At 37.4% G+C, this 134,132-nt stretch overlaps 7 protein-coding genes across 14 annotated transcripts; 4 read left to right on the forward strand and 3 right to left on the reverse strand.

Moving 5' to 3' along the window:
• The first annotated feature begins 912 nt into the window (after positions 1–912).
• On the forward strand, positions 913–7,792 carry LOC126708680 (probable E3 ubiquitin-protein ligase RZFP34). 4 transcript variants are annotated; one of them, XM_050408540.1, is made up of 12 exons: positions 913–1,135; positions 4,285–4,541; positions 4,668–4,755; positions 4,895–4,954; positions 5,069–5,101; positions 5,411–5,488; positions 5,785–5,828; positions 6,226–6,266; positions 6,386–6,468; positions 6,567–6,658; positions 6,764–6,875; positions 7,258–7,792. In XM_050408540.1, exons 2-12 carry the CDS (start codon positions 4,342–4,344, stop codon positions 7,366–7,368), a joined length of 942 nt encoding a protein of 313 aa, XP_050264497.1. In that variant the 5' UTR covers positions 913–1,135; positions 4,285–4,341; the 3' UTR covers positions 7,369–7,792. The 4 variants fall into 4 exon arrangements, with proteins under 4 accessions (XP_050264497.1, XP_050264494.1, XP_050264493.1 ...); XM_050408537.1 differs by having other exon boundaries at positions 948–4,221; XM_050408536.1 differs by having other exon boundaries at positions 948–3,823; positions 3,943–4,541.
• Positions 7,793–26,257: 18,465 nt separating this feature from the next.
• On the forward strand, positions 26,258–31,878 carry LOC126709262 (uncharacterized). The gene is made up of 4 exons (XM_050409415.1): positions 26,258–26,468; positions 27,363–27,414; positions 27,940–28,095; positions 31,458–31,878. The coding sequence occupies exons 1-3, from the start codon at positions 26,387–26,389 to the stop codon at positions 28,088–28,090; spliced, it is 285 nt and encodes a 94-aa protein (XP_050265372.1). The 5' UTR covers positions 26,258–26,386; the 3' UTR covers positions 28,091–28,095; positions 31,458–31,878.
• On the reverse strand, positions 28,135–37,136 carry LOC126709261 (potassium channel KAT3). The gene is made up of 13 exons (XM_050409414.1): positions 36,814–37,136; positions 35,201–35,416; positions 34,212–34,373; positions 34,040–34,097; positions 33,609–33,926; positions 32,910–33,149; positions 32,496–32,594; positions 32,372–32,404; positions 30,941–31,126; positions 30,452–30,529; positions 29,393–29,462; positions 29,061–29,213; positions 28,135–28,460 (listed from the first exon to the last, which is right to left on the reverse strand). Exons 1-13 carry the CDS (start codon positions 36,993–36,995, stop codon positions 28,357–28,359), a joined length of 1,899 nt encoding a protein of 632 aa, XP_050265371.1. The 5' UTR covers positions 36,996–37,136; the 3' UTR covers positions 28,135–28,356.
• A 15,222-nt stretch (positions 37,137–52,358) lies between these two features.
• On the reverse strand, positions 52,359–100,692 carry LOC126708789 (uncharacterized). Of its 5 annotated transcripts, none has more exons than XM_050408725.1 (36): positions 99,518–100,691; positions 95,667–95,811; positions 94,863–95,141; positions 94,559–94,726; positions 94,235–94,450; positions 93,535–93,629; positions 92,499–92,673; positions 79,431–79,855; positions 75,575–75,671; positions 73,273–73,368; positions 73,090–73,161; positions 72,123–72,260; positions 71,718–71,871; positions 71,207–71,571; positions 69,889–70,352; positions 69,448–69,792; positions 68,282–68,506; positions 67,411–67,501; positions 67,192–67,269; positions 66,790–67,080; positions 66,451–66,648; positions 65,701–66,189; positions 64,754–64,915; positions 64,177–64,506; positions 64,014–64,096; positions 63,777–63,881; positions 62,398–62,626; positions 61,558–61,926; positions 59,704–59,805; positions 58,470–58,613; positions 57,409–57,497; positions 55,575–55,657; positions 55,344–55,459; positions 54,874–54,959; positions 54,181–54,280; positions 52,359–53,190 (listed from the first exon to the last, which is right to left on the reverse strand). In XM_050408725.1, exons 1-36 carry the CDS (start codon positions 100,414–100,416, stop codon positions 53,125–53,127), a joined length of 7,569 nt encoding a protein of 2,522 aa, XP_050264682.1. In that variant the 5' UTR covers positions 100,417–100,691; the 3' UTR covers positions 52,359–53,124. The 5 variants fall into 5 exon arrangements, with proteins under 5 accessions (XP_050264682.1, XP_050264681.1, XP_050264685.1 ...); XM_050408724.1 differs by having other exon boundaries at positions 75,548–75,671; XM_050408728.1 differs by lacking the exons at positions 94,559–94,726; positions 94,863–95,141; positions 95,667–95,811; positions 99,518–100,691 and having other exon boundaries at positions 75,548–75,671; positions 94,227–94,374.
• A 4,345-nt stretch (positions 100,693–105,037) lies between these two features.
• LOC126708838 (DDT domain-containing protein DDR4) lies at positions 105,038–111,330 on the forward strand. The gene is made up of 11 exons (XM_050408804.1): positions 105,038–105,512; positions 105,641–105,751; positions 106,928–107,014; positions 107,115–107,152; positions 107,245–107,329; positions 107,523–107,629; positions 107,708–107,867; positions 107,938–108,030; positions 108,117–108,240; positions 109,501–109,543; positions 110,530–111,330. Exons 1-11 carry the CDS (start codon positions 105,324–105,326, stop codon positions 111,032–111,034), a joined length of 1,542 nt encoding a protein of 513 aa, XP_050264761.1. The 5' UTR covers positions 105,038–105,323; the 3' UTR covers positions 111,035–111,330.
• A 262-nt stretch (positions 111,331–111,592) lies between these two features.
• Positions 111,593–112,908, reverse strand: LOC126708839 (acetylglutamate kinase, chloroplastic-like). Its single transcript, XM_050408805.1, has one exon. The coding sequence runs from the start codon at positions 112,701–112,703 to the stop codon at positions 111,684–111,686; it is 1,020 nt and encodes a 339-aa protein (XP_050264762.1). The 5' UTR covers positions 112,704–112,908; the 3' UTR covers positions 111,593–111,683.
• A 3,751-nt stretch (positions 112,909–116,659) lies between these two features.
• Positions 116,660–117,352, forward strand: LOC126708134 (uncharacterized). The gene has a single exon (XM_050407950.1). The coding sequence runs from the start codon at positions 116,660–116,662 to the stop codon at positions 117,350–117,352; it is 693 nt and encodes a 230-aa protein (XP_050263907.1).
• The last annotated feature ends 16,780 nt before the right edge of the window (positions 117,353–134,132 follow it).

Here is a 134,132-nt window from a genome sequence, read left to right on the forward strand (position 1 = left end):
TCTTCCTATATGACGGGGATGGGTCTACCTTCGTTTCCTCAATTTCTTCTTAATACAATTATTTTTAATTATAAAAAAAATTAAATAAAAATTCTTATCATAATTAAAATAAAAAAAAATGATATGAGGTTATCTTTGGACCTTTGGTAAATAAAAAATGGGACAAATTCGGTTACTCTATTATAGTTAAATAAAGATTAAAAATAAATAAATAAAAATAATGAAGCTTATGTCCAATAATCAGTGCCAATAAATACGTTGCAATACACATATGTGTCCAAACTGAACACGTGTCCATACATATCCTAATAGTCCACTGGCCCTAGCCACTAAACTCAAGCCGCACCAAAGAAGATAATATAGTTTTTGACTTTTTTTCTTTGGCCAAAAATCAATGTAATCATTGTGATCACGTCTAGTGGATAAGTACAAATTGAAATACAGTATATAATTAATTCGTTGCACGAATAGAAAATTGACAGATCATACCCAAGAGAGTATTACATTAATATCATGATAATCCTTCCACGTCATTTTCCGTAACTTCAGCCCACCGACTGTCGGGCCTATTGACACGTGTCAAATTCCAGTAACGTAAACCGAATTTAGTAACACGCGTCAGCTTCGAATTCGTTTCTACTTAGAAAAAAAAACTCAAGCTTTTTTTAAAAAAGGCGGTAATCACATCTGCGTAGGCTCAACTTCAGATCAAGACGACCGACTATTCAAAAAAGAATAACTACAAAACAAGCAATCCTCTATTTCAGCCGTTTGATTAAACAAAATTAGATCTGACGGCTGTGAGTAGCAATGTTACACACACTATCAATTTGAAAGTAGAAGATATTTTTAGACGAGGGTATAAGAGTAATTTCGAAAATTATTAGAAAGCTCTGGAAGGAAGAGAATTGTTCAGAGCTATAAATACAACGCGCTTTCGAATTCTCTTTATCAAAGTTTGTTTCTCTCTCTTATCTTATTTTTCGAACTCTGTTTCTCTCTCTGTCTCTCTAATTTGCAAACTCAAAACGTCGGCGAGTCACCGCAAAGGCGAGTCGGAGCTACGAAAACTGAGTTGGATCAATCTCAAAGTGTTCGAATTGGCGACCGAGACGTCTCTCTCCGCGGATTGAAAGTTCGTCATTCTGTTGTTAATTCGTATAATTTTATACTATTTTCTTTCAATTGATCGTGTTTTGAGTGGCTCTATTTTTTTTTATAAATTAGTTCTTTTTCAGGTAATGAAATTATCGATTTTTATTTTTATTTTTGTGTTCGTTAGATTTTGTTTGGTTTCTGAGAAAATTCAGCTGAGGAGAGAGAAACTGATTTGAAATCTTACATTTTCTGGTCTAGTTGCCTAGATAACGAAATTTAAAGTTTCTTTTTCTCTGGAACGATTACACGGAGAATATAAGGTTTCAAAGCTCTGGATTCCTTTTTCCCTTTAACGCTAGGTTTCTCAGTGGCCAAACAGTACACTAGGGTCAAATTGATGAAATTGGATAATTTAGAGTGTCATTGTTTCCTTCTGTGCCTGCGTGTGTGAAAGTGAATTTTGGTTGAGCTATGATTGTGTATGAAATTGAATTGCAATGCGTGGATTGCTGTGGATGTTATTTTTGGTTGAAGTAACTGTGAGAATTTCGCATTCAATCTGTATCTTAATTTTTCCGGTCATTTACCATTCAAAGTTTTTTCTGCTAGATTACGGCTGATTTATGCTCCATTCAAAGATTTTTCTGCTAGATTATGGTTGTTTAATTTCAATTAGTGTGGTGATATGATTGTCTTGGTGCATTTTCTGTGTTAATTATATACTGTTACATTTTTGAATGTCTAGTTTATGTTTACATGTTGTATGATATTTAAATCTACGCGGGAACGCGAGTTATATCATGTGTTTGACGCGTGTGGTGATTTCCTGTTTCAGTAGATTTTTTTTTTTTTTTTTGGTTTGTCATTGCGTGATACGCTGTTGTTTGCAGTTGATATTTTATGTGGCAAATATCATTTGTAGTTTTGCGAGCATATTAGGAACTTCTTCGATTATGTGCATTCTGGTTGGAAGTCAATAAAGCAGTTCCTTAGTAGGGTTGATATTGCTCCAGTAATCTTTCTAGGAAAAACATCCAGCGTTTCATTTGACTTTGATTTCGTTAAATTAAATATTATTAAGCAGATATGGTAGTCGAAATTATGTCTGTTTTCGGTGTATTGAATTCTTTATTAATGGAGAAACCGACACCGCAGCTGAAATGGTCTTCCTTGAAGGTGTTATGAAATAATTACGTTGCATCATGATAGTATTGTGTTTGGAAACAACAACTCATCATTCAATGGGGGTATTATTAGGATTGATTTAATTAACAAAGAGAGAACCTTTATAATGGCAATGGCATAGGGAATTTAGAAACACACCCTAATTGCATGTGTTTTTTTTCATTTTCTTGCTAATATGTCTCAATATTTTGAATCTCTAATTAAGAGGAGGAGGAAGAAATGGGGGAAGGAAGTAAACTCCAAATATGATCAGAACAAACATGGCATCAAGTAGTGGAAAAAATAACTTTGGAAGTCGGGGTAAAATGGCTTTTTTTTATTTGGAAGTAGCTTTATGGACACATAAAGAGTCACTGCAAATATAAATTGAACGAAAATGAATTCTTGAAGCAACTTACTGACTTAGGAAGCTGGGGGTGAAAAAGCTTTTTGTTTTGGTAGTGTCTTTATGGACACAAAATTAGGTACCGGAAAAAATATACATTTTTGTTTTGGTAGTGTCTTTATGGACAAAAAATTATGTACTGGAAAAAGAAACACCACTACTCAATAACTCAGCGTTTCTGTAACTTTGCTCAATATATCTTGTGATATTTACAAATTCTTTATGAACGTTTGAGGCATTTTGGATTGTAAGTGAGGCTAACGGCTACTACAGCTGTTCATGCTAATGGCAGTGAAAAAGTAAATTGAGAGGAATAGCATAAACAACTATTCTATTTCTAGTATGCTATCTTGTGTTGACTGTCTAAATAAAAGCCGGCTAATAAAGAGCCACTTCTTTTATGCCCCGTGGTCTGTGCTCGGTCTTTCCATCTTCTTCTCTTACCAAGTATAAGTGTTTGGGTGTGGGGCTAAGGCCGGGATTTAAGTCTCTAGGGAAGTGCTTTACACAAATATACACTTAGGTTACTAGGTAGAATTCCTATCTTGTATTAAAAAAAAAAAAAAAAAACTTCTCCTTCTGTGTACCCTCCAAAAAGAAAAATCATGCTGGACAAACAAACAGCATTTGTTAGGTTCCACTATCTCTGCTATTCAATAGGAACCCTTCACACTTTCATAAACTCTAGAGCGGGCCACTATAAAGTGTAAACATACCTGGGAAATGGGCAATTAACTGCATCACCTCTTTTAGTGGTCCTTAGTTTCATTGCTCCACCCTTACCAAAATAGCATTAGGCCTCTCTGTCCCCTTTCTAAATCTTAAACTGTTATTGAAACCTATCAATTTTACAATCCATGTCAGTAGAGAGAGATGATGCTCCACTAATCTGGGTAAGGATTGTATCTTCTTGGATATGAGGATTGAGGAGCCTCAGTCTTGGAGGATACTGATATCTTCTGGCAATCAGACCTTAAACCTATGACAATTGTTGTGGTTCAAGACTCAATTAATTAGATAATGGGAGGATTTTTTAAGACACAGATGAACTGAATTGTGACTAGGGAGAAGCCTCTCAAGTCCTTTAACATAAGGTTTTAAGATTGTGGTAAGTACAGTTCTCAATGGAGACTTGGTTCAGATATGCCAATTGAGGTAGGCTTGTCCTTGTCGGACACTCAAAATGACACTTTTCTTCAATCTCACTTACCCTTCAATTTCTTTTTTGCTTTCTGGAGCGCATTTGATTGTGTGATGTATTGCTTTTACCTTAGGTTGGGGCATCTATTGGTCGTATCCAGTATAGTGGATTTGGTTCCAATCAAGAAGTGATCATGCCAAGCTATTCGTTTCTATAAAGTATACACAGATGGAGGCTCTGGAGTTCCGTTATATGGGACTCTTATAGATCTACTTGTTTTGATGAATCCTTGTCTTGGAGTATTGCTGATTGGAGCACTTCAACCTTACTTGGATTATGTTGTTGCTGATTTCCATTGGTCTGCAGCTGTGTAGAAGAAATCAACAGTAGCATGCGGTGTTTGCCTGGCATGGTCGGGTGACTGAGACTGTCTTTCAAAGTTTTAGAATGATTCCTAACTTTTTCCTTTATGCAGGTGCTTTAGGCTTATTGCAAGATTCTAGATAATTTATGATTCTATCCAAAGTATCCAATGGGGGAACTGGCTATGGCAATTAATCATTCTGAGTCTCAACAATTTGCGCTTCAAGACATACAACATATAGCCTTCAAAGGGAAGGAAATGGAAGCTGTCTACTCTGAACAGTCAAATCAGGATTGCACGATTGCAGAAGAATCATCAGATTCTACAAGAACTGCTGAAGTATTTGAGAAAGGACTTATGCAATATGGGTAAAGTCTTGCTCGTTTAGCTGCTTGTTTGGATTTGCATCTCCTTATCTTTTCTATTTTTATTTATTTTTATCTAAATTATTCTTTTCTATTTTCTTGATATTTAATACTTGGCAACATTTGCAGATGTTCACATTATCGGCGAAGGTGCCGCATTAGAGCTCCTTGTTGCAATGAGATATTTGATTGTCGTCATTGTCATAATGAGGCAAAGGTGAGTTAATTGGTCATCCTCAAATAATTTTTTGTGTTTTTTTGTGTTTTCTTTTTTTGTGTTTTTTTTTTTTTTTTTTTATGAATATTTTGTGATTTTTTAAGTATCAATGGATTTTAACTTTTCTGTTGTTGTACAGAATAGCATTAATGTTGATCAAAAGCATAGACATGACATTCCACGCCATCAAGTCAAACAGGTAGAAATCATTCACAAGTTTACTAGCTTTTGTTTCTGTGGCTTTTCTATGCATTCTTTATGGTTTTGGTACCTCTTTGACACTGACAAAGTATTCCTTGTTAAATATTTTCAGGTGATATGTTCACTATGTGGCACCGAACAAGAGGTGAGCACAGATTACTTTGTATTATTGTTTTCCATCAGTCCTTCATAACCACTTATAAAAAAGGGAATGCAATATCACAGAACTCTATGAATTTAATATTCATAAAAGTGGCTTGCTAGTCAATTTGTGTACCCATAGTTTGTACTTTTAACTAGGAGATGATCATAGTTGAAGACAAAAAACAAAGTAGTCTACTCAATTTAAAAGATTTATTTTCTTTTAAAGATATTTTTTTTTTGGTTGATCTCTTAGAAGTAACTACTTCTATCTAACTCAAGTTGCTCATTGTGTTGGTTGCTGCTACTACAGGTTCAGCAAGTATGTATTAATTGTGGTGTCTGTATGGGGAAATACTTCTGCGAGACTTGCAAGTTGTTTGATGATGATGTATGTAATCAATCTTTTCCTTCAACCTCCTCTCCCAAAAAAAAAGAAAGAAACAAGGACCTAGGCATGGTTTTCGATTCCGTGCTGATTCTGTGCATCAACTTGGTGTCACAGATGGTGTACTGAAACATAAGTACCCATTAATGAAAGTTAATGACAATTGTGTAGACATGGATTTTGTCCTTGTTACTTGGTCTTATTTCAGCCCTGTTGTCAACACTCATGATATCTTTTACATTAGTAATTCGTATTAAGGAATTGATCTAATTACTTGTCTTGTTTTTCATATGTTGCAGACATCCAAGAAACAGTATCATTGCAATGGCTGTGGAATTTGCAGGTATGCTTGGTCATGTCTCAATCTGGTTAGGCCTTAGAGCATATTTAGGGAAGAAAGAATTACAGCTGATCATAGTGAGAGATTCAGTAGAGTTAAAGAAAGAGACCAAGAATCTAAAAGATGAAAAAAAAATAAATAAATAAATAAAGATATGGTGTGTTGGCATAGCCCTTCCCCAAATATGTATGTGGGTGCGAAGAGCCCCAGAAAGTGGAAATGCTAACCCTGTAATCAAGGGATTGCTTATCACCATTGCATCTCCACAACTTTTAGGAGATACTGCCCCCCTAAAGTCCCCAACAGCCAGCACGTAATCCTCCTTTAATATTTGCCATCTATTTCATCATGCTTGAATTTCTTTTCTGGTCATAACCTATATTTTTATATTTTGTGACAGAATTGGAGGGCGTGAGAACTTCTTCCACTGCTCCAAGTGTGGTAAGCTACTATTGTCTTATTATTCTTATTACCTAAAATCCTAGCTGGGAGCTTATGTGTTATTATTCCATGCGTTATGTTATCTAATTGTGCTTATCATATATTTGATTATGATGAAGGTTGTTGCTACTCAATTATGTTGAAGAACAGCCACCCATGTGTAGAAGGAGCTATGCATCATGACTGCCCTGTTTGCTTTGAGGTAATACACGCTAGCTTCCTCTCATTTTCTAGTTGATGTAATATTTATTCTGCATGATCAAAGCTGAATTGCAAGCGTGATAATATGTTGATCTGCAGTATTTATTCGAGTCAAGAAATGATGTGACTGTTTTGCCATGTGGTCACACTATTCACAAATACTGCTTGAAGGAAATGCGGGATCATCTTCAGTGAGTGCTGGCACTTTTTCTTTTTTCTTTTTCTTTTTTTAACTATAACCCTTTTTCTGTACAAATCTTACTGATCATCTCCATATTGTGTTCTTCATTGAACAGGTTTGCTTGCCCTCTTTGCTCAAAGTCTGTTTGTGATATGTCCAAGGTATGGGAGAAAATTGACATGGAAATTGCATCTACACCTATGCCGGAACCTTACCAAAATAAAATGGTCAGTCCTGTCTCTCCCTCTCTCATGTTGATTTTAATCAACTCAACTAAGCATTAATCTCAATGAATCGACATCACTTTTGAGTCCTTTGTTTATCAACTAATTGGGGTTTGATATCTTTCTCTCTTTTTCACCATTCGCATTGTTCAGAAGTAATCACATTTAAACCAGAGCTCTATACAATTTTCTATGCCATTCTAGCAGTTTAATATCTTTATGGAAACCCTGGTTCAACCTCATGTTCTTAGTTTAGGAAGGGCCAGGAAACCTGCCATACAGTTTCGCACATTTTTCATTCAATCCTCTGGTTGAAGAGGAACACCTGAACACTATCAATGGCAATTACTATTTATGAGAATCTGATGGAAATACTGTTTTGCAGGTTTGGATCCTTTGCAATGACTGTGGTAAAAAATCGAAGGTACAGTTCCATGTTGTGGCTCAGAAATGCTTGAACTGCAAATCTTATAACACGCGCCAAACACGGGGCTGAGCAAGTGGCTATGGCTAGACCGTTACAATGAAACTGGCAATGGCAATGACAACTGCAAGTGTACTCAAATCGAATGCTTACAGGGATTTCCCTTCACTGTTTCAATTACCTGAGTCATATTCATGGATAGAGGGAATTGTGGTCCTCCCTTGCTGGGAATCTCTCACAATCGATCCTGTCCTGCAGCTTCTCCACCAGAAGGATCCCTCATGATCCACATGCATGTTATCCTATGCATTTGTAAACAACCCCAACAACCCCCCCCCCCCCCCCCCCCCCCCCCCCCCCCCAAACGATATTGTTCTCTTGTATTTAAAGAATGCCATCTATGCTTTTATTGCCATCTACTTTCTTGTTTCCCTGCACTGGTATGGTGCAGACTGCTCGCCTAAATAATTATCAAATATTATCAAAATTTTACTTATCTATTACCATTTTAATAAACCTAAACAGAGCACATTGATGTTAAGTAAATACAAATAACGAATAACCTAAATGGGGATTTATTTATTTTTAAATACAAACTAATGGTATCTAAGTCTCTTCGAGTATCTTATTAATTTTTTGGGTGTATGCAATCTTTGTTTCATATACACTAAGTTATTATAGGAAGGAATTCTTGGGAGATGGCTTTAAGGTGGGGGCAAAAGATATTTTGAATTTAGGATCTTATAGACATCATGAAGTCTTAAGAACAATTAAACAAACCATTTGGTAAGGCTAAAAAAGAAGATTGTTATAACAACTTGTATACATACAAAACTAATAAATTCATTTTTTATAGTTTAATGGCTTGTTTGGAAGTCTAGAGAGGGAGGAGAGTAGAGGGGAATGGTTCTCCTCTACTTTGTTTAGATGTTTTTAAAATTAGTAAGAGGGAAAGAAGTAATTAGCATTTTTTCTTGTTTGGATGTTTTAAAAATTAGGATGGAGAGGAGAGGAAATTATTAAAATAGACAAATTTACCCCTATTTGAAAATGGACTTGTCACATTGGTCTATTATTAATTTAGAAATGGTAAATTGAAAATTTTATCTAGTCAATAATTTATCTACTCTACTCTCCCTCTAAATCTCTTCAATTTGGGGGAATTAAAAATGAGGGGTTAGAGGTGATTGAAACCTTTTCAAACTTCTCCTCCTTTTTCCTTAAAAAATTTCCAAACAAGGTAATTGAATTACTCTCCCTCCCTCTACTCTACTCCCCCTCCTTTTTTAAACTTCCAAACAGGCCATAAGTCTATGAATTGAATGAACCAAAGTGACTGAAATGGACAAAAAATTATATGCTAATGACATGAGCAGGGTATCAATTTACGCTTCAGTTTTTAGATATTACTATTGACTAATTTATGTTGTGCATAAAAAATTTGCATTGATGTGATAATACATATGCACTATAATTAAGTAGCATTTCTCCACTATATAAAGATTAGAAATCTATAAATTATTCTCTTAAAAAAAAAATCTATAAATTATTATGAATAGCACAAAAAATTTGCATTAATGTGATAATATATAAATGCACCACAATTAAATAGCATTTCTCCTCTATGTAAAGATTATTCATCCATAAATTTATTCTAGAGCAGATTCCATATATATATATATATATATATATATACACACATAAATTTACTCTACTATTATCTCTCAATGTGAGCATATCCAATGATTATTACAAATTTACAATCATCTCCTAGAAATCTGAAACTACTGCTTGTCTCTAATATATTTTTCATCACTTATGAGTGTTAGTTTTCTTGTTGGTGAATGGTCAATCCATTATTGGCAAAACACAATATCTTAACAAAGAATCCTTGACTAGGAAAAGACCCCATGACCCCAAGGTTTTGTTCATTTGTGGATCAAAGTCTTTATTAGTGGTCTCAATGCGAATGCAACTCCTTCATTGTTAGGTTCGTATGGTTATGTAAAAATGCATTAGTTCTTATTGGAGGCAAAGAGAAACCTAGTAATGGTTTGGTGGTCAGTCATATAGACACACTCCACTTATTGGAGGCAAAGAGAAACCTAGTAATGGTTTGGTGGTCAGTCATATAGACACACTCCATAATCTACCATAGCTAATGAGTTAATAGACTATAATTTTCTACCAATACAAACTTTGGAACCTAAAGGCTAGAAAATAAAATGAATTGAAGGGATTATGAAAACGATGTCTTTCTTAACAAAGTACAAATACATGAATGTCATTGCTCCGTATTGATGCAGGATTGTTAAAAAGTTCAGCATTATACTAGGTTTCTTGATGAATTCTTGAATAAGAGTTGATGTTTAAGAGTTTAGGTTAGAAAAGAATGAATGATGATGGGTGTTTTAGGACTGAAACGGGGGATAAACAAAAATAACATAAATATGTCACACCTAGGTCTTCCAAAGTATCACACCTAGAGTTCCTTGGCATCATACCTCAGAGAAGTTTGTAACACACAAACAAAACTTAAAATGAGCTGCTGAATTTTATTAATCAATCACAATATTCTCCAATAACATAAAAACAAAAGAGCCTTTATATAGAGGTTATAGTTATTCTTTTCCTAATAAGACTTGGACTCTAAATAGTCTATTCTTAGAATGAATAGAAATACTAATAATAAAAATTAAATAAAAGACTTAATAATACGTAAACATAAAATAAGACTCATAGGCCTTTGGTATGGCCAAAGATAGCCCTTTCCAGATTTCTAAAAATTACCAAATTGCCCTTATTCTAATAGAACTTAATTAAAACTGATCCAACAGCAACTAAACAATAAAATAAAACTAAGGTCCCACGAGAATGTCCCATCATCTGAAACATCCCAAATTAAGGCTTGAGCATTAGAACTAGCTTTTTGCCTCTTATAGGTCTTCAAAGTGAGCTGCCACTTATGTTCCCCATCATCTCTCCCTAACTTGGAAATTCTTGACATCGGCGAGAAAAAAGAATGATAGCTCTCATAAAGGTCAGAGTTGATATGTTGAAATTCTTCAGCAGTAATTGAAGTACACTCTGAAAGAAAGAGGACGATTCTTTATTTAACCAAATACTTTTGATACCCACCTCCTCTTGTCAACACAATTTGATCATCAAGAACATCGTCTATGTCTTCCTTTGTGTGAGGGGCTGGAGGCAAGCGAACAATAGCCCGGTCCTCATCTTCATGATCATAATGTCCTGGGTACATTGTCAAATCTTCAACGTTAAACACGTTACTAATACCCATATTTGATGGCAATTCAAGGACATAAGCATTAGAGCTTATTTTCTTCACAATCTTGTATAGGCCCACATAGTTGGAATGGAGCTTTTTGTAAGTACCCTTAGGAAATTGCTCAGGTCGTATACGAACCATAACCATATCTCCTTCTTCAAAATCAACAAAGTGTCGTCGAACATCAGCGTTAGCTTTGTATCGCTCGTTACTAAGTGCAATCTTTCTTTTCACATCATCATGAATCTCCCTTATATGACTAGCAAATGATTCAGCTTCAGCACTTGATCTTGCACTTGGAGGTAAATTAATCAAATCAATGGGCTTTCTAGGTTGCAGCCCAGTAACAACCTCAAAAGGACTACGACCAATAGATCTGTTAATAGAACTATTATAGGCAAATTCTGCAATAGGAAGTAGTTGGTCCCAATTAGCAACATGACCCCCCACCAAGCTTCGATTCATAACTTCTCTTTGGCCATCAATTTAGGGATGGAAAGCAGAAGAAAACTTAAGCCTTGTATTTAGCATCCTCCACAAAGTCTTCCAAAAATAGCTCATAAACTTGACATCTCGATTAGAAAAAATAGTTTTAGGCAACCCATGTAAGCAAACATAACTTCCTTTAGGAAAAGTGTAGCGATATGGACAACATCTGATGTCTTTGAACAAGGAATAGAATGCACCGTTTTTTAGAACCTATCAACCACCACAAATATAGCATCATGACCCCTAAAAGTTCTTGGAAGTCTAAGGACAAAATCCATGCTAAGATCCTCCCGAGGAATATGAGGTACCGGTAATGGTGTGGAAAGACTGGTGTTCTTCTTTCTCCCCTTGGCTAATTGACAAATGCGACAATGAGACACAACCTTTGCAACACCTTGATCAAAGCCGGTCACCTGTACGGCCAAAGAAGTAAGTATATAAACTACTTGACTCAAGACATCTGTGGCTCTAGCTTTGTGCCTGAGAACAAAAGTATATTCTTACAAAAAAGAATCCCACTTTCCATGTCGATAATTCAGTTTCTTTTGAGAGTTGATATATTTTAAAGATTCATGGTTTGAAAATAAAACAAATTCCTTGTAAATGAGATAATTGTGCCAATAACGAAGAGCTTGCATGACAGCATAGAACTCCTTGTCATATGTTGAATATTTCAGTTTAGCATTAACTTCTTGTTGAAGTATGCAACCAGATGTCCCTCATGGCTTAGAACACCTCCAATCCCCACATTTAAAGCATCAGTCGTGAGAGAAGTCTAGTAGGCGAAAAACAGTTGCTTCTGTCATTAATTTCTTTACTTCCTTAAAAGCTTTGTTTGCTGCCCCTATCCCAGAAAACTGTCCCCTCTTTAAACAATCTGTTATAGGAGCCATAATTGTGCTGAAATGTCAAATAAACCTTTTATAGAAAGTCGTCAAACCATGGAAGCTACGAGCTTCAAGTAAATTAGCAGGTTTAGGCCATTCCAAAATAGCTTTAACCTTTTTAGTATCAGATTCCACACCTTTAGATGAGACAACAAAGCCCAAAAATACCACATGAGATGTCATGAAAGAACACTTTTTATGTTAAGATAGAATTTTTCTTGTGTAAGAATCCTCATTACTTGTTGCAAATATGCGGTGTGCTCTTCTTTGGTTTTGCTATATACAAGTATATCACCAAAATAAACAACCAGAAACTTGCCAATAAAGGGTTAGAACACTTGTGTCATAAGCCTCGTAAAGGTACTGGTGCATTGGAAATGCTAAATGGCATATAACCATCCATTTATAGAGACCATCCTTTATTTTATAGGTTGTCTTCCACTAATCTCCAGGCCTTATTATGACTTAGTGGTAACCACTCTTAAGATCCATCTTTGAAAAAATAGTAGAACCTCCCATCACATCTAACATCTCATCAAGTCAAGGTATGGGAAATCAATATCTGATAGTAATCTTGTTAATTTCATGACTATCAACACACATGTGCCAACTACCATCTTTCTTAGGTGTAAGTAAGGTTGGAACAACACATGGGCTAAGGCTCTCATGAATAAAACCCTTTGATAGCAACTCCTTAACTTGCCTTTTAAGCTCTTCGTGTTCCGATGGATTCATACAATATGCAAGAAGATTGGCAGTTGTGACCTAAGTACCAGGTCAATGCCATGTTGAATGTTATGCATTGGTGGCAAATCGTTGGGCAATTCATTTGGAGCAACATCTAAAAATTTTGACAGCAACTTAGACACTTCTAGAAGTGTTTCTTGAGGTGTTGTGGGGGCTAGATTGCTCGTTTCTTTGGCCATAACAGCAAATACAACTCCACTCTTCCTGCTTTCTCTTTCAAAATTCTTCTTGGTTGGAACACATAGATGTGTGCTTTGAGCTTTAGCAATAATACCAAGCATTTTCTGAGTTTCAACAACATCCTTAGTCTTGATCTCTCTTCTTTGTTTCATTTGCTTTGCAATCATAGGCTTCAACACAATTATCTCATTGTTGAACATGAATTGATACGTATTTTTCTTTCCACTATGGTACACATCTCAATCATAAAGCCAAGGGCGACCCAATAAAATATGCATTACAGTTATAGGAATAATATCACACCAAATAGAATCATTATATTGTGCACGCGAAATAGAAACCAAGCATTGTTCAGTTACCAGAATAGTGGTGCTATTTATCCATGCTACCTTGTATTATTTCGGATGTGGTTTCGTTGGTAGCTTCAACCTCTCCATAGTAGCCTTAGAAACAACATTCATGCCATTGCCACCATTAATAATAAGCATCCGAGCTTCAATCCCACAACTTACTGTGGTCTGAAATATTGAAGTACGCTTCCAATCCTACTCTTGCTTGGGTGCAGCAAGGATATGCCTAACAACCAAAAGAAGCAATGTATCTTCTTCCACTTCTTCAAAATCATCAACATTTAAGGGTCCAATTTCGTTGCCCGAGTCATTACCCTCTCCATCTTCCAATTCTTCTTTGGGCATTGCCATGCCATGCGTCCCTTTTCCCAACGCTTAAAACAGTGATCCTTACCTTCTTTCCTCTGATCACCAATAGCAACATTCACTTTGTAGTTGGGCTACATAGTAGGTGCCCTAAGGTCAATTTTCCTTAAAGGTGTCTCCCCGGCTTGGGAAGGAAATCTTCTAGTAAGGGGCTGCTTTAAGTGCTTCTCAATCTTCAGGGCCAATTAGAATGCCTCATCAACTGTGTAAGTTCGCTGGGTAATCATTTAGCTATGAATGTCAGCCCTTAACCCTAACTTAAATCAAGCCAAAGTCTGTTGTAGAATCTTCAACTCCTCTACACCGAATTTTCAGCTCCTCAAATTTATTCATGTATTCAACTATTAACATATTCCCTTGTCTAAGAGTAGTTATTTGTTTGAAGAGTTCATCCTCATAATTGCAAGGCAAGTACTTTTGTTCTAGTGTGTGCTTTGTGTCATCCCACTTAACAATTTGAGGCTGCCTAGCGCCTCGGTGATCATACTCTACTCCTGTCCACCAAATCTGAGCTTGTCCAATAAGTTTCATAACAGCAAATCTGACATTCCTCTCGTTGGACATGTCATACCAGTCAAAATATCTTTCTAAAGAAGCAAGCTAACTATTAACATATTCCCTTGTCTAAGAGTAGTTATTTGTTTGAAGAGTTCATCCTCATAATTGCAAGGCAAGTACTTTTGTTTTAGTATGTGCTTTGTGTCATCCCACTTAACAATTTGAGGCTGCCTAGCGCCTCGGTGATCATACTCTACTCCTGTCCACCAAATCTGAGCTTGTCCAATAAGTTTCATAATAGCAAATCTAACATTCCTCTCGTCGGACATGTCATACCAGTCAAAATATCTTTCTAAAGAAGCAAGCTAGTCTAAAAATACTTGGGGATCAATTCTTCCTTCAACATTTAGTACTTCTACACAAATTTTCTTTGTTATATCTCCAGCCTCATCACAATACTCACGTCCCTCGTAATAATTTTGTTCCATCAGCTCTTGTTCCAGTTCCCAAAGTGTAGGGTGAGGCCTTTCAAAGGCAGTCCTACCTTCAACTTTAACATGAGAAGGTGAGGTAAGATCTTCTCCTTGCTATCCAAATTTCTCCTTTGAGGGCTTCTCCTTATCCTTGACACCACTGCTTGACACAATAGACTTGTGGGCTGTAATTTCACTATTGTGAAAGACAGCAGCTTGCAACTTTCCAATTGTCGCTTCTAAAGCATTAACTTTGTCAGCCATGGAATACAATAAGACCTGCCTTTACTAATCAGACATGTTTTCTCTATAAGGTTAACCACTCCTAGTTGTCATGGTGCTGATTTAAGCTCTAATACCAATTTGATGCAAGACCGTTAAGAATTTCAACACTATACTAGGTTTTTTGATGAATTCTTGAATAAGGGTTGATGTTTAAGAGTTTAGGTTAGAAAAGAATGAATGATGATGGCTGTTTTGGGGCTGAAACAGGGGATAAACAGAAAATAACATAAATAAAACACTAGGCAATCACACCTAGGGTTCCTAGGCATCACACCTCAGAGAAGTTTCATCACACAAAAAAAGCTTAAAATAAGCTGCTGAATTTTATTAATCAATCACAATATTCTCCAATAACATGACTACAAAAAGAGCCTTTATATGGATGTTATAGTTATCCTTTTCCTAGTAGGACTTGGACTCTAAATAACTTATTCCTAGAATGAATAGAATACTAATAATAATTAAATAAAACACTTAATAATACGTAAACATAAAATAAGACTCATGGGCCTTTGGTATAGCCAAGGACAACCCTTTCCAAATTTCTAAATATTACCAAATTGCCCTTATTCTAATAGAACTTAATTAAAATCAATCCAGCAGCAACTAAACAATAAAATAAGACTAAGCAAGGTCCCACGAGAGTGTCCAAAACATCCCAAATTAAGGCTTGAGCATTAGAACCAACTTTTGCCTCTTATAGGTCTTCAAAGTGGGCTACCACTTACGTTCCCCATCACTTATGCTACCAATGACTAGTGTTTTTTTTTTTTTCTTGACACAAATTATGAAATTATGTGAAAACAATATATCTAAATTATTACTAACTAATAAAAAGTTACAATTTTATATTCAAAGTTAAAATATTTCTTTGTCAATTATATTAACAAAATCACATTTTTATTATATAGTGTTGGAAATAAGCCAAAAATAGAACTATAAAAAAAAAATTAAATGAAATGTTAGGTTTTGTAATCACTTTAAAAGATTTAAAACTGCTAGTGTTTATAACTGCCATATGTTCATCATAATCATAACATGAAGCCCCCTACTACAGTCAAGGAGCTTAAAAGCTTACTCGGTAAGCTTTCATACATCCGGAGGTTCATTCCTAATCTAGTCGCCCTCACCGCTACCTTCACCCCCTTACTAAAGAAGGGAAGGCCTTACCATTGGAGTCAGAAATGCCAACAAGCTTTCTCCCAATTGCAACACCTTATGACCAAGCTACCAACCGTACGTGCATCCTCATCAGGAAAGCCCCTTAAGCTCTATTTGGCTACCAACAGTGAGGCAGTAGGGGCATTAATAGCCCAAGAAGATCAAAAGGGGGCTGATCAGCCAATTTACTATTTTAGTCGGATGTTGAAGGATGTTGAGACTCGATATTCAAGAGCTGAAAAGGCTTGTCTCTCTCTCATATATGATGCACAACGATTGCGACATTACTTTTTGGCTTATACGGTTTACCTCATGACAAAATCCCATCCTATACGCTCCCTCTTGCGGTGCCTCGTTCTTTCCGGAAGGCTAGCACAATGGCTCTTGCAGTTGTCCGAATTCGAGATCATCCTTATCGTCCCTACAGCTGTAAAAGGGCAGGCTATAGCTGATTTACTAGCATAGTTCCCAGGAGAAGAAAGCTAGGATGTTTTTGATGGAGTCCCTGGAGATCTACCGGAAGTGTCAATTGTTGAAGCAGCCAAAGCCAAGTGGATTCTTAGGTTTGATGGGTCCTCCACTACTACTGAAGGAGAAGCTGGAATAGTCCTAATCAAAGAAACAAGGGAAGTAGTAGCTATGTCTTTTAAACTTGACTTCCTTTGTACCAACAACATGGCTGAGTATGAAGCATACCTCACAGGCTTGGCAGTAGCACGTGAAATGGGAATCAAACACCTTAGGGTGATTGGAGATTCGAACCTAGTTGTTTGTCAAGCTAAGGAAGAGTTTGCACTCAAAGAGCCGTTATTGGCACCATATAGAGCAATGGCCCAAATGTTGGAAGATTCCTTTGAAGACTTCGATATCCAACACACTCAAAGGTCCGACAACCGTTTTGTTGTTGCATTAGCCACTTGGGGGGCTAGGATTAGTTTTGAAGGCACCACTACTGAAGTTACAATCATAAAGAAACCTGTTCCAACCATACAGGTGTTGAAGGAGGAGTTTTTCGATTAGCCACTAAACCAAGCAAATTGGCAGTCACCCGTAAAAAAGGCGCTATTGTCTCCATCAAGCAAAGAGCAACTAAAATGTTTCAGAGATTACACTTTGGTGGCAGGGGAGTTATACAGAAAATTTCTAGGAGGAGTCTTGGCAAGGTGCTTAGGCCTAAGTGAGTCTGGCAAACGACTAAGAGAAGTCCATGAGAAATCGTATGGTTCCAACGGTACTGTAAGCCTCTATAGGCGCCTCCAGCAGTCAGGGTATTATTGGCCAGACATGGACAGACAGGCTGCCAACATCCAAAGTTAGTGTGAGAAATGCCAACACATCCCCAGCCATGAAGAGTCATATGCTATGTTCACCTCTAACGATTGGCGAATCCCGTTTCTTGAATACCTCATAGAAGGCATTTTACCCGACAATCGGGATGAGGCATATCGTTTAAAAAGGATGGCGACTTACTACTTTGTGGAAGGAGGTATCCTCTTCCGAAAAGGGTTCAATAGGGAGCCCTTAAGATGCTTGGGGACCCCTGAAGCACAATTTGTCATGCAAGAGGTTCACGCGGGTGAATGTGGAGATCATTAAGGCAAGAAACAACTTCTCCAGCAGCTGCTTAACCTTGGGTATTTTTGGCCAACCATAAAGCAAGACACGACCAAGCATGTGAAGACTTGTGGCACTTGTCAAGTCCATGGAAGCATGATCCATACTCACCCCACTAGTCTCCAAAACATGACAACGTCATGGCCATTTCACACTTGGGGGCTAGACTTGATAGGCCCAATCAATCCACCATCCAATGGCTATATTTGGATATTAGTGGCTATGGAGTATTTCACAAAATGGGTTGAGGCGATCCCGTTAAAGAAAGCTACCGGTCCAGTTGTTGCAAATTTCATCCGTGAGCACATAATTTGTAGATTTGGCATTCCCCATAAGATTGTCAGCAATAATGGCACTCCCTTTGTCAACCAAGATGTCCTTAAACTACTTGACCATTGCCACATTAAGCATAGAAAGTCTACTCCTTACTATCCCCAAGGCAACAGCCAAGCGGAAGCGACTAACCGAGTATTGTTGAGAATTCTCAGCAAGAGGGTCCACAAATATGAGGGAGGATGGAGTGAACATTTGTTGGAAACCTTATGGGCCTACCGAAGTTTAGCAAAAACTGCTACTAGTTTTTCGCCCTTTTCCCTTGTGTATGGCATCGAGGCTATATCACCAGTTGAGCTATTAATTCCTACTCCTAGGGTAGTTTATGGTCAAGAAATTGAGATGAATGTAGCCACCTGTGCAGAATGTAAGGTCTCCGACCTTGAAACCTTATAGGAAGCAAGAAATTTGGCCTTTAGTCGCATCCAGCGATACCAACAACAGATGACCAATGCCTACAACAAGGTTATGAAGGCTAGAACTTTTGTTAATGGGCAATTAGTTTTAAAGGCAGCGGATCATATGAGAAGGAACCTCTCTGCCCCCTCTAAATTTGCCCCAAATTGGCCAACTTCATCTCACCATCACGAATGATGCACAACAATGGTTTTGAGCCAATCAAGAATGAACCCAACATCAAACCTCATGGATTGCAACTCACTAAGTACGTCCATCCACTCAAGAACCTTATGCAAGTTGAAATTTTTGAAGGTGTGCGTTCTATGTCAAGCAAAACCGCAACAAGGGATTTGAACATCACCTTCCTCACTGCATTACTATATATGCACCTAGACATAAAATTTGGATGCTTTGACAACATCTTCTCCAACAACGGCAGACCTTCAGCAGGGACATCAAACCACTGAAATTTCACTGTGATTCCTGAAAATGTGTAGAAATCCTTGGCAGATTTGTTGTTCTCTCTCTCTCTTGATCGAACATCTCCATGAAATCTTGCACATTAACCCCTTGAAATGCGGCACTTGATGGCTCCCCTTCCACAACTGTCAGACAAGATTGGCGAAGTTAATGTATTTTTTTTTTTTTTTTTTTTTTTTTGGTTCCTTTTAAAAATAAATAAAAAATATTTAAAAAAAAAAAAACAAAGAGAGAGGAAGGGAAAAAAAGTTTTTTTTTTTTTTTTTCATCAGGCAAGCCCAACATAATAAGTCTTTAGATATGACTAAAGCATGGACAACAAAAGCCGTACCTGTGTTTTTTTTTGCTCTTGAGAGGATCAAGGTCAAATGTGGGCATGGAAGGTTCGGTTATAGTGTTTTCTCCGGCCCCACCAACAACTCCCTTAAGTGGCAGCAAGGGATCAGTAGCACTCCCTCCAATTACCCCACCATCAGCAACTTCCTCAAGAGGTACACTGGCTTCTCTTTCAACTACACTAGCATCAACAACACTGCTAGGTGTTGACGAAGGGTCAACGGCAACCCCAACCTCATCAATTTCCATAATTTCCACATGTACCATTGAAGAATCAGCAACATTACCTGTGATAGAAACACCGTCAGCCGCAACAGAAACATAGGAGGATAAAGAAGCAAGTAGCAAAAGGTTACCAGAATCCATGGTGGTGTCCATGAAATCACCTCCGCGATCTTTAGAGCGGGTTCTCTCAATGTCACTAGACTGATGAAGCAATTGACAGCAAAAAGAAGATATGTCAGTATGAAAAGATAAATAAGAAATAATAAAATGATAACAAAAGAAAAAGGGAAGAAAAGAAGAAGAGCTTAAAGGTTAAGGATTTACCTCTCTGAAGGAGCTCTCAACATCAAGTCTGGCAACTTTTGCCCTATGAGCAGTAGTTTTTCTCCTATATGTTCTCCCCTCAAGATCTGGGCTCAAGGAAGAAACAGCCTCAGTAGTCGGCGCTAATGGAAACTCGACAGCCTCTACCGGAGGGGGTGTGAGGGAAAGACTTGTATCCCGAACCGGAGAATCATACAACTCGATCACCGTAGACTTGGATTTATCTTTCTTACTGTTGCCAACATCATGTTCTACCCTAGACCTTGTCCTTCTAGAAACACTTCCAGCCGAAGGAGCTCCACTTCGAGCCCTTTTACTTGGTGTCCTACGCTCTTCTGTTTTGAGTTCAGGGGCTGCTACTATTTTATTTTGGCTCCTCCATTCTTCTGGAATGTTGTCACCATAGATGACCCAACCATCAAGGTCAGCATGCCATTTGGCGAAACTTATTTTCTACCTGGCTGCCTATGAACAAACAGCCCGAGTATTCGGAACCAAGCACCGGTTAGGAGGCATATCAACCCTTGGAGGGCCAATCGCCACCCTTTCGTGCTCTCGACTAGCAACAAAGGCGACCAAGTTGTTCATTACCCTCCGCCAGTAAATGCACATATTCCGAGTGACACAACCTTCCCTTCGCCTACATGGGATCAACACATCCACCTCCCTCTCACACCAATAATCCATGGCCAAATTATGAAGCAAGGCCTCATTGTCTCTCGAATATCATACTCCATATCATTAATTATAGGCACATCTTGGTCGAGCCCGAATTGGCGTGACACTCTATGAGGATTGTATTTCACAATGATAAAACCCCAACTATTGAGGCAAGGGATTGACAATGGGGAAGTAGTGAGCAAAAAATTCAAAACCTTGCTACCATCCCTTAAGTTGAACACTTGAGAATCAGGCCTAGCACACGGAAATGGCGAAGGAGAAAAAAAGCCCTCAACATGATAAGCGTAAGGCCTTCAAATAAAATTAGAAGCAGTGCCTAACGAACAAATTGATGGCAAATCCCATACCTTTAAAGCCATCCACTTCATCAATAAAGGAAGGCCATGCTCAAACCTTAAAAATCTCTCCTCACCATCAATAATTCCAATCGAAATCACTCTCTTAGTGTCACGAATTTCACTTACGCTCTTTCCCACATTAAGGTACATTTTTGAATGTTCCCAAACAAAAGCTTGCAACATCACTATGCTTACCCCGGTATCAACAATATGGTACGGAGAACCAGTTAATTCATTATAATGAAGTTGGTCTAATTTCGAGTGAAGGCAACCTAAAAATAAAGCACCTAATGGTAAGGACATACCTTGGGAAAGCTTTATGACGAGACGAAAGGTGAAGGGTTTGATGAACTGAGCAAGGTAGCAACTAAAGACGCACTTGCTCAACCACATTGCCAAAAATGTAGCTCTCCTAATCACATGACTACCAGATTTCTTAAATGCGAGAATCCATGAAGAAAACCTGGCCCTTTAACCAGTGAGCGATGCCGCACGACCCCCAAATGCCTTGTAAAGCCTCTCTTTGATTTTAGCCTCATCATCATCCAACTCCAAATCCATCGAATTCAACCTCCCCATGCTTGGCAGTAAGAATAACCTCTCTACATCTTCGAGGGTGACAGTAGTTTCGCCCCAAGAGAAAAAGAAAGTGTGGGTTTCCGAGCTCCAACGGTGAATCAAATACCGCAATGCAATAATATCCCTAAATACATGCCACCCTCAAGACATCAATACTGCTTCAAAAATGTTGGCATCACGAAGAGCCTAACAAAATTCTTCATTCTTAATTTCCTTATCAAGCCAATCGGACCAGTTATTGATCAATCCGCTGGGACACCAAAATTGGACTGGTAAAGGCAGAAGCTCCTTCCGTTGGAGGCGCAAATCCATAACCCTAGATGCCGAAGGTACCCATGCAATTTCAGGATTAGGAGCTTCACCCCTTATATTCCATTGACAAGGAGCATTAGACGCACTGATGTCAGTCAAAACCACAGGAAATAAGGGAGAAGAGCTGTACCATGGGTCTTGCAATGGTAGGAGTGATTTTCTCGCAATTTCAACATCGACGGCAATGAGCGCTTCCTCCTCTTCAGCCATGGACACGATTTGATGATAAAAGCCTCTCAATCACAGATGAAAGTGCCGAAGAAATGGCACAACAGAGGAAGAACAGAATGGGTCTTCCTCTCTTTCCACAAAACGTCAGAAAATATATAGATAAAGAGAAGTTCTTTTTTTCTCTCTTTCACTCCTCTCTGTTGCCGAAAATCAAGAAGGGAAGATATGGAGGAAGAAATTTTGTCTCTGTTTTCCCTTTTGATGGTGCCGAAACAAGGAAGAGGTAAAACCCTTCTCTCTCTCTTTTATTTTTTTCTAGTTTTTCTCTCTCTTTCAGTTTTTCTGTCTCTTGGACTTGACAAAATAATGGGAAAGGGCAACATTGACTCCTTGGGTTGCGCTGAGAAATGTGAAACCCAGCCTTGAAAAGACATGCTAGGGGGCTGCAGTTATTGAAGGTAGCAGTAATCACCCTGGTATTAAGGTTTTACAAGGGTTCACACATAACACCCCAAACGGTCACCATTTTTCAAAAATATGTGTATATATATGTAATAATAATAATAATAATAATAAATATATAATACTAATAATAATAATAATAATAATAGGGAGTTGATAACAATAAGGACAAATAACTAAATGACTAAGCAAACAATGTATACTCTTATATGAAATGTAGCAATGACAGATTGTTTTTTTTTTTTTTTCGAAATATATACACAAATATATGTATGTATGTATGTATACGCAAAATATACATATCTAAATAAATAAACGTATATATGTATAATAGCAATGATGACAGTAACAACAAAAGCACTCGCACGTGTAATCCAAATATTTTTCTTTTCAAAAAAGAAAAAAAAAATATATATATATATATATATATATTTATATTTAGTAAGAAATCGATCACACGTGACTCGAGGGGCTGAATGTTGGGGTACTTTTCTTTACACCTAATAACACCCATTTATTTTCCTTTCAAATGTATATTGGACATGCTTAAATATCTTTTCCAACTATCACTATGCTAGCCCACAACCTTTCTCCTTTCTACCACAAAATTAGGCTATGCTATAGGACCCAATACTTTCTCATAAAAAACCCGAATTATTTAGTAAAGCGAGATAAAATCTAATCTTTTCTAAAAGACCAAGAATATTTATGCTTGGCAAGGTTTGAAAAGTCCACGATTCAAATCCATGGCAAAACAACTTTATCAATGGAATTCAAGTCCATAACCAAAGCCCATGATTTAAACCCATAGTAATTTATTTATCCAAAAGCCCAATCCTCATTGGCAATATTTGAAGCCCAATTTTTCATTGGCAACATCAAAGCCCAATTTTCATTGGCAACATCAAAGCCCAATTCTCATTGACAATATCAAAAGCCTAGTTCCCGCTGGCAATATCAAAAGCTCAATCTTCATTGGCAATATCAAAAACCCAAGTTCCCACTGATGATATCCAAAGCCCATTTTTTCATTGACACTATTTTATCAAAAAACCCGAGATTATTAACACTTGGCAAAGAGAAAAGTATCATGGCATAATTATTGCTTAAGTATTACTATGGCAAAAAAACCATGGCAATCGTTTTATAAAAGCTCACAGGGAGTTATCTTGAAGAATATGTTCTCACATTATAACCCATGAAACACATGGTCATCACTTGCATCACAACATCCATAATATATATCTCCAACGCTCATGGAAAATGCTCGATCCCACAAGCTTATCGTTTAAATTATGATGCGACTATTAGAAGCCATGAACGTCGTTTATGATATGGAATCCATCATAGTAAAGGTTATTTTCGAAGGTACTTTTGAAAACTTATCATATTGTTTCAAACATTACAATTAATTGCCCAAAAGACCCATTGCAAGTATCTATAAAAACCCAAAGAATATATACTAATAAAAGTCCATGAGGGAGGAAAGCCCATGGCAACATGTGTTGTTGATTTTGTAGGGTGCACACAACCCGACCCAAAGGAACCAGCCCAAGTGAACAGGCCCAATCTAAGAAATCCCAGCAAAAAGCAAAGGAAAAAAAGTAGGCAAAACAGCCCTTGTTCATCCCTAACCAAAGCACAACAAGAGAACCAAGTCCTTAAAGATGAACTAGAGGTTGTCCCATTGACTTTTGGTCACTCTCTACCTGACGTGAACAATACCCGAGGCTTGTAACATCAGCTGAAGTCTAAAGGGTGATGGAACTCTATCATCTTTTTCAAGACTACACCTCCAACGGAAGGGGAGCTGAAACCAAATTATTTAAACTCTAGCAAATTGATGCTATAAATGTTAAAAACGTTTAAGACGTGATTCATGTGCCAAGCCCATGAATCCTAAAGGGGAAAAAATTGGGAACATGTGGTTTGGAGGGCATAAAGGGACCTCCAACAGAACCCCCTGAAGTAGGCTTAGAACTTGACACCTGGCTTGGGTTGTTGAATCTTACTTCTTGGGAGTCTAAATCTCAGTTGCAGCTTTATGATTTGCTCTTGATACACACCCCAATCACATTGATTAAGCTCAGCCCCAAAAATCCTGACATTTAATGCAAAATCCCATCATTACCCAAAGAAGCAAAGTAGCCCATAAAGCAAACCTTCTACTTCTGACCAAAAATCCCAGGAAGATTAACCCTGGTTCTCCACCTCTGATTAACCCTACGTTTTTTGGACTCATGTTAATTAATGCTTCCCTAAAGCTCCAGTATAAAAAGATAAGCATCTCAGCCCCACAGGGACAACTACTCCCTCTGAAACCACTGGTTTATTTGCCATTTTGCTAGTAGTTTAGCTCTCTTTAAGCTCATTACTCATCCCTTTCAGCCCACGTTCATATAACCTCAGACATTCTTTCCTCACTTTTACACAAACACAGCTCATAAATGCCTCTCACTACTCACAAAAAGCCTTAATCTCAGAGTTAATCTCATCTCACTCACTAAAACAACCCATACTGTCTCATTCATGCCTTATGAACACACACCCACCAAAATTTTAGTTTAATACTTGCTATACTGAGCTGGGATCCCTCTCTCCCTTCACACCATGCCAATTAATCATTTCCCTCTTCCCATGGATTCTTTAATTTTTACTTTTTATTTTACGGTTGAAGGGTATAATGTATATATAACAATCGAACTTTTCCCTCACATTGATGTAATGATGGCTGAAAGTACAATGAACTCCCCTGACCAAGACATGCAAGGACCCCCAGGAGTTAACACATTCCTAAATTTATTTAATCGTTGACCATTGAACCGTTTAAATTTGTTTTTCTGGACTAAGTGAAATTTTACCCTTACCGCTGGAGATTTTATTTCACTTGAACTATCAGACCGGGACCACTAATGTACTAATTAAGTATTGTAACGTGTTTTTTCATTGGGCTTTTTGTTGTTGTTTTGTCAAGTGCAACCTTAGTTTTTTGCTTAGATAGACTTTGTCATCACACCGAAAGCCTTTGGGTACCATCTCAAGAGCCCATAGTCGAGTTTCGGCTTGGCTTCCCAACATCTTAGATAGAGGCATCAATATCCCCCTCGACACATTGTAAAATAACCCTAACTACCACACACATTAACTTGAAATACTAAAATTTTGGATAAATTTATAATTGATTTTTAGTCATGACATGTAAATTCAAAATGAAAATTAAGTTACCAACCACTATGAATGCCAATAGGATATAACAACATAGAAAATAACACAATTTTTTAAGCAAATACATATTGTCAATAACTATATTAGAAAAACTTAATTATAAAATAAGAACTATAAAAAAAAATTAGACAATAACTCCATGACTGTTAAGTACATATAGTGATATAGAGCACTTATCACCCAAATAAATAAAAATAGTAAATATATATATATATATATATAATTTAATGAAATAAAAATCACAATCCAAAAATTATTATTCTAAAGTAATTTTAATGGACTTAAGTGAACTAAAATGGACCGAAGTGGACTGAATAGGCCTAATGGACCTAATAGACTGAAAGGACCAAAATCGACCGCAGTGGAGTGAAATGGACTGAGCTTTATTGAAGTGGGCCCAAATAAACTGAACTGGACCATAATGAACCAAATTAGACCAAATAAGTTGACTGAAGTGGGCCGAAATTGACTGAAGGGACGAAGTGGGCCGAAATTAAGAATATTTATTAAGAATCATGCTATGGACACAACTTCCACCACAACTTTTGCTACAATTTACTCACATGACAAGTTGTAAATAGTAAAATAAAAATGATAAGTTTATAATTCCACCACTTATAACTTGTCTTGTGAGCAAATTGCAGAAGTTACCGTGGGAGTGGACCAGGGAGCATTACTCTATTTATAAAGGTTTTTCAACTAAAAAAAGTTACTAGTATAAAAAATATTTATTGTCATTTCAAATATACATACACTCCACTCGCACAGTCGCACCCATAACTGTCCCTTCGTCCTTCCCTCTCAAATTCTCATCCATTCCCGCCCATAATTCCCAAATCGCTCTCTCTCTCTCTCTCTCTCTCTCTCTCTCTCTCAAAGCAAAGCAATGGCGGCCTCACCATCTCACTACGATGTTCAACTCCTTCCTGCTCCGGAACCTGAATCTCAGCTCTCATCCCTCGTCTACGGTCAGTCTCTTCTCTCTCTCTCTCTCTCCATCTTTGTTACATTCTTCGATCTGGGAAAATCTATTCTCACTGCATCTGTTTACGTTAACTATCTCTATTGTACGTTTTTTTCAAAATTTTCGTAATGTACTCGATTAATCGCTGTGAAATATGTGATTAATGTAAGAATTCGATTCTTTCTCCAAAAAAAAGTGAGAATTCGATTTCTAATTCTCCGAATTTTGTAATTTCATTTGTGTGATTTACTCCGACCTTTTAGGCCTCGTTTGGAAGTACCTTTTTTTTTTATTGCTTTTGAAAGCATAACAAAGCAGATGTGGATTTCAGTTCTGCTCAGGAAAAAGAAACAAAAATGCTTTCAAAATCGCCAAATAGTTTTTTAATTCACTGAAGCTAACTCTGGCTCACATTTTTCCTGTATTTTATGTGCATTTTGTTCATATTTGGAAAATGAGAGTTATCACACCAAGAATATTAAAGATCCTGCCAATTTTACATTAATGCTTGATAAATTAGTGTTGTTTTAAAGCTGAAACTAATTTAAACTAAGCATAATCTTCTGTATATCTAACTTTTACAACGTTTTTACCAAACTATTATTTTACTCATCGGATTCTTATTGATTTGGTGAACCTGAGGGGTTGTACCTTGTTGGATTCAAGGGAATCGAGGCTATTTTTGTTTGAGAAATAGTTGATCATGTCACATTTTGGAAGATTCTCTTTTTCAATGAATGGAATTTACACTAGTTTATATGATAAATGACGAAACGTATTATAATAGTTTGGAATTAATCAAACCTCTAAGTTACATCGTCAATTTGCTCTCATTTTAATGACAATATAAGATTCCTAGAATTTTCTTAATACCTTGTGTTTCTTTTAACGAATGCAGATTTGTCACAACAACTCCAAGGGGCAATGGAGAACATGCTTAAAATGATTAAGTGAGTTCATAATTAGTACCATAAAATTTTAGAAATATTGCTTCTCGTCACTTCAATGCACACTTTTTCAAGCCAATTACTCACTTTACTTATCACCACTTTCATATTCTTTGACAATGACTATGCTAATGTTGACACAACAAAAAAAGTTTATTCATATAGTTTCTACAGGTATAATTTTATCACATTTTGTATTTTCCCACCTCACTTCCTTTGCTTCTTATTTGCTAACTATGTATAACATTTTTTGTGGTCTCCTTTATTGCATGCAAAACAAACCCAAAGCTTCTTCTTCTTCTCCAGGTTTTGTTTGGTCATTTGTTGTTAATATCTGACCATTTTGTAGTCTCTCTCACGCGCACACACACGCTATATCTTTGCCCTTTTGGTTACCCAGAAAGCAGTTTACTCAATGAAGGATTGGATTTGTTAATTCTATACTAGTATACTATTACTTTTTGTTATTAACTATATGCTGAAAATTTGTCATCTCTACTTGTTTTTTCCTTGACAAACTCCCTGCAGTGAAGTTGATCAAAACTCTGCTGGAATAATGGAAGAGATAGAGAAGTGCAAAGATTCTGCTCTTGAGAGGAAGAGAATTTTGGAGGAAGAGAAGCAGCGATTTCAGAAAGCTGCTTACACTGTCTTAGGCATGCTTGACAACAGAGATTAGAAACTGTAAGCTCTACTATTTTTACACTGGTAGCCCTTTGTGCCTTAACGGAATATATGATTTTCATAAATACCATGAGTTCCATGACACATGTTTATACATAAGAGGTTATTCTCACCACATTTCATGCTTAACGTCCATTTTTCCCCTTGTTATCTATTATGACTCTATCATGCGCAAAAATACTTGGAAGATGGTTGAAATCATCACTTGCTCATAGCAAAGGATTATCTACATTGACATTTGGTTAAATATAATCTTGGTCTTCAAAAGATAAACAAGTGATCATTTTCTCTTAAAGCACTCAATTCTTCCACTTCTGATCCATCAGCCATGAGAATTGTACTTCCCCTTTTGCCAAATTTTTTCTCTGCATTGACAGAATTTGAGACAGTTTCAATGTAATACATCATTATGGGGATTCCTCCCTCAATTATACATACAAAAATTGCATCAATAAATTGACATAGAGCAAGGGTTGAAAAGTTAAATTTTGCTGGGAATGATTTGTACTCCCATTTTATGAGTAACTTGTATCAGTGTAATAACTTTTGCTGTCTAAATAATTCGGCCACATATTAAATCAGTAAACCAGTAGGCCTTCCATAATAGACTCTCGAGATCTCGTTAATTTAATTTTATGTGGCAATTCCTCTAGTTTTTTGGTGAAACATTTAAGGTGTAATTTGGATTTGTGTTCTTTTTGTTAAGGATATTTCATATTATCTAGTAATGGTTAAGCCCTTTAGTCCTTTAGCATGTCTTCCAGAACTATTCTGGAAAAAAAAAAAAAAATAGCATTTGAGCATCTTTTGGAGGTATGCATGCCAATGAGTTATGGCTCCGACAGCACTTCCTCCTCTCATGAGTGTGGGTGGAAGGTAATGGCATGGGTTCAAACGCTGCCGGCATGCATAACTTACCAATAAATGGAATTTTTTGGAGGTATGCATCTCAAACATGGTAATACCTGCTAATCTGAAAAGATCTTCTACTGATTCAGGCAGATTTATAAGCTTTCCCATCATGTCGTCTTTCATTGCATTTTCATTTGGAGGATGTCCATGGACTATCACCCTTATAGGAAATGTGCTTGATACTGTTTTAGAAGTTTCTTGTGCTTCTGAAAAAAATAGCTCAAATCATACTAAAGTTGACAAATTGCTAGATGTTCTTATATTACCATTTATTTAAGAAAAATATATAACCATATTGGATTGAAACTTTGTGGGGTTCATAGGGTACCATATGGTCGCATCCCCCCACCACCACCACCAAAAACAGGAATGAGCTTCAAGTTACCTAATGCATTTGGATTTTCTTGATTACTCAATTGTTCAAGATTTTCATTGCCCTCATTTGGTGCTGTATGCTGCAAAGAACATGCAGGGATTATCATTAGCTACTATTTGAGAACTTGCATTCCTTAAATTTATGATAAGGTCAGGTAAATGATTGGACATTTTGGGAAATATTTGTCATATGAATGAGAAGAAGATCAGAAGATGACAAGTTTGTGAATATCTAGGATCTCGTTGTACACATATTGTGTCTGTGTGCCGTAAAAATTTTCTTATCTGTCTGAAATATGTTTTCAAGTAGGCATGCATGGAACCAAGGTTCATAAGTTTGTTCAACCTAAGGGTTTCCTTTTTCCCCTCATTGCAACCTTCCTTTGCTCTCTTACTTTTTCTATGGAAATATTCCCAGCAAAGGGTTAAAATGATATAATTTTCATAAAGATTTTACCTGGTCTATCTTCTTTTTTAGAGGAAAAAACTTTTCTGCAAACTGGAAATGCCATTGTGTTATACTAGAAGAAGAGATATATATCTCTTGATATTTGACTCTCTATACGTACATAAATAATTCACTCAAATCATTATCCAATGTTTGCAGACATGTGAATATGTATGTAGAAAAGTGATCATGTGGACTGTGTGGGCTTATCTGTATTGGACAAGATGAGTAGTAGTTCATATGTCATATGGGCATGTATTAAATATCTTGAGCACTTTCAAACTATATTACATATTTCAAACAAAATATCAAACTATCATGTTCTATTGGAAAAATCGTTTTAGGATGTATTGGGGTAGCGTTATTTGGAATACCATTCCATTTTATCTCATGTGGTGTATTTGAATGGAGAAAAATGATTGGACTTCAAAAGGAAATGTGCTCACAGTGATTGAATTGAAGTCTTTATTTCTCAGTTCTTTTTTTAATTGGACAAGAGCCACAAGGGCTTTTCCTCCACTATTTTACTTGGGAGTTTTTGGATCTTTGTAATCTTAGATCCTAGGCAAGATATATTCCTAGGAAATTATCAATTTCTACCTGAATGGTGAAGATATATACCTCTGTTGTCATGTCACCCAGCAATTCTGTTAGATATGGTATTTCCTGTAGCACCTCTTTTTTCAAACCCCCCAAATTCTGAGTGAAAGTATCAGTATAAACAAATACATATGATATCAGAGTGAGTTATAAAAATCTCAAGAAGGAAAGAAACAATAAATTTTTTAGCTACTAGCTATGTTTTGAATACAAAAGTCATGGTTGGTTGAAAATGATATTTTTCCAGCTCATAATATCCATACAAGAAGAAGGTCTTGCTTTATTTTCTTATCAAACCACGATGGTTTTTGTGCTGTGTCAAAATCAAAGTATCATTACATGTGCTTGTTTAAAAGTTGTTTCAACTTCGTTAGGCCCAATGTGGGCATTTTCCAGTGAGAAGTAACTTTCATTATAACTTCTTTTGTGATGTTTAATCTCTTTTAATTTCTTCATAAAATTCTAAGTCAGATTAAAGCTAAGAATAGAAGAGATCACAATTTTCCAAACCTGAATGAAGTTTGAGATAATTTTCTTTCCATCTTCATTATGTGGCTGCACCAATTGCTTGAAATCATGATGACTGATTCTAATGACCTGAGACAGCCTCCTAGTTCGCACTGTAAACGGTTGTGGGATGTTGAAAATTACCCCAATTTCTCCTGCCATGTCTGCCGATCCTAGTATTGACAAAAACTGAAAAACTCATATGAGTTTGGTAAATAACATAAAAAATGTGTTATGCCTTGCAATAGGCATGGCAGAATCTCCCCTGCAACATGTTTTCCTTCTTTATTTATGATATGAGGGGAGGGCAGGCTTTTCTTTTCTTTTTTCTGGGGGGGATGGGGATGATCATTAGGGAACTCACTGCTGTATTTGTATTACTGCTATATGATAATTTATATATTTTTTTATGCTCAATCTTATGCCTGTACAATGTTGATATTTGAGATGAAACTCTTCTACAAGTTATGGAAATAATTCACAGTTAATTATTGAACCTTTTGTTAATTTTCCATTGCAGGTTGTTGTTGGAAGTGTATAGAAGAGAAAAACCGGTCTGTTTTGTTGAGAAAGTATGGACTTTCATTTTATTTTGGCTGGATACATCTTCTTGTAGATACAGTCTGAGCTATCAGCAATCTGTCAAATGCTATGTTTTGCAAGTTTTGATTCACCCTTTGCTTCAAGTGCAGAACAGATCTCATGATGGTGATTTCCAAAATTCTTGGTTTGTGCAAAGTAAACATGTGACTTCCTCTTTACTTTTCTAAATATTCTTTGGTTCACTATGATGTCATATGAATGAATTTACTGCTATATGTAATGATTAGAATGTACAGGTGGTAGAATTTCCAGGAAAATTATTTTTGTCTTGCTCTACATCTACACATATTAAACTGTGAATCTGTTACCATCTTGGTTGTCTTTCTTTTTTTATACAATTCTTGTTCTCTAAGCTATGTATGTTGGACTGCAATGATGGTTTTGAATCATAGTCCTAAACTATGCAGGAGTATCTATATTCACCACCACCAATGTATTAAAGTTTACAAATTTAGAGTTCCCACATTGTGATCGTAGTGTTATTGCCATCTTTTTCAGTACTAACTACTAATACTAATACTAATACAACAGCCATCGTCTTCCATTTTTCACTGATTTATGTTGATTTCTTAAACGTTGTCTTTTCTTTCCCCTTGGTTGTTAACCCACAACCTCCCCCATCACCTTGCTCTAACAAGGGATAGGAGGTGTCATCTGCTGACAATTTTTTTCCACTTGAAAACTTATTATAGAAGTACAACTATTTATTTTCCAAGTCAGTTTCAATACTCTTACCTCCCCACTATCTTCTGGATTCGTTAAATAGAAGTAGGAATAACAGTGTGAGTAGTAAATCGGGATTTTATTTAATGTAGAGTTGCTCATGCATACCTGCTCCATTCCATTCTTGTGTGTCAGCATGTCCTGCAGTTTCAGATACAATTCGGATTTTGTATATGAGATTGCATAGAATGAGAATGCAGGAAGACGAGATAGGGAGAGAGAGATGATATACCACTGCTCCTGATACTAAGATGTAGAAATCTGTTGGTATTTCATTTTGTAAGATAATATCCACTTTAGGTGGGAAATATTCTGCTTTCATCTCTGACACCTGTGAGAAGAAAAGCTATCAGATACTGCTGAAATTACAACTTTGAAGAAGTAATTACTTTTTCTACATAGTACTGCAATTTTGTATCAATGATGGCAGTACTTCCAATTCTATGATTTTACTATAAGAGGCTGTGGACATATGGTATGGTCATAACCAAGCTTCAATGTTATGTAGTATTCATGCTAACATCTTTGATTTACGTCCTGTCTTTTCCTATTGATAAGTCATTTTCAGTAAGACTATTATTACTTCTAAAGGTATTATTAATGATATTATTAATCAACATGGCACAATAAACTCCAAAAAATTTACCAACTGTATAATGAGGTCGTCTGAGACTCCATTGAATAGGTACACATTTTCAACAGTTCTGCGGAAAAGATGCTGGGCAATGCTGGATCTTATTGCCTTGGGCAGGTCCCCTAGCACTTCTTCCTGCTTTAGCTCCGCTGTCTTGAATTTTAGTTGCATGTGTGCCAGCATTTGCTCTCTCAGATTTTCTGGGAGTCTACTCTTGCTTGCATATTGCAATAACTCATTGATGGCATCTCTCTGTGAAGCAACAGTATAAGTTTAAAATATGTCAAATAGTTTGTTTTGCTTAGATCAAAATGCATATATGGGGTGGCACTATTTGGAAAATTGAGCATTCCAGTCCGTTTTACAAAACAAGATGTGGTAAGAGTTTTGCTTAACCCGTTTGGCTTATTTCCATGGGAATAGTCTGAGCCTCTGAGGTGTGTGCATGTTTAGGTTATTGTTTTTAGAAGTTTATAATGATTTGATATTCATATGGACAGACATGTATGAGCAGTGCTTCTAAAAGTTGTTATCAATTCTTTTGGTCTAGTGAATGCAAGTTATAAATTCATTTTCATTTCTGGTTAAAGTTAGTAGACGTGTGTTTGGATGTGCACTTTGCTGATTTGCTGTAAATTGGTTAAAATAAAATTAATAATTATAAAAGAAGAAGAAAATAATCTACTTTAAACAGGGCAGGGTAGACTCTACCATGGCAAACGTTCGGGCAGCACTGTGGACGATGAGATTTGTCATATTGCCAATCAGATAAGCTGTGAGGCCTATGTTGAATAGCATGTAAAACATATTAAAAATCTTCTCCGCTGTATTCACTGCATGAAGGTCTCCATAGCCAACTGTGCTGAGGGTGACAAGGGACCAGTACATGGAATAGGTGTAGCCCACCCAGATGCTCTTTTGTTCAAAATCCTGGACCTCTGTTCCAATCCATGTATTCTTTAATGATTGATGATGGATGGCAAGCCAGTAATAGAAGCACCCAGCAGAGTGCACTGCGAATAGTGTTACCTGTAATAAATTATTTAAAATTCTTAATGAAGTATTAAGAAGTTTTTTCCTTCCAGTGAAGTATGCATAATTAAGAAAAAAGATGGGAGCAATAATTTAAAACGAATGCTTACACATATCAGCTTACAGTATCTTGTCCAAAAGTAGCTAAAACGTGTATCTTTCTCTAGCCTGGAAAAAGATATAAAAGTGCTTTATCAGATAAAAAGTTGCTCTTGTTGCTTGATGTTTTATTAATAGAGATTGTCAATTTGTGTCCATGGAAACAGTAAGAGAGTAATGTACCTTGTGAAGAGTTCACTGACACGCCGAAGTCGCCAGAGGCGAAGCATGTTGAGGAAGCCAAAGAACTCACCATAATGCATTCTGCCGGTGAAGATTCTGTATAGTAACGGAAAGGGCAGGGTTGAGGCTATGTCCATGGGGAGCCATAATTTTCTGACGTATCTGATCAAGAGGAAACAAATCTTGTAAAGTAACTAACTAATAAGAAGTGTTCTACCAAAAAAAAACTAATAAGTGGAAATATTTATCTTGTTAGCTATTTGCTGTGGGCTTGTATGGCTGCCCTCAATGAAAAGGTCAAATTGATTTTGTTAGTTTACTCATTTGCATATTGAGGTCAAATTGATTCTAGTTAGTTTACTCATTTGCATGTACTAACAATGACGTGGGATTTCATTTTTGTTCTTCGGAGGAATATAAATTTTTTGTCTCATAATATGGCCCGATGGTCTATCTTTTGTGATTGGGATGGGTCTATCTCTATCTCCTCTCTTCCTTCTTGAGTGCTAGATAGCCTAGATTTAAAAGTTGGAGATAATTTAGAGCCCTTCTCTTTTTTTCTTTATTATATACTTTTTTATCATTTAAAAAAAAAAAAAAAATTGATGTGGGAGTGGTTTGGCTAGAATTAACATTTTTTTTTATAACTATTACTAAGAATACAGAACTTCTAAAATTATTTGACAAAATTCAATACTTTTTATAAATCATGACTTGAAGTTTCAATAATATTTCAATCTCACTACATAATGCTTATAATTTGGTATGATAATAAATGTAATTAGTGCTGTATAAACATAATAAATCAATTTTTTGATTTTTTTTTTTCAATATGTTTAAAAATTAACATCAATTTTTAAGGTTTATGATGTAAAAATTGTATTAGGAATAAATAAATTTAATAATAAATTCTTAGTAGTTTGGATTGGAGCTTATTCTTATGTTAATTATCAGAACACCAAAAATCACTTAGGAGAGTAGCAGGGTACCTTAGGGCGATCTTCTTGTGATCATCTACAAGGAGATAAGTTGACTTATCCAAGTAAGCCACAAAGAAATTTATGACTATATCAGTGGCAAAGAAAGCATCTACGACTAAATCCACGGGCATGAGTGAGCCAGTTGCGACTTTTCTGAAAGCTAGCTCAAAAGGTGATGCCCATGCTGAGTATATGACTAACACCACCAAAAATGTCTGCCACCACCTGCATGATATGATATCACACTACAATTAATTAAATTATCCCTTTACAAAATTATGACTAAACATGAGTTGAGTTGGAACTTGGAACTTGGGGTTGGCTTGGAAATTAATGGTCCATTAATTTATGTAGTTTTCTGTCAAAAAACTGTGGGGGTAAAATGGAACTCAAAACTCTAGTAAGTCGAGAAAGTATCTTATGCATTTGAAAAATGTATCCTCCCTCTCATAAATCATAATATATGGATCTGATTCCATTGATACATTCTAATACTGCCACTTTCACGAAATCATAGAGTGTCTCACTTCTTGTGAGGTCTTGGGTTTGAGACTTGAGTTCATCCTATGCACAAGTTCTTGCTGGTAGAATTGCTTGTGCATCTGATTAAGCTTTCCAGAAAGAGCATGCAGGTATCTGGTTGTTAGAATAGTAAGGCCCCAATTTTGAATAGCCTGTGTACTGTTGGTTTTTCTATAGTTGCATACTTGCATTGCATTACTAGGTATTTATTACATCTATATACCAGTTCTGCTACAACTACCCAAAATTTCACAGAAGTTTTCACGCCCACTCTCACCTAAAATTGTAACTCACCTCATTTACCCAACACAACACACACAAAAAAAGAGGGTGTCAATTAATTTTCTGTGCCCTTGGACTTACTGATGATGATATAGAGTCTATACTTGTATAGTTGTATAATACTACTCATATATATGTCATATTCAATGCGCACTCTTTATTTTATAGTTTAAACAAGTCAATACTATTACAGTTTCTGTAATTTCTTCTTCTCTGTCACTCTTTGATCTTTCTTTTCTATTCCAACACCAGTTATCATCAGTTTCTTTGTTTTTCCCTTATATATTACATAAACTAGATCCAACAAAACAGAAGGCGTCGTTACTGGACTCTGAAGTCTTGGCTATTTTAACTCTAAAAAGCAATTTCCTTAAAGGATTATTATTACCTAGAAACCTTTTTATACTGGCTTTAAATTTCTGATGTTTTTCTTAGTTTAAGCAAGTCTAACACCGCCCACCACATTATAGGGAACTTGTACTGGAAATTCTGTCTTTCTCTATGTCTCTTTTGCAACACTAAGCGACAAAGTCTTTGTTTTCAAGATAACAAACATGATGCAAATAATTCTAGACTGGAGTTTTCTCCTCCCTTCCACAAAACTCAAAAATAAACACAATAATTCAAGAAAGAACCATTACTATACTACAGACATTGAAATTTGAAAATGAAAACACCATCCTAATCCTATGCACTTCTTTTCTTTTCTTTTCTTTTTTTTTCTTTTTTTTTTTTATTATATAAATTTGCACCAAAGAAGAGAAACTTCTTGGGGTAGTAGTGAAAGAAAATCAAAAAACAGAAGAAGGCAAAATCACCTGTATCTACGATCGTAGGGAGCAATAACATATTTCTTGAGCTGCAAGTATCCTTCATCCACGACTGTTCCAAAAGCTGGTAACAGGCTGCTAGACAGTGAGTTCAAATTCTTGCTTTCATGACTACTTGAGTGCCTACGGAATTGCAAAGGTGGTACAGGAGGCCTTGTTTCTGATGACATCCTTAGACTCTTCACCGTAGTTTTTCTACAATTCGCGCGCACACAAACACAAAAACTCACTCTGTGAGAGAGAGAGAGAGAGAGAGAGAATGTTCTTGTTTTCTTAGGCCTTGTTAAGTATTAGAATGCCATAGCTTCTTGTCTGTCGAAGTCTTTGAGCTCATTAGAATAATATAGGGAAGGTGGCAAACAGCTTTCATAGTTACATATTATAATTATTTGGTGTGGTATATTTAATTATTCTGACTTCTGTGCAGTGATAATTTAATTTAATGGAGTTAGAATATTAATCATAGATAGACTAAGATACTATAGATAGACTGCCAAATCTCAAAGCCAGAAAACGCTTTTTTTATTTTTTATTTTATTTTTAAGAATATGTCAGAAACACTTCATATACAGGTTTTAGCACACGTTATAACCATCCGATTATCAGATTTTCACTACTATTCTCGTGATGCACATATATGTTATAAGTTCATTATAAAAATTTTAATAATAAATTATTTCTATTGCTCATATAATACTCATTATATGTTATAATATTTTGAGAATTATTTTTTATTGTTTACACCTCATTGAAAAAAAAATGTAAATTGTTATAATTAATATATATAGATAAGAATACAACTATTTTTCTTTAGTGAATTGATAGATATTTAATTATTTCTGCTAAGCAAAGGACACAATTTTATTAATTATTCAGTGTGTATGTTCTTAAATATGTTTTTCACCATTTGGTTTGATTATATTTCCATTGTTGTCAAAGTAACTAAATTTGGAAATATCATGAGATGTCAATTGAGATACAAGTCTCTTGAGCAAAAATACCATAAATCCCAATCAAATTTTTCCCAAATAATTTTTTTAAATTGATTATAAAAATTCCTTTTACAAATAACTAGTGAACCGCCTATATAATTTTTTTTTTTTTTTTTTTTGAGAAACACCGCCTATATAATTAATAAATAGAAATAAATGCATTTTTATTCCCATTAAACTCTTTTTAATAACATAGCATAAGTTTAGGCTACAACAACTTTGGTGCAAATTATATCTTATGTAAATTTTTTGAAAAATCCATTATTGAACATTTTATATATATCCTCCTTACTTCCAAAATTCAAGACAATCAAAGATTAATAGATATCTCATCTACAAAATGTTTAAATTTCAATTTTTTTTTTAAATTTTAAAATTATGCATAAAAAATGAGTTTATGGGTCAAATAATAAATAAGATCTTTCCTGATATGAAATCTGGCTTATGTTAGAGAACATGTAACCTTATGATGAAATTTTCAAAAATTATTCAATCAAAATTTCTAAGGTTGTGTAATTAATAATAAGTAAGAGTTATATCATGTGTAACTTAATTCTAACACACACACACATACGCACAAGTAAGAGTTATACTAGTTAGTAATAAGACGTGCATGTAATGCAGAGGAAAGTTTAATATAATACGATTTTTTATAATAGGAATTGTAAGGATTCAATTTATAACGATCCCAAACTGGTATTGGGTTCGTACGTTAAATGCCCAAACAATAAAATTTGTAGAGCGTGGGTATCCAAGAACTAGGTTAACTCTAAAAGAAAAAAGATTAAACCTCACGTTTATAGATAGATTAATACAGATATAACGATCAAATTATCCTTAAAACAAGTTCAGTTCTTTGGTTCATAAGGTTTTCTTCTGAGTATTCTTTGTTTTTGGTATCCCCATCTCTCTTCCTTAATGATTTCTTTCATGTTATATACTGCCCTCTTGATATCATCTTCACCACACACGTGTAAGTTGGGTTCAGGGAATCTTTTTCTGTTCCATCTAACACCTTCTAGAATCTCCAACTAGCAGCTGTAAGGCTGCTTCATCACTGTTCAGGCATCACCTCCACATTAATGCTGCTAGAGAGTTGGTTGAGAGGCAATTAATGCGGTGGCAGCTGTTGTTATAGATATTTGTTTGTCTTTTCTTTTTTACCCTTGGTCCCATATCCAGCTTTTAGTGGTAACGTAACTTTGAAGTACGTTTGTAAAAAGGTGGCATTCTGGTCATCCTCGAACTCATATTGCCGAGAAGGATTTTGTCCTCGGACGAATACTGAACTCACCTTACGTGATATCTATTCTTCCTTTTGTTTGGTTACCCTTACAACCTGATATGGGCCTCATCGAACAGCTTTACGTCCTTGGATGGGCCATAGGCCCAATTAACTAGACTTTAATAATTTATTGGTTAACCGCCCCCACAGGAATTTATTAGGGTTGTAGTTGTATATAAAACTATACATTCTAGTATATTGTGTTTGACTTTCTCAAAAAAAAAAAGTATATTGTGTTTGTATATGGAATTATATATTCTACCATTTAAAGAAAATATGTTGGACAAAGATTTAAATGGAGGGTTTAAATATAGAATGAAATTTAAATTTTATATATATATATATATATATATCTATATTAAAATAATGATGTGTGAAATTGTGAACAACTAGGGGAGGGTAAGACCTAGCCTAAGGAAAACAAATCCATTAACTAAATCGAACTTTGACAAATTGAATAACACTATTCTAGTTTGCTACTCCCTTGTAGAACTTACTATTGTAATTTATTACCCAACATAACTCCAAATCCACTCAAAAATATATATACTTCTAAGACTAATACATAAAAACTTTATTGATCACGGTTTGCCCGCCTAAGTCCTAGACTCAAGTCACTCAACAATGACAATTCAGCAAGCCTATAAAATGTAATTAAATTGTATTTTTGAGAGAGAGAGAGAGAGAACCATACAATTCAGCAAATTAAACCTATCAGATGTAAATTTTAATGGTGCTACTAGGCATTTGTTTAAAGGGAAAAGCTCAAAGTCGATTCTCATTCTTTGCCTCCTACTTTGGCTGATGGGGTGTAAATATATAAACTGATACTAGCTGAAATTTGAAAAAAAAAAAAATTTATTCTGTCTTAAACTCTCTCATTTGCGACTGTTTTTTAACTTTTCATGAGCTCATTGCGTGACTATGACATATTATTATATGCGAAAGAATCAGATAAGTTGTTCTAGTCTTTTCATTTGTGACTCGATTTCTTTTTAGAAGATTTTATACTCGAATTGATGTCAAAAATTTTCAAACTATATATGCTTGGCTTACGGGTTTATCTCAAAGGATTAGGGACGGATTCAGGATTTTAAGCTAACGAGGACCGGAGTATAAGAAAAAAAAAATCTAGATAATATTAAAAAATTATAAATATACAAAATCATTGTTTCTAAATACATTAAAATGCAATTATCTAACAACAAAAACAAAAACAAAATAATGTTTAAAAAAAAAACTAATTTAGTTAGGATTTTTTTTTTTTTTTTTTTAAGTTAGAGCATTCACAATGGTGGTGCTAAAAATTTTAGCTTTTAGTATCTCAAAAAGTTACTTTATCAATTTTACCACCTCACTTTACAATACACCAAATATCAAATGTTCTATTTTTTTTTTTTTTATCACTTCATTAAAAATAATATAAACAACTCATTAAAATAATAAGGAAAAGAGAGAATTTGAGTTTTTTAATTGAAGGAAGAGATATAATCTTAATAAAATAATGTATTCTATTTTTAACAACTTGCAACTTGCTACAGTTAACTGGTATTTATACAAGTTTACTGTAGTTGCAAAAAATTTAGCTTCAGCTTCTCCAATAACACTTTTTTTTTTTTTTTTGGTGGTAAAATAGTTTTTTGCTAAAATATAATCACCATTGTTAATATTTTTATTGTTTTTGTTAAGTTTTTGGATTGGATAATTGCTATTTGGACTAGGCTGGCTAGACTGATTGGGGAGAAAGGAGGCCCAACTACAAAAATGAAATATATAATAACTATAAAAAAAAAATAATAAATAATTGGACCCGGGGGGGCCCAGGCCCCCACCTGTCCGTCCCTGCCAAGGATGATAAATAAAATGGACATACTTCCTCCTCAAAATTATAACTAATTAGTCACAAACCTATGCATTGCATGAGAAAATGTAATATAATTATTTTATAAGAATATAATATAAATTTGTAAGTTAAATAGTACATGTGTTATTTAAAAGTATTTTATATTTTTATAAGATTTATGTAATAGAACATATAATGTATTTTGAATTCAACAACGATATATATATATATATAAGAAACAGTTCACCATAATTTTATTCAGTAGCTGATAAATCAGATATCACAAATTTATCAATATATATCAAGAGGAACAAACTCTATCCAAATTAAAAGCAAAAAAGAAACTTATCAATGTATCAATTTGTTTTTATATAAATGGAAAAGATGTTATTAAAAAAAAAAACACCGGTTGACTAATTTGAACATATCCAAGATATTAAAGAAAAAGTATACTCTCGTTCTATGGAACACATGTAACATGGTACATTAAATTTAAATTATTATATAAGTTTAGAATTGTAACATTTTATTTTATTATTTCCAAATATAAGTATTAATACCTATTTTATTGAAACTTTAATTTTAAAGATATAAAGAATATGCAAATCTAATGGTTAGATTTTAAAAATATATAGTCATGTTAATTTTTTAAATGGGAGTTATGTCCTTAAGCTACAATCAAATTAGATGCATTGTGTGTGCAATATTACAAATTACACCTTTCAAGTTTGGATGTGTCATTTTAGTCTTTAGATTTTAACATTTCAATCAATTTCATCCTTCCATCCATTGCCGTATATAAAATTATAAATAGGATTAATTTTTTGCTGTGTCAATTTGAAACTGTATTTTCCTTCATTTTTGTTATCTTGTTCACGTCAAAGAAGAAATTATGTAAGCATACTGCAAGTTATTGGTACATGAGAAGGCATCTGACTGCTACACATGTACGTATAACATCAAAGATGGGATGATCAGTATGCATTTTAGTCTTGTAAAGCAACGAATGTTACAGACCTATTAGTTGTAGGCTCTGCACTTCAATTCATCATTTCTTACAAAATAAAGTCTGATAACTAATTTTCAATCTTATAAATAGAAACCGGATCCATATATGTGACCGTTATTACTTTGCAATAATATGAGTATATGACCATAGGAGGACAGAGAATTTTGTTTCTTCCTGAGGATAGATAGTGGAAGACCAATCGTTTGCCCAGCGCATTCACATTAATTTGTACAAAATTTATGTCTATTTTAGTAAAACAACCTACTTTTTCTATTTTACATTCTCACTTTTTAAAATACCGCTCATCAAATTATCTATTTTTTTACACTACATTCATTAAAATATTAAAAAAAAAATTTTCTCTTTTTTTACACATAACAACTATTATCCATTTTCTTCCTAGCTTCATCATTGGGATATATAAAGAAATGATAAAAAAAAAAAAAAAAAAATTAAAAAAAAAAAAAAAAAAAAAAAAAAACCTAAATGCAAAGTGAATAGTGTCAGTATAAAACTATAAATTTACAAGGTTATTGTAACAAATTTGTAAATTTACATAATTATATATTGATTGATGTGGGTAATTTTTAGACAAAATTGCGTAAATTTTAAACATTTTTCTATTATACAATATACACCCACTAATGTAAGTGGTACATGAAGAAAGGATGTTGACATTGAATTCGATTTTCTTGTTAGGAGAAACAAGCAGATTGGAAAACATGTTGAAAAAAAGAAAGAAAAGAAAAAGCGAATACTAGAAAAAAAGTAGGTGTAGGTGGGAAATGAAGAAGAGAATTGCTACGTGGATTCGGATAAGCCCAATGGTCGGACATCCCAAGGATCACAGGTAAGAAGTCGATAAAATGAGAATTACCTATTCATTAGGCCTAAGGGCAACGAGTGTGGTTGGTTAGAGGCACTATGACAATCAGGTCAATAAAGAAAAACACTGAATAAGCTCAAGAGAAACGACAAGAGTGTTGAGGACTTGAGATAATAAACTATTATAAAGTGTATCAATTTCTTTCTTGGGCTTCCTATAATTAATGTGGGGTGTGAAGAAAGATGCATACTCTCCTTTTTTTAAGTGGAGGTGGTCGACCATTGATCTTTGAGCGAGTCTCTCTAGGTAATAGGTATGGTATAGATTATCTTTTAGATTGCTAACTTGGCCATTTTAAGAAAACACAATGTTTCCAAACAGTCAACTGGACTAGTTGTAACCTTTGCGAATACAGAGTTTAAGTTACGTCCTTTGGCTAACAGTAAATATTAATTACTGTAGTATGATATGGTGCATGGAACTTTTTGCTTTTAGAACCACTGTAACTATTATTGTGGCTCATAAACTATTGTAATTCTTAACATCTCTCAGTTTATTGTTACTATTTCCCATGGGATTCTGTTTTAGAAGCATGTCATTGGCTAGCTGATGTTTTCCACGCTAGCCATCCGGAGATGCAAAAAAAAAAAAAACTATTTTACATCCTCAAATACCACTTTATCTATTTTACCAATTCATTTTACAACTCACCCTACATTCCAATTTTTATTTTTACATATAACTCAATAAAATAATATAGGCAAATAACCCATTTTCATCCCTATATTTTCACGCGATTCCCGCTTTGGTCCCTATCTTTTATTTTCACCACTTTTAGTCATTGTTTTGAAAAATGCGTTCCGTTTTAGTCCTTACCGTTACTCATTTAACAGAAATGTCTTACGTGGCAAACAGTCCAACAGTAAATGTTGACGTGTCTATTAAAATAATATTAAAAAAATTATTTACATTTTTTAAAATGCCACCTCAGCAATTTAATTTTTAAAAAAAATCCACGTCAGATAAAAATAATATAAAAATTTCTAACCTAATTATTTTTTAAAAAAAGAAAAGAAATTAGTTAAATTATTTTTTTTTCTTTTTTTTTGGAAGAACATGAAGAACTCAGATCTATGTGTTCTTCCAAAACCCAAAAAAAAGAAAATGTATAAAATTTTCCTTCAATCAAAATAAACCCAAACTCAAATGACAAACAAAACCCAACCCCTGAATCAAACCATAAATTATCATTCCCAAAACTCAAACCGAGAATTACCTTACTAGAATTTTTTTTTTTAGAATAAGAGAACCCAAAGTGAAAAGCATGAATCACTCACAACAATTTACCAAAAAATTCATGAAGAACCCACAGTGAAAAGCCATGAATAACCCACCCCAAATCTCAACCACCCATCACAACCCACAAATCCAACCACAGCCACCCAAAAATCCAGCTACCCACCACAACCCACAAACCCAGCCACTAGCCACCCATTGCAACCCAAAACCCTAGCTACCACAACCCACAAACCTAGCTACCCACCACAACCCACAAACCAGCCAAAAAACCAACGTAGCTGTTAAAAAAATCCTGATTGAGAATCGGTGGATGAGTCAACGACGATGGAGGTCGAGTTGTTGAAAAGTAGCGGCGGTGCTAGAGACAAATCACGCCGACGAACCTGAGAGTGATGAGGGGCTCGGTGGCTTTGGTGGTTTGTGGGAAGAGAGAACCTAAGGATGAGAGAGAACCTGGTGGTTGGTGGTTTGGGTTTATTTTGATTGAAGGAGAATTTTAACAATATGAACCAAGAAAATGAAGAACACATAGATTTGAGTTCTTCATGTTCTTCCAAAAAAATGAAAAAAAAATTAATTTAACTAATTTCTTTTCTTTTTTAAAAAAATAATTAGGTTAGAAATTTTCATATTATTTTTATCTGACGTGGCTTTTTTTAAAATTAAATTACTGAGGTGGCATTTTTTAAAATGTAAATAATTTTTTTAATATTATTTTAATAGACACGTTAGCATTTACTGTTGGACAGTTTGCCACATAGGACATTTATGTTAAATGAGTAACGGTAAGGACTAAAACGGAACGCGTTTTTTTAAAACAATGACTAAAAGCGGTGAAAATAAAAGATAGGGACTAAAGTGAGAATCGCATGAAAATGTAGTGACGAAAATGGGTTTTTCGCCAATAATATAAACTAGCTAATAAAATAATAAAAAATACTCGATAAAGTCTAAAAGTGAGAGAGAGAGAGAGAGAGAGAGAGAGAGAGAGAGAGATTAAAATATTCTATTTTGGTTTACAACCCCATGAATAGTAAGCACTAGCATTGGACCAAGTTGCTATTTTACAACCAAATTCACTCTATCCAGGTATGTAGTTGTAAAAAAATATGCCACCTTGCTACAATAAGTTGCCATTTGCAACTTACTGTAGTTGGGTGGTAAACTTAAATTTTATTATTTTAAGTGGTATTGTGGGTTTTAGAGAGAGAGAGAGAGAGAGAGAGACAGAGAGTAAATTTTTTATATAAATAAAATTGAAATGTTGGGTGAGTTATAAAATGAGATAGTAAAATAGATAAAATAAGTTTTGAGGAAACTAAATTTTTTAAGTTATAAAATGAGATAGTAAAATAGATAAAATAAGTTTTGAGGAAACTAAATTTTTTATATAAATAAAATTGAAATGTTGGGTGAGTTATAAAATGAGATAGTAAAATAGATAAAATAAGTTTTGAGAATGTAAAATAGATACTTTTTTGCATCCCTAGATGCTAGTGCTCTTTGCATATATGCAACCTTTACTGTAGCAAGGATGGAAAAAAAATTGGGTTTACATACCCAGATGTAGTATGATTTTATTTAGGGGAAATTACAGTAAATCCACCTGTGGTTTGGCCAGTTTTCATTTTGCCTACCTGTGGTTTAAAACTTAACACTTTGCCCACCTGAACTTCAATCTGTTTGCTCTCCGTTACCCACCTCACCCTCAGATGTTAGAAAAACACTTTTTTTAATACAAAGCAGAACATAACACGGATCAAAAACACGAACCATTGAAACTTTTCTTCACGAGTCCTAGAAACACGAAAAACCCCATCTGCATCTGATATTGAAATCGTGTTGCAAGAATAAACCTAGATGAGCAACGAGTTGTTCGAGGGACTAAAATCCTAGTAAGAAATCAATCATTGTTTGGGTTTTCAAACTATTTTTAATTTGGGTTTGTGGTTATTTTATAGTTTTTTGAGTAATCAGTCAATGGTCAATATTATATGTAACGAAATGAGAATATTGGTTGTGTTTGTTGATGTTTATGAAAAATGTGACCACCTGTTGTTTGGATTTGTGTTTGTTTATGGGCATTTTGTCTGTCATGGTCATTGTGTCTCACAGTGGACCCTACGAATCTGTTGGGTTTATTAGTGAAACTGTGTTTGCATGTACTTATTAGTAAAACAAAAACAAAAGCAAAGCAGAAAATGTGGTCCCTCTGATGTGTGTGTTGCATTCCAAAAGCAAAATAGAAACATACAAGTATTTACTCTTTATGTGTCTGTTTTTTACAATTCTTTAATTGTCTACGTGTAAAATGGTAGTTTGTTATTGCAGATGGATGATAAGGAAGTGAAATTCGAGGTTCATTATGGGGATACTTTTCTGTGGAACCCAAGTTTAGAATACTTTGGTGGGAAAGTTGAAAGTGTATAAGGATCCTGATAGGCTTAGTTATTTTGAAATAGAAGGTATATGTGAGGAATTGGGGATTGATGAATCGTCTAGGATTCATTATTTAGCTCCTGGGAGCAACTTTGAGCAAGACTTGAGGCTCATACATGATGATACAGATGTAATGTCTATGTGTAAGCTTAATGAGGGAGGGCCAAGAGACACCATCATACTGTATGTGGAGAGTGGTCATGCTCCACTTGCAGTTGAAGTTCCTTAAGGGGTTGGTGGAGGAATATATTGAGGGGTTGGTCAAGGAGGTGGTGCAGGAGTTGCTACAGGGGGTGTTGCTAGTGTGGAGGTAGAGGAGGAGTTTGATTGGTTGAATGAAGGTCTGGAAAGAAAAGACTATGCTAATGATATTTTTGGTGAGTCTTCTCCACCTCACAGTGTTGCACCTAAACCAAACATTATTCCACCTCAGCCAAACACAAATACACCTCAGCCAAGCAATGTTTCACCTCTTAACATAGATTTAGATGAAGAGTGGGCTAAACTAGCTTTAGAGGATGATATTGCAAGTGTAAATGGTTCTAATGATGAGCATAGGCCTAAAAGCCCAGAATTTAATAAGAAGACTGATATGACAAATGTTCAATTGGTAAAGGATGAAGTTTCCAAACTCTAAGGTTTGTAGGAAGGCTTTGAGGGAGTATGTGATTCAACATCACATTGATATCAAGTGGAAGTTAAATGAGAGGAAGAAGATTTCTGTACATTGTAAGAACAACTGTGGATGGAGGTGTTATGTCTCAATGGTGACTGGAGAGTGTACATTTGAGATCAAGACACTTAATCCTGAGTGTACCTGCCCCCTAACATTTCAAAATTGGCAAGTTACATCAGCAAATGTGGCAAACAAGTATTTGGAGGATTTTAGTAAGAATCCTAACTAGGAGGTCTCAGGTGTTAAGCACCATGTGATGCAACAGATTTCAGTTGATTTAAGTCTTAGTCAGGTTTATAAATCAAGAAAGGCAGCTAGGGGTTTGATCACTGGGAATGAAGAGGCTCAGTATGGCCTACTTAGAGATTATGCAAAAATGATAAGAAAGACAAATGTAGGAAGTAAGGTGATGCTGCAAACAGAGATGGAAAATGAGAATGTAGAACCCAAGTTTAAAAGGATGTACATTAGGTACAATACTCAGAAAGTTAGGTTTCTAGGTGGTTGTAGACCCTTTGTTGCGCTAGATGAATGCCACTTGAAGGGCATATTTGGTGGGCAATTATTGTTTGCCACTGCCAAGGATGGAAATGACAATATATTCTCAGTGACAATTGATGTGGTTGAGCAAGAGAATAAGGACAGTTGGATCTGGTTCTTGGAGCTGTTTGCAGATGACATTGGCAGGCCAGAGGATCTCAATCTAATATTCATCAGTGACAAGTAGAAGGTATTATCATCTAACTCATGTTTATGACTTGATTACTTGATTACTTACTTACTTGAATGCTTACTTGAATGCTTACATGCTTACTTACTGACATTGAATGCTTACATTGAATGTTTATGACATTGAATGCTAACATTGAAGAGTGTATTGTGGAGAAGTGTTGGCACAACATCAGTTAGGGAATTTGAGAGGGGGATAGAGTATCTTAAGAGTTTGGATGAAGAAACTTGGAAGTACCTTACAGATATAGAGCCTGCACAGTGGACCAAATCCCACTTTTCTCCAAGGGCTTTGACAGATTGTCTAGTAAACAATATGAGTGAGAGTTTTAACTCTATGATTGTGAAGGCTAGAGACAAGCCAATATTATCAATGCTAAAGTGGATTAGAGTTAGGCTTATGAGCACGCTGTATATAAAAAAGACTGGCATAGAAAAGTCTGGTAGTAAGTTGTGTCCAAACATACAGGATAAGTTGGAGAAGTTGAAATTAGAGTCTAAAAACTTCTATGCAATGCCATCTAGGAGGTTTATGTATGAAGTTAACAATGAGAGGGAGAGGCATGTGGTGGACTTGGTAGGGAAGACATGCAGTTGTAAAGTACGGGACTTGACAGGAATCCCCTACAAGCATGGAGTTGTGGCCATTTTTGTGAATTGTGAGAAACTAGAGGATTACACCCATTCATGCTACTACAAGGATGTTTATGTGGAGACATACAAGACACCCATACCTCCCATGTCTGGCCAGTCTGAGTGGATCTTAAATGGCCAACCCAAGCCTGTTGCACCTACTATCTATAAGCCACTAGGCAGGCCACCTATAAAGAGGAAGAGAGATGCTGATGAGCCAAGAAACCCTTATAGGGTGTCTAGAGCAAACAAGTCAGTGAGGTGTGGAATGTGTCAAAAGGAAGGCAAGGGAATGCAAGGCTAATGTCACTGGTGAGACACCATGGGAGAGGAAGAGAGTGCAAAAAGAGAAATCTATATCTTTGTAAAATTTTATTATATGCAAAATGCCAATAACTGACACTATAAACATGCTCATATTTGGTTGCAAGTAAGGGGAAGGTCTTCTACATGCAGACAAGGATCCTACGCCCCATCTTCATCACAAGCCCAGTCCTCATCTCAGGCCCAATCTTCATCCTAAGCCCCATCCTCATCTCAACCCTTAGCATCATCTCAGCCCCCAGCAACACATCGGCCTCATACTATGGCCTCATCCTACCGGACAGCAAAGTCACAACCACTAGGTCAAACTCCATGGTTACAAGAACCAACTCAGTGGTACTCTTCAGACTTCAGGTATACAGTTAGGGGAGCTCCTTGGTTCTCTTCAAGCCAGCTAGCAACACATACCCTTGCAAAAACATGGGACACTAGAGTACCATCATCACAACTTATAAGACCACCTGCTAGCAGAGGAGTTGCTTTGAGAGGAAGGAGTAATGCAGCTAGGACACAAAAAAGTAAAATAAGAGGTGGAAATGCCAGCTATGGTGGGAAAGGCAGGGGTAGTAAATGAAGCTTATGGCAAGACAATATTGTTGCTATGTATATGTAGTGTTAGGACAATATGGTTATGTGTTAGGGTTATATGTAATTTGTAAACAATTGTTGGTTATATATGCTATTAAAACACTGTTGGGATTTATTTGTATTTTTGTAAGTTTTGTAAACAAGGGCATGTGCAACTGTTTTGGTTGTTGTTGTACCAAACGCCCTATATTAACTGGTGGTTGATAAAAGACAATATTCAATGCCACCTTATATGTGTATACAATTTCCCAACTTAATGGCAAGTGTTCAAATTTATTATTTTGATTAGTTGTTGTCATGTGGTTGATTATTGCAGTTGAACATATCAAATTTATGTGTGTATGTATTGAATATAGCAGGGACTTGATTATGCAGAGTTATGTGTGTATGTATTTAATATAGTAGTCACTTTTGAATACAGCAAGTGTATGTACTTTCAACACAAACACTTTACACAATGCACCTTAAAGTTTAAACAATTCACTTTCAACGCAATTATCTTCACACAATGCACTTTATGAACAAACAAGTCTCAACATCCAACATAGTTCACAGCATCCAACAAAACAACAAGTCACAAGTTGCCAATTCACTTTAAACAAAAACACCAACAACATCTAAAATAAATAACACTTTATTTTTAAAAAGCTTATATTATAAAGTGGCTTCAAGCCAACAGCATCTAACATCTTACATAGTTCTATTACAATACAATTGAGGACCTGCTTATACATTACAACCCACCAGGCAGACTTAATCTCATCATTCCAACATTCTCACTTGAGCCAAAACATGAAAACAACATAACCAAAACAAAACAAAAACAAAATCAAAAAAATAAATAAAAATAAAAAAGAGACAGAATTAGTTCAATTCTGCACTCTCTCTTGCTCTAAAGCTCTCACTGCTATCTTCTTGGCTTTAAAAGAGGAAACTCGAAACTTTCTCTCCCTCTCAGTAGCTTTTACTACCATTTCTTGAGCAATTTTTGTCATTTGGGTAGCTTCTGCTGTCGTCTGTGTAGCTTCTGCTGCTGTCTGGGTAGCTGCTCTTTCCCTTTTATTTGCAAGTTGCAGCTCACTTCGCAATAAATCCAACTTTTGTTGCACCAAAGAGGCAGCTTCATTCCCACGCATACAAGTGGGATTATCAATCCAATGAAAGAAAGGGCACTTAGGACCAACTTATTCATAAATTGAATTGAACACATCACATTCCAAACTCACTTGAGTCAACTAGATTAAGTAAAAACTATACTTACCTTATATCAGCTACAACCTGGAAATCTTCTCCCAAAATTATCCACTGTCAAACTTGTTCTCAGCACACAAGTCTCATATGTACACATATGCCTACTTGAACCTGAGTAATTTCCACTCAAATAAGACATTGCTTATCAACTTTTGCCCAAATTTCCTGTGAATCAAAACTAGCATCAAAAGTTGAAACCCCGACCCACATAAAGCAGAAATTTTGTACCTAGTGATGATGTATCTTCGAATATTCAATGCTTCAAAACAATCCAAAGTCAGAACCTCACCCTCACATGAAAGTGTTATGCACCAAGATCAGAAAAATCAAAACCCCAACTCAATATAAGGGTTTTTCATGTTTCTAGGGCTCGTGAGAAAAAGTTTCAATGGTTCGTGTTTTTTATCCGTGTTATGTTCTGATTTGTATTAAAAATATGTTTTTCTAACGTTTGAGGGTGAGATGGGTAACGGAGATAAAACGAATTGAAGTTCAGGTGGGCAAAGTGTTAAGTTTTAAACTACAGGTAAGTAAAGTGAAAACAGGTCAAACCATAGGTAGGTTTACTGTAATTTTTCCTTTTATTTATGTGGTAAAATAGCAATTGGGAAAGGGGGGGGGGGGGGGGTTTACACCCTGCAATGCTAGTGCATAGTCTTTATTGTTATTGATAAATTATAAGTGGAAATCAAGGAGTAATTTTTAGGTACTTCTAGAGCACGGTTAAATAATGCTCCTGCTCATTCCTCTCACATTCATGTTTTATTGTTATTGATAAATTATAATTGGAAATCAATGAGTAATTTTTAGGCACTCCTGAAACATGGTGAAATGGTGCTCCTACTCCCTCCTCTCATATTCATGAATGTGAGAGTAAAGAGCAAGAGCACTATTACGCCGTGCTCCAGAAGTACCTAAGAATTTTCCGAAACCAAAGTATATATTTAAATAATATAGCATACTTTGTTGTTATAGTGACATTATGCTGAGCTTACTATATGATATCAAAGCATATGTATAAGAATGTGGTGTCGATATTATTTGTACTCAAGTAAGCTCCAGCATCTCGCCAATATGTGGTATCATCGAGGAATAACGCATGTGCGGGGACTGCGCTTTAAACTTATCAATATTGTAGTCTCCTTGTTTGCGCTTTTAGTTGTTTTTTCTTTTGAGCTAACATTGGAACCAGTTTCAAATCCTTCAGTTGGCATTTGGCCTGGTCCATGTTTACAGAGCATCCGAGAAATGTGGATACTTTGTATATATTGTTAGTTTGCATTTAAATCACGAGTTCTAAGTTCTAACCTTTCTTGAAATCAGTAAATTAATGCTTACCATCAGTTCCATTCTTGGGAAAAATAAATAAATGTTATTGGTAAGTTATACACACAATCACTCACTCAAAGATATAAGACTTTAATTTGAACGAATAAGAACTAATTGGCCAAAAGTTCCCTTTTTGTGAAAAAAGAGAGGATAGCTTTTACAACAAACTAAAGCATAATTAAAGAATCTTTTTTTCCTTATCAGAAAACAAGTTGAGATGAGAATGGATTTTGTTCCACCGCAACCAAAAAAATGAGATCGAATTGGTTCAGTGCGCAATTAACAGTAACAAAAGTGAATCCATGCAGGCTGGAATCATGAACTGCCTTGTACAAGCATAAAATTATTACTGATGAGTATCATTTGAATGGAAAGGACTCTGAGAAGATCTACCTAAACGGCATTAGTGAAAAGTGAACAGATTCTTCCCTGGGGAATCATGAAGGAATATATAGAACTCAATACAGGAACAAAAGAGATGCACAAGCTTATTATTTTACACGGCAAAATTTAACCCCTTAGAGGGAATAGATACACATACATACATATCCCTATTTTACTTTTTCCTTTCTCACAATCTATACAGAGCAACGGAAATCCACTATAGCTGTTGCCGTGCCGTTATATTTTACATCCAAATGGTCTCAACCTCAGACCTTATATGAGCATCTTGGGATGATTCCTGACTCACTGCGGTCCTATTCAGCCTCGTGATTACATTTTCTTTGTATATCCTTCAACCTTTGACCACGTTACAGCATGTTACCCATAAAATGGGGCCAACCCAATGGTTCAAATCTATGACAATTTAAAAGCAGCCTCACCAATGCCACGTAGCAGATAAAAGGGCAACAGAACCAAAAAGGTGACAAGCACAAAAACCAATAAGGTAAACCACCTCTTTTTCAATGTCTCAAGGGTTGTCAATTTCAAGAAGATGGCGTCTTCAAGTAACCTCGTTGCAATCCACTTTCCCTAAGCAATGGCTGTTGAAACCTCATTGATTTGAAAGTTAACAGAAATTCCACTTTGCCCAAAACCAAATTCTTTTAGCTGTAATTTTCTCTAGCAACAAATTACATGTACTGAGCCAACCATTGTTTACACATATCAAGCACGGGGAGTGCATTCGCATGTAATGCCTGAAAAAAAGTAGGTACCAGTATAAGAAAAATTCCTTACAATCCAGTGTGACTAAAATCAGAGAATAAAACAAAATTAAGGTGTTAATTTTTTTTTTTTTTTTTGATAAGTAATGTAAGAAATTTTATTTAAAAAATACCAAGTACACTGGGGAAGTGTACTATAGTGGCACAAATCAAAAACCCAAAGTACAACGATCTTTAAGATCAGGGAGAGAAAAACAAGAATAGGAAGGCAAAACTAAACTCCACTCAAGGAGAGTACGGAAAAAGAAAAACTTAATGTCAAGAATGGACCATTCACAATCCTCAAAGTATCTAGCATTCCGCTCCTGCCATAAGCACCAAAACAAACAATGCAGCACAAACCTCTATAAACCTATATTTCGATGTCTACCAAACTTCCCCTGCCAAGAAGCTAACACCTCACTAACTTTATACGGCATAATCCAATGTATACCAAACAAACAAAAAACCATAGACCACAACTCATATGCTATAGGACAATGAAGAAGAAGATGATCCACCGATTCCCCACACCTTTTACACATAAAGCACCACCCTACCACTGCAATATGCCTCTTCCAAAGATTATCTGTAGTTAAGATCTTACCTAAGGCAGCAGTCCAAGAAAAGAACGCTACTCTAGGAGAAACCTCTGATTGCCACACCATTTTCCAAGGAAAATCAACGACAGAAAAAGGAGATAAAAGTGATAGAAGCCCGCAATGAGGAGAGGTTTTGAGGTAAGGTGTTAAATTGAACAAGACAGACGGCTCATTTCAACACAATCTCGAAATTTTGGACTATGCCATTGACTTAAACAACCACTAGTTTCAAAAGGGCCTTTGCACATGTTCCTATTAATTGCATTTGGTGTTGAATTTGAACGACCAAAACTCAATCTCAAAATGAGAAGCACCACAATTTAACTAAACAGTAACAATAATGTTAGAATTCCCAAAGTAGAAGTTGAGGGGGAAGGCTAACCTGATGGGCTACATATTGAACATCAGCTACACTTCCACTTCGAGAAGCAATTTGGAAAGCACTTTTTAAACGACCACAAACCACACAAGCCAAAACCTTCCTGCTCACATAAGTCAAGATACAAAGCACGGAGGTCTCACATAGTGATAAAAAGATAATAAAGGAATACAGACAGACAAATGGTCATATATTAAGATATAAGTCATGTTATTGTCAATCTTATGGCCTTATATTAAAGCACCTATTTGATGCAACCATTCTCATATGTTTATCACAAGTGACACTTTAAAAAAGTAATAAGCATAGATAAATACATAGAAAAATTCAACTTTTAATTTCTTTTAAACAAAGCAGTATTACTGTATCCTCACTAGAAAGTCAACCTTCATTTGTTTTTAACAAGTCAGCCAACCTAAACTCTTCTGGATACCAAGTTGTAAATTTTGCAAAAGCATTAAATGAGTTCATGGACCCAACCTGAAAACAAACTGCCCACAATCTGTTTGCATTTGTTGCATTTAGAGTTACCCATTTTGAAAAGGTCAAACAGGCAATGAGTATAAGTGCATTAATGACAGACTACGCTGAAAGCTCAAACACGCCTTTAAGTTCATTCTAAAAAGGATCACAGACGGTGCAAGATCTTTTTTATGCAAAATTATCAAATGCATATAAATTAGAAGAAACCATTACCTGTGGCTGCTGGTTAACATGTCTATGAGACGGTCAGGGCGTTCTTTGTGTTTATTAGCATAAACATTTATTGCAGCTCCCAAGACCTACACAATTTCAGATACACACGTAGTCTTCTTATTTTAATAGACAAAACAGGCATACTGTACACAAAAAGAAATAATAAAACTTCCCAATCTTGCAGAAAGAGAAAAGTGATTGACATGTACGAAACATCTGATTCAAAATTTTTGTGGCAAGTAAACACAGAGTTCAAAACTAAGTAACAACTTGGATACCGTGTTGGCATATCAGCATGATAATTAGCACTAAGAATCTTAATTAAACATCATACTTAATTTTCTGCTGTCTTCTAATGATTAGCTTAAGCGTGGGCATTTCAACTAGCAAACAATTGAGAATATCAAACGGCTTTTTCTTTTGCCTTTATTAGCCATACACAGAATACTAAAAGAATGTAATCATATTACCTGGTCCCAATCATCATCATCAATTGTGCCTTTTATATTTCTAAAAAATTCTGTCAGTTGACTGCCTTTTTTCCTCTCAGCAAGTGATGCGGCAACACCAGCATATATATCAACAGCTGCATGGTATGAGAAGAAGACATGATGTAGATAAGCACAACTGCACTAATTCCAAATGCTAAATTACCACAAAGAAATACTAGATTGAATCAGAAGTTATTATGTAATGGCTACCAGGAAGACTGAATTCATAGATCACTTGGAAAGCTAAATCAAAATTCCTCTCCACAAGAGTCTCAGCAATTTTACATCTTCTCCTGCAGAGAAACAGCAAATAAGTCTCTCCAAGTATGTCCATACATTTCTGGAGCACTATATGCCATGAAAGAAAAATGTACAAATGTGAAATCATTTTTACAGAAATAAATAAATGCCAGGTTAGTTTGGAATCAATTTATTAAAAATTTGTGACCCTTCGGCCTTGAGGATACCAAGTTTGCTTAGATTAAGTAAATATAAAGATATATAAGTTTCATAGCCTAAAGCATCAGTCTCCTTATCAACAACAGGAGATCCTATGCCTGTTATGTATGTATGCATAACACTTGATAGATATTACACCACCCAATAACTTTTGATTTGAGCAACACTTTATCAAATCCACTGATGCATTACACGTTCCCCACATACCTGTTGTAACATCAAATGTCAAGAAAATCAAAATTTAAAAGATACCTCATCTATATTTTTTTTTTTTTGATAAGTCATAAACTTCATTGAAAAAAGAAGTAAAAAAATACAAAGGAAACAAAGCACACAGGCCATGTGCTAGAAGCAACAAAGAACCTCATCTATAAAATGTTAAAAATGATAGTTTTGTAATTTTTAAAATTAAGTATCTTGAGTTTATAATTAAATGCTAAATAGCATCCAATTGATGTGGAATTTCATATTCGTGATAAGAATGGGAAGGACATGTGATCTAATAGAGGATTTGGTAATATGTTGATACTTATAAAAATATTAAGTGGCATAACATTAACCAAGTGACGTCAATAGTAACTTGATCCTCTCCCCCCCCCCCCCCTCTATCTACGTATATGCCTATGAGGCACGGGTGCGGCTTCGGATTCAGGTGCGGGTGCAGTGATTAAAAAATTATTAAAAATATTTTTATTTATATTTTCTATATATTGCTAAGCATACTTTTCCACATTATATAAACATATACCAATTTAAAAGCAATAGTAGATAATAACTAAAACATGATGTTCATAAATTAGAATACAACCCACAAGTTAGAAACTAAAACATTCCATGATGGAGAGATTGAGACCGAGAGATGGAGAGATTGAGACCAAGAGATGAAGAGTGAGCTTGGGCAGTGAGGCAAAGGAGAGATTCTGACTTCTGAGTGAGCGGCTGTAGGTTAGGGAGTGAGAGAGGGGAGACAGAGAGTGAGATAACGAGAGAGGCAGTAGGCAGAGAGCTTCAAAGTTCAAAACGGTGAGTTTTGCATAAATTTTTTTTTTTTTTACTAGAATTTCGGCCTGATTCAAAGCCGGTTTCGACCCTTTTCAGCATGTTTGGGCAAATTTCGGCCGTTGGCTGATATGATCCAATTCAACCCAAATCAGCACGAATCCACAAATGAAAAAAAAAAAAAAGAAGCGACACAGCACAGATGTGCAGTCAGCAGCGTCGACCACCGCACGCCACGTCCGTGCATGTCAGGTGCGGCTGCAGCAGCCCTGGAGCCGCACCTGTGCTTTCTAGATATATGCATATGTACAAGTGTGTGTGTGTGAGTACCTCTCTCTCGCTGCTGCAGCCGCACCTGTGCTTTCTAGATATATGCATATGTACAAGTGTGTGTGTGTGTGTACACCTCTCTCTCTCTCTCTCTATATATATATATATGCATGCATATGTACAAGTGTGTCATCATGCATCATAGAATAATAACACTATTTAATTACCAAAAAGAAAAGGAACTATACTAATTAAAGCCAACATCCGCTTTTTATACTTTCAGATTGAAACCAACTTCCTCTAAGAAGGCATATACCTGAATGTTTCAAGATCATTTGGATTCCCAAAAAGCGAATATTTCCACTGTGGCCCATCTGAATCATTAAAGGATCTCACAACTTCCACCTATAATATATAAATAATCCAAAGGGAATAAGTGAAAAAATTGACCTACGAAATTGTTAGAGAGAGAAGATATTTTTACACAGATAAAATAAATACTTAGATTCTTTGATTTTCAGTTTTCAACAAATAAAAAATATATTATCTACTCATCTGGTTTATATAGAGTATTATAACCAATGTACAATCTGACTAAAGAGACACCAGGCAATTAATAAAGGTTCCACCCCAGAAAATATTTGATAGAAGATTGTCTCTTAGTAAGAAGTGAAAGCTTGCTAACTGACATTATTAAGATTGAGTAGATATGTTTGATACATGGTCCAAGCTTACAGGAAATATGACCCTTGCTTTGACCGTGTGTGTAACAGAGATGTCAGCATATTTATTTCCCAGCGGTTCTTATACCAAGGATCTAATTCCAAAAGTAAAAGCAAGCACAAGGCAAAGTTCCTATCTCAACGACTGGGTGTAAACTTCAAAATAATCCATTACTTCCAATCAATTATGAGTAGAAAACAGAGAGAGAGAGAGAGAGAGAGAGCAACAAATGATTTAGATGTACAATTGCTACCTTCTGAGCATTACATTTAAAGATGAGGCAGAAACCATAAGTAGGTCAAATGTTCACACACACATACAAATATGCCAACTTGCACAAAAGAACACTCTATGCATGTAGTTAGGAAGCATATAACTTTGGTGAATCTAATTTCAACAAGGGCTTGAGTGAAAAGGAATCTTCTGAAATAAATTTTTTTTGATAAGTACGAATCTCCTGAAACAATATGAGAAATTGTGAATCAACAGACGATCTTTTCTCTACTTTCCTTTCCTTCTTTAAGTTTCCAGATATGCTAACCAACGTACCTGTCAACCTCTGATGTCTTAACCTAATATTTAAAGACCATCTTCCAGGACTGCTATCTCCTTAAAAGTAATAAACTTTTCTCAATAATCAATAGATGTCATTACCTGAATTGAAACCCGAGCAGAAAACTTCACAAGTCCCTCTTCAGTAAGCTTCTCAGAGGCACTTTTTCCTCTAATGCCCTTTGTGACAAGCTTAGTAGAATCTCCACCTCTATGTCGTGCTGACAAACCTTCATCAAAATGCATCTATAACCAAAGCAATATATGAAAATCAGCAAGGAAATAAAATGGATATAAACTAAACAAGAGAAACTATACAAACCCAGGAAGGATGAAACTTAAATATATAGATAAACTGTGCAGACATCAATTTCTTGTTCAGGCAACTGATGCAGCAATGGTTGATTGACTTGTTACTACCTTGCAAATTCATCTATTTAAGATCTATCTTATGGGGTCCACATGGTCCAATTAAAGTAAAAGTCGTGTGATTATAAAGATCTAGTTATATGTGTCCTAACAGTTTTTAATTTAGGTTTTTATCAAACAAGTTATGGTGAATTTTGTATTCAAGGGCAAAATTGCAATCTCTACAAATTAAGGATATTTTAATAGTTTAATTGAGTCTAGAATTTTCTAGGAGATCCTAAGCATCTTTGGTTTTCTTTTCTTTGGGTTCAAGTTAGTCTTTTATCAGTTATCTATACTACTATTTAAGGGGCTTCCCCTGTTTGGATTCCTTAATTTTACTATTAGGTTTTAGTTTACTAGTCAAAACATTTACTAGTCAAATTAGGAGTTCTAATACTATTAGATCAAGAAAAAGTCCTAGATATATTTATGCTCAATGTTCTTGACGAATAGATGAAGTTGATTAATAAAAATAGAGAGTTTTTCCAAGAGCCTTATAATTTTTTTTGATAAGTAAAGAGCCTTATAATTTATATCTCAACTGGCAGATACTGTTGTTCCCAACGAAGATATCTAAGCTTCATCAACAGAAGCTTTCCCTAGTATGTCTATTGCAATTATCAAAAAAGAAGAGCATATTGTAAATTTATCTTTCTTCCTCTTGCCTCTATTTCATGCAATTATATCCTGTTTTCTAGTTTCTCTAAGACCTGGACAACAAATCATTGAAGACATCACATCCTAAATCTTAGTTGCACTCCAACAATCCTATTCTATCAACACAAAATCACCCAAACATAATATCCAGAAAACATAACCCTATTTCTTAAACCATGGCACTGAAAATCCCAAGTTATCTTAAAAAGGCCATTATTCTATATATTAGAACAAACAAGGGTGCTCCAGAGCAATAATAAAGATATACCTTAGCATGTTCCAAATGTTTGATAGCTTCCTCTTGTGCAGAAGAATTCATAAACAACTGAATACAGCAAAGTCCAGCAGCGACATGATCATTTTTAATAACCTGGATCAGTGAGTAAATTCAAGTAAACCTTGGCTTAACCTGGCTTAAATGAACCTTAATCTGGAACTAGAAAATACTTTCAACGAATATCCAACCACTAAAAAAATTTATCTGGGAAATAATACAAATTTAACAAAGTCTATGATAGAATTCTGATGTTATTTCAAGTCGTAAATGTAAAGCTAAAATAAGAATTTGCAACTTATATGTTTGACCAAAAAGGAATGCAACTAGAAGGAGAAATAAAAGAACAGCTCATAAAGTTTATTAACTCTGAAATTAAATGCTACAATATAGAAAGAACAAGCACACAGGAAGGACAAGCAACGTGGTCCTTTTCAATAACCTGGATCAGTGAGTAAATTCAAGTAAGCCTTGGCTTAATCTGTGGCTTAAATGAACCTTAATCTGGAACTAGAAAAATACTTTCAGTGAAAATTCAACCACTAAAAAAATCATTTTTATTTGGGAAATAATACAGATTCAACTAAATCTCTGATTGAATTGCGATGTTATTTCAAGTCATAAGTTTAGCCAAAATAAGAGTTTTGCAACTTATATGTTTGAACAAAAAGGAATGCTGCTAAAGGGAGAAAGAAAAGAACGGCTCATAAAGTCTCTTAATACATTTAAATTAAACTCTACAACATAGGAAGGACAAGTGATGTGGTCCTTTTTAATAACCTGGATCAGTGAGTAAATTCAAGTAAACCTTGGCTTAATCTGGCTTAAATGAACCTAAATCTGAAACTAGAAAATGCTTTCAACAAAAATTCAACCACTAAAAAAATCATTTTTATCTGGGAAATAATAAAAAATCAACTAAATCTATAATTGAATTCTGATGCTATTTCAAGTCATAACTGTAAAGCTAAAATTAGAATTTGCAACTTATGCATTTGAGTTTGACCAAAAAGGAATGCTGCTAAAAGGAGAAAGAAAAGAACAGCTCATAAGGTCTTTAAATACTTTTAAATTAAACGCTATAATATAGAAAGGACAAGCACACAAGCTTTTCTGCTGAAACCATGTCAAATGAACATGATGTTTTGTTCAATAGAGTGTAAAAAATTCGTGTAAAAAATTCATAAGAGCATCCTATTTACCTTACATCCTTTTCCCCTCACACCAGAAAAAATTCGATACCATATCTGTAAGAATTGTTTAACAATCTCTATACAGCTTATTGAATCGCACAGCAGCTTTAATCTTGCAAATGCCACTAACTTAAAGTAAACAAAGAAAATAGAAGGAGGGATACATGAGGTATGCTGTGTGAACATTCCCAATGGAAAGATGCCCATGACAAGATTAATAAACACAAAAATATGCAATTGACATTTTTAATGGCCCTATAGATAACTGTATAGATAAAATACTAGAAATAGACTGCAAAGTCTCTTTTTCAGTAAGTGATAAAAAATTTCAACATATAGGGATAAACATTCGCGCAACAGAAAACCACCACAAGCTGTGTACTTAATGAAAAAGTAACCCCAAAGAACACAGAAATACATGAGTCTATATATGTGTGTGTTTTAAGAAAAAAAAAAGTAATTAAACAGAATTTTGCTATCAAATCCACCCAAACCTACACCTTTAGTTGGGGGCAGAGAGAAGGTAGCAGTAGGTGTAATAGAGAAAGATGCGGAGGTCAGTCTCCAACCAAGGATAAGGGGCTTGGTCTCACAAATACTAGTAGTACTAATAATATATTCAGTTTAAAATCAAAATATATGGTCTGAAAATTACCTGAAACTTGTATAAATAATTGAAATGTTTATGTGTTTCACAATAGATGCAAATACGGACAAGGGCTGCTGCTGTATACTGATTTACTGCCACATCCCGTGGATTTGCTGATGACATTCTTGTTGAAATCACTTCCTCAAGAACAGACATTGCACCATAACCAATACACAAGTCACACAAATCATCTATTGTCCCATAATCTGTAGCCAATGGATCTGGCCTTTGAGGGGATGAAGATGAAGTTGCTACTCCCCCCAATATTGATGGTTGAGGAGGGGAAGGAACAGCATTTGGAGGAAAAAACAACACGCAAGCATCATTGTAGTGACCATGCCTAAACATAAAACTCAGCAAATGCTGGCGTGCATACTGCAAAGGTTAAAAAAACGTATTAAGAAGCTGATTACAATGAATAAAGCTAGAAAATTAATAATAACCATGGCACAGGAGAGAGATACTGAGAATAGTCATATTCATAACCATATCGCTGGTGGTGTCAACAACCAATGGTGGAAAAAAGAAAATATAACGGAGAAATTTAACAGAATTCTAGATTCCAGGTTAAATAAATAACAGAAACAAACTTCAAGCTAGAACCATTACTAAATAGTTTTAAAATGGAAAAAAAAAAGAAAAAAAAAAAAGAATATATATATCATCAACTTCTAGATTTATTTGTGTAAATAAACGTGCATGTATGTAATACAGAATAAGAACTTTAAATTAGCTACTAAGCCAAGAGATACCACTGACTCCAGATGCAGGGGAAAATAGAAAGGCACTGGCATCTGAGTGCCAGCCTAAAAACAAAAACTTGATCAGTGTAAGGATGAAGCTCACGTCTTGTAAATAGTTCACACATTCAACATATCGAATACTGTCAAGATTGCTGCGAGGTCCATCTTCAAATTCTGAACTGAGGGAGGAATTATTATTTTCAGATTCCTGAGCCCGCCTAGATCTCTCTGAACGTGGAAAGGTGGATGGCATGTATAGAACATTGAGATATGAATCAGCAGAAAGAGAATCATCCAATATCGTCGGTGCACTTTTAGCCAAATGCTCATACCTGCAGTATAAGTTGCATCAGTCAGATCCTATGTAATGACTAGCATCTAAAATTGTATCCTTTTTTTTTTTGTAGAAATTTAGGCTTGACTAGCTTAAATGTACTCCTGCCTGTTCACAACTAAAAGGTGATATTCAATGCACAGTATACCACTAAAATTATATCAGAATAGCAGGTCTTTTAGAAACATAACCAAAAGGATTCAACACGCATAACCTGGTGCAAGACTAAGGAACACAACATCTTTCAACATTCTGGTAAACAGTAATTCTCAAAGAGTAATGTTGCTAAAAGATATAGTTAAATTTGATGCAGACAATTAAAGATACCACTTCAAATCTTCATCAACATTGGTTCATGATCTTTAGTGGTAGGAGTTCAAAGAGATACCTTGCTTAAAATTTCACAATCAAAATGCTTCTTCATCATCACAAACAGGGCTTCCATGGCAAAAGAGGTTCCATGCAACCCACCCCATCCAGTTGGGATTAAGAGTTGGGAAGTTGATTTTCTTTTTTTTCTTTTAGTTTATACAGCAATGGGAAAGTGCCGAGCACAATCAAGTTCTCTGCCTATCTTCTTATCCAAGAAATCCAAACAGATCAAATTTTATAGGTTATTATAGTCTGAAGTGTATGTGTGCATGATAATTGATAGCTAATGGCAGTAGTTATAGGTGAACTAATGTAAGTCCAACAAATTACGTGTTCTTTTTTACAGTCATTGATATTGTTTTTTTTTTTTTTTTTTCCCCCTTTTTATAAGTAGTCATTGATATTGTATTATAATATCCAAAATACAAGATTTTCAGAAACTATCAAGGCAACACTGTCAATGGCAGAGGCTGTAGTCCAATGCACAAAGCTCCCCACTTCTGAAAAATTTGAGAGAGGTGGTTGGTAGGCAACCTTACTCTCAAATTTTGGAGAGACAAACTCCCAGACTTGAAGCCACAACACATTGAAGGCACTTGCCATCGCAGCAAGGTCCAATCTCTTAGCAGAGGCTGTAGACCTCCTATAAATTAAAACCTAGCCTATCATGGATCTTAAGCCAACATTGATTAAGCTACTAGTTCAACAACTCTAATAGAAATTTGTTGTGGCAATAAATATAGGAATTCTGACATAAAAGCTACATGATATCTTACATGGAACGAACTGCTGAAACATCAACTGGTGGACCTCCTTCGATTGTATTAATAATCTCTAAAATGACAGGTGCAGCATCACTCTTATACAATTGAAGAGCTTGCCTGAAAGCCATTGAATAGGCATTAAAGAATAAGACCACTCAGCATCCCACTTTACAAGAATATGAGAGAGAGAGAGAGAGAACTTAAATCTTGTTAATTTATTGAGCAACTATCTAAATAAATTTGACATACTTAAACTTCACCCGAGCTTGAGCATAGTGCTCCATCCGTATCAAAGCATGTCCCCAAGCATTCCACACAGGGAAAACATCAATCTGGGAGAATCCAAAAACATACATAAGCTCAATCTAAAGACCAGCAGTATAAAACCACAATGCCTGGACACTATATTTACCTTACACTTTTTGCAAGTATATACAGCCATGCTGTATCGCTCCTCTACACTCAACCGGTCACGGAGATGTTCAGATGACTCCTTATCAGCAATATCATCAAGAGAAACAGCAATCCCTGATCCCAAAAGGCTTTGAAGCAGTTCAGCACGTCCTAGCCAGATCTCCACCTGTGAGAGAACTTCAGATAATTCATCTGTGAACTGACTGCCCACACTGGAGCTACCAGCATCAGAGGATGCATCATCAGCATCCCTACTTCTGTCAGAATGGGTGGAGATTTCACTACCCCCTGTAAGCTTTCTCAGCACAGATTTACAATATAGTAGCCCCTGGCATTCAACATGTCATATCACTCAAGAGCATTACAAACTAATCACATGTAAAGGCAACTGAACTATGATGCCATAACTATCTGCATGTAAGGAAAGCAAAAATGCATGCTATTGGCTATTTTGACCTTGGATTTTTAACATGTGACATATGATACACAAAAATAGCAAAATTTTAAATTAAATAAATAAAATAAAAACATTGTTTCATATAATATGCATTACAGGGGCTTGGCAAAAATAATACCTGTACAATTGTCTCTGTGGCATGATATGCACGACCAATTGTTTCCATGGACGCATTCTCAGGCAACTGTTGGGAGCTTAACACATTCTTCATCTGATTAATACACAAGTCCAGGGCACTTTTGGCAGACACCGACTCATCAGAACAAAGACAAAGCAGTGCCTATAAATAGAATACCCAAACCTTCAGCAGACTCACAGCAGCATGCATAAAATAAAAATCATTTGTAAACAAATTACCACATAAGAATTATACCATAATTCACAGTATGCACACTCCATGGCCAAGAGAAGCCACTTTAATATATTATATTGTGTGTTGTTATGCTTCCACAGAAGAGAGAAAATTCAAATATCAAATCTTTCAACAAATCAATAAGCCACAACTTCTCATAATTCTCTTCTTTTTTTATCAGTAACAACTTCTCATAATTCTCTTCCACCTTGTATTTAGATTAATTCAAAATTTGGTCAGAAAATTCTAACATACATCAGAGCTATAGTTTAAGCAGAATCGTGCATGATTTAACCCAATTAATGCACTAAAACCTCACATACAAAGAGTAGAAACATCTCTTATCTGCTAGTTTGTGTTGCACCAGTAGTATAAAACATATATACTTAATAATACACCCGAAGTCCCAAACACACTAAACATGGAGGCCTGACCCATCCCACCATGAGCCCCAAAGATGAACTCCTGGATAGGATTAGCGGCATGCTCCTATTTGAGCTTGAGATAGATAATCTCTCACTTGTGCAATGAGTTATATGCATCCATAATTCAATCTCATTATTTTGACTAATGCTCATCCCAGTATAGATTTATAGTAATCAACTACCCACCTGCAACAGTTCCAGCACTAAATTGATAATTTATATAATACTACAAAATGCTAAGCTTCCAACATATGCAACAAACATGTTTCACCACTTTCACTAGCATACCTTAAATAGGGTAATGTCGGGGGCACTTTCATATTTGTGAGATGCACGAACAGATTCGTCCTTAATTGCATCACCTGTCAGCATCCATTCCTCAGCAATTGAAACAGAAGGAAGCCGTTCTTGCCCATCTGCAGGATATGATGAAACACGATCCTCTTGAATTCCAGTCATAGCCTCCCAAGCAACTTTTTCAGATGAAGTCAAACCAGAACTCTTTCTTTTACGATAAGCATCTTTTGGAGCAGCCTTGTCTCCAGTATTTCGTGGAGCCCAAGAAAAAGCTCTGCGAGCCTCTTTTTGCAAGTTATTTAGACTGCTAGTAAAAGATGGCCTTGGAGGAATGCCTGCCTTTGTTTTCTGCCTTGGTCTTGCTCCAGAAACAGATATGCGATGTTCTCTATGGGGAGAGCTAATACTGACAGCCATAGCCTTTGCAGCATATGCAATAATTATATTGTTGTCTCTCAACACAGGAAATTCCTTTAGGATCTGTTAACAAATATAATCCAAACATAATGTAAATAAGTAACAGAGGAAAAGAATATGCCAAGAGCCTTGTGGCACAAAGGAACTGCCCAGTTTTCCCATGGACAGAACCTGAGTTCAAATGCCCCCACCCCACTTGTTGTAAGCAAATATATATATATATATATTGGGGAAAACAAAAGGCATGATCAATCTATTCATTTATAAGAGAAACGCATGTTAGTTAAGGCATCTAAGAAGTTGTCCAAGTAAGAATTACAATACCAGAGCAGCAGATTGCAGTTGTTTTCTCATCAGAAGCACCTCCAGTATCAAATGAGGGTGCTCATGCAATGAAGAACATCTTTGCTGCCACGGCAAAGGCAAGGCAGCCAAAACACGAAGACCCAAGGCCCATGAGTTAAGCCGCGAAATCTCAACATCTGAGAGATTTCCTTCTCTTCGCTTCAAAAAAAAGTGAACCTTCGAAAAGGCACAAAAGAAAGTAATAATGAAGGAACAAAAAATTTCTAAACCCAAATAAATATAAAAAATAATAAATAAATAAATAAAAACGAATGTAATCCAATCACATCTACAAAATAAAGGGCAACAAGTAGTTACAAGAAGTTGCTTTGACCGTAAATTGGGTAGCAACTGCATTGCACCCATGGCAACTGGTAGAGCATCATCAGAGTCACGTAGTGAAGAAAGAAACCGAGAAGCTTCTGCTGGACCTCCACCATTTAGAGGGTCTGCAGTGAGAAGCTTCACAAGTTGCCGGCCCTTCAGTTCTCTCCGCAAGTCTATAGATAATCCAGCACTTTCAGCCACTTCTAAAGCAGCAGAAACAGCTCCCTTTCCAGCTAGTCTAAGTGCCAAGCCCTCAGGATCTTCCTTACATTCTGCTTCAACCTGCAATTTAAAGAGTATTAGGGAGAAATAATTCCTAGAAGGAAAGTACCACTTATGGACCACTTATTCCAAACTTTTCATCTTAATCCAGATACAGGAGAGAATAACAACCTCTTGCCAGCTGCTATGATGATCATCTGCACTTAATATGTGGCTGAACCTCTGTAAAGCTTGTTTCATATGCAAGACCTAAGCAACCAAAAAAATTACGTAACCAAAGAAAATTTAACACCAGCATAAAGGTAACATACCAAGCTTCATGCAAACAAATCAACACAACAATTTACAATAAATAAAATACAATGAAACAAATAACAAACAAGCCAGCACCTCATTCCTAAGTGGATCGCTTTGTGGCAGGTGGCAGCTGCACATAGTCAAAACATCCAAAGCAGCATCAAGCTCCCATCTGTGCATATACCTGGAATAAAATGTGAGTCCTAAGATTCAACTTACAGGGAGAGGCATAACATCTCTCAGAAATCATCATAAATGCAAGTATATTGTATATCCCCATCAATGGTGTAGAACAGAAGATACAATGAGAGTAATCTATTGCAAGAAAGGTTTGCCAGTTGTAAAATGTGACGTAGAACAAAAGGCAAAGATCACAAAGGTATGGGAGGACAGGATAAAAAAAGGATAGACATGCGCATGCGCACACACACAGAGACCCGTAATGGCAACAGAAACAAAAACAAACACCAAAACCAAATCTTAAACAAGTAGGCTCCCAACCCAGGGTTCGACCACTAGACCTTTTAAACAAACCAACCTCTGGTACTTTTTTTTTTTTTTTTTGGATAAGTGAGTTTTCAGCCCCAGGGGTGGAGGAAAGGGAAACTTCAAGTCTTTAACTGGAGACCTTAACTACAAGAAGCGTCATCTCCAGCCAATTGTGCTACTCCTGGGGTTAGCTCTGGTACTATGTTCGAAACTAATAACCCTAAATTCTTAAGTAAATGCTTAAGTGGTCAGGATGTGGACAAAAAATGTATATCAAGCAGACACTAACAGAGTAGCAGTTTTAAATTCTTAAATATCAGATGGCAAGGGCTAACGAGGAGAAAGAATAAAAAAAGAACTGCTTCACATTTGAATAACAAAATCAAAAAGAGAAGCTGGCCATAAAAAATTATCTAGGTGTATTCCAAAATTTAAGCAAGCATTTACCACATTAATGGAAAACACCCATACATACTTGAGGGCAAGTCTAGCAGCCAGTTGTTTGTCCTTCAACCGCAGGCAATACTGCCAACTATTGCTCCAGATGTTGTGGCCCCCATATCCTTGAGGCTGTCCAGGGATTGAATGATTCTCTTCCCCACGTTCAATGAGTAGCTGAAGTAAACGGTCTGAGGCTCCATTACGTAGAAAGCGATCCGAAAGTGCAAGAGCATCCATTAGTTTTCCTTCATCAATCAACCTATTAAAGATAACGAGGGTCAAGAATATTGTTAAATTACCGATTGTCCCAAAAGCTTAAGTTGTTAGGAAATGATGAATCTAATCAGTCAACCATAATTCTAACACTCCCCTTTCACGTGTGGGCCTAAACTCCTCAATAAGTGGAGCCTAAAATGTGGGGTTTTTAACATTTTAAATGGGAGGTAGAGTAAGTCAATAATCAAAATCAGGATCTCATGCTCTGATACCATGTTAAATTACCAAATGTCCCAAATGTTTGAGTTGTTAGGAAATTGTGAATTTAATCATTTAAACATAATTCTAACAAATATTACTAAAAGTAGTGATAAAAACAACTATAAACAGTAAAAATTTTCAAATATGACAAAAAGGGCCTTGTAAAGCCCCCAACCCCCACCCCAAAACAAAAAACACACACACAAAAAAAAAAAAAAAAAAAAAAAAGAACCCCAATAACAATGCGAAAACTATGTTAAGAGGAAAACTTGGTAGGAGAAGCACTCATTTCGTTTATTTGTCATGTTAAAAACTATTAGCATCCACATGTTTTCTCACCAATATGCCCTGAGAAAACTGGAAACTTCTACATACAAACTTCCTAGAGGCTTAAAATGAAATTCACAATCTGTACAGAAAGTTCTAATTAAGATCTAAGATTTGATGCATCTTTATTTGTTCCTTTTTATTTTCTTATTTCTCATATTATCAAATCATAATTAAGTATCACAGTTACCAGATTTAATAGCTGAAACATCCAAGCAATCCTGGTGGTGATTACATTTCAAACAAGTATATCAGGATGAAGCAAACTTAAAAAATCATATGCAACTTGCAACACCAGAACAAAGATGACCAAAGAAGACAAGTGGAAAAACTACACAAGATAACCATCAATATATAGTAAGGAATGCAGAAACAAAAAACAATAAGCACTGATACCGTTCAACAGCTTTCTCATAGGGTTCTTCATTCTCCCAATCAAAAGAAAGGAAAACTGTATTATCAAGTTCAGCAAACTCAGATTTTGAAGAATCACGCCAAGGATCGGGAGCTGCATCCCCTTGACCATTGAAGTCTTGCAAAGCAGTTGAAACATTAGTGCTGCAAACAATGTCATCGATTTCTGACTCAGTATCATTGTCATGCTCACGGAGTCTCTTAATAGCAGATGTTGCTTCAGGTTTACGCTTGGTATGATCAGATGTTTGCTTGGTTGCTACAGCAAATTCTGAGACTCGATGAAGGTTAGTTTGCATTTGTATCCATCGATTTAAAGTTGGGAACCTGGACATCAAATTACAAGCTTAAACTAGATAACCATAATGCACATTGGATATAGGTGTAACTTGGTGTAAATTATTCTTAGTGCATGTATCTTACCTCTCAGATTGATCAAGCGCAAACTCATAAAACAACCTGTCAGCATCAGGTGCCTGAACTAATCCATCATTTAAGGAGCCTGATATAGAAGAATCACTGCCAGAGTACAATATACTGCTCCCAAAAACACATGCTAAGACAGCCCTCACTGGAGACATTTTAACAAGATGTTTTACTATATCCAATTGGAGGGGGTATAGAGGGATTCCGGGGGTCGCTGAGGAACGACGGTAACAATTAGGTTTAGCTTCTTTAGAAGAAGGGGAGAGTAGTTTACTTTCAGAGCCACTCTTGGGGCAGGTAGGAATGACAGGAATGCACGCCCATCCATGGCCAGACCGCGGAGGATAAACTGGAGGTACACATGCAGAAATCACTTCATGCACAAAATCAGCACCCATAATTTCAGCAACCTTTCCAGCGGCATCAGTGCTGCCTCGGTCAAAGACCAGACGAGTTAAAAGCTACAAAATACCACAATAATACATTAGCATATACATGATCACGTCGAAAAGGAAGATAAGGTTATTGAGGGTTGCTGAAAGATAATCTTGTAAATGAGAACCTTATTTCCTACCTGTCCTTGCTGAAGTTCAAGTCGGATTGATCATTTCATATAGATAATCACTTTATGCATGATTTATACAATTAATATGCTAATTATATTAATTGGAAATATAAGGCTTAACCTATCAATACTGCGATTGAATGATTAGCTGACTTTTAATATATTTATTTGTAATATGAAGTATTTAACAAAATTAGTAAGAATCAAAAAAAATTCATGATTAAAATAGAGGGCATTCCCCAAATTTATCACTATTACCCTCATCCATAAGGACCATTGAATTATGTTTTCTTAATAATTATCATGAAATGAAAAAAATTAAATAGTCATATATTTAACTTGATTAACATGTGTGATGGGCACGTCAAAAGGTATGGTTCCAATAATTATCAGTCTTTTGTGTGCTCTGCTATTGCTCATCATATAACATTTATAGAAGCTTGTATTTTGGTTGGCTATTACACAAGTAAATGTTGAGCATAAACACATTGGGACATATTCCCCGGTTCCAAAGTGATGTGCTATGATGTGCAGGCTCTCTACATGCTAATGATGCATTTTGCATCTAAATTATTTCTCCCTTAAATTTTTAAGAACTTCCAAATTTATTCTAATCTATTCTTTTATCACTCTATAAGGCTTCCAGACTCCATTCTCCAAAAAGTTAACTTACAATTGATATGGAAGCTATCTATATATATAAGCAAAACAACAAAGATAATCTTCAATGCACGAAATAAAAGATCTTACATCCTTAGGCCATTCGAACACAAGGGAAAAAAAATTGAAATCATGAGTTGTATCAGTCCCATCAACTATGTCACCAATTGCAGCAATATGGAGAATAAATTGTGATAGATACGTTGTGGCCTTGGTACTTAAACCATACAACCTCTTCCCAGTATCTTTTAGATCATAACTAACAGGTTGTGCACCAGTTTCCCCAGCCATTGAGCTTAAGGGTATCTGTCTCACAGCTCTTAACCCAAGCCCAAGAACGATATCCTTGTCAGTATTGGAGAGAGCCTTTCGATCAGATGATGGGGCTTCCCCTCTCGAAAAATTAGGCTCTGTTTCTTCATCAGCAACTGCTCTTGCAAGATTATGAAGCTTACCTGCAATTTTACAGGATAAAGGCATATTAAAGCCATGGAATAAAAAGTAAGTGTAACCCATAGCTCCACCTGTCAAAAAATAGATGTCCAAAAAGAAGGAAATACTGGTAGTCCATAATATACCCTCCCCCAAAAGAAAAATGTACCACTTAAAAACTGCCGCTTGCCCCTGTGAGCATCTTCAATCATCTGATGTAGCATTGCAAGAGCACGTTCCCTTTGTCCCTGTCGGTGGGACTCCTTAGACAAAGAAAAGATCATTTCCCCAGACAAAAGGGCCTGAAGGACAGGAAGGCTATCCTGCAGAGCAGACCACAAAGCAGGATCAATAACCAAGTATCTTCTTGCTTACTTTTTTTGTAAAAGTTTGTAAGGCAAATTTAAGACCATTGACATAGGTAAGGATAAAGTTCTCTCCACAGATTCTCGTTGCCTCAGTCAATTAACTGGAATTATGAATAAGTCTTCAGATATAGAACTACACCAATATTAACAAGAACTCCTTCTCCATCATAAAATAAAATAAAATACATACATAGATAAACTTCTACCTGTTCCAAGAACTCGTGTAAACGCTTGAGGACACGCCGTGAAACAGTAATCACTCCAACTTCAAGGATTTGATCCCAGTAAGTGGAGCCCATCTTTGGAGCACCTCCTGGATATATCTCTGACAACATAACTTGCGCCTGCATATGATACAAGTCAATGCATACTGTAGAACCACGCCACAAGGCAACATCTATCTTGTAGGGGAAAAAAAACTATGGCTAAAACCTTCAAAAGACAAAGTAAAGGACATTTCAAAAAGTAATTGATACTGGGAAACTAACAAAGCTCAGTATGTGCAGATGCAGTAAAAATAATTTTATTCAAAAGAGAAGATAGATCAGAACACAAAATGCAAATTGGCCTACTCCTAAAGAATTACAATCTCAAGCTCAAAAAATCTAGAAAGTCTAAAGAAGAAGACTGAGGGATGACAATGAAGACGTTATTTTTGGTACAAGTAAACGAAGTCATTACTGACAGATGATAACAATGAAGGAAAATTATTTCTTCCCAAAAACATATGCTTATTCTTGCATACTAACTTCGTACTTAAGAAAGGAATGTTGCATGCTGAAAAGGTTTATGGGATAGGCTTTGTGTAGGGAAAGTAACATATTAATGGTAAAAGAAAATTTTGGTACGGGATCAACAGGAATCACCCATAATTTAAAAAACAAAAACAAAAATGAAGAGAAAGGAATTTCCACTATATCCTTCACATCATTAAATTCTCAGAAAAGTTTAAAGAAGTAGTATGAAACAGGTGTCACTATCATTCTATCAAAAAGAACATGTGAAAATTCCTTGACAATTTTTTAAATAACTCCTCTTATTTGCTAGGGAACTAGAAATTCAAATAATCCTTCAAAACCAAGACAAAGATTACTTGAAGAAAAAAGATATACCATTCTTTTGACTACAGCCACACCAAGTAAATATTCCATGTTTGTAGGTTTTGAGCATTACCTTATTCAAAAGCTGTTGGGACATCTTTGCAGACCTTGCAGAAGTAGTGGCAATGTCTATACAAAGAAGAATCTGGCAAAAAATACACACACATCAGTCAATAAGCACATGGAAGATATTTAAATATTAACTTTCACAGAATTTGAGAATAGGAGAACAGAGATTAACATTGCGGGCACTTACTGCAGCCAAAGGACCTAATTGGGAGCGTAAAGAGGCAAAATCTAGATCTTGTACTGCAGAAGTCCCACCAGCAGCACGAGACACTACATCTTCTACCTAGAAAAATAAAATAAAAATGTATCCCTTTTTTAAGAGACTAAAGAAACCATGGGCAAACATCTTTTTTTTTTTTTTTTTTGATAGGTAATCAAAGCTTTATTGACAAGAAAATAACAATCAGTTTACGATGTTAAACTCACTGCACAAAAAACCATGGGCAAACATCATTTCACATGTGAGAGGAAAATTGCAACCAAGACAAGATTCATTCAGAACTAAACATCAGTAGTCAACAAAAAGACATCAAATATCACAATACAGAGAAATCCAACACATAATATATGCTAAAACATTAATGGTGCATATATAGCATGATTAGAGAGAAATATCATTTTTTATAAGTAATGACTTTGTCTTTATTGAGGGAGGGAGGGGGGGGACTTTATGCAAGGTGCACAAAAAATACTCATAAAAAATACAAAAACTAATCATTAGGTTTAAAGAGAAAGTGAATAAATAAAGTCTAAAACAGAATTCAAATCATTAGTGCCAATGATGCAAATCACTCAAACAAATCTCTTAAGAAACCAGAATTCAATTCTAGACCAGTTGACTATTTATGGTTACTTTCTTCAGTAATTCCTCTCCTTCCATACTGTCCTCATAAAACAAAGAGGGGCAGACTTCCACGCAAAAGAGCTTCTATTCTTGCTAAATCCACTACACCAACCAAATAAAACATCTATCACTCCCTTATGGATCACCCATTGTATTCTGAACATGGCAAAAGTAAAAGACCACAGCTCAGTAGCAACCAGCAATGAAGTAACAAATGGTCCACTATTTCGGTAGTGCATCTGCACATACAACAACAATTTACTAACCCCATGCCTCTTTTTATTAGACTCTTCCCTATCAGAATCCTCCATCATGCTGCTGACCAGGCGAAGAAAGCAACTCTCTTTGGTACCTAAGTACACCCTATGCCCCTTCATGGAGAATTTGTACCATTAGAACCACAAAAAACTTAGGATTTGACATCAAACATCCCATTGCCTTTCAAACACCATTTTCAGATGATCTCTGGCATCTCCACATGGAATATTAGAATACAAGATACCAAAAAAAATTCAACCGACTCCAATTCCGAATCATTAAAACCACAGAAATCTAATATTTCATGGAGTCCCTCCAGCTACTTCATATAAGCATAATATGAAGCCTCTCTATCAACCACAATCGAGAACTATGGAAACAATTCTATCAATGCAAAGTCACAACACCAAATATCCTATCAATGTCCAACCCTGCTTCCATCCCCAACCATGACTAGTGTAGCTCACAAAGCTGTCCCATCCTGCTCTTATACTCTTCAATAACCACACCCATGGGATCTCCAACATTCTCTGCAATCCAACGCCCCCATTCGTCCCCATAGTTTACACCAATCAAACTTCTTCAAAGATGGTTTTCCTCCTCTTCAAAGCACCATAACCATGTCCCCAGTTGTGCTTGACTGAAGTTCCCAATTTCCTCACACCCCTAATCCTCCATTTTTCAATGGAGAACACAAAGTATTCCATCCCACAAGATGAAACTTAACGTCATCTCTCAGACACCAAACCCCCCCCCCCCAAACAAAAAAAAAGGAGATACCTCAACAACTTCTCAATTCTATTTGCCACACAAGTAGGAATAGTGAACAAATGCATAACATACATAGGCAAACTAGAAAGAGTACTCTTCAAGAGAGCTAATCTTCCTTTGACAAATAAATCTTCTTCCAACCACCCAATCTTCATTCCACATGTTCTATGATTAAGTTCCAAATCCCCCTTTCTTTGAAAGATGCTCCCAACAGCATCCTCAAATAATTCATACATAGTTGGGCACCTTAATTCTTTGAACAATTAACAGCAACCACATGCAACAGTCTGAAATGCCAAAGGCTGTGAAATCACACAATAACAATGATTACCATCATAGCTTTCACTTACTACCTTCGGTGATACCATCCACAACTTAGCTGCTATAAGAACCTCTGATGTTTTAATTTATATTTTTGATAGGTAATAGATAATTTCATTAAAAAAAGTATATCCTGATCACAATGATGAACAAAATACAATTGACTGGCTCAAAGTACAAAATGAAAAGAAAACAGCAATTTGTAGATATACAAGTAATATATGAAAGCATTAAATTTATAGTTAAAAGTTGATGATCTGAATCATACAGAAGCTCTTATGAAGGCACTATCTACCCATTCAACTACTTCAAGGGTTGCTTTATCTTCAGCAGATAATGAAAATCGATGAACCGCCTCTTCTCCAATGTCATACTTTGCTCTTTGCATGCAACTGCACAATAGAAGAACATAATCATATTCACCTCTGCACAATTAGGTATCGCCATCATCAATATAATCAATTAATTGATAATCTTCTGTAGTTACTGATTCAACTTGGCTTACTTGGGGTCCTCATCCAATGTCTAGCTATAACAGGGTAACACGACAGGCATAAGTCCGGCACAATTAAATAAAAAACCTCTTCTTCTTTTTTTTTTCTTTTTTTTGATAGGTAATAAAAATGTTATTGATAAGAAAAGTACAATGAGTTTACGATAGTAAACTTACTGCAAAAAAAGGGATACAAACAAATCAAAGGGAAAAGCTAACAAAATTAATAAAATTAATAAAATCAAGCAAAGACGTACAATGCCTAAAACGCCAAATACGAGACCACTCAAACAAAGTCCTAGTTAGTAAAGAATTCAATAGGTCCAAAGTTCTTTCAATGTCCTCAAATGTTCGGGCATTGCGTTCCTTCCAAGTTAACCACATAAGACACGCCGGTACCATATTCCAAACATTGGAAGAATGAATGCCCAACCAATTCCACCATGTAGAAGTAGAGAGACTACTGTCTTCAGCATCACCCATTGAACCCCAAACAAGTAGAAGACTTCACTCCACAAGGTATGGACAAACTTGCAATGCAATAATAAATGATCCACGGTTTCCTCCTCACACCACATAGGCAACCCCAATTAACAAGAGGCAAGTTCTTCTTAACAAGGTCATCTATTGTGAGAATCCCACCCCTAGCAGCTGTCCATAAGAAAAAGACACCCTTCTAGGAACCTCTTTACCCCTACCTTGACCCCACAGGCTTTCAAAATTTCAATCAATCTACCCCTAACCAAAGCATGTATATGCCAGCCCAACCAGAGAGATGGATTAGGACAAAACACCCACCTAAAAGTACTAAATATATAGGAGTAAAGGATAAACTAGTGCTTTTGTGTGTGAAAGTCAAGATCAAGTTAAACCTCGTATAAGTAACAAAGTTTTATTGAAAACGAGAAATACTTCATGTTCACGATGATGAACACAAAGTATTTAAAAAATTACAAACAATCAGAAAAAAGATCCTAAAGAGTTTTGGCACCCAAAAATGGAAGTACAATGTGTAAAGTCCTATTCCCAAGACCAATCAAACTGGGTACGGATCAACAAAGATTGCAATTGATCAGGAGACCTCTCCTTATACCTTCAATGCTTGCAAAATATTAAAATCATTGTATATCAATAACCATATCATTTATGAAATGTTTAAATTTCATATTTTTTGTATTTTAAGAATCATACACTGAACATGAGTTTATAAATCAGATAGTTAAAAACGTTCGATTGACATGAAGTTTAGCATGCGAGTTAAAACGAATAGAAAGTGTAATCTAACAATGGGATTTTCAAAATATTAATATTTTCTCCCAGAGGTAGTTTTTGTGGTTCGTGAAGGCAATCGTATACGGTTTTGGCATGATCTTAAAGGATCTATATACTGATCTGTTTGATTGCCACTTCGAATGTGTTGGATCCCCCATCGCAGGGGATAGTGAGAAGTTGGAATTTGCATTTTCATAGAGATTTTCATGATTAGGAGGGGATAGTGTACTCATTTTTAGATTATATTTATAAAAAGCTGCCAACAGGGGTGGGGGGTGATAAGCTATCTGGGAAGTGGCAATTTTGATGATTGCTCTTTTCATGGTGCTATTGGTGGAACCAATACTCATTCTTTACCAAGGAAAAGTATTTGGTGTACTAAGGTACCTAAGAGGGTGTCATTCTTTTTGTGGTCAGCTATGTGTGGTAAGATTCTCACAATTGATAACCTCATTAAGAGGGGTTTACGGCTGGTCAATTGGTGTTGTATGTGTCATTGTAGTGGGGAAATAGTAGATCATCTTTTGATCCAATGTGAGATTGCTTATGCATTATTGAGTGTTTATGATTTTTGGGATTCATTGGGTGTTGCCATACAAGGTAGCATCCCTTTTTTTTGGATGGCGCAATTGGTTTGGAAAACATTCCTCAGATGTATGGAATTTGGAGTCGGGGCAAGTGGTGTGGTTAGTGTGGAGGGAGAGAAATAACTATACATTTGAGCAGACTATGAGATCTCTTTATCAATTGAAGTCTTTGTTGCTTTGTACCTTGTTTGATTGGGCTTGGACATGGGGTTTGACCAATTGCACTTCGATTTTTTATTTCGAGCTTTCTCTTAGATCTTCTGACTAATATGCTTGTATTTTTTCAAGGTGCTCTCTATACATCATTGTGAACATAGAGTAGTCCTTTTCATTCAATAAAATTCTATTACTTATCAAAAAAAATGTACAATTGGGGTAATTTTTATCAATATTACACTACTCAATAATTTTTTATTGGATTTATTTTTTGACAAATCTACCATTGGACTACATTGTCTCCTTCGACCTTAAACCCTATATGCATGCAAATCATCAAGACAATAAGAAATAATAACTATCTCAATTATATATAGAACATGAGTTTATAGATCAAAAAGTAGAGAACATCCAATTGACATGAAATTTGGCATGTGTGTTAACAACATAGAGAACATGTAATTTAACATTACAATTTTCAAAATATTAATCCAATAAAAAGTTATTAGGTTATGTAATATTAAGGAAGAGTTACACAAGGTGTTGTATGTGTAAGAATGATTGAGAATCGGTGGACCACCTGCTCATTCATTGTCCTTTTGCCTCTGATTTATGGTCCTTTGTATTTAGTTCATAGCTTGGGTTATGCCTAAACAAGTGGTTGAGTTGGTTGCTCGTTGGCATAGAGGCGTTGGGCGACATAGGTCAGCATTTGTTTTGGACGTTATTCTGCAGTATATTATGTGAAACATTTGGAGAGAACGGAATAATAGAATCTTTCAAGGGGAGGAGCATTCTATTATTGAGTTGAAGAGCGTTTTCCTTGTCTTTATTTGAATGGTAGACTTTGAATGGTAGACTGCTTTGAGTGGTCTTGCAATACCTTCTATTTTAGATTTCGTAGATTTATGTAATTTTGGGTAGGCTTTTGCTTTCCTGTACACTCCCTGTGTACGAAGGAAGTTGTTTTTCTCCCTCTTGTATTTTTCCTTTTTTCAATAAAGTTTTTATTTACTGATCAAAAAAATAAAAAATAAAAAGAAGAGTTACACAAGGTGGTGTAACTTGATCTTGACCCTATACGGAACAAATTTGTTTAAACAACAAAAGATTCCCAGATCTGTACACAACCAAAACCTAAGTTAAGAATTTGATTACCACAACCAATAAAAAATAATGAACCTTTATGTTCCAATTGGTAGTGAATAAATCAAAGGTAAAAGAAACAGAAAATTGAATACTACAACTTCAAAGATTTGCTTGTTAAGAATTCCTGACCACTACACAATTCCCTATCATAGATGAGTTGAGAATCCTCTTTTCTTAGTAACTTAATATCAAATATTAAAATTTTTTATTATCCACTATATTTTATTACTTTGTTTATCAGCAACCAAAATTTGGAAATCTGGAATGCAGACATTGCAGAGGATCATAAAATATGCACTTCAACAGGACAAAATTGTGAAGTCTAACTAGAAGTAATTGACAAATTTTAACCTAGGGCCTAGAGCAACAAAACTTGCTTTATATTCCACCATCTGACATACTAGAATTACTCAATAAGATACATAGCATGCATATCATGAGCAAGAACCAGTTACTCATCTTATGAATTTCAGAAAAGAGTTTATTTAACTCACAGGTTGAGTAGCTTTGAGGGGGCTGCACGTAATACAGTCAATGCTTCCTTCCATCTCCACTGGCGTTCAGATAATGGTAAAAGGCGCTGCAAAGTTGACAACCGCCATTCCCACTCTTCAATGAAACGTTTAGCAATTGAGACTCTCCACTCTAAGGCCTGTCTTCCACCCATTATTACGTCCTCACTCAATGCTTGCTCTAGTTCAATCACAGCTGACGGAAGATTGCGATTTAATATATCAAGTAGAATCCCCATGAAAGATATAACCATTTTGTTCCCTCCATCACATGGAGTGAGATCATTATTTTCCCAAGCATGGGTGTAGCATGATTTAGAATCTCTCTCTGGGGAGACACAATGCGTCAAATTCAGAGAAAGATCATCCATATGTAAAAGAGAAATTATGACATTCACCATCAATATCTGCATCATTGAATACAATCCAAATTAATTTAAACCATATTAAAAATGAGGAAAAGTAACTAAAAAATATTTTTTAAGTAATAAAAAAAAAGTAACTAAAAAACATTAAATATATGCTGCTACAACTTGTAAATTGAAGGCATTTAAATTTAAATTCAAATGGATATAAATGTCAAAGAAGCTTCTTGTTATTTTATATTAGCATAAGAGTGTTCTTGTAATCATGTCATAAATCCTAATATAAATATGTGCTAAGGTGAGGGACTGATTAACATAGCCCTAGACCTTTTCTCTCTCCCTCTCTCCATTCTTTCTATTTTTTTTCTGCTATCTATAGGCATCAGAGTGTCCTAATCCTAAAATGCATTAGAACATCTAAAGGTCATCATCCATACATTAACATCATCACTAATGTCAATACCAACACAATCGCTAGATTCTGGCAACCACATGATCTGAGTCACCAGCCTCTCGTGATAATTATGGGGATTTTTCCATATATTTTTGAAGTCATTTGATGTGAGTTTTTATTTTCTATTTTTATATTTTCAACACTATTTTTTTTCAATCTGCAGTTTTTCGTTTGTTTGTTGGTTTTGTTGCTTGGGTTTACTCCCATGGCAGCTGAATAAGACTTAGGAAGCCTTAGGTGACAGTTGCTTTGCTAATTTATGGAGTTTGGCAAACGATTCTGTATATTTGGAGCGTGTCAACAGTTCAGTCCTTCAAGGATTTTTTATTCTATAATTTTTTTTCCTTTGCTGATTTGTTAAAGTTGAGTTGTTTTATGACTTTGGGAAGTTTGACCAGCCTTGAAAACAGAAATTTTTTAAGTTCTGTTACAATTTAACTTTTTGGGAATGTTGGCTAATTTGGGAACCTAATATTTTTTCTGGCTTGGGGTTATGCAAGTGCTGGGATTCGGTAGTTTTCCTCTTTTGTTTTCGGTTGATTGACTATTAACGTGCTGAATTTCAATAGTTTTCTACCTTGGATTAGTGGTGTTTGATACAACTAAAGAAAAATTAATTGTCATGGCTGAGAGAAAAACATTACTGCTCAAGGATGATGATGTATCTAAATCTATTACATTGAAAAAGTTGAATATTATAAATTATCTGACTTGGGCACAAGCCATGAAAATTTTTCTACCAGCGAAATGAATGTTGAAATATTTGACAAATACCTCTTGTGATAAGAAAGATCAACCTTATGAGAACTGGATGAGTGAGAATTCAGTTGTTATGAGATTGTTGTAGCATAGCATGGAACCTCAAATTGCAACTACAGTTGAATTTTATTACTCTTCTAAGAAGATTTGGGACTCTATTAAAAAATCTTTAAAATGAGCCTTAAGCAGTAGGTTCTTTGGAGGCCCGGCTACCTCGAATTAGCCAGAAATCCTGTTTTAGTTTTACATTTCCTAGGATCAGTATGGATGGATTTCGAAGTTTCTTTATTGAATCTTAAGCCGTTTCAGTCGGTGGTTGAGGAAGGAGGGAATTTTTTCTCCCTTTAAGATTTTTGAACGGGGAAAATACTACATGCAATCGGTTTTTATGGGCAAGAGTGCAGCTCTTTGGATAATGTGGAATCTGGAACACACCGTGATTGGGGTTAATCCTAAGCAATTTTTCACGGAAGGTGATACTGCTTACACTTTGCAACGGGAGTCCAACTTGTTTGGGCAGTACTTATCAGTGACAAAGCTTAAGGTAGGTGGGCTGCGGCGAACTATCATTATTCCTGCCGGTAAATTACAACAAAGATGGAGAACTTTTGGGATTGAATTAAGAAAATTATTGGAACCTTCTCAATATGTGTTGGGTGTATTGAATTTTGTACCGTACAAGTCTAAGCAGATCCCAAAATTTCGTGCTGCCAGGTCCTATGTGGAAACTGCCAAAGCTCTTGTAGGCAAGGTTGAAGCCTGTTCAGCAGCCCTTCATCAAAGAAAAGGTTAAGGATGGTATCGTGAAGAATATTGTGGAGCTTCCGAGTGACAATTCTCACACACGGGTTGTAGTTTCTAAAACTCAGGCCAGAAGTTTTCCCTAGTCAGCCGTGGGTGGTGGTGAGGGTGGAGAAAGTGGTATTAATGGTAAGAAAAAAATTGAGGAGAAAATTTTTTTTTGATAAGTAAGAAAGATATATTATAAAAGCTACCTCATGAAAACACAAGGCAGAACAGAAATTACAGAGAAGGAAACAAACAAAAAGAGAGGAGAAGAATAAAAAGAAAACAAACGGAGACAACACAAAGCAAATTAATTACAGAGAAGAGAACTAAGGAACATAGGGATAGAATCACTAGAGGTGAGTCCCCAAGCCCTAGACCAATCAAAAAGAGAACCACTAAAGTAAGCGAGCAGCTGGTCATCAGACTTGTCCCTATCCTCAAAAGTACGCCAATTACGCTCCCTCCAAATACACCACATTAGGCACAACGGAGCTAGATTCCAAACGCCAGAAGAATGCTTTCCAAACCAACTCCACCAACCTAAAAGCATATCTGCAACAGATCTTGGCAAAACCCAAGAAATCCCAAAGGATCTAAAAACCATGCTCCACAACAAATAAGCTTTGTCACAATGGAGAAGCAAATGATTCACCGACTCCCCATTACAACGGCACAAAATGCACCAATCTACAAAATCAAATCCTCTATACCGCAAAATATCTCCTGTAAGAATCTTCTCCCAAGCCGCAGTCCAAACGAAGAAGGAGACGTGAGTAGGAGCCTTAACCTTCCAAATACCTTTCCAAGGAAAGGTAATAGGCAAGGAGCTTCGGAGCTTATTGTAGAACGAGCGGATGTCAAAAACCCCTTTCTTCGTCAATTTCCAAACCATGCGGTCTCCTTGCTCAGATTGAGGTAAGTTAGAACCCATGATTTGAAGGAAATCATCCACCACACCCGTCTCCCAATCATTTGGATTCCTAAGTAAAAGAACCTTCCAACTTCTCCGCGCCTCGGTCCCCAAACGTTCAAGAGACGAGGCCACCGAAGCCTCTCTATTAGAAGCAATCCCGTACACTACCGGGAAAGAAAGATGGAGTGGTGAGTCCCCACACCACTGGTCCGTCCAAAACTTCACTCTATCCCCCACCCCTACCTCAAACCGGATGTGTTTGCTAAACACCTCCCATCCTTTTCGGATACTTCTCCATAAGCCACACCCATGAACACCCCTGCCCAGTTTGGAAGACCAACCCCCCCACTCTTCCCCAAACTTCAAAGCCACCACCCTCCTCCAAAGACGAGTCTCCTCAACCCCAAACCGCCATAGCCATTTTCCTAGTAAGGCTTTGTTAAACGTAGATAACTTCCTTATACCCAAACCACCATTAACCTTAGGAGCACACACCTTATCCCATCCCACCAAATGAAGCTTGGATTCCCCCCACAAGAAGTCCCTCTGAATCTTCTCAATCTTATTAGCCACATGCGAAGGGATGGTAAAAAGGGATAAAAAGTAAGTAGGAAGGTTGGAGAGCGTACTCTTAATCAGCGTCAATCTACCACCTTTAGACAAATACAACTTCTTCCACCCGGCCAACTTCCGACTAATTTTTTCCAGAATAGGATTCCAAATAGAAGGGGACTTATGGGCAGCCCCCAACGGCATACCAAGATAGGTCATAGGCAAAGACCCAATCCGGCAACCCAGGATCTCTGCCAAGGCATGAATATTGTTAACCTCCCCTACAGGAACCAACTCACTCTTTAAGACATTAACCTTCAAACCTGTGACAGCCTGGAAACAAAGGAGAAGCATACGCACATGAAGGATCTGCTCCACATCCGCATCACAGAAAAGGATAGTATCATCCGCAAACAAAAGATGCGAGACACACTCCCCTACACCTCGTCTGCCTATAGCCTGAAAACCCCTGATCAATCCAGCACCTTCAACTCTTTTCATCATCCTACTTAAGACCTCCATTATAACTAAAAACAACATAGGAGATAGCGGATCCCCTTGTCTTAGGCCCCTCGTGCTCCCAAAAAAGTCAGCTGGAGCCCCATTAATCAAAATAGAGAACTGGACAGTTGAAATACAAGTGCGAATCCAACTACACCACTTCTCCCCAAAGCCCATTCTCTTTAAAAGATCCAGAAGAGCCTCCCAATTCACATGATCGTAAGCTTTCTCAATGTCTAGCTTACAAATAACCCCCGGGATCTTACTCTTCACACGACTATCAACACACTCATTAGCAATAAGAACAGAGTCGAGAATCTGTCTACCTCCCACAAAACTATTTTGAGACTCAGAAATTAATTGATCTAAGACCCGTTTCATACGGTTTGCCAAAACCTTAGACAAGATCTTATACAAGCTCCCCACCAGGCTGATGGGACGGAAATCTCTAATATTAGAAGCATCGATTTTCTTGGGGATAAGAGCTATAAAGGTAGCGTTCAAAGATCTCTCAAACTTATTGTGCTGAAAAAATTCCTCAAAAACTGCTAGAACATCCCTTTCCACCACTCTCCAACAATGGTGGAAAAAAGCCATAGAGAAGCCATCAGGACCTGGAGCTTTATCTCCAGCCAGCTCATTAACGGCTAAAAGAATCTCCTCCTGCTCAAACCTCCTTTCAAGCCAACCCCTCTCCAACCCATCAAGCTGATCAAACTCCAAACCTTCCACAAAAGGTTCAGCTCATCTGACAGAGGTAACCCACCGGGAGTGATAGCCAGCAGAGGAATAGGTGAACTAACTTCACCACCCAAACCCATATCAGAAAAATTCACCCCTTCCTCCACCAAAGAACACACCCCAGGGACAACACTCAAAGCCATTGTGGGTAACTCCGCTGATCTGGTTTGCTCAAATACAAGGGCCGTTTTCGGCGGGACAGCACTATTGTCCAAGCCACCTTGTAAAAAACCTTCAACCGGTGACCATGGAAGCAAGATATCTGACTTACCCAGTGACAACGTGGACTCATCGGAACTAGTTCCGACAAGGAAGGAGTCGTCGGCCTTGCCCTTTAAAAACGAAGGCAGGACAGGGCTGATTCCGGCGAAAAAATGGCCATCGGCCTTAACCTGGGCCACCGCGAGCTCGTCGGAGCTTGTGCCGGCGGAGAAAGAACCATCGGCCACCACCTGAGCCACCGCGAGCTCGTCGGAGCATGCGCCGGCGGAGAAAAGACCATCGGCCGCCATCACCTCGGCCGCCATCACCTGAGCCACCGCGAGCTCGTCGGAGCATGCGCCGGCGGAAAAAGGACCATCGGCCACCACCTGAGCCACCGCGAGCTCGTCGGAGCATGCGCCGGCAGAGAAAAGACCATCGGCCACCACCTGAGCCACCGCAAGCTCGTCGGAGCAAGATCCGGCGCAGGAAGGACCGTCGTCCTTACCCTGTAACGGCGTGGGCTCGCCGGAACTGGTACCGGTAAAGCCATCGGCCTCACCAGAAGCTAGCAAAGACATGACGGAGGACGACACCCCTGACTCTGAATCTGCTTCCAACGGGACTTGGGCTAAAGCTCCTTCTTCACCAGCCCAAGAACTCTCTCCCACTTCAACAAAACTTGGGCCTGAAAAAAGACCCTCTCTAGTGCCTGGGCTTGTTCCAAGGCCCATAAAAGGCTTAACTACAGCCTGATTAGAGCTCCGTTGAATCCATTTAAGAGCCTTAGAAGTCTCTCTTCCAGATTCACGTGAGTCCCCTCTGCACTTCGTATCTCCCCCTTTCTTTCTATCCCAGAAAACCCGTCTCCTCCCCATCACATCAACCTCCACGACAAGACCTCTCCCAGACCAGCAGGATCTCCTAGCATCACTCTTCTTCCCCATAACAAAATCTTTTGAATTCAAATTAATACTAGGGAAACGTAGCCTAGTGGCTGCCAGGTTTTGCTCACCAACCTCTGCCACCTCATGAGAGCAAAGCTCCCTCCTAGCTCCTCCCACCACCTCCATCCTGTCATATTTCACCAACGGTAAGTCCCCCTCTTTAACACCAGAGATTCTCAGATTCACTCCCATCTTCTCCTCCCCTATCTGTGGTAACTTCCTTTTGGCAATGGTTCCTAGTTGCTTTGGTTGCTTCCTTTCCTCTATTCTTCCATGTAAACCTTGCACAACTTCAGCAAAAGTTCTAGAACCTACAGCCTCCAAGTTAGACCTATGCACTTGAGGAATGAATTTGGGAAATCCATTTCCTCCCACTGCATATTGAGAAGGGTTCAGTAGTTTTCTAAGTTCAAGGCCAAAAGCCCTCCAACCAAGACTCTCTTTGCCTTCTGGAATGATAATCGACCTCCTAGACCCACCAGCTTTGAGCTCAGTCAACAGCAAGAACTGACCAGCAGAGTTGTAACTCCATTGGAGAGTAAAAGCTGTGTCACCTTCTCTAAAAATAAAAAACTGTTTGGAACTCACCCCAATAACAAGGTGTTCTATGCTAGACATCAGCCATTGTGCTGCATTCCTACCCAAAAAGACTGATCTCATAAAGAATTTGCCCCTCTCAAAAATCTTTAACATGAAATAACGACCCCCTTCCTCTAAAACTAAATGAAAAAATTTTGACTCAATGAAGAATTTACGGACTCCCCCCATGTAAGCTATGCATTGCTTAATTTGATAGATTTGCATTGCTCCCCCCATGTCAGATTTGCTCCCCCCATGTAAAAGCTGTCTACCTCTGTCAGATTTGCTCCCCCCATGTAATCTCAATATTCCTTTGAAGTTCAATTTGAATTCAAAAATTGTTGAGTTTGGAAAGTTGCGTGATAGAGGAAGGCACGTTGGTTAGGGAGAGGGTTGATTGTGAATGTGAATGAGTTTGGAATGAGGCGCGTATCTTGGGATGGTGTTAAGGGTGGTAGGCAAGCTGGCAAATGGGTAGCAAGTAATAATGCCCATAATACAATAGTGGGACTGGGCCCATCCAGGCAGAAAGCCCAAGCTCTATTGGGAAATAAATAAATAAAACCCATTTTGGGCCTAGGTCTGTCAAGCCCACTTAACTTTAAGGCTAGCGAGAGTTCCTTTAGTGGACCAAATGCTCTAGAGCCTTCCTACTAGAATGGTATCTCTATTCCGAGTTCAGGTAGGAGTGAACTCACTACCACGAAGGAACTTGAGAGCTCAATGTTCTCACCTACGACATCAGAGCAGCTTGCGATGTCGCCGAAGGTAACCTTGGACACGATCTCTTCCTTAGCAGCGACAGAAGTGGCAGGTAAGAGTGGTCAGCACAACCCGGCTCGACTTGCTCAGCCACCCACTACGCCGACAGGACCAACGGTGGTGGCCCAAGCCTCCCACGAACCACTATTGGTGATCAGTGCTCCAAGTGGGTCGAGGTTGGTGCCGGTGGTGTCCTCGGCCACAATTTCGGAAACGGTAATGAACTTTACTAACTCGATAGTGTCGACGCTGGTGTCTTTGACTTCGCAAGTGGCATCGGATGATGGGGATGAGAATTTTGTGGGTTCAGAAGGATTGACAACTACAAATAATGATTTTGATTTTGAGGGAGCTCATCTACCTGGCCCAACTATTAGGGAATTGGTCGGAGATTTGGATAAGTCTTGGGGTAATTCCAAAGACTGGATACTACAATTGCGTGATGGAAGGCAATTAGTGCTTCCACTGTCACTGTATCGATCTCTAGATTGTATGTTGGTCTGCTTAAGATTGGAGGGAGAGTGTGTACCAAGTAATGCTTCTATTACTAATGAAGGGCAGAGGGTTAGTTGGGTAGATGAGGGTGAGGGACTAGTAGAGTCTTCGTCTGTGGTTCCTGGGTCAAAGAATGAGATGTGGGAATTTGATGAAAGGTTGAGGTCTTGTCAGAGAAGTGATGAGCTTTTAGTTGTGGTACCTTTGGCCACTAAAGGTCCTTTGGAGTTAGTGTCTAATCATGTGAAGGAGATTGGGTGTAAGGAGAGTGTGGATAATAGTCAACTATCACAATAGGTAACCAATAGGATAAAGGCTTTCAAGAAATCTATGGGCACTTCGTTGGATGGTTTTGAGGAGCAAGTTACAAGATTGTTATTAGCTATAAAGGCCAAAAAAAGTTATAAACAGAAACTTGTGGTGGGTGATCAGACGAAGTTGGTCAAATCAAGCCAGAAAGGTCAGCGGGAGTTGAAAAATTTGTTGTCATCTTTGAATGTTGAGCATGATCCAAATAAAGCAAGGAGTGCAAGTATTGAGCGGGCTATTGTGCCTTATAATTGAGTGTGAAGATTATTTCTTGGAACGTTAGAGGGTTGAATGAGCAGGATAAAAGGCTTAGGTATAGAAATTTGATTAGGAAATGGGGGCCAAATGTGGTTTGTCTTCAAGAAACCAAAATGGGGCTGATTAATAGAGCAGTACTTCGTAGCTTGTGGGGTAGCCAACATGTTGACTGGTCTTACTTAGGTTCTTGTGGAGCTTCTAGAGGGGTGTTAGTGATGTGGGACACTCAGGTCGTGAATAAAATGGAGGAAGCAGTAGGGAGATTTTCCGTTTCTTGTAAGTTTACAAGTGTGTCAGATCAATTTGTTTGGGCGTTTACTGGTGTTTATGATCCTAATTTACACCATGACAGGAGGTTTTTATGAGAAGAACTCTGTGGCTTGAATAGTTGGTGGTGTGTTCCATGGTGTGTGCGTGGTGACTTTAATGTGGATAGGTTCCCTTCCGAACGATTGGGGTCTAATTCTTTCACTGCTACTATGCGGGAGTTTTCCAATTTTATTTCGAAACAGGGTCTCATTGATCTGCCATTGCAAGGGGATACTTTTACTTGGTTAAATTCTCGAGAAGTTGCTTCGAAGGCTAGGCTAGACAGATTCTTGTTTTCTGCAGATTGGGAGGATAAGTTTCCTACAGTTTCTCAAAGACGACTGTCTAGGTTGTGCTCGGATCATTTTCCAATTGTCCTTGAGGGTGGATCTTTTAGAGAGGGAGTAGGCCATTTAAATTTGAGAATATGTGGCTTAAGGATGAGGGTTTTGTGGATAGGGTTCAATCTTGGTGGGAATCCTATCATTTTCATGGTGCACCAAGTTTTGTTCTAGCCAATAAATTAAAGCTCTTAAAAAATTATTTGAAAAGATGGAATGTGGAGGTGTTTTATCATGTTGAAGATCGGATTAAAAAATTGTGGAAGGACCTGAGTGTTCTAGAGAATATGGAGGATAGTCGGGGTTTATCAGTGGAGGAAACGGTAGAAGTGGGAAGAATTCGTGATGAGTTAAAAAAAGCTACTCTGTTGGAAGAAATATGTTGGGAGGAAGAAATCTAGAGTTCTCTGTGTTAGGGAAGGAGACAAGAATACTAAATTTTTCCACCGTATAGCTAACTCTCACAGGACGGTTAATTCTATTGATAGGCTTATGGTGGATGGGGAGTTGTCTTCGGTCCTAGCAGCTATAGCAGATTGTATCTCTCAGTTCTATAGGCAGCTTTATTTTGAGGACGTGGCTCATAGACCTGTCTTAGATGATGTGGACTTTTCTAGCATCTCGGTGGAAGATGCAAGTTGGCTAGATAGGCCTTTTGAGGAGGAAGAGGTGTTTGGGGTAATCAATGATTTTAATGGTGATAAGGTGCCTAGCCCGGATGGCTTTTCTATGGCATTCTTCCAGTCTTGCTGGTGTGTTTTGAAAACAAAAATTATGGTTGTATTCCACAATTTTCATACTCAGGCAGTGTTTGAGAAGAGTCTTAATGCTTCGTTCCTTGCCCTTATTCCCAAGAAAGTGGATGCTGTGGAGGTAAAGGACTTTCAACCTATTAGCTTAGTTGGTGGGATTTATAAGATTATTTCTAAGGTGTTGGTTAATCGGCTTCATAGGGTGGTGCATGGGCATATTTCAGATTCACAAAATGGCCTTGTGAAGGGCAAACAAATTTTGGATTCCGTCTTGATTGTTTCTAAATGTATTGATAGTAGATTGAAGTCAGGAGTTCCAGGTGTGTTGTGTAAATTGGATGTGGAAAAGGCGTATGATCATGTAAGTTGGGATTTTTTAATGTACAAGCTTCAACATTGTGGTTTCTCAGAGAAATGGAGAAAATGGATAAGGTATTGCATTTCAACTGTAAAGTTTTCCATTCTGATCAATGGTAGTCCATCTGATTTCTTTGGAAGTTCTAGGGGGCTTCGGCAAGGGGACCCATTATCTCCATTGTTGTTTGATATTGTGATGGAGGCATTAAGTCGTATATTGAATGTGGCTGTCTCCGCTGGGCAATTCTCAGGCTTTTCTGCAGGTAGTACGACTAGTCCATCAGTGATGGTGTCTCACCTTTTATTTGCAAATGACACTGATTTTTTGGGATGCTAAACCTTCTCAGATTGCTAATTTGAGGGCGATTCTTGCTAGATTTGAGAAGGTGTCAGGGCTTCATATTAATTTGGGGAAATCTGAGTTGGTACCTGTTGGTGGGGTGCACAATTTGGAGGCTTTGGTGGGTCTGTTGGGGTGTGGGCAGTCTTCTCTACCCTTGAAATATTTGGGCCTTCCATTAGGTGCTAAGTTTAAGGATTTATCTGTTTGGAATCCTATCCAAGAGAGAATGAAGAGGAGATTAGCAGGCTGGAAGAGAATGTATTTATCTAAAGGGGGTTAAGGTGACACTCATTAAAAGCTCACTCTCATCTTTACCTACATATTTCCTTTCCCTTCTTCCTTTACCGGGTAAGGTGGCAAAACGTATGGAGAAATTACAGAGAGATTTTCTGTGGAATGGGACTGGTGGTGAACCTAAAATTCATTTAGTTAATTGGGCCAAGGTTTGTAAGCTTTTGCAAGTTGGGGGGTTGGGTATAAGACGTTTGGGAAGCTTTAATTCTGCCTTGCTAGGAAAATGGTTGTGGAGGTATGGCATGGAGACTGATACTTTATGGAGAAGGGTTATAGAGGCAAAATATGGGAATATTTGGGATCGGTGGTGTACAAAAAAGGTGACAAGTCCTTATTGGGGTCAGCCTGTGGAGATACATTAGAAGTGGCTGGTTGAACTTCTCTAAACTCCTTGTATATGATGTGGGGGATGGTACTAGAGTAAAATTTTGGAAGCATGTGTGGTGCGGGGATGGTACTTTCCAAGAGGCCTTTCCGGAGATTTATCGTCTTAGTAGGTCAAAGGATTCCTCGGTGGCTGAAGTTATGGGTTGGTCTGTTGGGAGATTTCACTGGAATGTGCAATTTTGTCGTCCACCACAAGATTGGAAAGAAGAAGCCTATGATCGGTTTATGGGGTTGGTCTATTCTTCGACAGTGCCCTGTTTGGCCCAGATAAGGTTTGTTGGAAGCCTGCAAGGAATAGAGATTTTGAGGTTAGAGGATATTATAGCTCCTTCTACCCTCCTACTATTGTTTCCTTCCCATGGAGAATAATATGGCAATCGAAGGTTCCTCCAAGAATGGCTTCCTTAGGTAAGATCTTAACAACAGACTACCTTCGTAAAAGACATGTGATAGTGCTTGACTGGTGCTATATGTGTAAGAGATGTGGGGAGTCGGTGGATCATCTTCTACTTCATTGCTCCATAGCTTGGGAGTAGTGGTCTTTGGTTTATAGTGTTTGGTATTCAATGGGTTATGCCTCATACTGTTCTTGAGTTGTTTAAGGCTTGGCAAGGAAAGTTTGCGCGACATCGTCACATTGATGTTTGGAGATTAGTGCCTCATTGCTTGATTTGGTGCATTTGGCGTGAAAGGAGTGCTAGAAACTTTGAGGGTTGTGAACGTTCTTTACTAGAAATTAAGTCTTTTTTCTTGCACACTCTCTTTGAATGGAGTGTGGTCTTTTCTCATTTTTCTTGTTCTTCTTTTCCTATTTTTCTTAATCGTTGTACTTTTGTTTCCTGATTTGTGCTCCCATAGTACATCCTCAATGTACTCGGCTTGGCACTTTTTCTATTATTAATAATATTCTTACGTTACTTATAAAAAAAAAAAGTATCTTAGGTTTTAGAGCTATATGAAAAGATTTCCACCACTAAACAATCTGGGGAACCCTTGTTTGAGTATTATGGTAATCTTATGAATTTGTGGAACCAATTACTACAATATCGACATTTTACAACTAATTTAGAGTAACATAAGTGGCATTGGGGAGGAATTTATGATTGCTTCCTTGTTTATCTGGTGTAGGCTCCAATATGTGTGGGTCCAAAGGTCAAATTCTTGCTAGTGAGACCAGATAAACATATGATCTTTGAAGTTTGAACCCACGCATAAGTATAATAATAATAATAATAATTGAACCCACGCATATTGGGTCCACTAGCAATATGCATGGGTTCAATTAGCAAGATACTAACTTCACCTAAGTATAATAATAATTGATTTATCACATATAATACTAACTTCACCATGAGCTGTTCTTGGCTGATAATGATACCAAGATGTGATATAAAACAGCTCATGGTGAAGTTAGTATTATATGTGATAAATCAATTATTATTATACTTAGGTTTTTCAAAGAATTGAAAATACTATGCAAAACCAACAAAATGCTACATTTTCAACCAAGAACAACCCACAGGTGCTTGTTTGAAATTTGCATATTGAAATGGCCACGCAAGAGTGTATGAAGATAACAACAGCCTTAAGAACACAAAAAGGAAATCACAGTGCAAAAGGTTCATAAAGATGAGCAACTGACCTTGCGTGCAATATTATTAATAGCTTCCAAATGGTTCTGCAGGTCTTTCAAATGGCATAATGCCAACTGATGATGACTTTCTCTTTCATCACCCGTACACCTTTCCATTGCTGCTAATGCAAGAACAACTGATTCCAGAGCATAACGCATGTGCATGAGTTCAACATCTTGCTTTCTACCACCCCCACCCCAAAAAAAAATATAAAAGAAAAGAAAAGAAAAATATCAGCATATTGGAAGCAATTAAGGAAAATCAATTTTTTTTTAAATGGCTTGAAAATATCAGGTGCATATCTAGGTATCAGTGACAAATATATATAGACATTGATGAATATCGAGAATGGTAAACAATTCTTTTAGTGTGTTATCATATGAGAACTAGTTGTGCTTCCCATTTGCTGATCTTTTTTTTTTAATCATGTCATAAAAGTTCAAATTCTTAATTTAAAGCAGCTTTGGGAAAGATTCTTACTTTGGATAACCTTACAAAGAGGGGTTTGTCATTGGTTAATTGGTGTTGTAGAAACCGCAACAATAGAGCAATGGTGGATCACCTTTTAATTCATTGTGACAGTGCTTATGCTTTGTGGGGTGATGTGTTTCAGATGTTTGGGTTACAATAGGTTATGTCAGGGAATGTTGCTTCTTTGTTATTTAGCTGGAGAAATTGGTTTGGTAAACATGGTTTGGATATTTGGCACATGGTGCCAGCATGTTTGATGTGGCTTGTATGGAAGGAGTGGAACAGATGTACGTTTGAAGACACAGCTGCTTGGATCAGTTAAAAACTTTCGTACTCTTTTCAATTGGTCCTGGATTTGGGGTTTCACACATTATTCTTCTCTTTTAGAATTTCAAGTTTCTCTTAGATTTTCCTTTTGAGACTTTTGTACTTTTATGACACTTTGTGTTCATCATCGTGAACATAAAGTATATTTGATTTTTAATAGAATTACATTACTTACTATTTATTTTTTTTTAAATCTTAATTTAAAGTATCAATATAACCAATTCAGAAGAAATTTTGCATATACACCTCTTCCAAGCATCTGTGGGAGAAGCAATTGGTTGCATGCTGATCAATTCAATAGCTTCCTGGAATTTTATGCCCGGAACAACATCAAACAATACCTACAGAAAAGATGCTGTGTCACAACTTAATACTTCAAAAATTACAACAACAATAATAATATAAGAAGAAGAAATAATACATATAGGGGAATATTTTAGAGGATTTGGAGGGATACCTTCTTTCTCAAATTCACTTTTTTAAAAAGCTTTCTCAAATAGGGGAATTTGGTGGGAGATGATACATTGCTTAATGAATTTTTCTGAACTTCCCTTTTTACCATTAACAATTTATCAAAATTTCAATAATGTCTAAACAAACCTAAATCACTTGTCTCACTGTATTGTAAAACTTATATAATATTTTATGCTCTCCTCTTCCCCCTTGTAACAAGACAAAGCAAGATATATCTTCTCCTCTCTCTCCCATTTTATTTTTTAAAACATCCAAACAAATATATTTTATAACTTTTTTATAAAATGAATTTGATAACTATTCCCTCTCCTCTCCTCTTCTCCCTCCCCCGCTTTAATCATCTAACTGTCCTCTACCTCTAAAATTCCCAACATACTCTAATGTGTATATTCAGTACAAGTGAACATCCAGTTCAGATAGGTAGATAATATTGCCTAGCATTTCTAAGTCAATTAAGTACATACATTCTTACCCGAAGCGGACTTTGTACAGAGAGTCTTTCCAACACAAAGTTCTCAACAAAAAAGTCTGACTGGGCAACTTCCTCTGCTAATGCTATTTGTTCTTTTCCCGATAACAACAATGAGAATTTTGAATTCCATGATCGACCAGAATTGACACAGGCAACAAAAGAGGCAACATCAAGCTGATAACACAAATTATCACAAAGATGTTCCACACAAGATATCTGCCAAGATCAAAAAACAAATTATATATTTCTGCTGATCTTTTATGTATGTGATCATCTTGTATCAAAAAGATTTGTACCCATAAAAGTTTTAGGAAAAGTCATTACCTCATCTGATTGATTACCATAGAGTGAAGATTCTTCCAGCCGAAGTACCTGAGACTTACTTGTCCACAGCTGTTGCATTAAACTCCTCCGTGCTGTTGTTTTACCGGACAATAAATCCCAACCCATGGAAGCCACCAAGGGCTGAAGTCGAGGAAATAACATAAGAACCTGCCACATAACCAGACCAATAAGGACTGTAAGAGTACAGCTACCATCAATTCAGCATTGGAAATTAAATTTCAATAACGCAAACCATCGATTTCATACTCACATATTCAATTTAAAGATAAAACTGGACACATACATTGCTAGCTTCTTGAAGCTGCTCCCTCTTCACAGCAGATAGGGCACTATCCATGACACATTCAAGTACATGTAAATTAGAAACACGAGCGTAATGGTACATATCTCTCATGCAAGAACTGACTGCCACATTCAACGATGAAGTCTTCTCATGTATATTTGTATCAGATTTCAACTCTGCAAGATATCTTTGAAAGCACTCAAGAGGAGGTGGAATCTGGCTGTCATCAAGAGCTTTATACGTCTCAATCTCTTCAGAAAGAAACTCATCTTGAATCACCTGCAGCAAGTCAAGTCAAATACATCTTCAAGGAAGAAAATTGACAATATGTATTAGCCATTAATGGATAATGTTCAAACTCATCATCTTTCAACTTTATCCAAGAGAATGTGCTTAGAGACAACTTTCGGCACTACTAACAATGTCTAAAGACAATCTATTTTGAATGTACATTACAATGTAAATCTTTAGCTTCAAACATCAAAATAACAACAGAATCATACACATATGAGCCAAGGGGACATTCTGGGACTTCAACAAAGTGAGCTACTTACTGCTAAACCAGTTCACATGAATTCTAACTTAAGTTCACTTTGACCTGAGGTGCACTAGGCAAAAAAAATGAAAACCAGCCAGATAATACCAAGTTACCCAGGATTAGGGGATTGACTCACCATATACTCTTACCAGAATACCAGATTCACTCATCTGCTTGAGAGAAAATTAATGTTGATATCATGCCAGCCATAGCTGGCCAAGAAGCTACCAATCAGACTCCTTACAAGAAAAGGGCAAAGTTATTACCTGAATCATTTGAACAAGATCTCTGCAATTTGATGAGAGAGCTTCTCCATAGATCCCTAGAAATTTTTCTCGCATGGCTTGCCATGAGTCTCCAAAAATACCCTTTCTTGATGAAACACTTCTGATTAGATCTTGCAAAACCATGCTGTGAGGTACAAGAAAGGAAAATGCAAATAAATATCTAGAAGAGAAGCAAAACATATAGACAAGTTTCTCAAGAGATAGGACAAGAAAACAAAAAACTAGACATGGATCTTATTGAGAAATAAGCAAAAATATTAAAGACTGATGTCAACAAAGGTCTCTTTTCCATACTACAAGATAGAACAAACAAAACAATTCTCAAGGACTTAATTTCAAAATAAAATGAGCAGTCATATCAAGATCACCAAAGCTCATGAAACATTAATAGCATGAAAATGCACTTGTCAAAGGATTACTCTTATAAAAATTATGTTGTCTACCCTCCCAACTTATTGTCTTTCTTCTTTCCATTGCCAGTTGGTGCAGAGAATAGAATGAAAAAGCTCCAAAATAACTTTCCATGGCAAGGCATGAGAGAGGTGTTACAAGATTCAAGAATAAGATTGGTTAATGGAACGAGAGGAATATGTCTGGGATCAACTAGTAGCGAGAAAAGGAATCACTTGTTTCTTGAACAATTCTTTCAAAAAAATAATCTATTTGATGAGTCATAAGACAAGGCAATTCAAGGTTCAGGTGGTTGATTAGTCAGACTATAAAAAAAGAACTGAATTGAAGTAATGGATTTACCTCTGTCAGGTTATGTACCAATAAATGATTTTTAGATTCGCAATCCCAAGCCATCAAGTAAATTGGAATGTGATTTGCAACCCCATTTCATTAGGTGGCTTGGGATTAGGAAGATACTGGCTTTCAACCAAACACCACTTAGGAAATGGCTATGGAGGTATATACAAGAGAGGGTAATCTTTACAAAAGTAAATGGATTACAAATGTCTTGGGGTGGATGGTGTTCAGATATTGTTAGAGGACCATATGGAGTGGGTTTTTTTATATATATAAGTAAAATATTTTTATTCAACAAAGGAAATGGTTCCCATACACAAGATGTGTATCAAACCATTAACGTCATATGGAATGAGTCTATGGAAGCAAGTTGGGAATGGGCAGGCCCAATTTTTGAGGTTTACTCAGTTCAAGGCTGGCATGGATCTACATCCAATTCTAGAATGGTGATTGGTGAGGAGACACTTTCCTTCTCAAATTTTGTAACATTAGGGATACAGACATAAAGGTGGCAAATTACTTAGACTAGACAAATGGTGGCATTCATTGGAACCCTCTTTCACTTCATTTTAGAGGATCTTTACATTGTTCGGATTAAATTAACTAGGATGATTTGGATTCTTAATTTTGGCTTCCATCAACAAGCCAGGTTTTTAAGTAAAAACTTTATCATAGAGTTTTGAAATTGGGGAAGGGGGTAATAACCTTGAAGAATCATATGGAGAGTTAAAGCTTTGCCAAGAGGAGCTTTTTTGAATGGACAAAGGTGATGGGAAATATCCTTACAACAGATAATTTGTGTAGGTAGGGAAGAGAGGCAATGGTAGAGAGATTGAAGCATCTATTCCTAAGGCCTCTCCATGAGTGGACTAAGGCCATGTATCCACTATCTTAAACAAGTTTCCTGGATTTTCTTTTTCTTCTTCTTTTTTTTTAATTAGTAAGTTACACATGTACGCGGTGGGTCTTGAAGCCAAGACCTTACCCTCCACCTTACTCTTACACAAAGAGGAGGTGCCATTTGAGCTAGAGCTCGTTGGCAAGTTTCCTTTTCTTGATAAGTAATAATTGTATTAGAAAAGGAAAAGGGAAAGACACAAAGGATGTGTACTAGCTGAATTCAAAGAATACAACTCAAAATGAAAGAGTGTCAATAAAATCAACAAAAGACATGAAGGGTTGCAGCCTGGAGCATGTATCCAATCAAACAATGTCCGCAAAATATGCTCATTGATGATATGGGCAGGAACTTTGATGCCATCAAAGACCCGTCTGTTTCTTTCAAGCCATTGATTCCACATGATGCACAAGGGCAAGGCTCGCCACACCTTGGCTCCTCTAAGGCGCTAAAACCGATCTTGACAGCATTACAAAAGTTAAATCAAATATTTGAGCATCACCCAAGCAATGCCCAACCAAAGTAAAGATAAAAGGATCATATACCAGATGCCATAGAGCAATGGAAGAGCAAATGATCTATAGATTCCCCACTACACACACAACACCAATCAAAAATTAAAATGTGATGCTTCCGAAGGTTATCCACTATTTGAATTCTCCCAGGGGCTGCAGTCCACACAAAAAATGCCACCTTTCTCTTTTCTGGAATGTTAGCCATCCAGATGATCTTCCATAGGAAAGAGACTCCTGTAGGACCCCTAAAAGCATTATACTATGATCTCACTCAAACATTCCATTCTTCGATGGCAACCACAATGCTTGGTCTTGACCAAACGAGGTAGGCAATTATCATATAGTACCCCAAGAAAAGTATCAACATCTTATAACTCCCAATCCTAGAAAGGACAGATATACCGATGATTCCAACGCCATCCTTCACCCATGATGAGCCAGCTAGCTATGAAGACACTAAGGTCCCCTTTAACAGGGGAGCAAACCGCTCTTCAATCCGCCAAAAGGAATTTCTTAGTGTCACCAATGCCTCCCCACAGGAAATCCCTCCGAAGTTTCTCCAACTTATTGGCCACATTAGTTGGCATCATTGGCAAGTTTCCTTGATATTCTACAAATGTTGAACGTTAGAAATTAATTGTTTTTCTTTACTTTTGCTTTTGGGTTTTACTCTTGTAATTTCTTTTTTAAATAAGTGGTTTTACTCTTGCATACATTCCCTGTAAAAGAGTAGCATCCTTTCCCATTTTATCGATGAAAAGTAACCAAGGATGTGCATGTGTGTGTAAGCACGTGACAAACATAGAACCATGTTAAAATCAAAATCCCTTTCTCTTAAGCAAGTCTATAAACCAAACCAACGTGGTCCTACTTTATGGTACATTTGTTGGCTTATTTGAGAGATTGATTGAGGAAACACAAAAATGCTATAAATAAGAACATTGTGCCATTGGGTCTTTTGTGGTGTATTTGGCATGAACAGAATTATTGAACATTGGAAGGACAGAGTGTAGTTCTATACATAGAGCTTTTGTTAGAACATTATATGAATGGATAGCCGCGACAAGTTGTTTTTCTTTTTCTTCTATGTTGGATTTCGTAGAGTTGCTAAACTTTAGGCATTAGTATAGTTGTATTTTTCACGTCAACCTCTAGTGTACTACAGTGGTGCAACCTTTTTGCACTTTTTTAATCTATGTTTATTACCTAATCCCCCAAAAAATAAACATTACAAATGAAATACAATCATAAGCTACATTCTGAACTGTAACAAAAGAAATAGGTACTTAAGAGAGCAGCAAAAATATCACCTTAAAAGGTATAACTTAGTGCTCACAACATTAGCAAGAACAAGAAAAATCATGAGATACTTTCATATTTCACCAGAGTTCATAATGTCATACTTCACAACAAACAATAATTCCAGCTTCCAACCAAATGCAAAGCAGATTGAAGTTCATGATCGGGCAATTTCATGTCCCCAAGAATGAACTCCAATCACCCACAAGCTCCATTATGATGTAAATAGTATAAAGGAAACTGAAAATTATATCTAAGAGAGTTGAAGTTTCCCATTGGATGAAAAAATTGGGGAAAAATACAGAAAACACTGTAATCACAGTCTTAAATTGCATCAAAAGGGATGTAAAGCCAAACACTATACATACCGATACTCATCCTCTTCCACACCATAATCAGTGTGAAGAAAACGAATTCGAGGAACCGCTCCATCTACATTACCCTCCTTCAAGCATTCCTTAATAGCATCCAAGTGAGCTAACTGAACACTCCTTTGAATCAACCCCAAAACCCTCAGATCCTCCCCCTCCTCCTCGGACCGCGCTGTTTCAGCTAAACCAGAATCAAAACCTTCCCAACCCCTAACTTGCCGCTGTATATTCCAACACAATGCATCGAAAACATCCGCGTAATCCAATATCACTCTCTTCAAACACACCAATTCGCTTTCCTCAACTGAACTCATATCAATATCATTGCCATTACCATCAACATCAACCTCAGCATCCGGCTTCAACCTCTTAACCCCCAATTCTAAAACCCTATCCAAAACCCTCACACACTCATCGAATCCGCCATTCACATCTCTCAATTCCTCGCACTTTTCCCTCTCCAAAACCTCCGCTCGTTCGTCGTAACCCTCGCTCCCGTTCAACACATCTTTCTCCAAGCTTTGGATATCGAAATTGTTCCGCATGCCCTCCGAAACCCGGTCGATCAGGTGCTGAACTAGTAACAAGAACTCGGCGCGTAGCCGGAGCGTTTCGGGATCGAAGCTCCATGCCGACGAGGCATTGCTGTTGTCGTCGAATTGCTGCAAGAGTTCGAGAGTGGACATGTAGGTGAGGAGAGGCGGAGATGGACACGAGTCTGACCATAGAATGTTCTGGAAACGGCCCGATCGAGCCACGATTGTTTGGAGGACGGCGAGAGCGAGGTCCGGGTTCCGGGATCGGAGAGCGAGGATAACTGCTCGGAGTGGCTCGAACTGAGCTAGGTGGAGGTGGTTCGCGACGAGGCGAGTGAGGATCTCGATCTCTTTGTCCATTGCTATAGGCTATGGAGATTGAGAGTGTTGAGTTTAGGGATTTGAGTTTTGAGTTTTGAGAGAGAGTTGTGTTGTTTTTGGGTTTTAGAAGGTGGAAGTTTCTTGAATGAGAGAGAGAGAAGGGAGCTTTTGGATTGGATTTGATTTGATTTGATTTGGGAGATCAGAACTGAAAACGAAATGAGTTTTGGAAATTGGTTGAGCATGGAGGAATGTCCGTTGTGTCTGAAAGATGAGTGTTTAGTTGTCCTGTAACTCCTATATGCTAATCGTGCCAGTTTGGTTTTCGCGGAAGGAGTTAAAGAAAAATTCGGAAAGCGACAGTGGAGTTCACGTTGGACTTAAAACGATATCGTTTCTCCTTTTTCTTCCAATTTAAAAAGGATCCGTTAGATCTTTGCTAATGAGAATCGGTACACAACCCTTCAAAACCCTAAAAAAAAATCCCTCAAAACAAATTAAATTAAATTATTGGTTCTAATTTAAATTTACAACTTAAATTATTTTTTTGGAGATCTATAACATTTCTCTTTGCCAATAGGTCATTTTAGATAAAATTTAATACCAATTCCATTGGAAATATATAAAAACTGTCAAAACAAAAAAAATTTCCTTTTTTTATCAAAATTTTCTAAAAATATCCATTAAATTTCCCTAATTAAAAAATACTCATTTTTTATTTTTCCTTTAAAATAATTATTTCTTCCTTAAGGCAAAAACTACATATTTTTTCAAATTTTTGTTTTTAAATGAGATTTCAACATAAATATACAAGCTTACACGTTGAATGTATTTGCTTAATGTTTCAAATGATGCATTTTATTCCTTAATTAATAAATGAGTTCTCTTAATTCTTCCATTTAATTCTACTTACTTTTATTAATCATTATAGTCTGTACTAAATGTTGTATCTATTTTTTATTAAATTAACCCTCACGAGAGACATGGTTCATATTAAATTTGAAATATTTGGTTTGTATTATTAAATTGTCATTTTAACAAACTAAGACTAATATTATCATGTCTTTCAAAAAAGACTAATATTATCGTCTTTCTCAACCAAAAAAAAAAAAAAAAGAGACTAATATTATTGTGTTATTAAACATTTTGGTGTGATCATTTTTTCCTTCTTCTTTTTTGTCAGTGTTAAAATTGTGTTTTATATTGACTTACGCGATAAACATTTAGCTGTGTTACTAAATGTTAAGTTATTATTGTATTGTTAAGTTGTGTAAACTGTAAGCTATGGTAGGTCTTACTAGATAACAAGACGGCAAACTTGGACCTAGATCCATTAACTCTCCTGAACCCTAGGACAAGGGCGGAGCTACATTCATGGCCCCCCCAAAATTTTTTTTTTTCTCCTACAACTATACTAGTAATAGGATATAGTCCTCCCAAAAAATTAGAACCGACCCCCCCCCCCCCAATTATTTCTAAAATTTCTAGTTAGTCCAATGGATTTTTAATTGGCCTCCTCAATTGGAAATTTCTTATCGAGGTGTTAGCCGAGAGAGGGGCCCCATCTAGAATCATGGTCAAGGTCTAGGCAAGGACTACCACCGAGGACTCGCCTCTCTTGTCTGCCTGGGTTTGAGTCACCCTAGGCTGTTTGGCTCCCTTGGGAGGCACAGTTTCTTTATTCTATGGGCCCTTCCCCCTTTCCACTACATCCTGCCCCCTCTGATCCCTTTTTCGTTTGTGGTCAGCAGGCTGAGTTAGGGGAAGGGGAGGAAGTTTGGCCTGAGAGGGTTTCTTTGGTGCGTGGCCCCTAGTCGAGGACTCCATCACCTCTAACAAGCCAGTCCTTTGTTTTCTTTGGATTCCCATGTCTGCTGAGATGACAGCCTCTTCTTGAACGTGACTTGTTTGTACAGGGATAGGATCGCCGAGGTCACCGACAGGAGCTTCTGGAGACAGAGACTGATTGAAGACGTTGAAATCGTCCTTGAAATCGGACACTTCGACTATTCTTTCTTCTTCTTCTTTTTCTTCTTTCTCTTCCTTAATGATTGGACGAGAAAAGGAGGCTCCCACTTTTGGTATGCCTTCAAGTATGTGAATAGTACCTTGGACACCCTTTGTGACGGGACCAGTGATGAGGAAGCCTGGAGCTGCTACGTTGACCCGATGTAGACGGGGGTCCTTTGCCTTGATGACACACTTAGGCGCCTAGAAGGCTTTAGAGATAGGATTGTAGCCAAGGATCAGATGTGCTACACGAAGCTAGCCGTCGCTATGGACGAATACCTCGACCTTTGAAATCTGGTCTAGGCTTGATCGATTTACCAGATTAAAGTTTGGTACAACAGCGTTCGGATCTACAAACCCATCAAAAAGGACAAAAAAACATTGTTAGCAAAAAAAAAAAAAAAAAAGAGAAGAGCGAATCAAAAGAAAATTCCTATATTGATACAAAAAAAATATATATAAGAAAGAAAATGATTCCAAAATAAGAAGCCTGGACTTAAAGCCCCACCTGGTTTCCCCTCTTTCGTCGGGCCGGGGAGGCCATCATGCCACTCCCTTGAGAAGATCAAAAAGTCCATTTTCAAACCTTTATTTGAGTCGTGGAGGCATTAGATTAGTCTAACTTCAGCGTACCTAGCCTTTAGGTAATACCCTTGCCCCATTAGGTGGTAGAGATTATAAACCCAGTTAACATCGTGGTGAGTAAGCCTTAGGCCCATTTTCTCATTAAAAGCATCTATACTCTCCAAAATCCTAAACATGTTTGGTGCATATTGGGTAGGAGCTAGCCTATGAGCCCTAAGATAGTCTCTAGTGATAATACCCATGGGGATTTTCCCTCTATGAAAACGATCATTGGGATTACCACTTCTCCCTCCTGCCTCTCTTTAAACCACTGCCCTTCCTTACAATACCTCATACCTACTCCAGGAGGGATCCTATACTGGGCCCTAAAATTCTCCATTCCCTCCTCGGAGTCTACCAAACTCTTAAATCTACTCATTTTTTGAAAGGTAGGGAGAAACTAAGAGGATTGAGAAAATAAAGTGGAGACAAGGAGGAAATAATGCAAAGAGAAGAAGAGTGTATAGAAAAATAAAGAGTAAAAGTTCAAGAAGACTTACAGAAAGAATAAAGGTGTCCTTAGATAGGCCTTTGGTATTTGTAAAGGATCAGGTGAGTTGGAAAAGTGTGCAGGTTCAAGGTATGTGCGCTAGAATGGAATGAATGCTAAAGTGAGATGAGAAGTTGATTTGAGAGGTATTTATATCAAGGAGGAAGCTAGGAGTGGGAAAATTCTTGTTCGGTACCCAACAAAAACATTAGCCGTTGGATTTGCATCATGCCGTAGAACATGGGGAACAGGAAGCAGTAAGAATTTAATGAAGGTGCATCTTGAATGCCAAAGCGCCAGGAGTGTGCCTTGAGCAATTAAAAAGGCATCTTCACTGGTAGAGGTGGGATGTAAAGAGCACAGGGCAACTACAGTGACGTCGAAATCCTCATTTCTTCCCAAGGATCCAGAAAAAAGAATCTCGAGGGGCTATTATAGGGGCATTGGGCCCCGAAGCTCATTATTTATATATATATATATATATATATAATGGACCTAAGACCCAAGCCTAGGATTGAAGGTGTCCAAGGAGGGAAACGTTGTCAAAATAGCCCATGTTAACAAACAGATAAGTCAATTTTGATCATAAATTCCCAGGGGATTGTGCCGAGGATGAGAGCCTACTCGGCTAACCAAGGTTGAGGTCCGTAAAGGTGGTTTGCCATCCGGGAGAACATCTCAGGAACACTATGTTGATACGGATAAGCACTATGGGAACACAGGACAGGGAGGTGCCCTAAAATATCTAAGGGGAAAGCTGCTACCACCGCATTGAATGCTCTGTAGCTAACTTTCTAGCTGCATTAATGTGGAGAAAACCCCTGAACAGTGTTGCATTGGCTACCCTAATGCACAGAGAGACTAAAAGGGTGTCTGATGGGACAAGCACTTAAGTGGTGGTTTGGATGATCAATAAGTAAAGGGCCAAGATTGTTGAAAGAGAATTATATAATAGAAGAGACTCTTCATGAATAGGAGATCGAGAAATCAAGAGAGAAACACTGTAGCAATTAGGAACCAATTTTGTAAACAAACTTGTGAGAAACATATAAGAATTGACTTCCTCAGACATTGCCGAGAACGACTTTCTGTAAATCAATCCAATCTACTTTCTTGTTCTTGTCAATTGAGTTCACTTTGTTTGTTATCCAATTCATTTTAATTCAGTTTTCCAACTCACTCTCTATAAATTCATTGTTTTAGGCTTTTTGGGCCTAGACCCATCAATCGTTTAGGTTAGGGACTCAAATCTGGTCCTTACAGAAACGATTTCATAAATTAGAGATTTTAATTACCAAAATTAAAAACAGTTAACCTAATATGAAATCAGTAGTATAAACTTTAGGCCTTTATAAATAATTTTTGAAAAGCCCATTTTCGAACCTAACGTGATTCAAAAAGCCCATTTTCCATGGTCCAAAATCCATAGTGTCTCTACTTGGGTTACTTGTTTTGGAAAACAGGTTAACGGATAAAAATGATATTTTTTGACGAAATGGTATTGTGTGTGGGAGATTGGAGAAACTTCAAAACGGTGCGGTTGATAGAGAGCCTGAAGTACAGAGGGAAGAAAACGCAACAAGTAGTTCAGGAATAATAAAAGCGGAAAAGGAAAAAGCCGGCTTCTGAAATTAATTTAACCCTAGAAAGAACTATGTAAAGCTAACCCAAACTTAACCACGATCTCTGACCCGTGGTAAAAATGATTTAGGCGGGAAAACCCCAAAACCATACACACTCACACACAACTCCTCCAACGCTCTCTCTCTCAATCTTCCAGTCTCTCTCTAAAACTTTTTTGTTTTCTCTCTCATAAGAAACCATGAACAGCGGTCGCCGGACCCGGGCCGCGGCGGCGAGCGAGGTCGCCGTGGAAGAAAAGCGGCCAGTGGTGGTGAAAGAAGGAAGCGCAGAGGAGCCAATGGTGGTTCTGGACGAGTCTCATTTGGAATCGGAGGTTGCGAAGCTACGTGGACGTTGGGAACTAGCCTCCGTTCTCAACTTCCTCGGCGTAAGATCATCTTCGTTTCTGATTTTGAGAGAGAGAGAGAGATATATTTTAGTTTGATAATGTGGTCATGGTTATGTAATCAGGACTTTGTTTTAGTGATTCTTGTTTGTTTGTTGATATTTTGGTAGGTTTTTGAGCCTGTGATTGGGAGTGGTTTGAAGCTCTCGGCGGAAGAGATTGAGATGGGTTTGATTAAGCCAAACAGTTCGCTCGCTCAGCTTCACATTGCGCTTTTGAAGGTTTTTACTCGTATCTATATTTATTCTCACAATGTTTGTGCGTGTTATCCATTTCTTCAGTTTCACTGCTAGAAAAAAAATCATGTATCTATGTGTAGTTGAAATTGTTGGCATCTCTAGTATTGCTTACTGCTAGAGTAAATGAACCTTTTCATTGTTTGTTTGTTTGATGTTGCCCATTTCTCTGTCAATTTCATAAGATGAAGCGGACTCAAGCCACGCCTTATATGCGTCCTAAATCAGGACGTGTGTCCGGTGTGGCTTGCACTGTGTGGAACAGAACACAAACCATGTCCCCTTTTGTGTGTGTGTAAAGAGTTGGTGTGATCAGGAAATTTGCGGAAGTTGAAAGTTATAGTTGTATTAAGGCGATTCCTTAGTAAGGTATTGGCAGGAACTGATACAGCCAATGCCTTAAAATATCTATTAGATGTTCTATTTTCTGATGATTCTTGCACATCTTAGAACATTATGTAACGTGGTTAATTGCATAGTTGGTGAATGATGGAGACGGCAGTTATTTGTTGATACTTTCTTTATTGGGATGTAGTAAGTATTTGTGTTATTGGATATCCTGATAGACAAGGTAGTAGCTTGTACATTATATCTTTGTTTCTTTTTCTTTTTGTGGGTAGTGTAGTTTGCACTGTGCTTTGTGTGTAATGAAGCTCCATTATATTACTGTGTATGATCTATTGGATTCCAGATACAAAGACAAGGTTTCAGAAGCTTGATTATGTGTGCATTCAAGTTTTACTTTTTTGATGCTATTGGACTACATACAAACTTTCATATGTTCTGGTTGCTAAATATGGTGCCTTATATTGATGTTGTCAGATTGAGTACAGTATTTTTCTCAATGGTATTTGTTGTTTAATTTTTCTTATTTTCTTTTTAATAGTTATAGGAAAAAGTTAAAAAAATGGGACGGATAATTTATGAAATTCCTTATAGGTTTATTTTCAGTTCTAGCCTTGAAGATTTTACTTCTAAATATATAAAAATGATAAGCAGTAGCAAAATGAGCTCAAATGTTTTGAAAACCCAAAATAGAGTGGTTTTGCTTTCAAGTTCTCAAATTCTATTGCAAGCTTACAAGCTTCTCAATTATTTTTCAAGAGTTCTATAAATTGTCCTTCCCTTTATTGTTGTGTATATGACCTGAATTTTTTCCAGGGAATACCACCTGTAAGTAAAAAATTGAACGGTTCTGATGCTTGGGTGGCTGAACTTTGTAAGAAACTTGATACTTGGTGGCCGTGGGTAAGTTGTTTAGGCAATCTGACCTTGTTGTGTACTCTTTTTACCCATTTATAAATAGGAAGATTTTACAATTTTGACATTAATTTGCCTTTTACTGCAGGTAGCTGAAGGGGAGACTCCATTGGTGGCAGCTAAAGGGTATTAGTCATGTATTACTTGTTTTTAATTTGACCATTTTTTATTTATTTGATATCACGTTAACTGAGGTCGTAGTGCTGTTTCTTTTACAGAGAGGAGATAATACCCAGATACAAACAGCTTGATTCAACTAATCGTTTACTCATTTTGAAGGCACTTTGTGAACTCCGGGCTCACGTAATATATCCTGGCTTTTCCTCCTTATGTAATTTCTTTTTTAATTATTTAGGATTGTTTGGCATGCTTTCTACCTAGAGATCCTTTTAACTGCTTGTTTTGTTTGTATATGAATGTTTCTCTCTCCTTAGAGAGATGTTCAAACTAATAATATGTTGGAGGCAGTTTTATAACCCATTCCTTTTGTTCACAGCAAGATGATACAGTTTCTTATATAAATGATGCTTTAAAACAAGGAAATGAAGTATCTTCTTTCCGCAAAGATAAGATAGGAGGAGATGGAAATGGGACTTCCTATTGGTAAGTCTTGAATGTGTTATGAATGTTATCAATTAGTAGCATGATCACTGTTGATGATTCTTATTATGTTCATGCTAGGTATGATGGAAACAAAACTATTGGATATAGATTGTATAGGGAACTGAATATATATCCATCAAAGAGAAACTCTAAGGGTAAAGGATGTTTAACCCCATCAGCTATCAACTTTCAATGGGAAACTCTTGCAACCAATCTTGAGGAATTTCGCAAAGTTGTGGTAAGGTTGAATTTTCTTGTTTGTTCTGGACTAGGAACTCTAGTTCAATGTCTATTTCTGGCAATGGCAGGATGAACTCTCAGGTAGCAATGTTGTAGCAGAAGTTGACGTTTGTAAGACAATTGAAACTGATGCCATTCCTATTCTTGAGAAGCTTCAAAAGGTAAAGTTTATTTTAACAGTTTTAAGCTTCTGTAGTGATTCATTGTTCATATTGATTAGAAATAATATTATCTTTGGTTGTTAAAGAACAAAGAAAGGGCACTGAAACAAAAGCAACGGAAAGCATTGCTCCTGAATAGTTTTGCAAATCCTTATGGGGCTGGAATTACTCGCACTTGTCGCACTCGTAGGCCTATCAGCTACACATTCGGTACGTTGTAAAGTTTGTATTTGTAGCTTGTATTATCTGGTCGTGTAGCATAGATCCAGAGGGAACCTCACAAACTATTTTTTCGGTGAATAAATCTCCTAACCAACTTATAAACCTGGTTATTATCAGTTATTTTGTGCAAATTCAATTGCATTTAATAACAGGAACTTTGTGTAAAATGTTTAAGGCCTCCTGTAAACTGGACCATATATAGTGAAGGTACAACATCATGAACAAAATTTTTATTTGGACCAAATGGCTGGTGAAATAATTTGGCTGATTTTGTGCATTAATTTAATCTCTTCTTCTTCACTTTTTTCTGGGTTGGAGTTCTGCTTTTAACTCTTTTCACTGTTCTAATTTATTAGAGCATTGTAATTCGAGAGATTAATGTACTGCTACTCAATGACACCACCGGTGATTATTAGACTTTCATTACTTATCAAAAAAAAATCTATGAATTTAGGTAAGTATTAGGGTTAGCTTTGAAACATATGTGTTTAAAGAATTTGCTCTCTTAACCTAAAACAATTTGTGTTAGATATCTTCAAATATTGATATATCACCAATGGCATTGAGTTTATTCTGAAAGTATGCTTGTGCCATCCTTTATATATTTTGGTGAGGCTGGAGGTGGTAATTGGTCATTACTCCATAATTGGTTTTAGTAAACTTGAACCATCCTTGAATATTGTTTTATGTCAACTGAGCTGAGTCCGATAACTTTGTTCCTTGCTTCATTTATGTCAGTACCAGATAATCTGTTGACCTTAAATTACCTATCAAAGAAACCTCTTGAATAAAGGTAGCATGAATTCTTTGTTTTGAAACTCAGCTTTAATAAAGTGGCTTCCTATGAGTCACTGTAGAGAGATTAAAAAAGATTCACTCTCAATTAGGAATTTTCATAGACATATGGCTGCCTACTTTAAATCCAACAGGTAACTTGCTTGACCCTTTTATTGAAGTGTTGCTACATCAGTTTGCCACCATCTTAGAGATGTTCTCTTTTTGCCTCAATAATATATTATCTCTGTTATATCACTTTCTTCTTGAGATCATTAAGTCCAAGAAATAAGTGAAATCTATCCTTGGAACTTAATCCATGTAGGTACTGAATCATAAAATTATATCAGTGTTCCTCACCATGTTCTGTCCTTGATATATATATTTTCAAATGTGCACTGTTTAACTCTTCTTTTTTAAATTAAACTTCTTTTATGTTAACAAACTGCTTTCAATTTTGGAAATAACGTGCAGATGAATATGACCGGGCCATTGATGAGGCCATTCAACTAACAAAGTAAGAGAGATGCAAACTTACTGCTTTTATCTTTATAGATTAATTTACTATGCTATCTCCATTGCTCATGGATCGAGTTTGACGTAATGAGGTAGTTTTAGCAACACTATTCTTTTGGTTCAAAAAATATTTTGTAATCAGCAAGCAACTGGGATGTTTTAGTTAATTTTTTTATGAAAGGAAGGTTGCTAGATTTTCTTAAAGGTTAAATATGATCATTCTAAGATTGCAGTGAAGTTTCCACAATCCCTTCCATATGTGCACGAGAAATTGGATAATATGTTGAAAACAGATACTATCTATATTAACTGACATTTAAGTAACTACTTTTTTCATAACTTCCCAAAAGTATATTGTCGGAAAACATATTCTGAATATTTTACTGTCTGCTGGACAACCTGCTTATGGTAGTTATCATGTCTGTTGTGACTGCATTGCTCATTGAATTGGGCTGACTGATGTACATAAATGTGACTGATATTGTTCTGCCCATGGATAAATTCACCTTTCACTTTATTATTTAGGGAAATGTTTATGTGGAAGTCATCTTTGTTATGCAAAGACAAAGCAGAATATAGGTAAAGGTATATGCATGCTTCTCCAAGACATCACATTAACACGAAATCATTTAATTGGGATGGTAATCTGCTTTATTTTGCTTTCCCTTGCATCTTGGATTGCTTTCCTCCACGAAAGGAAGGGGAGGAAAAAATAAAAAGCCATTTCCCGTAGAGGAAGATGACTTCCCCCAAATCGAAGATTGTTATCTTTTATAGTGTTAGATAATGTAGCACTTATATTACGCTTGATGTAATATGCTATTGCTACTTTTTGTCATGCTCCATTACCTCTTCTGCTTCATATAATATGCTATCTTAAATTTAACATGTTTATTAATAGAACCATTTTCTGCTAATTCAGCTTGCGCATTTCATATTATCTGAAGGAATTGCTTTTTGTGATTGTGACTTCAATTCCTGTTTCAGAAAGGGGAAAACTACCGCTGAAAGGAAGGCTAGTCAACATGAAAGCAATGGCATCGACTCTAATGGGGGCCAAGAAAAGGATACAGACTCAAAGGATAGTTCTGGTAAAAAAAGTGACTCCATGGATAATGACGCTGAAACTGACAGGCTTCAAGAGTTTAATTCTGATAATGAAAATGAGGATGCTGATTATTGCGGGGATGAGGATGCTGATTATTGTGGGAATGAGGATGCTGATTATCGTGGCAAGGATGATGATATTAATGATGGTAGTGACCTAGGAAATTATGAAGCAGATGAGAATACTGTAGTGAAAACTAAAAGCTTGGGTGCAAAGAATAGGTTGAGACAAAGACCCACTCACAATTCTGCCCTTAACTCTGTTGTGGTACCTGATTCAGAAGATTCAGATGATGAAAACGTACCAGAAAATACTAACAAAGAGATATCAAGAGATGAAAGTTCTTCCCCAGGTACTACTGCAGAAGAGGCCAGTGACAGCTAAAATGATTTTTCGAAATGTGAAACCTAACATTCAAGTGAGTGCACAGGCTAAAATGTTTTTCCATGAATTTTGTATGCAGACGAAATTTTGAAACACTAACGTCTTCTAAAAGTGTCATGGAAATTTATTCTCACTATATTGTATCTTGGAAACAGAACTTGTATTCTTGTCTCGTTTCCATGAACTCTGTTTATCTAAATAGCTGAAAGGTGGTTGTCTTGTACAAGGTTTTAGTTAGGAGAACGGAGATTCAACTTGACTATCCATCCAACATATGCATTTTTGTCTTCTATTTATTATGGCCTTGGGGTTTGCAGTGAAAAAGAGACAAGAAACCCACGCAGTGCTTATAAATTAGTGGATTTGGTCTGTAGCTCTAACCTTGCCTCACAACCATTCTAAAGTATCTATGTTTGAGGTATTTTTCACCATTCATGTGTCTTCCGTGCATCTACTTTAGTATAACAAATACATAAGGTAGAATGATATGGTACCATGCGCTTAATTTCACTTGTGCTTTTGCTATGCCTTTATCATTGCAATTAGCTTGAATTGTAATAAAGACAAGAACAAAAGCATGATATTCAACTTCAAGAACTCCATTACAACAAGAAGTTACATAAAAATCAGATGCAAGTTTGTGTTACCCTCAACCAGTAATCATGGTTCCAGCTCCTTCATCAGTGAGAATCTCCAAAAGCAAAGAATGGGGCAGCCTCCCATCGATAATACTCGCCGTCTTACACCCTTGTGCAAGCGTCCTCACACAACAATTCACCTTAGGAATCATCCCACCACCCACCTTCCCATTCTCAATCATCTTCTTCACCTCCCTAATATTAATCTCCTTTACCAAACTACTTGGATCCTCTCGGTCCTCCAAAATCCCCGGCACGTCAGTCAACAAAATCAGCTTCTCCGCCCCCAATGCCGCCGCCAACTCCCCCGCCACCGTGTCTGCATTTATATTATAAGGCTGCCCCGACTCGTCGGCAGCCACTGACGTCACTACCGGAATATGCCCATTCTCGATATGCGGCCTCAGAACGGTAGGGTCGACCCGGGCGACCTCGCCGACGAACCCCAATTGCGCGGAATTGGAACTCGGCCGAGCCGTGAGAAGCTGCCCATCCATTCCAGAGAGGCCGACAGCAATGGCGCCGGCTTTGTTGATCAAAGAGACTAAATGTTTGTTGACTTTACCTACTAAGACCATGGAGACGATCTCCATGGTTTGAGAGTCGGTGACGCGGAGGCCGTCACGGAAGACGGCCTCGATGTTGAGGCGTTTGAGCCAGAGGTTGATCTCGGGGCCGCCGCCGTGGACGAGGACGGGGCGGAGGCCAACGCAGGCGAGGAGGACGAGGTCGTTGACGACGGAGGCTTGGAGAGCTTGGGATTTCATGGCGGCGCCGCCGTACTTGACGACGATGGTCTTGCCCCGGAATTTCTGGATGAAGGGTAGCGATTCAGAGAGAACGTCGACGCGGAACTGACCCGGTTTGGGCGAGAGTGAGTTTGATTCATTGGCGGAGTTTATGATGGAGAGAGAGCGTGGTTTTGGAGAGTGGGAAAATGGGTAGGCGGTGATGCGGGTTTTGGTGTTTGGGGTTTTAGAAGAGAACAAGGGAGGTGAATAGTGGTTTATTAGGGATTTTGAAGTCAACATTTTTGTGAGTGACTATGACGGCAGAAAAAGACCAGGGTTTAAGAGTGAAGATTTAAGACAGAGTAGTTGAAAAATAAACTATGCGGAGACCGGAGGGTATTAATATTAGTGTTGGGTGATTATAAAAAATAAAAAATAAATAAAATATTAGTGTTGGGTGCTACTGCTAATAGCTAAAGCCAAAAAGTACCAAAGTATCGTATTCCTTTTCTTTCGCATATATAGTTATATACTGAGCTTCGGAGTTTAGACGCAGACCTTTTTATAGCGCAAAAATTCTCCTTTGATCTTCCGCTATTACTCTTTTGGCCAAATAGTCGTATATGTGTCAGAAGTCAGAACTCATGACAATTGTGTGGCAGGATTCAAGAGATCAAAAGCAATTGGTCACTTGTGGGCTGTAAATTTTGGTTTAGGCATCTACAGCATATGGTCAATGAAAAACGGTGGGCAATATCATTGACTTATTATATATATATATATATATATATATACATATCCGAAAGAAAAAGGTAAGTCATAATCATATATTAGAACTTGTAATTCTCTGGCTCAACTCAGGAATATATACGTAGTGAGCAGTGGGTAATCCAACTTAAAAAAGTGTAAGTCATATTCTAGAAAAATCCCTGTTAACCCCATTGTGAGACATATTTGTATATATATTAAATCTTAGAATTGGCTTGTGTATGGCTTTCAAGTTGTCCATTGTGGGTCCCTAGAACAAGTGAATATTGCCATCATGTTTTTCAAGTTGTCCATTGTGGGTCTCTAGAACAAGTGAACATTGCCATCATGTTTTCTTTCAGATTTGTATGTATTAAGTCCATGAACAAAGTCATATTAGATTTGGCCCATGGTTTTCTTTGGGGTTATATATTAAATCCTAGGTTTGCCCATAGTGCATTGTTTAGAACAAAGTTATGGTTATAGAGCCTAATTCATATTTAAGGTTTTAATTTTGATTAGGACATATATTAAATCCTAAAGTATTGGTTGTTGGCTCTAAGTTTTGACAAATTCAAGGAAACATATTTTTGGGTAGAGATGTTTTGCATTAGTGTTATCATTTAGTTCAGCAAAGTATAATCTTAGTGAGTCAATTTGTATGATTCAATAAGATTTATATTTTGTGGAAGATATTAAGTAATTGTTAATACCCGTCTTCGTGACACATTTTCTACAAGCCCAATTCAACCAAACTCGACTTCCCTATGAACTCGATTCATGTATTATATTTTATTTATTCTTTTAAGTATAGTCCAAACCCATGTGACAATATGGGGGAAATTGAGGAAGTGCGGTTTGGAGGGTATGGGTCGGTTTCTTTCGGACATTTTGCATGAGCCTATACCGATGCGTGCTACCAAGTGGGCAAAGGACACTGGTAGCACCTCAGATTCATGGAGGAGGTCTTATATCCAAAATTTCCACCCCAAAATAGTTTTTATGCTCTGGGTGACTGTGGCCTAAAGTTTCTGCCCTAACCCACTTTTACCTTTAAAACATAGTTGGCTCCCATTGGCCAACTCCATCTACTAGGCCTCACTTAGGTGAGACTTTCAATGGTCTGAAATGTCTGACCAAAGGCAACCAACTAGAGAAAACCCCCTTTATTTCCAAAATTATGTAAAAAGCTTACCAAACTCTTCCCTAAACAAAAGCAACCCAAACCAAAACACCAAATTGGTATCATAGGGGATAAAAGCCTCTTCCACTACTCAAAAACCAGTCAAGAGCAACACCCCAAACTCTATATAAAACTCTCTCTTTAGCTCATAAAAGGGGAGGCCACGTTCTACCTAAAGACTTGAAACTTCAGAGCAAAAGCCCATTCAGCCAGTCAACAATTTCACAATTCCGAAGCTTGGGGGTGGAAATATGGGTACAGGGGAACCTTCCCTCTCTTCCTCATGACCTCCTTCAATTTCCTCTTCTGTGTGATTGTGGGTTGAAGTTTCAGACCTGTTAAACCAGGTTTTCCCTACAGAGCTGAAACTTGAGAGCAAAAACCCACTTAGCCAAGAGACATTCTCACAATTCAGAACCTTAGGGGTGGAAATATGGGTACAGGGGAACCTTCCCTCTCTTCCTCACGACCTTCCTCAATTTATTCTTCTGTGTGACTGTAGGTTGAAGTTTCAGACATGTTATGTTTTTATGCTTTTTCTGCACTTTCATTATTAGCATTTTGATTTTCTCTTGTCAAAGCACCATTAGCCTTTTGTTCATTATACATTTGGAATTTTGGGCTTGATTCTCCACAAATAAACACTTCTAAAGAACCCAAGGGGAGATTTGGGTCATTCTCGCATTTTCGGCCCTTGTCACAAAAACGTCCCCGACAGTAATTTCCATGATTGACTATAGGTCGTATTTAAGAGTATTTTGAGACTATTTTGGAGGGTGTTTCAGCTGAACTTTTAGAGTGATTCAAGTGCAGTAAGTAATTATACATAATATGCACAAATTTTATCATTTAGATTCTTAGATGTCATAAGTTTTCAAAAGTCATATTTTTAAGCTTATGTTTTCTAAAGTTTATTGAAAACATTTTTACATCATTGAAAGAGAAACTTAAAATTTTAAATAACGTTTTGAATGTCCGAATCTCATTTAAAGGATGATTTCTAAACTAAACTCTTTTCAGAAAATAATTGAGTTTCAATGTAAGTTTTCTAAAATGGTTCTTGTTCTTTAAGTTTGTTTAAAATCAAGTGATTTCAAAGTCATATTCTTATTTTCCAAATGGAACTTGAGACATTTTCTTTTAGCAAATTGGGTTTTCAAACTTACTTAAGAATTGTAAAAATATTTTTATAAATTCTTCAGTTCTTATTCATTCCTTAAGAAAGTCAAGCATCCCTTGATTTATGTTTCAATTCGATAATGTGATCTTCGATATGCCTCTTTATTTGGAATAATTGTTAATATTATGAAAATTATTTTATTTTGTATAAACTTTGTTTTTGTGATGTGTGACTCAAAATAAGTGTTTTAGAATTGATCAGGTATAAGTGTAAGCCCGCTCACAGGGTTGTATGTGAGAATAAGTGTTGATCCCTCACCAACAGGGGTTAGATGTTGGTATTCGCTCACATGATTATATGTGAGAATATGTGATATGTGTATATATGACACTGTACTTTGATCAATTATATATATATATATGTGTGTGTGTGTGTGTGTTTTCGAATTATTTTTATGATGTGATTACATATGTATTAAGTGATTCATTATATGATTTGGAATAATTATATTTGATATCATTGAGCGAGTTTATGAAAAATCAAAATACTCGTACTTTGCTTGACTCTATACTGTTGTGTATTGTGTATAATTGCTTACTAGATGTGTGGCTCACTCCATCAATTACAATTTTTAGATTAAAGTTTAGTTGGAGAACAGAACTTTGGGATTACTTCGTAAGATGAAAGGTAGAGCGTGGAAGTCTTTAGGCGACGTCAATAATACTTGAAGCCTTAAAGGATTATTAAGTTATTTTTGTTCTGCTTTAGATGTTATAGTATTAGTAATTATTTATAAATTGTGAATTTTAGTTATTGTAAGAGATTTATTAAGAGCATTGTTTATTTGGAGGTTACTAAATTATGTTTAAATTAATTATGTTTATTGAGTTATGTAAGATTAGCAAGTTAGTCATGCATCTAAATTCATGTTCCATGGATTTGGGTCATGACAGTGTTGGTATCAGAGCTCTAGGTTATGATTCTGTAGACAATTAGGACTTCCGGTTTTTTTGTATGGGATGTGGAAGAATAGGCTTGAATCATTGGATAGTCAATGGGTATTTTATGGGTTTGATAATTGTTAGAAGCCGTGTGCTTATATGCTTAGAATCATAAGAATAGTAAAAGCTTTAGTATCTCTTATATACTACGATTTTTCCTTGAGATTATCCAACTCTAAAGTGTTGTTTGTTTGGTTATAGGAAAATGCCACCCCGCAATTCTACCCCTTCTAGTTTTGAGCCAAATCCTGAAAACCCTGAGGGTGTTTTAAATGCTATTAGAAGTCTTGTTGTGGTGGTGGAAAAACATGTTAGTACTAGTGGAACAGCTAAGCCCAAAGATGCTGAGAATGAAGGATGTACCATTGAGCAATTCAGGAAAATGAGTCCTCCTTCATTTTTGGGAAACCTTGATCCTACAGAAGCAGAGACTTGGAAAATGCAAATGGAGAATTTTTTTGATGTGATTGGTTGTACTAAAGTGCAAAAAGTCTCTTTTGCTTCCTTTATGCTGAAGGGGGAGGCAGAGCATTGGTGGAGATCCACCAAAAAGACTGTACCACTTAAGGAAGATGAGATATTGACTTGGACTATTTTCCTTGATGCTTTTCATGAGAAATATTTTCCAAAAAGTATACGAGATGAGAAAGAAGTGGAGTTTATGGAGCTCATTCAAGGGAATAAAACGGTGTTACAATATGAGGCTAAATTTACTGAGTTGTCTCGATTTTCCCTTCATATTGTGGTTGATGATGTTAGAAAGGCTAAGAAATTTCAAATAGGACTACAACCAAGTATCAGAACTAGGATGGCAGCCTTACGATTGAAGACTTATTCTGAGGTAGTGGAGACTACAAAAGTTGTTGAGAAGGAATGTGAAGACTATCAGAGAATTTGAGATCAAGATAAAAAGAGATCCAAGCCTAAAGGATCTCAAAAAGAAAATGAAAATGACAAACCATTCAAGAAGAAGACTACAATAGAACTAGAGACTAATGTGGTGCAACAGGTAATAGAGAATTGTTTGAAGTGTGGTAAAAAGCATAATGGTATTTGCTATCGTGAAAGTGGGGCATGTTTTAAGTGTGGACAAATGGGTCATCGTATCAAAGATTACCCAGCTTTGAAGAGTGAGCTGATGGTTAAGCATAAAGATGTGAATCAAAGGCCAAAAATCCACATGAGAGTCAATTTCTTGCACCAGTTCCCTCATGCTGGGAGTATCTTCTTCTTCTTCAGCGCCAGTGGGATTTTGAACTGAGGGAGGAGGCTCCGGGAAGGGTAATTGCTCGAAGTTCCTCAACAGGGAATCATCAGGCACTCCCATCACTTGCAGAGTGGCTATCCACCTTTCACCGAACCCATGTCGCCATGATTGGTGAACAATTGGTTCCATGGAGTTCTCGGCATCCACGAAACCCTCGTTGTACCACTTGTCCTCATAGGCTTCTAGGGCTGCCTTTAGCTCGGCAATTTCATTGGCTTGTTCCAAATTCAGACTCTCTGCTATAGCCAACTTGAGCTCTGTTTCCCCCAGCTTCACATCCATCTCCGTCAGCTTCTGCTCTGCCAGTACCCGGGCCTTCTCAGCCTCCCGTGCTCTCTTTTTGGCATCCTTTGCAGCCTTACCCTTATCCTTCACCGTGGCCTTAGCAACATCCTTTAAGGCCTTTTCTTAGTCAGCCTCCTCGGCAGCTTCCCTCAATTGATCTTTAATTATGTAAGCTAGTTGTGCTGCCTGTTACCAACATAATGATAAACATGAAAAGGAAAAAAAATACAAGTATATTCGTGCAACAGAAGAAGAATAAAATGTATTACCGCAATTGTGTGCCACTGCAACTGAGTAGCTAAGGATTTATCAGCACTGCCGAGAAATAGTGCATGTTATAGGGAAGTTGAAGGCCTTGCCCCAGACTTCGAGCGACCCGACCACCCTCACCTTGAGCCCAGCTTCTAACACTGGCCGTCATTAGGAGAGGCTCATTCCAGAGCCTAAAGATTGTTTGCCACCCTACAGCCAAGCGAGAAGAGGAAGACGTCATGTTGGACCCGACCTGTATGGTTAGGCGGGCGCCGCTAGTGGGCTTCTGGATAAGTATGCCACCCAATGCCAGAGTCGAGGGAGTTCTCAAGGGAGCATCCCCTGATACTTTTGGTGATTGGTCTGCAATGCGCTACCTTTTCGGAGTGCGGGTGGCCGGAAGAGGCTAATTCTTGCCCTGAGTTTGTTGTTGTTGTGCAACCGAGCAGGCACCAAGCAGAAACCAATCAATAGTCATTGTCCTTTTGACTACCATCTCGCCCTCACCTTGTTCGATTTTCGCTTCAGAAGAGTTTACTGACTCAGTCGTTGCTTGATTGGCTGGTTGAACTTCAGCTTGGGGCTCCTCAACAGGTCTGTGAGTGGCACGACCTTGGAGGACAAAGTTTGTTGAGGCGTCCCTTGCAGGTATCGGTGATTCTGCCCTAACTAACCAAGGGTTGAGATCCCGAGCTTTGCCCACTATTAGACTAGAAGGGAGGAAATTTAGATGTCGTACGTCAATGTATGACAGAAGGGGGCTGTCCACCAAAAGAGCTTGCTCGAAAGGTTGCAAGGTAGAGTAAACCGAAGTGCAACTGAGTATGAGATGGGATGCCCGGAGCTGTCTGTCAAAATTAACGAAGATCTTTGGCTGGAGCACAAAATTCATATCCCTCTTGTGCACAAATTTGATGTCCAACTTAAACCTCTTGCCCTCTGCATCAAAGTAAAACTAAAATTGCTTAGTACATTTAAATAATAATAAAGACGAGCAGAGAACAATTACAAACAAAGTTAAATGTGCACGGTACCGACCAACATACCGAGGCAAAGTTGGGTAGGTGAGCTCATTGACATGCCAGTTGCCGCTCACCTAAACATATTCTCACACAAAGTTTTAGTTAGAATTAGAAAGGCATGATATCAGCCGTACTCGTACATCCCTAACCTTTAGATAGTAGTCTGACTTAATATTACCACATAAACTATATATAAAATTTATATCATAATGGTCTAGTTATAAGCCGTACAATTAGTTTAATTGGCTAACACAACTCACTACTCGGTAAAAATTGGGGGGGGGGGAACTAGTTGGGACACAAGTCGTAAAATCTAAGAGTCCTAAGTATCAGAGGTTCCACGAGAAACCTAACATTTCCTTCTAAGATAGTCATTAGAGGAAAGAATACTACATGAGGGCGTCACTGAAGAGCAACATCACCCTCTTGACAATAAGCAACTTCTACATCCCTAGGGATATCATAGATCGCCCTAAAGTTAGTTAAAGATGCCTCGGTGTTAAGAAGATGGGAGAAACCCATTCTTAACTTCAGAGTAAGAAAAAGAAATTGATAAAAGAGAAGGAATGGATGAAAAAACTTACTGTGGGCTCTAGGAATTGGTGGTCTTGGTTGGAGTATGCACGGGAAGAATATGCTAGGCAGAGAAGGAGTTGGAGGAGTAGGGATGTAAAAAATGATATGACGAGTAACAAGGTACTATTTATAGGGGGAAGACATTTAATAAAAAATGAGTGGGAAAAATCTTTTTAGATTCCTTTTTTTTGTAACTTCTACACGCGTGGCCTCGGTTCACGAATTGTTAGGTCATGATTACGTGTAAATTTAATAGGCTGTCATAACGCTTCTTTTATGAAGGCATTAATAATCGTCTTATCCTTCATTTAATGATTGACGGTTAAGCTTCCCGAGAAATCCCTAAAGTATCGTCAATTCATTCCTAGTGGTCGGACACGAATCAAGGGGGGGCTATTGTACGACATAAGACATTCTCAAGCCTAAATCCAATAGGGATGGCAATGGGGTAAGGCAGGGTTGAAAGATGGGGTCTTCGTCCCCGCCTCGCATGTTTTTGTTTTGCCCCATCCCCGCCCCACCCCGCATGACAGGGAAAACGTTTTCACCCCATCCCCGCCCCTTGGGGCCCCGCGAAGCCCCGCCCTACCCCACAAAACTCTACTTTATGTTAATTTGCCTTACAACTAGTACAATTTTTTTAATGAAACCTGTTTCATTAATAAAAATATACTTGAAATTACAATTAAATTTATCCCATCAAATCAAATCAATTTTTAGAAAAAATTGAATTATATATCCAAGTGTTTAACAAGACAATCACAAAATAAAAATCTCATAGTATAACACATAACAAAATAAAGGCAGAGAACCACATTAGGTAGAATAAAATAAACTAATATTGATATGTTTATTTAAATAGTAGGTTTTTAGGGTATGAAAAATTTACAATTATAAACCTTAGCAATGTAGGGCGGGGCGGGGAGGGGGAGGGGCGGGGTGTGGTGGGTCTAAAAAGTCTAAGCCCATCCTCGCCCCACCCTATAATGCGGGGCTAAAATCTTGTCCCATCCCTGTCCCACCACCTTTGCGGGGCGGGGAAAACCCACGCGGGGCGAAGCGGGGAGGGGCGAGTTAAGTGGGGCGAGGCAAAATTGCCATCCCTGAAATCCAATAGTGGGCTCATTCAACTGATTGCAAGATAGATAGGCCTATACCAATCATGTATGGGTCGATCGGGGGCTGTATTTACCTGGAACAACCCATGACCCTGGCAGCCCGGTATTGCCTTGGGGAATATCGCTACCGAGCAACCTTTTGGAGGCAAGAACCAGTTCCAAAGTCATCTCCACCATTTCCAAAGAAGCATGTTCCATGTCAGGAATAATCAAATCGGACCCCACCCACACAAGTGAGACCATAATGTAATCATGAACACTCCACCAACCTTAAGTTATAAATAGGGGAAGCGAGTAGAGAGAGGGGGTTGATCATGCTAAGCGAAAGGAGAGAGCTAAAGAGAGATAGTACTAACCTCAAAGAGGAGCTTAAAGGAGAAAGGAGGGATTTCGCAAGGGCGAAGGAGTGTAGCTAAGTAGTCCGGTTGGGAGCTACCCATAGTAGGAAACTCATAACTCACCATATAAATAAATTGTGAGCCCAACACTAAGCCCAATCCAGTGAGGAAAATTGGGCACGCACAGGTACTATTCATGGTTTCTACTGTATTTTTTTATACTATTCATGACCTTACAATACTATTTCAGCTAATTTTTACCTTTATTTATGTAATTTTAGCAAAAAAATTTCAGTCTCACAAAATAATGGATTCCAAACAGATTCTAAATTAGAAAAGATACAAATAATTGTACTGATTTGGTCTCTCTTAGAGCATTAGTATTGGAGAATACTAATGTCATATCTAAGGGAAATTTGGCATTTGCAGCCTTAAAATCATCTGCATTAGAGAATTGTAAAGGCAAGTATTGCAAATTTTTTGCAATACTTGCTAATGCAATTCTAAAGATAGAATTGCACTGTAGCAGTATTGTAAAAAAAAAAAATATATATATATATATATATTTTATCTTTGACTCTCTCTCCTCTGTCTCTCATCTCTCTCATTTTTTTCTGTTCTCTTCTCTCTCTTCCTTCTCTGTTTCTCCATCAGCTCTCTTGTCTCTGAAGCTTCATCGCCATCCCTTAGGTTTTGGATTTTGGAGGTTGGATCAGCGTGGATCGGCAAGCTGAGTTTGGATTGGTGGGCTGGGATTGGTTGATGGTGGGTTTGAAACGGTGGATCTGTTGATTGGTGGGTGGATCGGTTGGGTTGATCATCGGTAGCTCCGATGGTGGCTTCGGTGATGATTTTTTTTTGAATGGGTTTGCTTTGGTGGCTCCGGTGATGATGTTTTTTGAATGGGTTTGCTCCGGTGATGATTTTTTTTGAATGGGTTTGTTCCGGTGATGATTTTTTTTTAATGGGTTTGCTCCGGTGATGATGTTTTTTGAATGGGTTTGCTCCGGTGATGATGTTTTTTGAATGGGTTTGCTCCGGTGATGATTTTTTTTTGAATGGGTTTGAATGGGCTTGCTCTGGTGATGATTTTTTTGATCAGTGGCCTGGGTTTCAAATCGGTGGCTTGGGTTTGCTGATCGGTGGCTTAGGTGGTGGGTGTAGTGGCCGTTGTTGGCTCCAACTGGTTTGATGGTTTATGTGTGTGGCTTTGTTGATGGTTTGTGTTTGTGTATGTGGCTTTGTTGTTGGTTTGATGTTTGTGTTTGTGTGTGTGGGTGTGGTGATGGGTTTGGATAGGTTGATCGGTGTATCATTGGTATGTGTGTGTTGTGTGTTGAACCGATGCTAGAGGTTGAGAGAGAGTGGAATAAAAATAATTGTTGGAAAGCCCAGGAAAATGAGACTGAAAACGGTTGGAAAGAAATAATAAAGAAAGGTTAAAAAATAATATTTTAATAAAAATAGAGTTTTGGGATGCTGAAGATATTGTAAAATGGTATGGTATAATGATAAAGTGATGTTTTAGAATGGTAAAATAGAATAACATTGGAATTTTCCAATGCTAATGCTCTTAGATATAGTTATTTTATGCCACCCACTAACTAAATTTAATATTTTTAAAAGAAATCATATCATATTATATATAATAAAAGTTGGGTTTAGACGCCGTAGTTGCGCCACGTGGCTTCACCAAGTTGCAGAAATTTTATTAAATTTTTAGATTTTTAAAGAACTAAAAAGGAATATTATACTACTAGGACTCTAATTCATTTTTATCATTAAGTAGTTTAGTTTAATTCCATAAGTACAACAAGTAACTTGCAACACCCTATCTCCTCCTTCAGATAAACTCTTTTCCTAGAGATACTAATCTTAACTACACATTTAGGAATTAAATTCCTTAACCAGCCCTATAAAAGAAGACTTCAATTCCACCGACTGGAATTAAGTTCCAAAGAAGGACGACTTTGCCGTACCAACAGATGAATTTCTTTCTCTCTATCTACTTCTTTTTTATCAGCCGCAATTTTTATATGAAAAACTATCTCGGGAATTTTTCATTGAACTTCTAAGTGCACATGTATTTGCCTTTTGTTTAAACTAATTTTCTAATATTTTTCTTTTTTTGAGGGGTAATTTCCTTATGTTTGATCTAATTCATATGTTAATGGTTTGATCCAATTTAATTATTTTGTTGTCCAATATATATGTAAGTTGTTGTAGTAAATTCCAATCATAGACTATTAAATTCACATACAATTTTGTAATCTATATAGTATTTTTATTTTTTTCAGGTTGTCAAAAAAGATTTCAAGCATCCTAAGAAAGGTTTGTAATCTAGATGTATAACTTTGCAAATTAAAAAAAAAAAAAATTAGAATAAAGGTTTTATTCCTCGAATAGTTCTATCTTTAAAAAATGGCCAATTTTATGTTACTTTGTCTAAAGATTTTAATTATTAATATTATTGTTAATAATACTGCAAATCACTTATATTTTAGATTCATTAGATATAAAATTCATATGCTAATAGTTTGATACATGTAACTACAAATGATATTATAGCACAATTGGTATGTTAGAAGATAATTTTGTACTAAGGTGCTATCATTTTATATTTAATGGTTGTTATACCAATGCAATTTATTCATTTCATTATAATAATTACTTATTTGGTTTGCTTAGACGCCGTGGTTACGCTACGTGGCTTTACCAAATTGCATAAATTTTATTAAATTTTTAGATTTTTAAAAAACTAAAAATGAATAGTATACTACTAGGACTCTAATTCATTCTTATCATTAAATAAAATTAGATTAACATTATTTTCTTATTTGTTAGTGTAGGGGCAAAGGCCCAAGATCATACAATGGGCCTTGGGTCCCATATGAAAGTTTGACCACGTCCGAGGGGAAGGTGTGGGTGTTAAAAGGGCTTCCAGCCCAATTTTTATGGGCCCAAAAATATTTAAAAGACAGTCCGAGGAGAAATGTCTCCTCGGACGTACCAAATATGGCTCAAACATGCACTCCGCCTGCTAGAAGGATCCATTCCTACGAGCATTAGTAACAAAGATAAGTCACACAAGCTTGTAAGATGGAAGAAAGTGTAGGATGCCAAGGGAGAGGCTACAACTGCCACATTAAATGCATGGTAGCTACTTTTCTGGCCACATTAATGTGGAGAGGACTTGCGAACAGTGTTGCCTTGACTACCACAACTCACAGAAAGATGGGAGAGATGTCCGATGGGACGGACACTCAAGTGAAGGTCCAGATGATTAACAAATGTAAGGCCCTAATGACTTCAAGGGGGCTATATAAGAGAGGGGAGTCCCCATGAAGAAGGGGACGAAAAAATGAAGGAACTTAGAACAGAAGAACAGTGTTAGGACCATAGCCTTTGAGCACGGACTGATATACGTCCTCCACGTCTCCTCGGATTGAACATCTAATGGACATGAAGGAGATTTTCTTACTGTTGATTGTCGCATGGCCCAATGTTAACTAATATACACTTCGTTAAGGCCTAGTTCTGTAACCCACTCTTTATAAATTCATTGTTTAGGGCTCTTTGGGCCAGAACCCCATATCTGTTGGGCCTGAGCCCTGAATTGCAACCCTACAATTGGCGCCGTCTGTGGGGAGAACTTGTGCCTCAGCAAGTGAGACCGTTAGAGATGAAAGGATCAGGTCTACGCCAAATGGGACATGCAGACTCCTAACGGCAGGACAACTTCTTGAACCTCGAATGGGAGAGAGATCAAGACAAGCGACGAAAGGGTAGTGTAAATACCTCCCACACGTGCAGAAGTCGCTCGAAAGGGAAAGGTCACGCATCCTAAAAGCGGGACGGTCATAGGACTCTATAGCAAGAAATCGACGACTATATAGACGACATGGTGGTGAAGAGCAAGTTAGTGTCCAACCACGACAAAGACCTCGGCGATGTCTTTGAAATTTTGAGAAAGTACAAGTTGTGCCTGAATGCGTCCAAGTGTTCATTCGAAGTGGGGTCAGGGAAATTCTTAGGTTACATGGTGACCCATAGAGGTATTGAAGTCAGCCCCGACCAAATTAGAGCTATCCAAAGCCTGCAGCCTCCTCGGAACCCCAAAGAGGTCCAAAAACTCATCAGCATGATTGCCGCCTTAAACCGTTTTATCTCCCGCTCGACGGACAAGTGCAGACCTTTCTTCCTCTTATTAAACAAGTGGAAAGGGTTAGAGTGGAATGAATAATGCACCTTAGCCTTCCAGCAGCTTAAGGAGTATCTGTCTCAGCCACCAATTATGTCTAGTCCTGAAACTGACGAGGTTCTATTCACCTATATTGTTGTGGCCCTTCACGCAGTGAGCCTAGTGCTAATCCGAGAGGACAACGGCACACAACGGCTTGTTTACTATGTGAGCAAATCATTGCATGAGGCAGAGATCCGTTACCTCCCCCTCAAAAAGGCCGTCCTGACAATCGTACAAGCCACGCGAAAGCTCCCCCACTACTTCCAGGCACATACCGTTGTTGTACTAACCCAACTCCCGCTTAGATCAATACTCCGGAGTGCCGATTACATGGGCAGAATAGCAAAGTGAGGGACGATTCTGGGTGCCTTCAACATTAGGTACATGCCTCGCATCGCTGTGAAGGGCCAAGTCCTCGCGGATCTGGTAGCTGAGTTAGTCGAACCCTCATCAGAAGGAGGAGGAGGGCCACTAAACTCAGACAAAAAATTGATCGGCACAGTCTCTCAACAAGAGCCCACTTATTGGAAAGCATACGTTGACGGCGCGGCCAACCAAAGGGGCTCAGGGGTAGGGCTCGTCCTGATTTCCCCCGAGGGGATTACCATTGAAAAATCGTTAAGGCTGGGCTTCTCCGCCACGAATAATGAGATAGAGTATGAGGCCTTGTTGGAAGGAATGTCTATGATCCAAAAGCTGGGCAGGAAATCCATAAACATGTTCTCGGACTCAAGACTTGTCGTGGGACAAGTAAATGGGGAATTGGAGGCGAGGGATGAAAGAATGCAAGAGTACCTAGTCCAAGTCAAGCGCTTGCAGGCGCATTTCAACTATTTCAGCCTAATGCACGTATCCAGGAGCGGGAACATCCACACTGACTCCCTTGCAACGCTTGCCACCTCCTCGACGCAACCCCTCCCTCGGGTCATACTCGTAGAAGATCATACAGGCCATCGATGGTGAGAACTGAGTTGGTGCATGTTCACAGCGTCAGGGCAGGGCCTAGTTGGATGGATCCTCTAGTACTATTTTTAAAGAACGACATCTTTCCCGGAGATAAGAATGAGACCGACAAGATTAGAAGAAAGATTTCTCGATTCTGGCTGTCTGAGGAGTCTAAACTGTATAAGCGCTCATTTTCAGGACCGTACTTGCTATGTGTACACCCAGATGCCACTGAGGTTATCCTAGAGAAATTGTACGAAGGAATTTATGGGAACCATACGGGGGGCAGGTCCTTGTCCCATAGGGCCATAATGCAAGGTTATTGGTGGCCGAGCATGCAAAAAGAAGTGCAGGAATATGTGAAGAAGTGCGATCAATGCCAAAGGTTCGCCCCGATTATACATCAACTAGGCGGGACCCTTAATCCGCTGTCCAGCCCTTGGCCATTTGAGCAGTGGGGCCTGGACATCCTAGGACCATTTCCTAAAGTAATGGGGAACAAAAGGTTTCTTCTCGTCGGCACGGATTATTTCACAAAATGGGTCCAAGCTGAGCCGCTGGCAAACATTAGAGACGTTGATGCTAAGAAATTTATTTGGAAGAATATCGTCACCAGGTTCGGAGTCCCTCACACCCTAATCTCGGACAACGGTCTCCAGTTTGATAGTAAAGCTTTCAGAAGGTATTGTAGCGAGTTGGGAATTGCGAATAGGTACTCCACACCGGCTTACCCATAGGGGAATAGGCAGGTCGAAGCTGTCAACAAAGTCATAGTAAATGAGTTGAAAAAAAGATTAGATGACGCGAAAGGGAGGTGGGTAGAAGAACTGCCCCATGTTTTGTGGACGTACCGCACCACGCCACGTAGGTCCACAGGGGAGACCCCCTTTTCAATGACCTATGAAGCTGAGGCTGTCATTCCTCTAGAGAAAAATTTCCCAACACTGAACACCAGCACATTCTGCCCCAATGCTAACAACGGGTTGCTGGAAAAAAGCTTAGACCTCATCGAGGAAAGAAGGGAGAGAGCAATGATCCAACTCGCCTACTACCAGCATAAGCTCAAGCAAGGTTATGATGCCAAGGTGAAGCTAAGACCCCTAGCACCTGGGGATCTGGTATTAAGGAAAGTTCTGGGCACTGCAAGAAATCCCGTGTGGGGAAAACTCGGGTCAAATTGGGAAGGCCTATATCGTATCACCTTAGTGGCCGGCATAAGAGCCTACTTTTTAGAAGATTTGGATGAACATGTAGTACTACGTTCTTAGAATGTAAATAACCTCAAAATATATTATTATTAATGAAAGTTTATAATTCTTGGCGCCATACCACTGTGTATTTTTATCTAAGTGTTGAACAGAACCCAAGTCTTGCGTGACTCTTCGGATCACAGGTTTGGGGGAAATTAACCTCGACGCGGTTTTTATCTAAGTGTTAAACAAAACCTATGTCCTGCGTGGCTCCTTGGACCACAGGTTAAGGGGAAATTAATAACTACGCAGTTTTTATCTAAGTGTTAAACAGAACCCATGTCCTGCGTGGCTCCTCGGACCACAGGCCAGGAGGAAATTAACCACTGCATTTTTATCTAAGTGTTAAACATAACTCATGTCCTGCATGGCTCCTCGGACTACAGGCTAGGGGGAAATTAACTACTACGCAGTCTTATCTAAGTGTTAAACAGAACCCAAGTCTTGCCTGACTTCTCGGACCACAGGCTAGGGGGAAATTAACCACTACGCGGTTTTTATCTAAGTGTTAAATAGAACCCATGTCCTGCATGGCTCCTCTGACTACAGGCTAGGGGGAAATTAACAATTACGCAGTTTTTATCTAAGTGTTAAATAGAACCCATGTCTTGTGTAGCTTCTCAGACCACAGGCTAGGGGAAAATTAACCACTGCATTTTTATCTAAGTGTTAAACAGAACTCATATCCTGCATGGCTCCTCGGACCACAGGCTAGGAGGAAATTAACTACTACGTGGTCTTATCTAAATGTTAAACAGAACCCAAGTCCCGCCTAGTTTTTTGGACCATAGGGTAGGGGGAAATTAACCACTATGCGGTTTTTATCTAAATGTTAAACAGAACTCATGTCCTGTGTGGCTTCTCGGACTACAGGCTAGGGGGAAATTAACAACTACGCAGTTTTTATCTAAGTGTTAAACAGAACCCATGTCCTGTGTGGCTCCTTGGACCACAGGCCAGGGGGAAATTAACAACTACGTGGTTTTTATCTAAGTGTTAAACAGAACCCAGGTTCTGCGTGGCTCCACGAACCACAGGCCAGAGGGAAATTGACCACTACTCGATGCTTATCTAAGTGCAAAATGGAGCCCAAGTTCTGCTTAACACCTCGGACCATAGGCCTTGGAGAAATTGGTCACTCTCCTCATATTCATACTTAGCCGAACTTCTTAAACTACAAGGAACGGGTTATCCCCGGAAGTCTAGTAGCACGGTTAAATTCGTTCATAATGGAGACAGAAATAGAAGCAGAAAAATGAAGTCCAAAAAGGGAAATTATATTATTCATTAAGCTCTGAGACACGCAATCTTACAAACACTAATAAAGATTAAGGAAATGATAACAAAGCAAAACAATTACAAAAGAAGTCCTACACTATTGCCCTAAGCCTTTGTAGGGTCTTCAGCTGCGAGGCGGTCATCTCCTGCTATAGGTTTGGGTCTAGCTTCTTTGGACTGCGCAACCACGTCCTTTATAGTGAGGGAGTCCTCGGGCGACGTGTCCTTGAGTGGCGGTTGCACCTCCTCGTCCCCACCTTTCCCTTCAAGTGTGGTGGGGTCGAGGACAGTGTTAAGAGCGGAAGGGGGCTCCTGAGGGGGATCAGAAGTAGGAATCTCGCGAATATCCTCAGGGAAGAGGATATTCTCGATCCTCCTAAGGATGGAGTCCACAGGAACCACTGCCCGGTCTAAGGCTACCCCTCAGGACTCGGTGACATAGTCCCTATAAACCACGACCACCTCCTCAGTCAGCCTGGCTTTAGTATCCCTCACACTGCGCTCGTAGGAGGCCGCCACCATAGCCTCAGCCGCCTCCCTAGCCAAACGAGCTGCCTCCTTTGCTTGCAGCAGCTGAGCCTTCAGGTCCGAGACCATTTGCCTCTTGGTCGCAAGGTTTATCTCTACTGTATGAAGCTGCTGGCGCATATCCTCGGCCTGCTTCGTTGTGGTCTTTAGTCCCGCCTTGGCACTGGCCTGGGCTTTGAGTGCCTCTTTGACCTCCTTGTTTAAGTGGTCTTTGTCCAGTATGAGAGCACCCACAGCCTTTTCCACGGTGAGGCGGGCCTGAACCTCAGCGTTCAGCTCCTCCCGAGAGTGCTTCACCCACTCCTCAGCGACGAAGACTTGTTGAATCACCTGCACAGAAGTAACAAAGAAATCATTAAGACAAAAATGACAGTTAGATGAGTAGGGAATAAAGAGTCCGAGCAGACAAGGATCCTCATTTTAACATGGCGAGGTCTCTCTTCAACGACATGAAGAGGTCGGGCTTCCTGGTGGCTCGGAGCCCTTCTATATCACGAGGCAGGAGGAGGGGCTGCTGTAAGGCTTCAGTGAGGTAGGATGCCTGCCCCCGCTGGGACTCCTAAAGAGTGGCGTCCCATGGAATAGGGGCGTCATCCAACTCCAAGCGAGGGGACCAAGTGCGTTACTCCCTCCTAATGGCCGCTTCCTCTCGGCTGTCAATGGACTTCGTCCTCTTGTCCTTTGACTCTTTTCCCTTCTTCTGTTGTTTGGCCTTCTGAGGGTCGACCTCACCTTCCTCCAATTCTTCCACCGACCTCTTCCGCCTCAAATTGGGAATTGGTTGTAGCGCGGGGTCAGTGGAAGAGGAAGGAGGAGGATGAGGTATTTTAGCTAGAACTTGCTTCTTAGGGGCATCCTTGGAGGACTGCCCCTTGTTCCTATTGGACATAAGCCCCCTTAGCCCGGACCTTGGTTTCAAGTCCATGTCCTCCTCTTTAATCTCTTGGCTAGTGTCAATCTGAGCAATTACCAAGCCAGAAGTAAAAGCCGCCGAGAAACGATCTGCGTCCGAGTCGGAGTCTGAGAGCTCTACAGGTTTGGTTGATACCTCTCCCTCCTCGGTGAAGCGAAATTGGTCAATTTCAGCCTCAAGAGATGAGTGCGAGGAGTCAACTCCTCCTCATGGGACAGCTAACTCTTGGACGACGCGGTGAATGGGCAGTTGGGCTGGTGGCAGGTCTCTCCGAGCAAGAAAGCCTGGTTTAGAAACGTCGATGTGGGCTAATCGAGAACTTCCAGTTCTTACGGCTTGACCCGCATCCACGAAAGCGCGAGAAGAGGGCTCGTAATCCAAGATAAGGTGAGCGGCACGCAGTTGCTCGTCCTCGCTCATAAAAATCTCGGACCTTAGGAGGAAGTTGAGGGCTTGGACGTTGACCAGACTTATCCTCGGAGTTGTTTGTTATTTGTCTGCAAAATACCCAAAATGAGGGTTATGTCAATCTAAGAAGGCGAATAACCAAAACCAAAACTGAAATAAGTGAGAGGAAAGCTTAAGACTAAGATCCCCGCCGAGGGATCTGACCCTACAGTGCCCCACCTGGTGTTCCAGCCCTAACTGGGTAGTGAAGACCGTCATGCCATGCTCTAGAGACGATCAAATGGTCGTCCTTCAAGCCTTTGTTGGACTTGGGAAGGCAGGATATCAGCCTCACCTCGTCGGACCTGGATTTTAGGTAATACGACTCATTGAGGCAATGACATTCATACAAGTGAACTACATCGTGCCATGAGAGGCCGAGGTTCATTTGTTCGTTCAGAGCGTCTACGCACCCCAGGATCTAGAACATGTTCGCGGCACACTAGTGGGGGACCAGCCTATGACCGCAAAGATAATCCCTAGTTATCTTCCCCATGGGGATCGTCATTCCTCCTTCTATGAAAGCTATCATTGGAATGACAACCTGCCCCGTCTTTCTCTTGACTAAGATCTGGTCCGAGGAGCAATACTCTAGACCTACTTCCAACGGGATACGGATTTGGCCCTGAAACCCTCTATACTAGTTGGAGAATCTACCAATTTCTCAAACTTACCCATCCTACTAACCCTAAGCGACACGAAGAAGGTTTACTTAAGAAAGGAAGCCTAGAAAGGCAACGGAGGGGAAAGGCTAAGGAGTGCGAGAAGTGAATACTTAGGGAGCGAAGATCCTAAACCTCTCGAGCTTGCGAAGAACTCGCCGGAAATCCTCACGGGAGTGGCTATGGAGTTTCGAATGTTTTGCAAGAGGAAATACTAGAGTGCTCTGGGACGTTTGAGTGCTTTTTCTAAAAAGGGGAATAATTTCCCTCAGAAGTCTTATATAGTAAGGAGGAACTGAACGGGCTTACTTTCGCCCAAAAGGTTGGGGAAATGTCAACCGTCGATTAGGCGCCCCATCGTTGGATGCAGGGGACATAAAGCCGCTTGGTGCAATTAATAGCGCCTCGTGGGTTACGAAACGCAGGTAGCAGTAATGAGGCACGTGAGACTGTACCTCCACACGCACGAGTCAAGGAATTATAATAAGTAATCCCATGAGTATCAAAATCTCGCCTTTTCTCCTTGGATAATAGGGAAAACCCGGAATTTTGAGGGGCTATTATAGGGGCAAAGGCCCAAGATCATAGAATGGGCCTTGGGTCAGATATGAAAGTTTGACCACGTCCGAGGGGAAGATGTGGGTGCCAAAAGGGCTCCCGGCCCAATTCTTATGGGCCCAAAAATATTTAAAAGGCGGTATGAGGAGAAATGTCTCCTCGGACGTACCAAATATGGCTCAAATATGCACTCCGTCTGCTAGAAGGATCCACTCCTACGAACATTAGTAATAAGGAAGAGTCCCACAAGCCCGTAAGAGGGAAGAAAGTGTAGGATGCCAAGGGAGAGGCTACAGCTGCCACATTAAATGCATGGCAGCTACTTTTCTAGCCGCATTAATGTGGAGAGGACTTGCGAACAGTGATGCCTTGGTTATCACAACTCACAAAAAAATGGGGGAGATGTCCGATGAGACGGGCACTCAAGTGAAGGTCCAGATGATTAACAAATGTAAGGCCCTAATGACTTCAAGGGGGCTATATAAGAGAGGGGAGTCCCCATGAAGAAGGGGACGAAAAAAGGAAGGAACTTAGAACAGAAGAACAGTGTTGGGACCATAGCCTTTGAGCAGGGACTGATATACATCCTCCACATCTCCTCGGATTGAACATCTAATGGACATGAAGGGGATTTTCTTACTCTCGATTGTCGCATGGCCCAATGTTAACTAGTATACACTTCGTTAAGGCTTAGTTCTGTAACCCACTCTCTATAAATTCATTGTTTAGGGCTCCTTGGGCCAGAACCCCATACCTGTTGGACCTGGGCCCTGAATTGCGACTCTACAGTTAGGATATATTTCTTAAATTAAGGGATAATATTTAACATACAAAAATTTAATTTAGATAATATTTATCATCTAATTAACATTATTTTTTTATTTGTTAGGATATATTTCTTAAATTAGGGGATAATATTTAACATACAAAAATTTAATTTAGATAGGATTTATCATCTAAATTTTCATATTATTAAATCAATATTATTTTATGAGAATATCAAGCTACAAAACTTGATTATTAAGGGATAAGCACAATCCAAATTCTTCAAGAGGTGATTAACATAATTCTATCCCAAGAAACAGTATATATCTCTAATAATTTGATAGTCTCTATCTATTCCAAAAAACAGTATATATCTCCATTAATTTGATAGGCTCTATCTATTCCAAAAAACAGTATATATCTCCATTAATTTGATAATTTCTACATTGATGACATTTAATATATATATATATATATATATCTCAAAATTCCTTATAGCTATCAACCATGTTCTCTTTCTCTCTCTCTCTCTCTCTCTCTCTCTCTCTTTTTTTAATTTTTTATATGTTACGTTATGTTGAATCAATTTTTTTTTTTTTTTTTTTTCATTCTATTCATATGACCTTTTTTTAATTCCAATTTTTATGGGATAAAAACAAACATTGATTAGATATCTTTAATTTCAATAAGATTTAAAAGAATTATATTTCAAATGGAACTCTACCAATATATATAACCCTATATATCTTTTTGGGAGTGAAATTTATTTCAATATGTGAATGCCTAAATCCCATGACAATGCAAGTATGCATTCTTTCTTCTTTTATTATTATTATTTTCATTTTGTTTATTTTATTTAGTGCTATTATTAGTTTTTTTGTCTTTATATGATTTTAATTAATGAATTCAAATCATTCAAAAATATTGTCAAGTTTCTAAAGGTTCCTTCTTTGTTTTTGTATGTGATTTTTATTAAATTGATTAGGTTTTGTGTATTGGTTGCCTTTTATTTAAACTAATTTTCTTAGCTTGATCTAATTTATATGCTTAGGATTAGGGTCTTAGAATTAATAGATTAATTTTAAAAATTTTCTTATTTGATTTTTATGTTACATCAAATTATCAAGATGTACTATACGTGTATTCTTGAATTATCAATTTTAATTTTAATTTATAATATTATCAAGATTATATTAATTTTAGATTTATCAATTGTTTCGTACTTTTTAAA

Source organism: Quercus robur, chromosome 12 (assembly GCF_932294415.1).
Source record: "Quercus robur chromosome 12, dhQueRobu3.1, whole genome shotgun sequence".
NCBI classification, from domain to species: domain Eukaryota; kingdom Viridiplantae; phylum Streptophyta; class Magnoliopsida; order Fagales; family Fagaceae; genus Quercus; species Quercus robur.

Coding starts and splice junctions, on each gene's coding strand:
- LOC126708680 (XM_050408540.1), top strand. CDS start 4,342: ATGGGGGAACTGGCTATGGCAATTAATCATTCTGAGTCTCAACAATTT. Junction 4,542..4,667: donor AAAGGACTTATGCAATATGG/GTAAAGTCTTGC, acceptor CAACATTTGCAG/ATGTTCACATTATCGGCGAA. Junction 4,955..5,068: donor CACGCCATCAAGTCAAACAG/GTAGAAATCATT, acceptor AAATATTTTCAG/GTGATATGTTCACTATGTGG.
- LOC126709262 (XM_050409415.1), top strand. CDS start 26,387: ATGGCGGCCTCACCATCTCACTACGATGTTCAACTCCTTCCTGCTCCG. Junction 26,469..27,362: donor GCTCTCATCCCTCGTCTACG/GTCAGTCTCTTC, acceptor TAACGAATGCAG/ATTTGTCACAACAACTCCAA. Junction 27,415..27,939: donor AACATGCTTAAAATGATTAA/GTGAGTTCATAA, acceptor AACTCCCTGCAG/TGAAGTTGATCAAAACTCTG.
- LOC126709261 (XM_050409414.1), bottom strand. CDS start 36,995: ATGTCATCAGAAACAAGGCCTCCTGTACCACCTTTGCAATTCCGTAGG. Junction 29,463..30,451: donor TGGGTGACATGACAACAGAG/GTATATATCTTC, acceptor TGTTCTTTGCAG/CATACAGCACCAAATGAGGG. Junction 29,214..29,392: donor AGAAAATCCAAATGCATTAG/GTAACTTGAAGC, acceptor TATTTTTTTCAG/AAGCACAAGAAACTTCTAAA.
- LOC126708789 (XM_050408724.1), bottom strand. CDS start 100,416: ATGGACAAAGAGATCGAGATCCTCACTCGCCTCGTCGCGAACCACCTC. Junction 66,649..66,789: donor TACGGTCAAAGCAACTTCTT/GTAACTACTTGT, acceptor GCCTTTTCGAAG/GTTCACTTTTTTTTGAAGCG. Junction 55,460..55,574: donor CTATGAATTCAGTCTTCCTG/GTAGCCATTACA, acceptor CATACCATGCAG/CTGTTGATATATATGCTGGT.
- LOC126708838 (XM_050408804.1), top strand. CDS start 105,324: ATGAACAGCGGTCGCCGGACCCGGGCCGCGGCGGCGAGCGAGGTCGCC. Junction 108,241..109,500: donor GCCTATCAGCTACACATTCG/GTACGTTGTAAA, acceptor AATAACGTGCAG/ATGAATATGACCGGGCCATT. Junction 109,544..110,529: donor GAGGCCATTCAACTAACAAA/GTAAGAGAGATG, acceptor TTCCTGTTTCAG/AAAGGGGAAAACTACCGCTG.
- LOC126708839 (XM_050408805.1), bottom strand. CDS start 112,703: ATGTTGACTTCAAAATCCCTAATAAACCACTATTCACCTCCCTTGTTC.
- LOC126708134 (XM_050407950.1), top strand. CDS start 116,660: ATGCCACCCCGCAATTCTACCCCTTCTAGTTTTGAGCCAAATCCTGAA.